Source organism: Haemaphysalis longicornis, unplaced genomic scaffold (genome assembly GCF_048455015.1).
Source record: "Haemaphysalis longicornis isolate Haplotype H1 unplaced genomic scaffold, Haemaphysalis longicornis Haplotype H1 scaffold_6, whole genome shotgun sequence".
Classification (NCBI taxonomy): domain Eukaryota; kingdom Metazoa; phylum Arthropoda; class Arachnida; order Ixodida; family Ixodidae; genus Haemaphysalis; species Haemaphysalis longicornis.
The window spans coordinates 53581549-53710220 of record NW_027526407.1 but is presented as its reverse complement, the minus strand read 5'-3'; the positions used below and the strand labels follow the sequence as shown (position 1 = coordinate 53710220).

Here is a 128672-nt window from a genome sequence, read left to right as displayed (position 1 = left end):
CGGGTCGACCACGGCTCCGTCTTCAACGGGGAGCGGTGAGAGGGGGATGGTTCGGCCTTTAGTTGTAATCAAGGGCCGCGCGGGCGTTGCCGCTTCTCCCCTCCAGGGGGCGCCTCAGCTTCACGGTATCCCGTTACCGCTGCTAGCGCCGCTGTCGGCGGTGGGCGCTGATCAATGCGGGCGCCGGGAGCGAGGGTGGAGGCCGCGCAACGGGTGCTGAAGGGAGACGTCAAACGGCTCTTAATTAAATCTAAGTGGCCCTATCCGCCAGCGGTGACGACCGCTCGGCCCGATCTGCTGCCCGCGGCTGCCGGAAGAACTGGCTCTGTGTTCCTGCGTGCATTAGAGCGTGTGGCCGAACAAGCAGAAATGGAACGAATAGAGCGGTCGAGAAAATTGTGTGGTGTACTGCGGAATCCTCCCTGGCCTACAAGAGGTACACGGCCGTGCTCCGCAGACGTAATCTGGGGGAAGCTGTCGTTGCAGATCGTCGGGACAGTGGTTTAAAATGTTGGTCCTTCATTATTAACTCATGAAAGGGAAGCTTTTTCTTCGCCTTGTGCGTAATCCTTCGCCAGTTGTTCGAAATAGCGCGCAACCTGATACCCTTAGCTGTATTTCATGAAATACAAGGGCATATTTTTACACGATAATGTTTTATTCCCGGATACACAAACATTTGAGTGACGTCAAATCCGTCACGGAAGCGACGCCAGTACAACGAAGCAAGCGGCCTGTAAAGGCTGCACCCCTGCATACAGGGTCTTCTTGCGGGGAAGCAAACTTTAGAACCAAAGAGTACGTTATACTTAGGGTTGTTCGTTTTCAGGTTTTATATTTTAACACGAAAGTGTTTTATTCCTGGACACACCAAGATTCCCCTGACGTCATATCCGTCACGTAAATGACGCCAGTGCACCTTTGCCGAAGCTACCCGCCAGCAGGACGTCGCTCTCCAAGCACACCCACAAGACAGCCGCCGACCCGCAAACCATACTCAGCTGCAGATTTCGCTGCACATTTTACTTTCGTGTTTTACCGATTCCTATAACAGAGGAATCAACCACAATTTTTTGTGGTTATTAAGGGGATTTCGACATTACATTTCGAGATTATTTCATGCAATAGATTCTACGCAATCCGATATGCGCTGATGCACGAAGGGGGACAAGCGTGATGCCTGACGGGGAAGTGCCGCATCCCGTAGGTTAAGGAACAAAACAACATTTGTTTATTTGTTTATTTGTACACACAGCAGGCCCTACCCGGGCCCTTGCAGGAGTGGAAACATAAGTAGCATGAACACAAACAACCCTCTAGGAAAATACAAATGAGGATAAAACAGTATTGATACCGAAGAGTACATTGGGCTTGACAGGAATACATTTTCAAGAAAAATTAATGTTCTACATACATACACGAGTCCAGTCTGGCACAATTCACAGCGTTGCCCGGTAATTCATTCCAATAAAAACGTTCATTATGAATAGAGAATACTTACGTATGTTGGCACGACTAGGAGGCTGCAGAAGTGTTTTGTACTGGACCTGTAAGTGTACAGGGCGGGGGGTTTCAACATGACCGTGATAGGGTAAGTATACCAGCTATAATCTAGAAGGTACTTCAATGTAGAAGCGTTAGCTTACCGTTTTGTTAGAAATCGGTATACGATAATAATAAAAACCTACAGCCAGGGGTGCCTCATATTCAACAGTAATAATCCTTTCATAATAATAATCCATAATAATAATCAATGATCAATCAATAATCAATCAATAACCAATCATAATAATAATAATCCATCCTTTCTTTCATTCAAGCTCACTTCACATGTGTGGTCCGTCTTCAATGCTGAGTATACGGCCCCATAATCAGCATCTATATCACGGAGCCTCACGGTACAGCTCTCCTCATTCACTTTTGAAGTTCGCGCCAATTATATCCATCCTTACCCCGGCCGCGCTAGGCATGCACCTGTCGCATGTGGCTGCGTGCTTTGCTAGAGCTGTTTCTCAATAAAATTATTCCTTCCCGAATTGAAATTATCGGTTGATGTCTACCGTCCGACCGTCCGAGCCTGGTAACGTGTTTTAAAATGAGGCCTTCTCTGTCTCGCACCAAAGCTTGACTTTGGGCTAGTTGGGTACACATGACACCTTAGGAAACATCGTGTCTGTTTGCTCTCTCTCTGTCCGGGTTTTTCGCGCTTTTTCCTAAGGTTTCTCTGTCTCACTGATTCGTCTGTGAGCGCTGCAGGAAAGCCAACTTTCAGTCCGGACCCTGGGACCCAGCGCATACTGGTGAAGAGGGCCTGGACTGCCAGCCAAGGTCAGGGCATCCCGGACTAGGGACGCCCCCCACCGGGAGGGTGCCCCAGCAGCAGCACCAGCGCTCGTGGAATAAACATTTATTCCTCCTCCTCCTCCGCCTCAGACGCTGATGATGATCGTGCAAGCGCCTCAAGAAAAAACCGCTTCCGTGGTCGGAATCATGATGATGATGATGGTTAGAGTTTTTTGGCGCAAGGCCAGCTGGGGCAAAGAGCGCCAAACAAAAGTATCTAAAATAAAATAGGGGCTACTAAAGCCAAAATAACAATAAAATCAATTAACGGCAATGGTGATGGCTGGTGTATAGGGCCAGATTTGATTATGCGTGATAGGAGATGAGGTTTAAAAACTTCACGTCTGACAAGTACTCAAACACACGTTTCACGGTCGGAATCGACGGGGTCTCCCGGATTATGAAACCGACGTCTTTCCGATAGCGCCATTCTGACGCGGACGAATCAGTTTGGATTTGGAGAGGGGAGCATGGACGTGCGGAACTAAACGAAGAAAAGCATGGAACCCAACGTCTAACGCGAAGCTTTCTCGTGCGATATCGGATGGCGAACGGCCAAAGTCAAAGTCGCTGTGATCAAAAGCCCAAACTTTGTGCGAGTCAAAGTCAAAGCTCAACGAGTCAAAGTAGCGACCGTCGGGCGAGTCAACGTCCAAGCTCAGACGACAACCAAGGAATCCCTCTCGAGAAAGCTTCGCGTTCAACCGCCATCGTCTTTAGACGGACGGGCGCAGGATCTTTTTTTTTTTTTTTGCATACGTCACCATGCACTCGAAGCACGCTAACAAACCTTACCGCTTACACGTAATTTCAAAAAGAGAATTCATTTCTCACTCTTCGAAAATTGCCGCGGCTTTTTTCTCTCTCGCTTATTCAGCTCGGCCACGGGGAAAACGAAAAAAAAAATGTATATATTCCAGTAGCAGCTTCCGCTTCCCTAACCGGTGATTATTCGCCTCGAATCGGGCTAATTGGATCAAAACGAGGGGGACCTCCAGCTCGCGCCGCGTTTTCCCCCGGGGAGCAGCTCTTCGTTTATGTCACCCTCACTCCCTTTTCTCTCCCTCTCGCATTTCCCTGTGTTAATTCTCTTCTTCCCCGTTTTCAAGCCCGCTCTCTCCTCCTCGTCGGCGACTTTCTTCCACAAACTGCCCCGGGCAGTGCCTAGCCGAACGGAAAACAAGCGTGGCGTCGATGTAGACGATATATGTGGGAGGGGCCTCCGCTAACCGCCGCCAGCCGGCAAGCAACCGTAATCTTCCAGGGGAGAGCGGGCTATTCGGGCTCTTTTTTCGCATCGCGAGCCAGGAGGATGGGGCAGGGAGGCCAATCCAATAAGCGCTAACGAGATTGCTGGAAATTAGCCCAGGTGGCGCTGCGTGTTGCGGCGAATGCGCGCTAGGGGGCGCGCGGAGCCCTGCGGGCAACGGTTAGGAGGGGGCACTGGGCTCTGGGTTTGAACCGACTGCTGCGCGCGATGCTGCAAGTTGGGATGTGAAACGCCTGCCAATGGGGGTCTGATAGCGCATGAAACCCTTTAAAGGGGCCATAAAGACAAAATACAAGTTTGGAACATTAGAAAGACTGCTTTGTCCGTATAACAATGACGCCAATTTTATCGCAAACTTCGAACAAATAATGGGGATATCAGGGAAAATAAATGGAGCAGTGGTGAGTTCCTAGGCACTTTCAGACAACTTTTTTTATGACGTCACAAAATCGCGTTTGCGAGATTGGCGGCCGCTGAACTATAACCCATCGCTAAGAAACATAATTGGACGATTGCAGTGGGACGATTGCTAATTCCGCTTGATCGCATCATTTGAATGGCAACGGAAAGTTACAAGAATGAAAGTTATGTTTTTAGGGCTGACCCTAATGACGTCACTCCTGCCCATAACACGTCATTGTAGCGCGAAATTCAAACATTTTTCGAGACCACTTGCGTTTTTTTTTTGGTTAAAACAAACACCTTTCGGGGCTTGAATGGAGCTGAATGAAAGTTTCTTTCACATTAAACAATGCTCTGTTTTGTCTTCATGGCCCACTTTAACTATAGATAGTATTCACTGAAAAGGTTTGCTGTCAATTTCTTCGCTTGGCAACATTGGAAATGGCCACCGACATGGCCGGAGCACCACGGACATGGCGCTGCTTGTGCCACTGTGCCCGCACGACGCAGAAAAAAAAAAACACCGGCGTGCGTCGTCTGCTCCGTTTCAACCCGACTCTCAACGGTGGTGTCAAGAGGTGTTATTTATCGCCCTCACATGGGAGTCGAGGAATTACTTGCGTTCGGTGGGGGAGAGTTTAGAACGTCCAACACACATCATGTGCTTAGCACGGACAAGTACCGCCATCCCGTGAAGTCCGACGTAAATAGTGACGGCGCACTGACTCACATGGTTACCTGCATGCGTGCCTCGCCAGTGAATACAACCTATAAGACGCGTACCGGGGGATTACAGCCTCAGTGATGAGGGAGCCATCACACAAGTTATTCAGACCTATTCGAAAACAACTTCGGAAGTACACATACGTTGTATCAACCTATAAGTCCAGACTTTGAGACGAAGGCCTTTGACAACGTTATTTTTAATTTTTTGTTTATGGCCGCTCGTGTGTACCTAAGCCTTGCCAGTTTCTATATAAACAGGAAAACGTAATGCAGGTCTGCGAATGCAGACTGTTTGCAGCGAAGCTTTCTGCGTCTTGAGGATGGCGTATGTCGCATCGAAAACGCACTGCAGGAACGCCAACTTTCTCTGACGATGATGATGATCGTGGGTTAAGTGAAAAAAAAAAACGCCTCCGGTTGTCGCAATCGAACCTGGGGTTATCGATCAAGCTGAATTCCGTCCGATTGATCAATTTCGGCACGGTCGAAGCAGTTTGGATTTGGAGAGGGTTGGTTGTATGGGCGTGCAAAATTAGGCAGGAAAATCACGCGGGATGGTTGAACGCGAAGCTTTCTTCGCGCGAAATAAAATGGCGAAGGGTCAAAGCCAAAGCCGCTGCAATCAAAAGCCCAAACTGCGTGCGAGTCAAAGTCAAAGCTCAACGGGTCAGAGTCTAAACCGTGTGCGAGTCTAAACTCAGACGACAACCTATTCGCGGTCAACCATTGTCGTCGTTAGACGAAGGGACGCATGATTTTTTTCAGTACAGAACGAATTATCCATTCATGTAGCCTTCCTTAAATCAATGCGACAAAATGGTATCTACATATTAGGCAACTCCCTACGTACGTAGGGAGTTGCGTAATATGTAGATGAAAATAAACGCCCTTTTGGGGTATATACGTATACCCTAAAACGGCGTTTATCAGCGTAAATGTTCGACGCTACTTTCGATTTCTTCGCATTTATCCTTTCCCCTTCACCTTATATACGCGAACATTTTTTTTAATGCGAAATAAATTGGGCAAGAAAGCCGCCGCAGGAGCTGGCGTTGGCGTAGGATGCAGAAAGTTTTCTATGCGACTCCGAAGCGTTCTAAATTACGAGCTTAGTTCTTATTAATGAAAACGCAAACAAAAGTCCTCTGTGCTGGGAAACGCCTGCAGAAGCGCAGAGCGACGTGGAAAGCGGGGAAAGTAGCTTTGGATGCGATTGCGGTATCCGGGGGCAGTTTTAGCATAGCCGCTAGCAGAGGATCACGCTGCGGCAGCGGGTTACCGGGACCCGACTGCGCACGCGCGCGCGGGGAGGGCGAGGAGGTTGCCCCTCACCGGAACGAATGTGCGGGCATGGCGAGGGCCGGCCCGCAGAACTAATCCACCCTACCGGAACGAATCCGCAAGTACCAGGTCGGGTCCCGGTATCCACCGTCGTAACGTTAGCGGACGCTACCCGCTATGCTAAAACTCTCTGATCTCGCACAGCGGCGCAACAGCCATCGCTACACGCAGCGCCATATTTGAATGATCACTCAGCGGCGTTTTCATTTCTTTGCTTTTTAGACGTGAATCTCTCTTTCCTGACACCATACACACATCTACCGACGCACGCAAGCACTTGCGGACACACACACATACACATGCGTATCACGCTGTATCACTATTGAACACCGCACCCACCACCAACCACAGCACTTCCAAACATTTAGACTACTAAGCCTAGTCTAATTCGCTTTTTATGTTTCATCAGTCGTGATTGGAATAGGATAACACTATCAGCCCCAAACTCTCAAACTGACGGAGCAGCACACGCGATATCAATTGGACAAACGAGGCGCGGGCGGGAGCCGCGGAAGCGAACCGATTGCGGCTTGCCCGTTCCCTTAAAATGTTTGTCACGAGTTTGGGACGCATCCTACAATGGACGAACTCGGAGAACCGATGCACCAGGCGGTGCAAGCCGCGTCCGGGTGAGAAAAAAAGCAAAGAAAGGAGAGCTCGTTCTCCGGATTGAGGCGTAGTCGTCGTACTCGCGTCCGCCACTTTAGGAGGCGGCGAAGCCAAACCGACGCGTTAGACTAATTAGCCCGCTCGGCGGGCTCGACTTTGGAGCCCCCCCGCCACCGCGCTCCCTTCAGCGCCGCGGTGACTTCATTAGGCCTAGCGCACTACGCGCTCGCAGCGCCACGCGCGGTGGTTGGAGGGAGGGACGGACGGGAGGCGGAGGAGTTGTTTCGGAGGCGCCAAAACTGTCGCCCCAATTAGGCCTAATTTACTGCGCTCTCGTTTTCATGGCGTCCCGACGCCTCACTCCCCGCCGCGACGAACTAATTTGCGCCGAATATGCGTCTCGGAAATGGAGATTGTTTGAGTCGCGCGTCACGCCTTGCGATGGCTTTCTCCCAGCGAAAGAGGGAGAGAGCGAGAGTAGCGGAGTCTTTTTAATGTGGAAATTAATGCTGAGGATACAACCGTTGTGTACTCGCATCCCAACTGGGATTACAATGAAGGGTTTTCTATATTCGGGTATACAGTCGAACCTCGTTACAACGAAGTAGTATAGGGGTAGTAAATTAGTTCGTTATATCCGATATTCGTTATAACCGTAGAGGTAAAAAGCGGCTCTAATAAATCGGCAGTCTGGATTGCGCAACGATCCTAGATAAAAAACGCATTGTTCTAGGCTTCGAACCCACTATAAACGAGGTGGTCTCCTTATCTATCTCCTTGTGGCATTTAGAACTAAACATACCGCAACGTGAGAACGTGAAATTACCACAGAAGAAAGTTCGTTGGACAAAACAGGCCGCCCTTCTTATTTACTTGAAGGAGGATGCAGCCTTCGCCTGGTAGCGTTGCGCAGTCTGAGCGAAATGACGTTTTTCACAGTGTCCACGCGATAAAGGTCCTTAAGCCACAAAAAAAAAACAAGCGGTTGTTTTGTCTCACTTTTCTTTAAATATTGCTTTTATTATGCTAGCTGTCGAGTTTTGAACCTCGCGAGAAACCAAATATTTCTTCGTTATAGCCGATATCGCGCGGCTCTCGAGGTTTCGGTTTCGTTATAAAAAGAATAGGTGTCATTAAAATGAAGCGTGACCAAACAAACTTCGTATTTAGTTCGCTATATCCGATAATTCGCTATATCAGTGTTCGCTATAACGAGGTTCGACTGTAGTTGGAGTCAACATGAGGAACGACCGTTATGGGATAGCATTTCTGGATATAAATGGAGCCAACGACAATGAGGATAGAGCACTTTTATGGAGCGCATACATTACACAACTGCTCCAGGGGATTTATAATGAGGGCGAACTGCACATAATCTTGGAAGCCCTAAAGTGGATTGTTGTCCTTTGTCTCCGCCCCTGTTCATCCGGTACATGGCAACTCTATAGAATGAAAGCTTGCGGACCATAAAACAGGTTTCAGCCTATTTATAATTGCGAAGGACAGGAAGTCGAGCAGCACACGCGGGACTAAAAATTTACCAATTTTCGGCGTTAATATTATTGCACAAATCGCTTCTTTCACTCAACAGAACACCCTGGCCGAAATATGAGCGGCCTGAGACCCGAAGAACATGGTTCCATTGGATCGCATTTATCGCGCCGAAGGAGCAGTGCGCTGAGCGCCACTCAGCAAATGGACATCGGCGTGACATCACCCCGTGAAGCCAAAAGAAGTGACGCGACAGCGCTCGTCAAAAACTCGTGACGCCACTTCCCGCGCGCGGCCCCACGAGCGGCGAGCGGGCGCAACACCCTCTCAAGCGGGCTCCGGTGACGTCCGCACAAAGCGGTGAGGTCAGGCCGGGATTCTGTCATATGCGCCGTTCGGGATGAAAGCGCGGGAATCTGAAACAAACGATTTTCAGGCCGTTCAATGTAATTAACTATCGCGCGCTGAAGTATTTGAAGTGCTGTTTCAGGTTCGCAGACCATTAAGCATCGATAAAAGCAATAAAAGTGTAACATAAAATTTTCGTGTCAGTGCTCCTTTAAGAAAGTTGAGAGAAGCATGAAAGCTTTCTGACATCATAACTGCGTCAAAAGTGCGCCAATACCTTCGCTAAAAGCGCGTCCATTCGATCGCCAAACCTTCAAATACCCAAACCGTAAAGCGCGAGACACACGGACGACTGGTGCATGCGATTCGCGTGCGACGGATGGTCACGACGGTCGCCACGACTAGCGGTACGCTTGGATTTGAGACACATATGCTCCAAAGAGCGCGTACGATGCGTCGTCTCGTCGGCGACGCTCCGCCCACTGTTTCCGCTCCTTGGTGACCTCCCTGTCTAGGCACATTCCGGCCGATTTAGAGATGTGCAAGAGAAATCCGAGCAGGAAAAGGAAACATTTATCAACTTGAAGTGAAAATAAATGGTGCTATTACGTTCAGTACAGCGGCGTGGAAACATTTAGCACCCATGATTCCGCTCGTCCATGCTGTAGGTACCACTGGCAACATGTGTCTACCAGCCGAAGAGCGCTGCGCACGGGTCGGCGGCGGCAGCGGCGCATAGCTGCTCCCCACGAAATACCCCGAATTGCCACAGACGCCTCTTCGGGGCTTTGAAAGAAACTTCCTCAGCAATGACACCTTCGGGCGCTCATTGGCTGTGGCCGCCCGACGATCGCAACGATGGCACGACTGCATCTGGCTTGCCAGTCGCACGTCGTGAGCCTCCTCCGACCAGCGAACGACGCCAAAACCGGTCCTAACGATCAGTCGTAACGATCCGTCGCGTGCGAATCGCGTGCACCAGTCGTCCATGTGTCTCGCGCTTAACAGGAAGGCGAACGCATGCTACGATTTTTCGAACGCTAAGTAAACGCATCTACGCACGATCTAAATGTTTGCCGATATGTGGTTTACGAGATAAAGGTATACTGTTGTACTCCTTCTTCATGATCGATGCGTGAAATGTCTCGTCTAGAACCGTTCCTTTCTCGTCATTTTCAATAGCCGTTTTTACAAAATGTAATCTCGGTTTCCCGTACGCACCGTGTTCACTAATTCACCAAGATGTTCACAAGTCTGACGTACGCTACCAGATTTAGTAGTCTGGAACTGTTTTGCCTATATAAACCTCTTGTTGGAAAATTATATACTGACTTTTGGCTGGGTGGCTGAATCTACGGACAGACAGGCATAAAGAAGACAAAAAGAAGTCCGAAAGCCCATTTCTTAAGAGAAATCTGGTTAAAACGTGAAGCTTTCTCCCTAGCAATTTGAGTCAAAGCCAAAGTCCAGAATCCACTCTTCCAAAGTCCAAAATCCAAACCGCCAAAGTCCCAACCCAACGTCCAAACCCACACACTACAAAGTACAAAGCCAAAGTACAACCGTGCAAAGAGAATGTATTTCATCGTCATCGCTAACCGCGTGTACTGCCAAACTATATTCGCAGTGTCTAGAGTGCCGCCCGACGACATTCGAATATTTAAGGCTAGGCTAGCACCGGTGAAACCGTTTGTGTAGATTGGTTTGTAGTCTGTGGCGATGTCGCTTATGTGATAGGCATGCTGAGCCACCAAGATCAACAAAACCATATTTCTGTGAAACTGTGGCATTTGTACATAGAGTGTATAATTCGCATGACCAACCACCTGACTGGTTCTCTGTTATGAACGCTTGTGTGTGTTTGCCTCAATTTTGCTGACTTCGTGCTTCTCCTAACTCCGGTGTATTTTTTTGTTTGTTTGGATATGTAGTCCTCGTACTGTGACGTCTGAGCGTGTTCTGCCATGCAATAAAGAAGAAAAAAAGGTCATTGCAGTGTGTAGGATCCATCTTAACTTCTTTAGCCCAAGGACGGGAGCTCGAGAATGGCTCTTGCCTGGTTCTTTTTTTTTTTTATGGTACTATAATTTTTATGAATTAGTTTAGTTTTTCTGTTTAAAATTATTTCTTTGAGTGCGTTAGGTCATGTTATGTTTAGGTGATGTTGCCTAGCTTGACGTTATCTAGGGCGATGTAGTGCGAGATGCGGCAATTTTGTTACAAAACGCCGGTAGGCGTCGATATACTGTAGTGCTTATAATACCGCCGGACGGCAGTCTAGACACGGCCAACTATATTTTGCGCATTACGAGAGGTCCGTTAGGTGGCCAAGGACATCCCATTGTTATGTTATGTGGCGTATGATTGATGTAGCCTTTGTAAAACCCCTTTTGTAAGGCTGGTTTTCCTGCAGTATGCTTACTCGGACGTCAACGCCCCAAGTGAGGCATTGAAAGCGTCGCTTTAAAATTTACGCGATTAAGTAGCCTAATAATGACTATAGCCTTTTAAAAGAAAAAAAAACACAGAGCACTATGAAGATGCGGCAAATTCGAAATAGTGAGAATAATCAGCGAGGGTGCAGTGGTACCGGCACTAACATTTACAACGAAGCTGTTTATGGCCAATGATTGTTCCTATCCGTCAACAATAGCGGGTGCGCAAAGGCTCCCAAATTCGATGCAAAAACGTGAGACTTCCCACAGTGCGAGTGGTTTGTTCGTCTGTTTGTTTTCTTGTTTGTTTTCTTGCTTGCTTTCTTGCATGCTTGCATGGATGCTTGGTTGCATACATGGTTGCTTGCATGCATGTGTGCTTTCATGCACGGTTGCCTGCATGCTTGCATCTTCTATTTGGCTCAACACTTGCTTTAACTTTACAAGCTTCCGTTCTCGATCTTGAATTTACCTTCTCTTCTGTCATCGTTGATGGAGGCGAAAAGCAAAAACGCCCGTGTGTACGAGATTTTGGCGCACGGTAAAGATCCCCAGGTGGTCAAAATTAATCCGGAGCCCTCCACTACGGCGCGCCTCATCGCCTGCGTTGCGTCGGCGCGTTAAACCCTACAATCAATCAATCAATCTTCTGTCATCGTAATGGGGAGGCCGCGGATAGTCCCCATACTCCAGAAAGCTGGGGGCGTCAAAAATTTCTAAGCATGCGGGACGTATAAAGACGCTCCACTGTAAGATGCCGTACCCCGATTCTCCAACACGAACGAATACGTTGACCTTGGCTCCGTATTCCAGACTGTCTACCGAGATTGAATGACACCGGGGAAGGGCTACATAGTGGCAGCACGACTTCCGTCAACAGTTTGTACCTTAGTATGAAGTTCTCTGTCACCTCGGCTGCACTGGTCACCCACATTTACTAGGAGGAATGGCTGCACGATTCTAAAGACGATAGTCTTTCTTGGGCTGCTTAAATACGAAAATTTTGGCCTGCTTGTCTGCCTGCCTGTTCCTTATTTCTCATCAGGCCAGTCCTCAGTGAGGGAGACGTCCCGCTTCTGGAAGCCCTGGGCTCTAAGTTTATGCAAAAGGGAATTGGAAAGCAGTAGAGGTTAGTGAAAGGAAGTTATGATGTTAAGGGGAAAAAGAATACAGGAAGGAATCTGAACAAAATAAGTCAGACTAGCACGGAGGTCCAATAGAGGTAAGGTGTTTTTTATTACGATGTCGAGGTGAACTTACAGCGGCGTCACAACTAAGGCCACTGTGCATGTGCAGCACCCACGACCCCATCACAAAAGCGAAGCCACCAACCATTATCATCATCCCTACCAAATGCATGTGCAAGAGTCATTCCACGCAGTCTTTGACAGGCTGGGATAAGCGAGGGACAAGGAATGTATACATATACCGTGAAGTTCCGGAAAAACCGCCCACCCAAAGTACGAAGATATTAAGTGACAAAGACAGGATGGGCGAACATTCGGGCAAGATGCGAAAAATTACAAAGAATTGGCCACACCTCCAGCCAAAACTGCGGAGATATCATGAAAAAATAGGAGACGGGCGATTTTTCAGATCAAGTACGGAAAGGACAAACAAGTAACTACATAAAAGCCTGAATAAATGATTCGCGTCTATTTTGTACACTCATCCGCGCTAAAGCTATCGATTTTATGGGGTGGACGAGCTTCGTGGTCATTTAGTAAATTGATTATTTCACTCCTTAAGGAGGGTGGGCCATGTTTCGGGGAGGGCGTTCTCTTGGAACTTCACAGTAATGCCGGATTTGAAAACTGACTGAAGCGGATCCCCTGAAGACCACCAGCGAGGACAAATTATGATTGGTTTCAGCTGCAGTGGAATCTCATTGATGCGATTCGGCATCGTACGTTTAATGTTGTTACAACTTATTATTTTTTACTTCCTGGCCAACGCCTGATAGGAGAAACGCATTCTCGTGCGTTAGCGACGATGCTATTTTCCCCTGAAATTGGATACGAGTGCGCAACTTCCGCGCCGGAGCTCACCGCAGCGCAGAAATCGACAGAGCCGGCACTGCTAGGGAAGCCACCGCCGCTAATGCATCCTAACGTGGTTAGAGTCGGGTGACGCTGGACGCCATCGCACGCAACGAGGAGGGAGGGAGCAGAAAACACGTGCTCGCGTCTTCACGTGTCCAGAAAGACAGAAGACTTTCTGGAAATACTTAAACGCGAAAATTTTGGTCTGTCTGTCTGTCTGTCTGTCTGTCTGTCTGTCTGTCTGTCTGTCTGTCTGTCTGTCGGTCCATGTGTCTGTCTGTCGGTCTGTATGTCTGTTTATCCCTCGATTCAGCCGCCTAGCCAAAAGTTAAAAAGCTCTCGAACAAAAAACACTGTTGAGCAAAAATAAAACAGTAGGCATACTTTCGGCAAACTATCTATACAAAACTGATGCTCGGAGTGTTCTTTTAATTGAAACAAAGTGTTCGTGAAACCACTTTCTCTTGGGTTGCGATAGTAAATAAAAAAAATCCGCGTTGAAAAAAAAACATTTTCACAAAAATACACAAAGAGCTCGCGACGCTTTCTCAGGGCGGCGTTTCAGGAAGTTCAACAGTAACTTAAAGTTCCGGTAGATGGCGTGCAGGCAGTGCAACGCGGCAAGATTGAATTGACTTGAGCAACCCTCTACTGTGTTTACCGCGGGAAGATCAAACGGGATGGGAAGAGCATGAGACGTGAGCGCAGGAGATAAGAGGGGAATTTATTTGGCAGAGGCGGCAGAAAAGTATCGTCTTTCGACGACACTCGCAGAGAAGTCAGCAGATACGCGGCTAATTTTGTTCCTTTCACTGACTGTAACCATCCACGGCGCAATCTTCGCCTCTCCAACGCCAGGACTGCTCTTCACCCCACTCGAACCTTCACAAGACAGAAGAATTCATCCTACGGCTGCTCCCGGCCAACACTTTTCTCCCGGCACTCGTCTTCACGCGATCTACCATACCCCGCACTATACTCTCCAAACTGCACACACTGCCCATCCCCATGCACAATATACCACTGGTATGGGAGTGCCGTCTCTCCCCAATCCTACCTCCTTCCTTCCCAACCGAACCCCTGATCAGTCGTCGGGCTGGCTGACTAGCGACCACCTGGGTAACCAGCTCCAGCTGATATCTCGGGAGCAACTGGCCACACGTGCGCAGGGCCTCCTGGAGCGAGGATGCCCCCCGCACAAGAGGAACGGGTCAACCATCTCTGTTTCTGCTCAAATAAAACGTTTATACCATCGCCGAGGCGCCCTTGACAAGTTTCTGACGTTTAAAACGGGAAAGGCCACAAAGGAGACTGTAGGAGATAATGACGACAACGATGACGTGCCGGAAGGAGACGAAGGTGGCAGCGGAAAGTAGTGTGCGACCAGGGGTTGAATTCCAAAGACAGATCCGGAGCACTTTCGGAGCAACTTTTTTGCTGTCTGGAGCAGACGCGTTCCAATGGCAGATCGGGAGCAACCAAATCCTGTTCCAATGGCAGATCCTGAGCTCTGCCGCAGCCGAGATTGCTCCGTGGAGCAAGAAAAAAAAATTGGGCCCATCCCCCCGCGAGGGGGACTCGAGTAAATGCATCGCATTGGGGGTGGGTGTATTGCGTTAACGTTTAGTGTTTGGGGAGTTGGTGGTAGTGAATGCGTTGTATCCGCAGCTTCTTGACGTAGTTTGAATGAGTCAAGAATATAAGGCGCGTTCGTAGCCTTTGATTCTGTGTCGGTTTTGTGGCGCAGTGGGAAGAGCACCATGTACCTCGCGTTCCGCCCACAGGTAGTGAATGCGTTGTATCAGCAGCTTCTTGACGTAGTTTGAATGAGTCAAGGATATAAGGCGCGTTCGTAGCCTTTGGTTCTGTGTCGGCTTTGTGGCGCAGTGGGAAGAGCACCATGTACCTTGCGTTCCGCCCGCAGGGTCGTGGGATCGAAACCAGGCGCCGATAAGTATTATTTTTTATATAGTGTAGGGGGAGGGGTGCGGACCTGTTGTTGAGAGCGAGGAGGGTAGCGTGATGCGGGAGAGGAGGAGTGGGGGAAAGGGCGCACCTGCGCGCTGAGCTGTTGCGGACGGACGGCGGACGCTACATGTGAGCTAAAGAAATGCTCTGCATTTAAAAGTTGCTCCGCCGAAATCGGCGGAGTCTGGAACTCACTAGGGCGCTTACGTTTGCCGCGTGACGTCGCCAACGTCACCGCCGTCTGCGCTTCCGGCCAGTGCTCGCCTTCTCCGCCTCCTCCAGCCGCGCAGCGCGAGATGAACGCAGGAGGGTTGCAAGCTGGGCTAGTTGGAAGGACATTCTTGGATAAAACCAGCGCGAACTCAGACGAAAACGAAGGAAGTGCAACACAAGGACAGCCGCTGGACAGCCGTGACATCTTACGGTCGCGCCTGTTCTCTCCGCCGTTGTGCGTCCCGTTGTGCGGCGTCCACACCCCCACTGCGCATGCCCATCCTCCTCCCTCTCCTCTCCTCTCCGGCATTCCTCCTCTGCTTTCCTACGCTCCTCTCCTCTCCGGCATTCCTCCTCTCCTCTCCGAAGCTCCTCTCCTCTTCGGGATTGCGCAATGAATGGGAACACCTGCGGCTCCGCGCGCGATGATGCGAAGCAGCTTAGGGTTGGAGGCGCGACGGTAGCCGCTGCATACTCCGCTGGGGCGCCACTGTAGCTCAGCGGTATAAATGACGCGCGCGTGCGCTCCGCTCCCCTCATTCTCCTCCCGCAACGCCGCGATCGAACTGAAAATAATGGGAACTTGAGTCGACCCCATGGCTGCTTCGCATACTACTCAGGGTTCCCCTGCGGGAAGATGGTGAAATTTTTTAAGCCTTCTATCATATGCCCTATAACAAGAACGTAGCTGGGTATGAAAGTGTCATTCTTGCTAACGAAGCAGTGTTGCATGTTGTCTTCGCGGTGCGGAGTAAGGGACTTAGGAGGTGATCGGACAAACCATTCACAACAAACTGCGACAAGTGTGTTCTCACCCGTAAAGGAAACACTAGTAAACTGATAATCATTATCATCAGTCATCATTATAATGTCATAATCATCATGGTCAACAGTAGCCGTAGCAGCATGTTACCGATGTCCTTGTTAGGGCTAGGGGCGGATCCAGGTTGTGTTTCTGAGGGGGGCGGGGGTCAGCATCTATCAGTGATGATGATGATGCGGGGGATATTATCTTCTTATTCACCGAAATATTGGAAAACCAAAAATTCAAGAAATAGGAAAAGTCATCTACTAGACTTTTTTACGACCTGATGTGTCATCTTCTTGGGGCATAATTCAAAAATCAATGGAGGGGTAAGAACATCCTGACCCCCCTCCGGATCTGCCAATTGTTAGGGCGCCTGCCATGTTCCCAACGGCGCATACTGCGTCCTTAGAATCTATTCTTTGCCCCTGAATCTTATCTCCGTCTGTTAAAGTTTAAACCTGGTAGCGCTCTTATAACCTCAACTTTCTGGAGACCACCATCACTATCATAATGACCTTCATCACGGAAGGCAAGCGGCATCGTCAACATCATCGCTGGCAACAATTTTTTTGCCCCGTTTCATGCTTGGCCAGTCTTTTCAAGGTTACGTCAAGAACTGTCTTGTCAGCACGAAAACAATTGGACGGTTGGGTACTACAGCCTCTGCCCCACAAAACGGTGAAGGCCGAAAAAAAACGTACGTGACTCATCCACTTTGTAATAAAGTCGACCGATTTCCCGTTTTTACTGCTCTCCTCGGGAAACAACCGCTTTGCGGGCCTTTCGCAAAACCGGCCGAGCGCGGGGGGGGGTAGGGAAAGGCCGAGGTTGACTCTGAGCGCGGCAACTCCGCACATGTCCACGCTCGTTCTGTTTTTCCCGCTCTTTTTTTTTTCTCGGTGGCCATTTATTTTGCGGCACGCGCTGGCTGGAGGCAAATGGGCCGCGTAATTTTATGCTTTAGCGGTCATTTGTTGCGGAAGAAGCGAACGGAGCTGGGATGTGTCGCGCGGCAATCATCCTAATGGCCGATGTCTGCTGTCCGCCCGGCTCGACCGCCAGGCAGCGCGCCGGGTGGTTGCCAGGCTAGAACAGCGGTGACGCCGGACACGTTATGACGACAAGGCCTTTGGAATAGCATCGACACAGTTTGTTGAAGATAGGATTTCTCTGCTAGTCGTAGTGGTCAAGTTAAAAACAAAACAAGCCTGATCTTAATGGAATCTTTCGGGTCGTTTGGTATAGCGGCCAGAATAGGGTAATAGAGCTTCTTCCTTACCCTTGTGGCGTTCCAGTAAGGCGCCATTCCCAAAGCGTGACGTCACAGCTATCGCCTCTTCCGCCGATGACCGACCGAACTTCGCCCCATCCGGGATACCGCCTTCCGTGCGTAGTTTCCCTTGTACATCCATTGGAGACCTTACAGTTCTGATGGTGCCCTATGCAACGGACTCGGCCAATCAGAGATGTTTGAGCGACCATACCGCTGACGTCACCCGCAGTCCGTGCTTTGTGCATGGCGTTGTCCCCGCCCCTTATTTTCCTATCTTTCCCGGCGGAGAGCTGTATTTGTGGACCGGCTCGATTGATTCCTCTTAAGGCAAGTCGTAAACTTTGCCACGATTTGGTATATATTCTGCGAAACTGAAACGTCGTTACCTATGAATTGAAAGTGAGATGAGTTTTTCCCCCGCGAGTATTGCCACGACGGATTTCACGCGATAAGCGAAGACCGTTTGGTCGTTGCATCATTGAAGTTAATCTGTCAGATGTTCTTTTTTAAATCTGTAGCTTTTACGATGGAAATGTCAACGTGGTCATATGGCATTTTCTTTTTCAGAGAAACACCGCTGGCTGTTCAAATAATTTGCATGAAGTCAAGTTGGCAGACTAAAACATTCAAAGCCGAACTACTGAATCTTTGTGAGCGCAATGGGAAGGGGTCTTCTAAAAATTAACATAGACTCGCAATAATAAGACCTCCAGGGGACTACACGATTTTGTTGGAATTATCAGAAGTTCTCACAAATATGACTTGCGAGCGACATACCAACTTATGTTAATGAAAAATTTATATATGTATATATATTCAGTAAAGCATCTTTCACACACAATTCTAGTTGCTATTCACACTTGGCAAAAAAATCCCAAATGAATGAGCGCTTTGTCTTTGCATTACAGTTCAAAACAAAGTTTTCGTCGGCAGAAAGGGAAACAAGTTCATTGCGAGCGATATCTGCGAGAGTGTTCTGATAGAGGAATGCAAATGTGGCTCTAGAAGTGGCAAATGCAGCAGATATTTTCCGGTATAAGGACAACCAAAAAGTACGGATTAACCGAATTTACGCAATGAAGTAGCTTGAATTAGCGGCTTTCAAATATATTGAAAACATTACGGGCCAACCCAAATTTTGGAACTTTTTTTGTTGTTTGAATTATCCGAGTTTGAACTATCCCGAGTCTACTGTGACTAGGGTCGACATCGTCCGTTTGTTTATACGGAGCGTTGGCTTATACTCATGTTATTACGTTTCAAGCTTGGGCGCTAGGATTTTTTTTTTTTTTTCAGTTAAAGCACCGGAAAGGGCCCATTATGAGAACTCTGTGGACGGCATTTTTTGATCCCAGCTCAAGCGACCGCTCACAACGGTATTAGGTTTGTGAGTTCTGCAGTATTTTCCTAAGACAGGTTTGTATAAAAGAAATTTTCACAAGTTCGGCTCTTTTCCAGCTGATTGTATGCGTTAATGATCTTGTACTACGTTAAGCTTACGCTGCATCAGATGGAGTACATTCACACTTCGTTCCTCTTCAGGGGACAACGATTGCTTCAAATCTGATTCAACACTGTCGATATTTTACACGGAGCTGCATTACGCATCGTCTCGTAAACATACACAGACAAAAAATAAAAAAATACATGAAGCGCACACTAATGCGTAAGACTTGAAGGCAGTGAAGCTGTACGCCGCCTTCACGACCATCACGGTGGTTTAAGTCCACGATTGCAGCCGCTTTGCTCATTCTTCGCTGCCGCAACGACCTTTACTCCATCTTTGTTGCTATGGCGGTGAAGAAGCAAATAGAAGAAGTAGAACTAACGAACGGAACACGCACACTTAAACTAGGCGCCCGCAGGGGCAACGTGTACCGTATCCGTATCACGTGTTTTGTGTCAAGCAGGGGGCGTGATCCCTCTCCCCGCAGTCACCGCCGAGTGAGTAAGCCGTATGACCCTCGGGTGCTAACTCACGGTCGTTGCCGAGTGGGTAAGATGACGGATTCTAACTCTATTGACCTACCAGACACAGTTTCGAATCCTGCCGGTAATTTCTCTTCTGTATACTGTTGTACTGAGTTTCGTTGCAACACTGGAAACAACGAATTGCTAAAAGCTTCGCTGTTAAAACTCGTTTCTGTTGTGCACCACAAGATAATGGTAGAAATATACCACTCAACCCATTTCTGCGCACTGTGATTAAAACAATAAGGTATACAACTAAATGTGGTATTACACTCATGTAGACCACTGTCTGCGTGCTTACACATGATGTACAGTCCACTCATGTAGACCACTGTCTGCGTGCGTGTACATGATGTACAGTTCTCGTAAGGATGCATTGCTCTTTCTCAATGACTGTCTGGTTTATCCACGGTCATTATTTGGAATATAAGCTCACCGGACAGAACTCATCGAACTATACAACCTTTGGAATCCCGGAGTGTTGGCACAATGAGCCTTTGTGTTTAGACCACGGTAGCAGCTAACACCATCCACTAGTTTTGAAAAAAAAAACGAGGTTAAAATAGCTAACCTACAAACGGAATTCATACATCAGCGGGAGGCACTTATTTTACCCTCAATTTTTCACTTTCAACGCGCAGAGCCTTTTGCGACATACTGAACGCAAGCAAACTGAAGACGTCCGGCAACAGCGCTGCGGTTCATGCCATACTTTTGTGGTCGTTGAATCCAGCGTCGAGTTGGGGAAAATATACATTCTCCCCTTGGCATACATGTCCTTCGACAGTGGTCGTTTCTTGAAATAGTCTATGTAGACCTCCTGCTTTGGAAAAAAAAAAACATGCCTCCGCATCTAGCACAGCACACAACCTAACACTCCGCGCGAAAGTCTCAACAGGCTGTCATCCAGAATCCGGCATGCCGCACCACGGCTTCCGAGGTGAAGCGCGAGACACATGGACGAATGGTGCATGCGAATCGCATGCGACTGATCGTTATGACTGTCGCCACGACTAGTCGTACGCGTGAATTTGAGACACATGGCCCAATGCGCGCGTGCGACGGCTGAAGCGAAACCTGAGGCTCGTTCCTCGGCTCACCCGATCAACTACGACGATCGCTGAACTGAATTTGTAAATTCCGCGCGTCGTTCGCAAGAAATGGATAAAGCAGGCAACCTTGAAGCATTTTCTGCCTTCAGAAGCCCCTTACATGTGTAAGCAGTGGTGGAGTGGCTAATAGAACCGCCGCTGTTATCTGCGGCCGTGTGCAGGTGTATAAATTCATTGAAATGGACGAAAGATGGTCCATGTGCCACCAAGCTAATGGCGCCTCCAGCCACCGGGGGTGAGTTAATCGGCGTTCGGGAGGGAAACTTCAGCGGATGAGGCCTATACGAGCTTGACACACCTTTCCGCCGCCGTTTCAGCCGAGTCTCGCGGTGGTGATGGTTACAGACGTGACAGACAGGCGAAAGCGTGTTTTCGCAAAGCATACTTCATCTAGGTGAATTCACTATAGTACCCATGACTATAATATGTCTTATCACGTTTTCAGCCCCCTCGCTTCCTTCTCCGGCAACTCACGATGAAACTGTCTGTTGCAACTTATCAGCGGCAGTGATCAAGTTTCCTCCGCTGGTGCCCAATTCTCTGAAAACGTATAAAACGACGTGAAGAATGTACGCTTCCCTTCGCTGGGAGTTCTTGACAGGCGAAAACAGCAGAATTTGCACACAAGTGCCGCTTGAAGCGGTGATGCCCTTCGGTAGCGTCGTTCGGCGCATCAAGCGGCACCGTGCAGGGCCGCCGTAGCGGGAGGCTTTCTACCTTCCCTATACACTCTTTTCTCTTCTATATTACGCTGTAAAATTACTTTTACCATTTTTGTCTGCAACGAACACCCTTACACCCCAACATAAATCAATGAAGAACACCCTTTAAAAGGGGGCAGTTAACAATGAAACACTTTCTTGTGTTTGTGCTTGGGTGTAAGGACGTTATAAATTAACAAATACCCTTAATGTTTTCCTTTGTAATATTGCAACAGTGTAAGGGTGTCAGTTATAGACAGTCATTAATTTTAGAGTATTCTCTCCCCATTTATTCCCCTGTGCCGCACTGCGTTGTATGCAGGAGCACCCGTGACTGGGTACAATATTATCCCCAGTGCACCCTTCCCTTCTCATTACCTTTGAATCAATAAACAAAAAGCGGCAGTTGTGAGTAAATTCTGCGGTGTTCCGCCTGTAGAGGAAAATCAAGGAAAGTGAGTCCAACGTTCTTACCTTGTAACTGACGCGAAATGCCACGAAATGATGATGTCGAGGGCTTTGGTACAGGGCGACGGCCACCAACCATATATATAAGTTCGTGAAGTTAAAATTGCTTTACATATCGATGATTAAATGGCATACGTTACAATGTTGCATTCAGTTCATGCTTGTATCGATAAGATATAGCGTGCAGTCTCCCTGGGTTAAACCACCTGAAAGCATATCAATATTTTACTTGAGCTGATACTTCCTGTACAATAAAACCTCGCTTTCTGCGCTAACTCCTACTTTACATAGCTAAACCAGCTAAAAGCATATCAATATTTTACTTGAGCTCATACTTCCTGTACAATAGAACCTTAATGCTTTCTGCCCTTACTACTTTACATAACCAGCTAAAAGCATATCGATATTTTGCTTGAACTCATACTTCCTGTCAGATACAACTTTACATGCTCTCTGCCCTATACACTTTACATAGTGCTTTGTGTACCAAGTGGGCTCATTAACGAAGCACAGTAGGCTCGCGATAGTTCAAACTACAATAATTTAAACTTCCAGTTAATTAAAAAACAGCTTCAAAATTTTGGTTGGCTCACTGTGCTTCCAATGTATTTCAAAGCCGCTTAATTCAAACTGCTCCATTGTGTAAATTCTGTTAATTCTTACTTTTTGTTCGACCTTGCCGGAAAGTATCTGCTACATTTACCGCTTCTAGCTGCACATTTGCATCCTTATATCACGAACAGTCACAAACAAAGCCGATTACCTGCAGACACGGGTCAGAGCTGAACCTTTGTCATAGAAAACTGTTTTGAACTCTCAATGGAAAGACAAAGCAGTCATCTATTTGGATTTTTTTTCAAGTGTGAATAGCACTTCAGTGTTGCGCGTGAATGTTGTAATTAAATATGAATGTTTCATTACAACAAAAGTTGGAATGTTGCCCCGAATCACATTTATGAGAGCTTCTGATAATTCAAACAAACTTCTGTGGTCGCGAGTCTACTTAATTCTAAATTAGAAAGCGTACTTAAATTTCCGGAAGCTTTTCTACCCAAAAGTTGGATGATAACCCACGTGATATAGAGCTTACTCAATACGAAAGGAAGGTGTAAACATACGACAACACTGGAAACGAGGAAAAAACAAGGAAACAATTCCATTTTTGGAGCCACCTGCTTTGAGGAAATCATCATATCTAGCTAAGATACATCATTGTTACGATGGCTCTCAGCAAACACGTTTGCAGAGTTAAAAAAAAAGTCATGGAGAAACACAGGTACTCCTAGAAGAGCTTTTAATGATCATTTATGTACAGCATGAGGTACAACACAAAGTGATAATGCCAGTTTTGTGAGTTGCCCGGCGTCACTGAATTGCTGTTAGTCAATTGACCACCAAGCCTCTAGACGACGTAGTTGGGTAAAACCCAATCATTTTGCACCATGTGGTGTTCCCTGGAACACGTTTCGAAGGCTCGCTACATGCAAGGTTACACACAAATAACCTAGCATCAACATTACATAAGGTTCCCTTCTGAAACGTTCCGGGTATGCGGAATTATGGGAATGCGGAGTACTTTGTTAGCATGACACTAAGCCGCCACACAAATAGGAAGATTTTTGAGAAGCACATGAAAATAAAAGTGAATACCTGTCAAAAATTTTAATACCGGTTTTATATCTTTAAGACCACTAGAAGTGCGAAATCGTTATCCGTATGAAGTCCGTATATACATAGTATACGGAAATCATACGGAGAATATAATATAAAAGATAAAAACAAGGAAACAGTGCCGAGCGTTCATATTGTGCGAACTCGTGTGATTTCACTGTTTGTGGAACTAATATCCACTTTAGTTACGCTAGGGGGCGTCACACTCCGTATGAACTCCGTATTAACATAATTCGTTATATACGGAACGTTTCAATAGAGTCGCTGTGCAAATAAAACCGCCTGTACGTCTTATATCTTACTTTAATCGCATACTATTTAAAGAAAGGTACTTGCGTGTAGAAATATTGCACAAAGAGCGACCAGACTTGTCATTTTGGCCTCTTGTCAGTTATCATTCTGCCTCTTGTCAAAACTTGTCATTTTGGTCTCGTAGTGTACGGTGTATTTTAGCTGCACATTTGTCTTATAACATTATAAGAAATTAATATACATCTTGTTTCAGGAATTATCTCTAATGGGCACGCACTTGCATATTCTTGATGTACATTCCTAAGAAACTTGTAGCTTTCTTTTCGAGCTGCACCTGTAAAAGTGAACTATTTCACGATGCTTCACATCCTCCAAATTCGTTGTTATTGCGTCACCTACATGTACGTCAATGTTACCTCCACAACGTAACGCCTGTGCCATTGATATATAACATATCAGAACAAATATCTCTCGTTGAATGTAAATATTGAGTTAAAAACATTTAATTAATATACGTTCGTAACTGCGAGTGGCTGCCTTTGTCAGCATTGAAAATCAAAAGTGTTGCAAATCTTGGTGATCCCACGCACCCTGCATATCCGCTGCAAACGTCGTGCAGGCGTAGCAAAGCAAATATGCTACTGTTTTCTTTTGTTGCTTGAATGAGTGACCACCGACAAAAACGAAAATTACGTCCTCAAAGCTTTCTGGCGTGATGAAAATTCAGGGTATGTTTTTTTTGACAACCAAATACACAACCACATTTCCACATAGATTAAATGTTTTCAAGGTTCAAGTTTTCAGGTGGAATTTTGATGGACAAAAGACGCTATGCATTCTTAGGTGAATTCGTCTTCTGTGTAGTACTTTATGTCTTGAGCACGGATTTTTGGGATATCATCTTTCCCAGCGTCGTAAGGGCATGTGACCACATTGCCATACATGTCAGCTCAGAACACAAAGCATTCTTTCCAGAAACTGCGGCAAGATAAAAAAAAATAATTTGAGGAGAAAACGAAATGCTGGCGAATTTGAGGACTCAATAAATAACGACACTACCCTACACTGATCAACCCTACACGTCTGTCCGACACTTGGGTCGCAAGTCAAGGAACTTTGCTCACTTCCGGCTTAGGCTGACGCTGCCACGAATTCATGTCACTCTGCTAAAGTGATGCAATCTTTCCGCGATGAAAAATCCTCTGCTGGAGCCTATGATGCGGATGGCGGAGCAATATTTTCTATGGAACCATGTCAACAGATAACGAAAAAGTGGCTTTTCTTCCCCTGATGAATGTTTTGAACTATCCAGTTGTTCTAAAGCACCATCCTTTAGCATAACAGAGAGTAGAAAGGATCCGGCGGGGTGAAATGAGCTCCTCATAACGAATGTTACGTGGCTTCAAACAGCTTCTTTTAAAAGATGCGTTAAAAACAAATTGCATGTGTTCTGGACTGCGCCCGGATATCGCAAACCATGTTAATTTACCCGGATTTCCTTTGAATTGGAAGGTTAATGGATTGAAAAATTTGCACGCTTCGTAAGCTACCTGCACCCGTCGGCAAGCAGGCGGTTAGCATTTAGTGTCCCCCCTCGTGGCACAGTGCGTATTCATGCTTATTCCTGTTTCGCGTGGTCAGCTGGAAACTTTCTCTAAATAACATTAACCAGAGTCAGTGCCGAACCTATCATTCAAGCTCTGATATTGCATGGCAAGCTTCACAGGCAAAGACAGAGGTCACCGTTTGGCGTTACCCTACCTGGAAGCCGGCAATCGCGCACGACATCTGACACTGCAGATAAGGCCAATGAAAGGAAGTCGTCAGTTCTCAATGCACCCAAGGAAGGGATAAAAGCAGTCTGTATAGAGACCGCCACTATTCCTTAATTGACGTCACCGTGAAGTGTAACACAGCACACACGCCGTCCTTCTTACCAGTTAAAACAGGCGACACTGCTGAGCCCCGACGGGACGAGAATATTTCCTCCAGTAGTTGTGCCTTCTGTTAAATGCATTCGACGCTAAAAATCACGTGTGTACGCTGAGGCTCCCCCTTTTATTTTGAAGCATTTTCTCTGTTCGTTAAACTTCAAGGGTTTGAAATACGCTCCCTTCAATTAATCGAAGCCCACTAGGCGTACCCTGTTTATTTATTTCGATGCATTTGTCCGTCGCCATGCATTTATTCGGCAAAAGAGATGCATCCACCAGTGTACACGACCGCAGTCCACAGTACACTGCTAAATGAAGGTGCATTGGTGATCCTATCGGTGATTTCTCTGCCTTTAAACGATTGAGCTCTCCGTAACTAAACGCGTTCGGCGACGAAGTGACTGAACATTAAGATAGAGAAAAATCTGGTCTGAAAAGAGCTGGATGTATGGGCGACCCTCTAAGTGGAGTCACTGGTTGCCACAGATTGAACTTTTCAATGTGAATCATTTATACTTCTTAGGATGTATCACGGGTTGATAACGAGAAGGTGCCTCGTGATATTGTTCTCGTTGTTACTAGCAGTCTTGAAGAGGGGCATCTGTCCTTTATCTCCCAACTCCAGACCCATGCCTAGTTTTGTCCCTTGAAACTACAGAATAATGTCGCGGTGTAATGAGCAGGCCGAAGAAATTCCCTTTCTCGACAGCTACGACCAAAAGCGTGCGATTCAAATTTGGGCCGGGCATCCATAACCTACACAAATGCCATTAGGCATGCCTGTGGATTAATAAAGTACCCACTGTTCTTCAACGTTATCGAAATCTGCTTTACATGGCTATTTTCGTATTCAGTTGTCACCATAAATATGGCTTATACAACCGGGAATCAAATCCAGACTGTTACTTCTAGCAGTTGCATCGTCTTAACCACAGCGTCACAGAGGCGCGTACCGAGGGGGGATGTTGAGCTGCGCTGTCGTTACGTAAACTTGTACGGGCAGATTTTTCTCGTAGCCAGGCATCGACGTCTGACAACCACGGTGATGAACACAGGCGACGGACACACAGCGGACACTCACATGTCATATAATAAACTACGTACAGCTGTCGCTGTAAAATGACTTAGATCTGTGACAAGCAATGACGTCACACAGAGAATCCACACACCCTTTTTCAGAGCGAGCATGAACTGGATGAAGCGAGCCCTCACAGTTCACCAGGACCCCCTGGATTGCATTCTACGCGGACAGTTGCACGTCGCGTTCCTTGTCTGTGGATAGGCCTAGCGTCACACAACGTACGGCCTGTAGATCAAGTCCGTGCTTCGACCCGTGGGCTGGGAACACAGGGACAGAGCCATGTTCGAATCTTCCAGTCCTGGCGACAGGGCCATCTCTGGTTCGGCGTCACTGTTGCCACCGCGCGAAGACACACTCTCACTGTCCTGCTGGTGGTGCTGGTGTTGATGCTGGTGCACCTGCTGCAACCTCAGCTGCAGGTCCCTGGCGGCCGCGGGCGAGTCCGGGTGGTGGTAATCTCCGCCTCCACCGGTCGGCGGTAACCGGTGCGATGCGGGCGGCTGCTGCTGCTGATGCGCATGGCGATGTGACTGCGGCGGCTGAGATGGCGGCTGAGCCGCGGCGCCGCCCGTGGACGGCGCGGGGCTCTGCCGGCACTGGTCCATCTTCTCGGCGGAGCGGGATTTGGCCTCCTGCTGCGCCTTCTTGCTCCGCTTCCACTTCATGCGCCGGTTCTGGAACCAGATTTTCACCTGTAAGCAGAGGTAGGGAATGGATCAGGGATGACCGTTAGTGCTTCCTCCCATGGTACGCAATACAAAAAACGTTGCACATAGGTGGTTCCTGTAGCGGGGCCACTGCCTGCCACGTGTCCAACTCTTTGAAGTTAGGCGTGCCCGACTATAAAGCAGCGGGCAGGTACATTGAGTTTATGTGAGAGTGAATGCATTCAGCTTTGAGTTAATTCGGTGACTGTAAAAACGTTCGAGATAAAAAAATCAATGAGTACATCGAGAGAATCCCGCCCTGCCTAGTCTTAGCGTAAAGCTTTTTTCACACAAAAGTGCTTCATTCCCGTTTACACGAAGATTTCGCTGACGTCATATCCGACTCGAAGTGACGCCTGTACAACGAAGCAAGCGGCTTGTGAAGGATGCACCCCTGCACACAAGGTCTTCTTGCAGTCTTGCGGGGAAGCAACCTTTAGTACTAAAGAGTCCGTTACACTTAGGTTTGTTCGTTTTCGGGTGTTATATTTTAACACAAAATTGCTTTATGCCGCGATACCCCAATATTTCACTGATGTCATGTCCGTCACGGATATGACGCCAGTACACCTTTGCCGAAGCGACCCGCCAGCAGGACGTTTCTCGCCAAGCACACCCGCCGACCCACCACCGAGCCGCCGAGCCGCCAAGCCGCAAATCATGCTCAGCTGCAGATTTCTCTGCACGTTTCACTTTCGTGTTTTACTGATTCCTATGACAGAGGAATCAACCACTGTTTTTGTAATGGCAATGTATCAACCCTATGGAAATTGGACTCTCCGATTTTTGCTGTATGTGGTTTGGGGCGAACACTGTCCCAACGTCTAGACGCACACAATGCCTGTGGCAAGCGTGAACCTGAGCACTTAATCGGAGCTCCCTCCCCCTTTTTAAGAGCAGTGCAGCGCGCACCCAGCTGCATATCTCCGAACGGCAGGCGAGCCGCGATGCCACATAAAGCTACCCTTCCTTTCCCAATACCAGGCCTGTTCCTCCCTTCCCGTACCAGCCACGTAAAGGAGAAAGGCACATACATACAACAACGGCCATGCGTGGAAGTTTGCGTTCGAATTACCAGGAAAAACGAGTGTGCTAAGTGATGCGGAGCCTCACCGTGAGCCCAATATAAGCCGACGCTCTCCGAAATGAGTGCGAAAGATTTCAAGCAGGTTAATCAAGGCACAGTCCTTCATGCATAAGGTATTCGTTGTCTGGAGGCGAGTCCGCCTGATGCAAGGACGCGCTTTAATAGGACTTTTTTACCCTAAAAAAATAACAGAAGTGTGCTCTAAGTAATGTTGGCACGAATAAATCACACAGCCAATGCTATTAGTCCTTTCGGCACTGGTTTCCTGCATTCAGGCCATTAACCGATCCTTCTAGCAATTTGAGAACAAAACTCAAGCAGCTAGTTTTCTGGGAAATAGTTCTTCAAAGATGCCTTTTTCGATAGCTATCACTATTGTTCGTTTTCTTCTACAGCTGAACGCTAGTGAGGTGAAGGAATTGCAGTGAGGATTACACTGACGCCGGGGTGACCCCAAGGACCGAAGTCCTACTTTGATTACAAAGCTGTAACTCTAAAAATATTTGAACTACCAGCTGTATTATGGTATGTGGGCTGAGCCGTTTTAATAATTTTTCAAAACAACCAAAAAAACTTTTTCTGATGGATTTTAAAATTTTAATCGCCTAATGACCTAATTAGATGTCGTGCCTCTAAATCGGCAATTACTTGCACCAAGGTCAATTTTTCGTTTGTAAGCTTATATGATCCTATTAATAGGGACAACACAGGCAAAAAATCTTCTTGCTAGAAATAAAAAAAAAACTCAGGGAAAAGTTTGTGTGTGCTGCTCCAACTTACCGATCTTATATTCCGGCTTCCTCACAAAAACGCGCGTATTAACTCATTTTGTGTTAAAAGGAGAAAGAAAGTTGCATGCCGTTGAACCTGCTGAACACATACTCAAGCCGTTTAAGTAATTGGCAGGTCCGCACAAAAGCGAGCTGAGTCAAGGGTTCGACAAAATATCGTCTTACTCATATTTTGAAGCGTAAAACACCGGTCAAAGTCCCGGAACCGATGTAGATTTCTCGCACAAAGTGGTGTAGTGATCTCGAGTACATTACAGGCAAGATGGAGGAAAGAAAAGCTTAGGAGAATCGCTGATGTCCCTTGTGCTGATGCCGAAAACGTCATTTTAGGAGGTATTGACTGTTTAATGCATTGAGCACACTCGCCTCCTCCTCTGCCTTTACTCGTTTCCCCTGCCCTCTGCTCCGTCTACGCCTGTGAACCATTGGATATCGGTGAGGCCGTGACCTAACGCCTCGGTGTGCCGTTGCACCAACGTTGCTACGGCACCAGTGCCAGTGACATCCCGCGAGTGTGAAAAAGCCCCGTGACTTCCTCCTCACTTCTCTCAATGCGCCGGAAGGCTAGCGGATTCTTTCATACGATTTCTTTCCTCCATGGCAGTCATGTTGCTGGCAGTCCTGTTGTGGCGTGGATGGCCTGCAATCCGAGGCCTTCAGCAAGGTCCTTTTCGCGATGAAAGCCTCGGGCAGACAGCACACCGGTCGACTGGTGCTGCAGAGCACCCTCTCAGTACACCTGCCCTTTTTGCTACTGAGACATTTTTCGAAAAACCAAATAGTTGTTTTGGTACCTTTTCCTGGCCATATTATTTCTTTGCATCTTTTTCAGGGTTTGAATAAATTCTTTTAGGAATTTTTAAACTGCGACCAGTACTACTGACGCCTCTGATCGTCTGCTCACCGCAGAGTGCAGACGACCACAGCTAAAATGGGCGTGCAAGCAGACAACCCTAATTTTTCACTTTTAATTGCTAGAAAAAATAATGAAGGCGACAAAAAGTCAGCAAGACAATAATTTTTGAATTAAATTTTATTAGGGCAGCAATTTTATCCTTACAAAAGTCCCAAATGGAAAATGGTACGAGTGCGCTGCAAGGTGCACTGAGAGGGCGCCACGGTCGACCAGAGTGCTCTTATTCGCGCTTTAATCGATGCAGAAACACACCGTTGTAATGCAAAACTCGCCCGGACGGCAGATTAGCCAAATTTCCAGCCAAACTTCCAGTGAATACATCGTATTCACTGAAAATTTTAGCTGTCAATTTTTTCGTTTGGCAGCACTGGAAACGGCCACAGGCATGGCTGAAGTGCCACGGACATAGCGCGCCTTGTGCCACTGTGCCCGCACGCCGCAGAAAAACAAAACACCGGCATGCATCGACTGCTCCTTTTCAACCCAATTCTCAACGGTGATGTTACAGAGATGTTATTAATCACACACACATTGGAGTCGAGGCATTACTTCGCGTTCGGTGGTGTAGAGTTTGGAACGTCTTATACACATCACGTGCTTAGCACGGACAAGTAGCACCATCCCGCGGAGCCCGACGTAACGAGTGACGCCGCATTCACAAGGTTGCCTGCCTGCGTGCCTCACTAGTGAATACAAGCTATAGCCGGACGCCGGAGCTCACCTGCGTCTCGGTGAGCATCAGGTTGGTGGCCACCTCGAACCTCTTGGGTCGCGAGAGGTACTTGTTCATGCGGAACTGGTTCTCCAGCTCCAGCAGCTGCTGGCTCGTGAACGCCGTCCGCGGCCGCCGCGTCTTGCCCAGCAGCGCGGCCTGCGGCTGCCCTGCGCACCAGTGAGTAGCACAAGCGCGGCTCCAGTATTCTGCAATCATCCAAAAGGGAGGGGGCGTGCGAGGGCGGGTGTGACCCTAATTCGTTACGATCCTGCGACTGGGCGTTAAGAAATCGCATAGTGTTCTTAACGGCATTTAGCATTTCAAATACAGCGCCTGCTAAGTCTCGTAAGAGCACACCCACTCACTAAGAGCGTTGTACCCCCACTTGAACTTGGTGCTTCGCAATAACGTTTAGATTAGCAGGCCCCCCTCACAGGCCCCCATTTGAAACAACATTCCTGCAAGGTTGGTCTTTTACAGGATCTGCCCGCAACATGAAAAGAAGAGAATAAAATAAACTTTTGTTGCACCATAAGTAAGGTGATTTCTGAGATCGATTTTTCTAGGTATATTTAAAAGGCGGATTTCAGAAGCGAAAATTCCAATGATACTTGGCAAAGTAGCCCGTGTAAAGTAGTTGCTGGTGCCTCCTCTATTGACCATTCTCAGATTGTGATGGCCACTGCGGCGAATCCTTTTTCCTCCACAAGACACGTTCAGGGTGTTCCCTGTCAGCATTGCGCGGGAGTGCAAGCCAGCGTCGCGTTTGCACTGGGACATAAACCTGTTGTGGAGGCAGCTTGACATTGGGTTCCACTGCATCAGGCCCTGGTGGAATTATCAAAAAAGATAGACAAGCGCAAATTCTCCACAGTAGTAGCAGATCATTTCTCGCTGCGGGCTCGCTCTGAACTATGGCAAGTATGCTGTTCGCCGATGTCACCAATGCGCGACGTAAATCGGACTAACACGCTGTGTTGAAATGATATTGAAAAATAGGCACAATAGATTTCGAGTGCATGAAATGCAAAAATTAACCGTCCGATTGATAGAGTATACCAGCAACACATTACACAAATTCAAAAAAGAATTAAAGTGCTACCTCATATCCCTGACTCAGACAAAACCAAGATTGTTTCCGATGCTCTGTTGTTCAGCGTTTTTCTAAGTTGATTCTGTGTGGTCATTGCTACCATGTACTTCCACCTATTGACTCTGCTTTACATCATTAGTGTACACATCCCTATTTTCTATCATTTGCTGCTGTTATTCAGTGTATTTAAAGATTCTGTATAGGAGGTCCCGCTACAGCCTCCGACCTTGGGACCTCCTTCTGTATATAACCCCCATGAATAATTTTCAAACATTAATAAAGTGATTGATCGGTTGATTGAGTGCCTGGTGAAGCCACGTCTATCAAAGAACCCGCCCAGGTGGCTCAGTGGCTTTGGCGCTGTGCTGCTGAGCACGAGGACGCGGGTTCGATTGTCGGCCGTGGCGGCCGCTTTCCTGATGGAGGCGGAAAGCAAAAACGCCCGTGTGTACGAGATTTCGGCGCACGTTAAAGATCCCCTGCAGGTGGTCAAAATTAATCCGGAGCCCTCCACTACGGCGCGCCTCATCGCCTGCGTTGCATCGGCCCGTTAAACCCTACAATCAATCAACGTCCATCAAAGACAGAACACATGGGGAACAAGCCATCAAGGCGTCACAGTCGTCGTCCACACAGTTTTATTTATGTCTGCATGTGATCGTTTCCTAATTAGCACAGCCAGGTGACACATGACGCCATCTAGGAGCACGTTTGAATATATACCCACGTCATTCTGATGATATAGTTAGCCCACCTGTACCGTATGGTTTCGCATGTAGTGGTTCCTTTTCTGGATAGCAAGCTTCTTTGTGATTCTGGGTGCAAGCTTCTGGGTGAATCTGGGTGTCAATCACTTGAACTCTGTTCTTTTCGTTTTTTAACTGTTGGTTATACTCGACAGATTAAATTCTTTAACAAGCATGAAGTCTGTTTCTTCGACATCTTTGTGCATTACGAATGGGATGTCGGTATAGTTTTGTTCCCTATAGGTCTGTTTCAGCTACTGAAGTTTTACGTCGGTTTTGTGACTTCTGGTAAATATTTATTTTACAACGGGATTGTTTCCGTATTGGATGGGCTTTGGTTAACATTCTTATTTTAAATTTGTGTGGTTCTGGCTGCATTAAGTTGGTTTCAGTTCTCCATACAGGTCAGCAAAGAGCTGGATGAGCTAGCAGCAGTAAGACAACGGGCCGTATTCTGAGTCCCTGCTCCACTCCACTTGCTCCCTCCACTCGGCTGATGGGAGGATTCCGCAATGCTTGTGCATGGGGAAATCGATTTCAAGGATCTCCTCCACTCAAGACTCGAGTGGGGGAAGGGTTCAGAATGCACGTTATTTTTTTTATAACCGAACTGTTTGGTCTATCTTAGGGTTGGTTTTGGCGTTATTTATTTCAGTGTGGGGGGTTTTATGTACGTTAGGTGAGTCTCTGGTGTAACATAACCCCGATAGCAAGCTCCCATGCCGGCTGGCTGTGCTCACTAAGAAACGCATACACGCGGGTGCTATTTATGTCTGCTGCAGGGCGAAGACTTCTTCTATAGATATCCCACCACTCCTGTTCTGCGCTGCCTGAATACATTCTATGGCCCAAATTTTCCTCCGCCGAGTTTGTTGCCTCAGTCCGGCCCCAAAGTCGTCGCTCTGTTGCACGAATGGTCCCCCTCTTCTCACTTCTCCGCATTGCATGCCCAGAGAAACTCCACCCTTTTGTTTATTTGAGCCCGGGCCTAGCTCAGTAAACACGTTTTCTCTCTCTCTCTCTCCTCCACTCCAGTGTGTTCTCTAATCCAAGACGCTCGTTCCCTATCACTCAGGGTTTACCCGCGTGAATTCGGTGCGGCGGCGTCGCATGCGGCATTCAGGTGGTCTATCTTTGTGGTCTAGCAATTTGGTCTACCAGGGTAATCTAGCAATTTGTCAAATCTTAAGAGCGACCAAACTTTTAACAGCTGAGCTACTGTTACTGGCCGTAGGCTCATCATTGCTGAAAAAAAAAATACCAAGAAAATGCCGAGCCCTCGTGAGCGCGTGCCTCGCGGCGACCGCTGAGCGTTTTGGGCACGCGCAGTGGCTTTAGCAAAAGAAGGAACGAAGGAAGGAATGATGTAGAAGAAAGGCAGGGAAGTTAACTTGGCTAGAGCCTAGTTTGCTATCCTGCCGTGGGAAAGGGTGCATAGGCAAAAAAAGAGAAAGGGGAGCAGACACGTATGCCCAGCGCTGAAGCACTAAACGTTCAAGTTCAGTGATTAACACCGGAGACTTTCAGTCTATAGTCTGGTGTTTAAGTTCGCCGCCCGTAGAAAGCGTAATAGTTCCTTAGTCGCCTTCTGAGCGGATGACAGAGAAGGCCAGTGACACAGAATCTTCTCCTCCGAAAGTGGCCGCCGAGAGTCCAGGTTCCTCAGTGCTGACGACAGCTTCTTTCTTTCTTTCAGGCGAGTACCGCGGGAAACTGGCAAGAACTCTGAGGAGCGAGAAAATAGCGAAGTGGCATTAGCAAAAAAAAAAACTCCAGCGCTGACGTCAAGCGCTGCCGCGTTTGAAAAAAAAAAGCTCCAGCGCTAATGCTAAAGGTCAAAAGGCACCCTGCTTTGGAGGGGCCACCGCGGCCACTGCATTCTCTAGAAGCCATTATGGATAATTGGAGACATGGTTACGAGAGTGCCACTTCTTCCCGAGACGACTTACAGATCCCGCCACCGCTGCCTATAGAGTCGATGACGAAGATCTGGCGGAAGTCTACAATGCTGAGGATGACTTTGCATGCACCACTCACCGAGAAAAGACGACGACCTCTTCGATGCATATGACGACGATTACTAGCACGGCAACTATGCTAAAAAGCAATGACACTTAAAATTAATTATGTGTCCGGCAATGCTCACATACTACAACTCCGCCAGTCAAGCCTTGCTTGTGAGTGCAAGCTTTCCTGAATTTTTTTCGCCCAAACGCAGCTGCTGAGGCGTAGACCGGCTGGACCGGTGACCAATAGGAACACAGCTGAACGCGCTGAAATAACGCACCCAAAAGGTAAGGGGACTCCTTTTTTGGGAGTTCACATAGCTTCGCAAGCGACAGACATAATCAGTCCTGCAGACGATGGGTTTCTGAAATGCGAAATCCGAAGCGCTCGCCGGCAATGCAGAAGCTATTGCGAACATCAAAATAGCGAATATTCGCTATACCGAATTTCCCAAGAAAAAGCAGCACACTGTCGCACTCGTATTTTTCTCCTTTTAAAGGCTTGGCGGGCTTACCTGTATTTCAATCCGTTTGGTGAGGGGCCAGGCTTCGTCCTCATAAATAGTCAGCTATAGGATAGCGCTCCACCATCATTTTCATTGGCAGAGTCTGCCATTCATTTCATGGGAGTGCTTACCGAATGCACATCAGTCTACACTAGTCCTACACCGGATTTATATTTCATGGTTCTGCTAAGCACTGAATTCTCCTCCATAAAAAGCCATATTTATCCACTTGTTCAAGCATCCCTTTTCATCCACTTCGTCTAAAGGAGAGGGTTCTGCGTGTGTGTATAACATTACTTCCAATTACCTGAACCCCACGACAAAGCTTTAACCGCACGACGAAGCTTTCTGAGTGCACTTTCAGATGTACTATTTGCAGGTGTTCTCGAGACGAACTAAACAAGACAATAGCCGTATTCTAAATCCTTGATCCTTGGCCTTAAGAAGATCCTTGAAAGTGATTTTCACGTGCAAAAGCATTGCGGTGTCCTCCACTCAGTTGGAGTGAAGGACAGACTCAGAATACGACCAAATGTGTTCAGAAAATCACAGGCTGATCAAACATTCTCTATTTACTCCTATGGTTGTCTTTCCCCAAACAAGCAACCTGAATACCTTTTCTAGGCAGGCGGTAGCCAATTTTAGACAGATGACGTCTTCTCTCACTTTTACCTGATGAAGATCTTTTCGCTCATCTCGTGGACGGTTATCCTTTCCGTATATCCCTCGTATATGTCACCCAAGAGAATAACGTAACTCTCCTATATTCCCTGATCTTTCAATATTTCCAGTACTGCTCGGTGTCTATATAATCAAACGCCTTTTCGTATCCTTAGGGTTTATTTTGCTTCGCGGATTTTTCTTTTACTCCGATGCGATGAATTGTTGAGTAGCCTTTCCAAACTCGAGCCTGTTCTCTCTGTCGTAGAAAGTATAGGGTGCCGCTTATGCGGCTAATTCGTTACCTTATTTAACAGTTACCTTGGTAAACAACTTAGAAAGCTAATGGGTTTGTATCTTTGACATCGCTAGTCTGGTGAATGGCAATTATGTTGGCTTTTTCTAGGATGGTGGTATTTTAATTATATTGAGGCATTCTGAGTAAATAATTTAGCAAGCTTTTGGGTATGATATTGCCTCCATCTTTCCGACTAACCGAATATGACTCATCACCTGCGCTTAAACAACGCACGCAAGCACTCGCACACACACACGTGTATATATATATATATATATATATATATATATATATATATATATATATATATATATATATATATTGAGGAAATGAGGGGCTCGTTGAGGAAATACAGAAAGATAGGTCGGCAGTCTACAACGCCAAAGGAGGCATAGGGGTATGGTTAGGCTCTTTTTTTACTACAGTTAATGAAGTTAACATTTTTTTTAATATACGGAAGAAAGATGGGTTCGGTCCCCACTCTTGGCGCGTGTTTTTCTTTCTTTCTTTCTTCCGTATATTAAAAAAATGTTAACTTCATTAACTGTAGTAAAAAAAGAGCCTAACCACACCCCTATGCCTCCTTTGGCGTTGTAGACTGCCGACCTATCTTTATATATATATATATATATATATATATTATACACGTATACTCGAATGTCGAACATTACAAGAAAGCGAAGTTTTTCGGAGGGTGACGGTGAAAGGTTAACGCCTAACATCAATCACTGAATATTGACGCTAGATGAATACAAAGTAACCGATATTAGGCAAGAAAAATACATCCCCAACAAATAAACGTACGCGCCGCCTAATATCGCACACAACTACAAGAAGGAACCGATCATCTCTTGCGCGAACTCTTAGGCCCGAATTTTGATTGATTGTAGGGTTTAACGCGCCGACGCAACGCAGGCGATGAGGCGCGCCGTAGTGGAGGGCTCCGGATTAATTTTGACCACCTGGGGATCTTTAACGTGCTTCGAAATCTCGAACACACGGGCGTTTTTGCTTTTCGCCTCCATCAGAAAAGCGGCCGCCGCGGCCGGGAATCGAACCCGCGACCTCGTGCTCAGCAGCGCAACGCCTTAGCCACTGAGCCACCGCGGCGGGTTTAGGCCCGAATTTTAAAACCTTCCTTACCTTACCCCATTTCCTCACCTTACTGAAGGAGCCATTCATGCTCCCTTACAGTGAGGCGACCTTGCAGCTCCGATTCTCATTTTTAAAGCCTCCCTCAACGTCCCTTACCAAAGGGCGCCCTTACTCCCGTCAAGGAAGCCATTCGTGCACATGGGTGTGAGGGTAAGCGCAATTTGTTCTTAAAATGTGCCTTCATTAGCCGTGATAGGCATGCAATTTGTCGTGTTTTACATTTATACGGGCATATATATTAATGTTTGTTTATTGCGCACTTCTTGAAACAAGTTGTACCGGTCGGTTATTACAGTTTGTGGTAACTCAAATCTAGTCTGGCAACAGTCTCACGTTGATTTTGTCAACATCGCAGCGTCGAAAACGTGCAAGCCAACGTTTTGTGCGAGCGTAGCGCCAGTATAACCATGCCCGGGGAAGTGGATTACACTGAAGAAAAAAAAGAACTCCAAGAACTGGTACGAAAATACAAAAACTTTGTAGAGTGCAACAAGAGCAACGCTGTGTCGCTGCAAGCGAAACCTAAAGTGTCCTAAAGTGTGGAAGCGGCTTCGCGACGAATGCAACAGCATGCCCAACATGCGCCCGCGGAATGTAAAACAACTCCGCGTCCTTAGCGTTTCCTCTTCGTTGCGTTTGGTAGCCGACGTACTTTGGGAACAGGCGCAAGCACACCGCCTGCGTAACTTCTCAGAGCTCATTGCTGACCGTGGGCTGCGAAACGTTGACGATGTCGCCGACAACCGTCAACTGTCAAAAGAAGTTCCAAGTGCGATAAAGTAGGTGTTAGTGCGATGAAAAATTGTGCTAGGGATCGTTATAGCTAAACAAAAACCAACATATTTGGTAAATAAAACGAATTTTAGCTAAATTTTAACTAAATTGTAACTGCTAGCAAATTTTAAATAAAAACAAGCATGATCTAAATTACAACAAAATATTTCTGTTTTATTCTGCTGCGACCCGCACCAAAAATAAGGAAGAAGAGGGGGGGGGGGGGCTGTAAAGCCAAAAACAAAGCAAGAAGTTTCGCAGCCACAAGTACGAACAAAATTTTCCGGTAAAAAAATTGACTTTTCAAAGCTCAAGCTAACACAAAGTTTTTTGACGTTATCGCCACGTTACATCACAACCGAGTCAGTTCTCCCATTGCCTTTGAAAGTATTTGGCTATTGCGCGATGTCATAAACCGTATTATCGTCACGTATCGCCACGGTCAGCGACAACATGTTCTCAGACGCGGCAAAAAAAATTTGCTGAGCGTTGCAATTTTCTGTTTGCCATCGCTTCGCGGGGACTCGGCGGACAAGACATGGACTGCGGCGTCCGGGTGCCTCTCAGCATCACGCCAGAGTGAAGCCGTCACGCAGAGACGGTATGGCGAGAACGTGAGTGGATTTCTAAGCGCATTATACTGCACGGTCTCGAAATGCGTGGTGAAAGACAGCAGACATATACGAATATATGAAATAGAGGGGAAAATGAAATAACCTTCGTTTCTGTCAAGAACCTAAAAGTGGTTTAAATCATGTTTCCTTCCTTCCCGTGCAGTAAAACAGGCAACACCGAAAGTTGGGCTAGTTGGTATATCGTGGAAGTTTAAAAGCGCACAAGGAACGACGGACGGGAGGAAAGGGCACAAACAAGCACAAACAAACAAAAAAGGGCTGAAACGGAAGAGGTTTCGGGAAAAGTCATTCCTGAAGCAGATTTGGCTTCTCTCCCGCAATTTTGGTTTTTAAAGACGATAGTCTTTTTTGGGCTGCTTGAACGGGAAAGTTTTGGTCTGTCTGTCTGTCTGTCTGTCTGTCTGTCTGTCTGTCTGTCTGTCTGTCTGTCTGTCTGTCTGTCTGTCTGTCTGTCTGTCTGTCTGTCTGTCTGTCACTCGATTGAGCCAGCCATCCAAAGCAACACAGACGCTGCGCAATAGTCTCATACAATCACAGACAAATCTAAACGTCTAAGTCCGGTGTTAATTCATACTTGTCAACATTGTTGAACAAGAACAAGACATTACGAAAATATAAGGCAGAAAATCAATACATGAGCGATATGGGCAGTGTTCCTTTATTTAAAAAATTACGGATGCCTGCTTTTTGCGATAGCAAATAAAACAATACATCAATTGCAAAAACCCTCGCCTGCTGTTGCCCGCGCTACCTGGCGGAATTTCAAAAAAATCAAATGGCAACAGCAAGGAAAGGTTCCACTAGATAGGTTCGCTTAGAACGCGCGTGGAGTAGGGCAACGCGGTTCTATAAACGTTGTAGTAGGGTGCCTCGATTCACGCACGTCTCCGCCGTACGGCAGCGCTGGAATCGAGGCACCGACTTGTAGCAGTGGAACGCGGTAAATTTAAATTGACTTGAGCAAACGTGTAGCGTGTTATCTTGGAAGGAACGAGACTGGCGAGGAACCGCATGAGAGGTCAGCGGGAAAGAGAAGGGATGCGTTTAATTGCCAGAGGCGCCAGTCGACTATCATATTTCGTCGACATTTGCAACGAATGGAGCAGATACGTGGCCAATTTTTTGAAAGAGTGGTACCGTTTTCTTTGGGCCTCGTTTTCCGTTGGAACCTCTCTTTCCTCAACGGGCGGTGCGCACGTGATCGGCAGCTGGCTGTTCACGTGTGCAGGGCGTGGCCCACGCGGGCTCCTTCAAGAGGGGAGTTACAGACGCATTGTTGTGCTTTTCTTTGTGCTTTTAAACGAAAGAGGGAACTTATAACCGTCCTAAATAAACTGATCATTTATTGGGCTACTGCCCACCCTTTCCTGAATTAATATTTATAAGTGCATACTTTTGAGAATGAGACGTCAACACAATAGGGTAAACTAAGCAATTGACAGACTGATGAAGTACGAAAATTTTGGGGAAAAGAATGGCCTCAGCTAGCTCGCTATAGACGTGACTGGAAATCTGTGGGAGAGGCCTTCATCCGGCTGTGCACTTAAAAGGATGATGATGGTGATGATGACTGTTTTCCCAAGGCCCCTGAAACGTTCCGTATATATCGAATTATGGGAATATGAAACTTGTATCTTTGCTGACACACCACCAGAATACAAACAGGCATATGTGTCTGCAACACACGATAATAATAATAATCAATCAATCAATCAATCAACCTTTATTTTCGGTGCCCAGGAACAACCCTAGGGTCTTGGTACTGATACACCATATACAAATCGTACATAAAAACAAACTAAAATCAAGACAACACAACACACACAACTGTAGGCATGAAAGAAACAATAAAGTAAAGATAGTTACAGTAATCTCAGAAAGCAAAACAGCAAAAAAAAAGAAAAGAAAAGAAAAGAAAAGAAACAGGAGACCTAGCGTTGCAAGCCATGACACTCGGACAGCGAAATGTTCAAGGCACGTGAAAAACAGGAAATACTCACTGAACATGACAGCGATAAGTTATACGCATAACACGAAGGTTTTATAACAAAATGTTCGGAAGTTTCAACTTTGAAAGAAGTTCAGCATTACAAGCACTGGCACTCAAACCTACAGAAATTCAAGCAACGCAAAACCAGGAAATGTGAAAAACAAACAAACAAGAACATGATTTGCCTAAAATAAATACAGCACATAAATTTGCAATGACTAAAGGCACTTAAGCTACAACAGTTTTCAAGTCGTTTGAGAACAAAGAAAAAGAGCTCTGAAATATATCAAGACGATCAGAATATTCATTATATGCACATTGTATTCTGCAGATGGACGAGCGTCTTCTACTTAAAGCATCTGTTCTAAAAGTTCGAAATGTTCGGAAAAGTTTGTTCGGCAAGTTGACATTGATAAGTGTAACCAAGTCGTCACACAAAATATCCCCATGAAGAAGTTTATAAAGAAAGATAATATCAGCTCGCATTCGTCGACCCCGAAGGGAAGGAAGACTTTTCAGAAAAGGCACACTGCCGTTAGCGTCTTCTAGCACATGACGGAAGCGGTGCTTAAAGATAAAGAGGAACTTATTTTGAACTCTTTCGATACGGTCACTATTGGACTTGCAAGTTCCATTCCAAACAACAGAGCCGTATTCGAGAAGAGGTAGGCAGAGAGCCGAATACAACTTTAAAAAAGGGAGAGGACCTTTAAACTCTCTAGAATACCTGCAAACAGCACAATAATAATAATAATAATAATTATTATTATAATAATAATAATATACTTTTATACCACAGAACAGAAAATTATACAAAGTCAATGGCCTGCCAAAGCCACAGTAGGCTTGAAGGGCAGCACCTTCAAGCCTTCTGAGGCTTGAATGGAATACGGTATTATGTTAAACAATTTTGACACCAGTTTTATTTCTGTACGACAGCCAGAAACGCCAAATCATTATCCGTATGAATTCCACATATGAATACGGAAAAAAATACCGAAAACGTACTGAGCCGTATTTCCCGCTTTAATGATGACAGAAACACGAAAACGGTGTCAAAAGTTTTTTTTTCTTCTGGAAAATCGTTTGATTCTTTTGTTTCTGGAAAGACTATCTGCGTTGATTACGCCTGGGTGCCTAATGCTCCGTATGAACTCCGCATTCCCATAATTCTGTATATACGGAACGCTTCACTAAGGAGGGGTGTGCACGTGATCGGCATCTGGCTGTCCACGTGTACACGACGTGGCCTTTAACTGCAGTTTTCAGTAATTCACGTGGGCTTTCTCCTGGGAGCAGAGAAGAGAGACGCGCTGATGGGCTTTCATTTATGTTGTATTTGTCGGGAGCGTCTCGCTTAACCTTCAACCGCGCGTGTAGCGTCTCCTTCCGCCTACCCCGCTCCGCCTGATGATGATGATGATTGATAGTGGTATCCCCTTTGTAGCGAGGTGATGACGTGTCATATTACCAAAAAAACTAATAAACCTGTGTTTTACACTCTTCGTTTAATACTAGCGCTGCTCTTACGGCAGGCACAAAAAACTTATTAGGCACAGACTATTTCTTTCTGTTACAGGTGGTAGCTGTCCAAGGCAATATTACCCTCTCTACTTTTCGTCCACCAGCATTCTGATCTTCTTTTGGTCGCCTCGACAGCCTTGAAGTTAACTCCCTCTGTGCTACCCTGAAATCCTAGGGCTTCTGGAAGCCGAATATTTCCCTCACGTAGATTTGGATGGATACCCTCGCATTCTAACACTATGTGCCGCATAGTTTCTGTTTCTTTTCCTCCACCTCCAGGTGCCCTCCTCCTCCGGCGCTCGCTTCCCTCTCCCAGATTGGTGGCTTACGACATAGTCTCGCCGATAATTGACAGACGGGGAGGTTCCGTTTACGCATCAAAGATACAAGAGTTGCGAATCAAGTTAACGGCGCCGAAGAGTTCAGCATGTACTTCGCTGAAATTAGTGTCGCATTCCCGAAGCATAATTTCCGCATGGTCTGTTTCTCTCGCTAGCAGTGTAAATAAAATTAAAGCCGTTCCACTCAATGTGAAAGCTGCCGGAATTGCACAGCAGTGATTCGCCATAATGGGCTGTAGCGCTGTTATCCGCTCACTGCTGCTATCCAATGATTTTCAAATTTCCCGCCTCGAAGTGCTCGCGCGCCCCCTGCCTGAAACTGTGCCAGCGGGAGTTCTGTTATTTTTGTGCTTGCTTTTATTTTATATGCTGGAGCCTTTCTGTGGAATTTCGAACACGCCATTTTTTTCTTGCGCGGCTGGAGCCTTTCTGCGGCATTTCGAACGCGCCATTTTTTTCTTGCGCGGCTGGAGCTTTTCTGGGGCATTTCGAACGCGCCATTTTTTTTTGCGCGGCTTGAGCCTTTCTGCGGCATTTCGAACGCGCCACTTTTTTTCTTGCGCGGCTGGAGCCTTTCTGCGGCATTTCGAACGCGCCATTTCTTTCTTGCGCGGCCGCTTTTTTTCGCTTGCTATTGCAAAAACCAACCCAACGGGCGTTCATAACTACATGAACGCGGGGGCTGCCGGTCATACACGCAAATTTTGGTCTTCTTCGCGCTAAAAAATGGGGAGATGTATGACAAATGCCAGCGGTTGCGAGGTTCGAACGGTTATGAATATTTAAACCGCGAGGTTTTTGAATCCTCAGCGTGACCCCCTGACGATGCCACGTGGGGTTCTACTTGGGTCCGTTATCTTGCTGCGGCGCCATGATTCCGGCAGTCGCGTCGGCCGTTAGCGAGCTACGACGACCAGGCTAGCCCGTAAAGTGCTATGCACTTAATAAAATTACCGAACATAGTATCCCCATTGTTTAGCACCTTCGCTCATGCAGAAAAACCTCCTACATCAAAGTTTTCGGTCGTTCCTTTCGCTCGATGAATCGTCCCCAAGATGTGGGGCATAAATTTCATTGACGAGTGATTTCCCCGGAACTAAATTGAGAGCGCAAATAAGGCGGGGACGACAATTTGCACCCGCCAAAAACGAAAAACAGGAGCGGCCGCCACAAATGTGTCTCGCGTTTCGCAGTCATGCGTTCGTGTACAGTAAAGATTTGGCGACGACGCTAGCTGGTTGACGTACGTGTAAAAACAAAACGAAACCATTTTAAAGTGCCGTCGAAGTTCACGCAACAGTGGAACGTCCCAGAAAGAGGCTTCAAAGCGGTCCTCGTCGACTGCTAAGCAAGGCACCCCAACTTGCAGGAAGACACACAAGGACAAGAGCAAAGCGTTTTCAATCTTGCCCTCCGTGCAGTCGAATCAGCCGCGTTCGGCTCTCTTTGCCTCTCGGGGGAATAGGAATGAGCAGCCAGGCGGGTCGTGGCCGCCAAACGCTCCCGAACCGTGCGCGTGTACCTGCAGGCTCCCAGCGTTCCCCAGCGCTTCCCAGCACTTTCCAGCGCTTTCCAGCGCGATTGGATGCAAAGCGAAAGTGCAAACAGCCCGAGCCAGACAGAAAGAAGCACTTGTAACGACATTTCTCGCCGCTCTACTTTATTCCCCCGTCGTTCACAAGCGCGTTCCGGTCCTTCTTTCTCGGGATCGAAAGGAAGGAAGGAAGGCTGGTCCGGAGGGAAGTCTCAAGAGGGAGAAAGCTAAGAATCTAGAGCAACAAAAGTAGTAATAGCGCTTTCCTCTGCCGCGACGTCGCCGAAGCAAGCAGCGTATTTATGCTACGGGAAATCGCATTAGGTAATGATTACGCCTCGGTTGTCGACCCATGACAAAGGAAGGAGAAAGAAGATGAGGAGGAATGGGAGAGGAGAAACTTCGCCGCCTTTCACGCCAATGCGCGGTATAAAACCGGGCTACGGAACATACGCGCTCCCCTTTCTATGTATGGGACTCCAGAGGACGTGGAAAATCGTAAACTCCCGCAAATAACACGTCAAGATGCCAACCAAAGCAATGAGAAGGAAAGGAAAAAAATGTTGGAACGGCGTGCTAAGGCATTGTGCTGTCATACCGTTGAAAAAAAAAAGGACAACACAGGCGGAAACGAAAGTGGGCGAGAAGCCTAAACGGACGCCTACAGCGCATGCGTGGAGCGGATACACAATGGTGAAGGAAGGGAATGAGGCGCCGGGAACGATAGAAGGCGGAAGACGAGTGGGATGAAAGAGGGGGCGCTGAAATAAGGAGGCGCTGCGGAATAGAAAGCGGCCGCCGCCGCTGCTGCGAGCCTCCTCCGCTGTAAACACAACCAAAGGTGCTTGCGCAAACAACGGGTGATTGGAAGTCCCGCGGGAGGCTGGGTAGAGAACCACCGCCACGATTCCCTTTTTTTTCTTTCCCTTCGCCCCTCTCCGACATCCTCTTTCCCATAAATCGCGAGGCCCTCCCTCTCTCTTCCCCAACTAAAGGAATAAAATTTGTTTTACCGCTGGCCCGCTAGGCGGCGCTCGTCTACAACCTGCCGCGACCGAATGGAGCTGCCACTCGTCTGAACGAAAGAGCAGACGACATTTTTTTGTCCCGAAGTGCTGTTCCGCTTTCTGCGGTAGTGAAACCTTCGAGAGGGAAAGAAGCGCAAAAACGAGGAACTTGGGGATGAAAAAGGGAATTTCGTTTTCTTCGGGCTTGCATTGACTTAGACGGCGCGATGGTGCCTGCCTTGAAACGGCATGACACACTCTGGATGCTATCGCGCGAGCGGCCTCTGTTGCTTTTCTTACGGGAGTCTATTCACTGCCGGTGCACAAAACCAGACTGCTCCTTTTCGGAAAGAGGTATACGAACTCGTCTACAAAACAGTTTGGCCAACGACACTCTCGGAACTCAGCATCACGCAAGCTTGTTTACGTTCCATCGGACTTTCCAAGAGCGAGAGGTAGAGTGCGAGATAACACGTCACGATGACCATGGAATAATAGAAGAATAAAAGAAACGGACCACGCAGAATGTGTCAGAGCACTTTCTGAGTCCAGGCCTGTTTTTCCCGCCTTGAACGTATTGGTCGCAAGGGAGCGTCTTGCAGATATTTTGGCTGCCGGGCACGATTCGCAGTGTGCCATTTTTTCTTTCCTCTTCCGCGTACAGCTTCGTTGTCGTCAGGGTCCGCCTTTCTGGCTCGCGTTGTGGAAGAATGCGTTCTGTCGCCTCCCTGTCCAGTTCCAAAACCGAGTAGTGAGTGTCCTGCTACAAATATCTGCTCTTAACTCCTGATGCGTTGTGACGACGATCCTGTCTGATTTTCATATTTTAAATCCCCCTTTTAAGAGGAGGAGTTCTAAAAATGTAAATTCAGTGCGGAGTGATAATGAGAGAGAATGCTCTTTAATGTGAACTTGTGAGGTCAGCCCTGCTAGGGACAGGACTTGGTACGCCAGATGGGGGGGTGACTACGATGATGAGTGGTGAATGTTGGACATTAGGGGTACAGCAGGAAGGAGACAAACAAGAAACGTTAAAAATGAGAAACAATGGAATGCTGCCAGCAGAGCCCGGACATAAAAAATGCAATTGTAAAGAAAATCGATAAGGCAAACGCTGCATCACATTCCAAAGTAAACGACGAAAAAGAAAACACCAACCCAAGAAAAATAAATCGATGTACGACACAAAATGAAAGAGTACATATAGTGAGACACTTGCTCTGTCTATGATCGAAAGATATTTGTCCAGTTCAGAGTCTCGTAGGAACCAGAGCAGAATGTTTGTACCCAAGGTAATGTCAGCACTATTGACCCAGGCACCAAGAAAATATCAGGGCTCTTATTCATTGTTAGGGCGAGTTTCTTTTGTACGGGCCGCAAGGGCTGGTCAAGTTCCTAATGTAAAACTTTTTCCCTCTCCTTCCCCACCACTTTGTAAGGTTTATTGAAAAAAAAGCTATTGTATTGTATTGTATTGTATTGTATTGTATTGTATTGTATTGTATTGTATTGTACAGTTCTGACAGGTGTACTGAAATGGCAGTTTCAACCTCGGGGATGTTGCTGCTGTCCATAATGTGCGCGGTGTGCGGCATAATAAATAGCTTGGGCCGTAGTTACTCCCGCCGTCTACCGCGCGCGTGAGCACGCGCCTCGCGAGGAGCGCCCGGCGTCGTCCAGGCTGGCACGTGGCGCTCGCAAAAAAATTCCAAGAAGACAGTTCAGTTGCGTCCGCGCCTCAAGGGGGGAGCACAAGACAGCCGACGCTACAGACGCTTAGTTTGCGAAGCAGGTTTCCGCCGGTGCTATAGCGCGTGCTGACGCGTTCCACTTTGGGAGAAACGTGAAAGCCTGCGGACGAAACGATGTGGGCCCGCCAGTCATGAATGAGGAAGACGACATTATAGATGGATGTGACGATGACTAGTACTACCACAGTGAAAAGCGGCGACTGAACATCTAAATAAACCATTTTTAATGCAATTTCTAGTGGTGTGTCCTTCCGTGCTTACATAAAAATCCTTCAGCTTCGCTATGGTTCAAGACTTGCGCGACTAAGGGCAAACTTCGCCAATAGATATGTCTCTGAGACGCTACGAAACCTAAGGAATCTACCTTTACATCTTCCATTAATTCTTTTGCATTTAACGCCTGGCAAAATTAGCAAGATTGCGAAGGTATACGGAGTTAACTAACGTCGCCCAGAACGAAGAGATGAGCCATGGCCAAAGCAAGTACTGAATGTCATACAAAAGTCTACGGGCAATTACTAATAATTCCTCGGCTTGTACCACAAAAAAAAAATTCATTAGTTTGTCAGTACAATAGAATTCATTGCACCTATGGACCTGAGTGACCAACACTTCATGGGCGTGATAGCCGCTTTCTATGCATTTTCCAAGTAAACCAATATAGACTGCAAAAACGCACACTGCTGCTACGACTCATACGTGTCCACACTATTCAGTGCAAAGGAAACTTCAGGCACATTTGACGCGAAACATAAGGGCATAACCGAGAGTACCAGCGTTCTTTCAATTAAGAATGCACCGTTAAAAAGAATAAACAGCGGGAAACAACGCAACAGAATTCATGAATTATTTCTAACTGCTCAACAGGACGAGCGCCTTCTCTTGTCCTCGTCGCGTTGCGCAGTTAGACCTTAATCATGAATCCGTTTTCAACCCGCAAAGCATGCTCTGATTCTAAAGAGACAGACGACGGAGAGTACAGACACAGCGCTGTCCTCTCCTTCTCTTACTCTCTCTTGTGTGTCATTGTTTTGCGCTGTTTATTTTTTTTGATGGTGTACCAAATGAACCAATCATCTATTTATAGTAAGAATACACGTTGAATCGGTTTTACGACAGGAAAATAACGCGTTAAAAATGTCTCCAACAGAGGCTAGAAAAAATGGACGCGTATCTGCTACTTTCGTTGCAAACGTCGACGAAAGACAATAGTCGACTGGCGCCCCTGTCAAGTAACCTCCTCCCTTCTCTTTCCCGCTCACCGCTCATGCTGTTCCTCTCCCGTCTCGTTCCTCCCAAGATAGCACGCTATAGATTTGCTCATTTCAATTTAAATTAACTGCGCTCCACTGCTCCGCTCTGGTTGCCTCGATGCCAGCGCTGCCGTACGACGCAGACTCGCGTGAATTGAGGCACCCTACTACAACATTTATAGAACCACGATGCCCTACTGCACGAGCGTTACAAGTGGAACGTGAAACCTATTTAGTGGAACCTTTGGTTGCTATAGCCGTTTGATTTCTTAAACGCCGTCAGGAGCGCGGGCAACAGCAGGCGACGGTTTTCTGCAGTTGATGTAGTATTTAACCAACCACCCAGGAATTTTTAAATAAAGGAACACTGCAAATATTACCTATGTATTCATTTCCTGCCTTATATTTGCGTAATGTCTTGTTCTTGTACAACAATGTCGACAAGTATAAACATTGACACCGGGCTTAGACGTTTAGATTTGGCTGTGGGTATATAAACTATTGCGCAGGTTATGTTTTACTTTGGCCGGATGGCTGAACGGACAGACAGACATACAGACAGACCGAAATTTCTGCATATAGGTAGCCCAAGAAAGGCTATCGTCTTAAATAGCCAACACTAAAACATTACGTGTAGTCGGCTACGGCTGCTACCAAGCCCAACCGAAACAAAAGAACCAGCAGATGGTGCGCGAGCAGTGCAAAGGCGGGAAATTTGAATTGAGCAATTTTTGTAGCATTAATTATGAGAGGAGCGAGAGGGTAAGAAAAAAGCTTGATGGGTGGGAAGGGTAGAAATAGAGAGAGGAGGGGGCTGTCTTACACGGGCGGCAGAGGGCTTGTGTCTTCCGAAGACATTTCCCGTGAAGCAAGCAGGTACAGGGAATTTTTTTTAACACGAAAGCGTTTTATTAAGGGGTGCACAAACATTTGAGTGACGTCATATCCGTCACGGAAGTGAGGCCAGTACAACGAAGCAAGATGCCTGTAATGGGTGCACACCTGCACACAGGGTCTTCTTGCGTGGAAGCAACTTTTAGTACTAAAGAGTAGGTTACACTTAGGGTTGTTCGTTTTCGGGTTTTATATTTTAACACTAAAGTGTTTTACACCGGGATACACCAAGATTTCACTGACGTCATATCCGTCACGGAAATGACGCCAGTACACCTTTGTCGAAGCGACCCGCCAGCAGGACGTCCCTCGCCAAGCACACCCACAAGACAGCCGCCGACCACATTTTTTCAGTTTTCCTTCTCTAAATAACCATAAAGTTTCAAAAACGGGCTCGAGAAGCTGTGCTCATGGCCGGCATTTTTTTTTTTTTTTTCATCGAGGAATGTAGTAAAACTAGCGCAATTCTGAAGCGAAAATTCGCAATCCGTAACCCCCTCAGTGTCAAAAGCATGGGAATCGTTAACGGAGGAGCATCCGGATAATCACGACGCAGTTTGTCACACAAAATCCGAATCGCCGCCGCCCGCCAACATCGACAAATATGCCGTTTCCCCCGACGACATTTCTCGTCTACTCCCCCGTGGGGTTCCAATCCGCAGGGCCAACATTGACTCAACCAAAAGCGTTCGGCGATGAATGTCAGTGAGAGTGGAAGGAAGGTTCGGGTCCGCATTTTACGACCGCGCATCGTTCACCGAGCAAGCTGCAGCGATATAATGCTGACGCGCAATACACGCAAATTTGAGACCGGTAACGACGCTGCTGCACTCGGTGCGGGAAAAGCATCGGAGAGGGAGCAAAAGGATCAGGACGGGGATGAGAGGGAGAGCGAACGCTTGCGCCGCTGATTTCATCCCATTAGCGCTTGACTCCGCGTCAATTAAGGGCCAGCGCCGCGTGTTTCCCCCCTCTCCCTCCTCTTCCGCATCCCCCATCCTCCGAGACCGCTATTCATCGCGGCGCCACCCGCCCAGCGAGTAAAACGCTTCATCGATGCGCGAGCGCGCGCGCGCTCGCCAGAGGGCGCACGCGTCGCTAACGAAGCGGTGCGCGCTCCACATGCAAACACAGATGTTCGCCCCGGCTGTCCCCTCGCAGATTTACTAAAGAGTGGCTCCTCCTTGCGGCAGTGAGAGGAGAAAAGGAACTAACGCGGCCCGAAAATTCATCTGCTGGCTTTTGTTGTACGATTTTGAAAGTAACTCCACTGTTTTGTTTTTATTGACATATGCACCACAAGAATTTTTAGTAGCAGAACTGGTTAAGCTTTTAGTACGTCCGTATAGTGTTACCTGAAAAGAATACAAAAAGAAGACCGAGCATGCGCCTCGGGAGGAGCGCCCGGCGTCGGCCAGCTCGACCTTCGAGAACACCCTGCCCAGCGTTCGTGGCGTGATCTCTCGCAGTGCATCATGACACAAACGAGCGCCGACAGTTGGCGCCTCGATCGGACAGCGTAAGCTGCGTCGTTCCTCAGTGTGATGCATACAGTTTCATACTAATATAAACTCTATGGTGCGATGGCGCGTGGGAGAAAACTGTTGCCTTACGCGCTGCTAAAAGGCAAAGACGCCGACGGGCGACGCCGACGTGGCCATTAACGCCGACGGGTGTTCACGGTCCAAGCAAGAAACTCCGCCTCTCGCGTTCCACAAGCTTAGACCGTCGCAACGCAACCGTATACCGTACACGCCACAGAGCAGGACCGAAGTGGTCCCACCTTTGCCGAAGCGACTGACAGCAAGACGTCGCTCGCCAAGCACACCCACAAGACAGCCGCCGACCCGCAAATCACGCTCTTTTCACTGCAGATTTCGTGCTTTACCGATTCCCATTTCAGAATATTTTATGTAACTTTATTTATTGCATTTTATTGGTTATTATATTGCTGCCAAAAACTGAATTTTCACTCAAACCATTCGTGTTGAATTTTAATACATGCATAACTATACACATTTGTTATGCACTGTAAAATTATTTACACCGTTCAGGGTGCTTTTTGCTGTCTATAACTCCCACTCTTACACACTAGCAAGATAACAAAGTAAAACATCCTTTAAGAGTATTTTGTAGTTTATAACACCCTTACACGCTAGAAAAAGCAAAATATACCCTTCTAAGCTATTCCATCATTACGTACACCCGTTCAAAGGGTGTTTTTCTTTGTTTCTGGATAAGGTGTAAGGATATTAGTTATAGACAAAAAGAGTGTAAATCATTTTGCAATGTCATGTATTATAAGAACATTGTGGGGATTGGGCCCGTCAAACCTCTTCTGTTAGCTTATTGTCCGCGCTCCTGAGATATGTGCATGTTGTTGATGTCGAGTAAACCTGATTTGATACGACTTGATTTTATCGCTGCACTGCTGCTGGGGCCTGTATTCAGTTCCTTAACCATGCCATCCGCAGCGGCAAGGTCTTCTACTTTACCTATATGCGTTCCCTCATCACTGGTAGCAACCCGGACGGTTTATTTTGCCCGGAGGGTAGGACAAGGAGTGGACATAGTGGTGGCGATGGTGATAATTAACGGGGCGGACCTAGTCTTGCGTGATGTGCCGGCAACTGCTGTCCCCGATCAGCATCTTTTTAACGCTAGCACATGAAGTGTATCGCGAGGTGTGCCTTATGGAAGTGATCTGTTCCCTACGTTTTTCATTGCGGCTATGGCGGGCCTCCCTCGAGCCTTAAAAAAAGGATTGCAAGTCAGTGAATTTATCAATACTATATGCAGACTACATGTGTATCTTGATTTCTGGATATCAACACAAGTGGTTGGAGGTGATAGCTCAAGGAGTAATTCGTTCCGTACAAGAAAGGGACAATAGGCGCACAGAACCTTGATTGCCCATTGAAGCGTAGATGCGGATAGAGCCGGGCCAGCCACCATTATATACACCACGTCGTCATCACGTAGAGACCGCAACTTTAGGCAAAATGCCTATTTTCCCCTTGAGTCCCTATCAAGCCGATTTAATATTTAAGCATGAACTAAGGGAAGGGGAGAATTTTAAGCAATATTTATTGTGCCTATAAGTGCCTATTTTGATGATATGGTTTTTTAGTACCTATTTTGAGTATAAATGGGCCTGTATGGCCATCTTAGCGCCTGAAATGCCAGTTTTGTTTTTTCGAGTCCATGGTCTGAACGGACTGCTGCCACTACAGAAGCCCACAACGGGGTGTTTGTCGCACCCCGTTCGCAAGAAAAATCCGCGAGCCGTGCCAAACTCAAACCCTGCACGAGCCGCCGCCACCTCGATCTCGCCACATCGGCCGAGCCGCCAGAGGCCCGTACGCAGCGATACCGCAGCCAACCTCACCGACGTCCCCCCGTCCACACGAGCTGTTTTATTCTATGTCCTTCTGACGCGCCGTGTGCGCGGACCAACGGCGAAAACTTTTGTCCATGTGCCCTATCCATTGCTAACGCAGTAAAACGAGAGCGAAGAAGAAAATGAACGCGACACAGCCGCACGCATGCCACTAAAGGTCAAATACGCCTCCTAGGGAAAAAACACGTGCAAATCTGGCACTCCAAAGTCTTAAGGTGACGCCACGAACACAGTCATGCGCTGATCATGGGAACACAACGGCAAAATGCAGCACGTGTAGGACGAGGAAGGAACGGGAAACTGAGCTTACAGAAATGAGCATCTCAGCACTTTTGAAGTATTCTAGTCGTGACAGCCGTCATTTGTCATGCTGGGTATCCTTCAAAGGCATTTCGAAACCTCGCAGCAGGAATTAGTTGCAAACAATGTTGCTTGCTGTCTAATATTGATAATCGGTATATAGAGCATAGTTCCCGAATGGTGTTATTGCCGCAGCCCTAGTCATCTGCTTCTGCAGAACAGAATAGCTGAGTAATTTGTACGGAATTAGTGCACTTTCCTGTACTACATGTGGGATTCATCGGTACTGTGTAGACCTGAGGAGGTCGTTCTGCTCTGTCAGCGAATAAGTACCTGCAAGCAAGACCTTTCAGTTGTGTCTTCAAGCAGCGGTTACCGACTGCACCTCTTCCACCAGAGCCCGTTGTTAAACCTTAAAAGCACGGATGAAGCCGTAAAACTACTGCAAAAACACTCGCTGGTGGTGCTAACAGCTTTGCAGACGATGAAAGCGTCGCAGCCACAACTATTTACACCACGCTACACTTGAACGCGACTTGGAACATTTATGTGCTTAATTCACACTCTTAGCAGAAAGCATTTCCATAGCTGGCAGCTTGGGCGCCAATCTGACTAGTATGCTGAGCTCATTTTGAAGGTCCAGGACAGATCCGCCACCATCCCGAAGGACGGGTTGCTGATGGGGCCATTCCTCTTTGGCAATCTGCCATTCTGTCTGACATAAGTTCCCTGTGGTAAAAGAACTGCCGAGGCTTCTGATCACCAAACATTCAGATATTCCAGATGTAATCAGGTCATGGAGCATACCGAAGCACGAGCACATTCCCCCATTTTCAGAGAATGTTGAGTGTTGTTTTTCGCAAAAAATTATCGACTGAAATGAACTAAAACTTCAAGCCCCAAATCATTGAGATGGGCCTGGCTTCTCACGGCTTTAAGCTTTGCTTTTGTTGTCGAATCACCATGCATTTCACGTACATCTGTTAAAATATCAACGCTTGCATGGCTAATCTCCACGAAGGAAAGCCCATTACTTTCCCACAATGCAAGACTTTTCCGGTGTTTTTACGGCAAGTCATAAATTTGTCCTAAAATATGCTGCTGAAGTCAATACGAGATTATATGTGCCTAAACGACAATATTTCGTGCCTATAAATGCCTCAATTGCAATTTTCAGTACCTATTATAGGCGCCTAAAACTTTGATTTTTCGTGCCTTAAGTTCCGGTCTCCGATCATCAGCCATACTCGCCATCTGTCCTTCGAGCAGGCAGCGACATGAAAGTTTTGCCTTTGAATGTATTGTAGTTGGCAGCTTGTTCATTAGACGGGACATCTTAAGGTAATAAGACGTCATAACGAAAACCGCTCTTTATGTATTTAGAAATTCAAGGAGAATATTCTCTGTAGAGCTCTCATTGCTGTAAAGACGTACACGCACAGAAGTCTTCCAGGGACCATGAAAACTTAATACAAGTTCGGTTCATTAGGAAGGCTGGGTTGTCCCGATAACAATGCCAATTTTGTCCCAAAATTCAAAACAAATAACCGCGGTATTAAAGGAAACACCTTCAACTGTGGAAACTCGCTAGCCACTTTCCAGTAACTTTCTATGACGTCACAGAATCTTGTTCGTGCGATTGGGGACCGTCGACCTAAGACTGGTAAATTGCAGTGAGGCCCGTAGTTTTGTTCGATCGTATCACTTGAACAATAACGCGAAGTTATAAAATTGATAAAAATGTTTTAGTTCCGATCTATAACACGTCACTTGTGTCCATATGTTACGTCATTATAGCGAGAAATTTGAAAGTTGTTTAATATTTCTTCTTTCTTTTTTCTTTGTTTAAAAACGTCTTTGGCTGCTGGAATGCAGCTGAGTGAGCTAGCAAAGTCCAGCTCTTCAAATAAAATAGTTTGTATTTTGTAGTTGTAGTTGTACACCAACAGCATTGAAATGGTTTACTGGTCACTGGCCAAAGTCAAAATATACAAATGACGTTTCGGGAGCACTACGGCTTTCTTGTTGAACAAGGGAGCCGTAGTGCTCTTGCTCAACAAGGGAGCCGTAGTGCTCCCGAAACGTCATTTGTATATTTTGACTTTGGTCAGTGACCATGACCAGTGAGCCGTAGTGCTCCCGAAACGTCATTTGTATATTTTGATTTTGGTCAGTGACCAGTAAGCCAATTCTAGCATGTATCCTGCCCAGACGGTATGCCGCCAAACCCTCGACTACATACACCAACAGCTCTTAGACGTTTAGAATCTCACTTGCGTTGGCACTCGTCGTACGGCGAAATATACGACTTCGATAGTATGAACTGAACGAAAACGCCCAGACTCACAAGACGCGCTACCCAAATATCCGATAAGTGGTCTAGCAACGCCACTATAGCTATAAAAAAGCTCCGCAAAAGCCTGGAGACTGTACTCCGTTGTCTCCGGGCCTCGCGCTCCTTCAGTCAACAGCGCAGCAATAATTGTCTTTCTAGGCCATATCTCCGCTATCTCGGGTCAACAACGAAACCCGCGGAAAGCGGTGCTTTCCGCCCTATATAGAGCGTCGAAAACGCGACAGAGAGAGCTGTCAAGCGAGCAAGTGCTTTACGTTCCCAGGCGACAAGGCACGGCACATACAGTACGCGTCGCCGGTGTGAAAGCGTTCCTCGAAGCCCACTCTACAGGCGACAGATGGAGCTGCGGCCGGGATGAAGTGCATCGGCTTAGAGAGCAGACCGGCTGGTGCCGTGTAGAGCTTTTGCAGGGGGAGGTGGAGGGAGGGAGGGGGTGAGCGGACGCCGCTAATCTCTCGTGAAGGAGAGCGCGCAGCCGGCGAGCAGCGTATTAACCTGTCAAAAGGGACGTATCGGGCCCGACCGATAAGGCTGTTCCGCCGAGAACCCCTATCAAGGCCGGAGGTCGAGGCAGGGCCGTAAAGCTCTCGAAGACCGACCTTGCGTAACTCGTGGAGGAAGTCGCTTTGAATGTTTGAAGATATCTCAATTAAAACAATACGTTTTGTAAGTTTGCCTCGCAGACACTAGCAGGGAGCATTGAGTAAATATTTACGAACTTTTCGATGACACGTTGACAGCAACGAGATGTCCCTAACTAACCACAGCGCGAAAGACAAGACAGACAGAAGAATAACCACAGGAGCGCCTGTCCTGTGGTTATTCTTCTGTCTGTCTCGTCTTTCGCGCTGTGATTAGTTATGAACACCTACCAACTCGCCCAACTTGCAATAAACGATTAGCGCTACAATATTTAGAGTGTTAAGACAACATGGAAAGTGTCCCTAAAACGTTGTTCGAATTTAATGTGCCCTGTGTTCAACATAACTTTCTGGGCTCGTTTTAAATCATTTTTAACCACTCGAAGATTACGGGTTGCATTTCAGTGTGTACTACAGACAGACGGACGGACGGACGGACGGACGGATGGATGGATTGAAGCATTGGTGCATTGATGTATTGATGCATGGATGGATGGATGGATGGATGGATGGATGGATGGATGGATGGATGGATGGATGGATGGATGGATGGATGTCCACCCATCCACCCACTCAGAGGGATTTACCAAGGAGACTTTGGCTACACCATTAACACACCCAGTCGTGTTCTCTGCATAAGTCGTGTTGTCTGGAACTGCAAATGACGTCCACAGTCTGTCCGGCGATTTCAGGAAGGCGGACCTTGCCTTGCTCCCAAGCTGCGGGGCAAATATGATCTTCCTCCCCAGCGGAACAGCTACTCGAAGCTGTCGCGGAAGAACAAACACGCTCTCTCGGCGGCAAAGAGACTGCGTACAATTTATGACTACCGAGACAAGCCATGGGGGGTGGTAAGCTTAACAAAAGTGGATAGGAGCAGACCGGGGCCCCTATAGTTCATATACACAGCGCGGCAGCAGCCGACGCATGGTATACATACATCTGCAAAAACTAGCACGGGCAATGTATGTGTCTATGCGTTTGGTGACTGGCGAACAAAGGGCAATCTGTGTTTGCTATCCGTGTCGCGTTTCGTCAGTACGAGAATAAGGACCGTGAAGGATTCCCACAATTTTATAAGAATACTCCCGCATACGTGAGGGTAGTTTTTACAGAGAAGATGTTAATGTGTCTTCCTCCGGGATGTTTGCTGTCAGTCGTCATCATCAGAAAAAAAACAGAACTGAAGCACAACCCTCCTTATGTGAGCAGAGACCGGATGACACAGCCTTGTCCTTCCATAGAAGAGGGAGTTGAGATTCCTCCTATTAAAGGGACTCTGCGACAGCTCCTATAAACGCTTTCACTCTTTCCTTCTCGTCTGGAAGCATTGTCGACAGCACGGAGCGGCACTGCGTGATTTGCTCGTCACAGCAGAACTGTACGCCTTCCGTTTCTGCTTCGCTTTTGTGGATTTTTTCTGAAGTGGCTCTCGAATACGTTTATTGCAGCAGCAGGAAGGAGGCGACCAATAGCCGCTACTTTGCTGTAATGACGTCATTCGAGTGCTCAAAGTAAGCCAAGTCGCGGAAAAGAGAGAAAAATCTTTTGAGCAGGTTTCCGAGGTATCTGATGGTCATAGAGTAGTAATTTTTCGCTGATGTACTTTGTGACCCCCTGTTCTAAGTATTGCATGTGTTTGTTGACTGCGTTGTGAAAGCGTTTGAGATTTAGAAAAAGAAAACAGTTGAAAAAAGTGTTGCAGGGTCCTTTTAATAAGAGGCTAGGGGGAATGGAATTAGGGAGGAACGGGAAGCGTACATGTCAGTGGGCTGACCCGCAACAGAGAACAAGTCATGGTTGTTCATCTTGAGGAGAGAACCGTCCATATGACTATTCAATTGTTGCTGTTCTGCCGTCCAATGACGATGATGATTTTAGCTGGACTGTCATTTGACGGCAGGTCAGCAACGATCGAATCGGCAAATTATAGTGACGGTCCTACGGCTCCACACCGACGCGCTAACTCCTCTCCCCTGTACTTGGACCACTAGGAATCAAGGTGCCTCATTTTTTAAAGACGATAGTCTTTCTTGGGCTCCTTAAGCCCGCAAATATTGGTATTTTTGTCCGTCTGTCTGTGACTCGATTCAGCCACCCGGCCAAAGTGAAACGAAGTCTGCGCAATAGTCTTATATACTCAGAGCCAAATCTAAGTGTCTAAGCCCGGTGTCAATGTTCCTACTAGTCAACATTGTTGAACAAGAGCAAGACATTACGCAAATATAATACAGAAAAACAATACACAAGGGATATTTACAGCGTTCATTTATGAAAAATTTTAGATGCTTGAGTTTTGCGAAATGAAATACCACATCCACTGCAGAAACAGAATTCACTCTGTCGCCTGCTGTCGCCCGCGCCACTATAGCTTTCGGAACATTTTAAGAAATCAAGCGGCAACCGTTACGAAAGGTTCCACTAGATAGGTTTTGCGTTCTGCTTGGGACGCACGTGGAGTAGGGTAACGGTGTCTATAAACGTTGAAGGAGTCTCCGCCGTACGGCAGCACTGGCATCGAGGCACCCGGCCTGGAGCAGTGGAACGCGGTAAATTTAAATTGACTTGAGCAAACCTTTAGCGTGTTTGCCATGGGAGGAGCACGACGGAAGAGGAACAACGTGAGAGGTGAGCGGGAAAGCGAATGGAGGCATTTACTTGGTATATGTCTACAAATACTGTCGTCTTAGGTCGACATTTGCAACAAAAGAAGCAGATACGCGGCCATTTTTTTTTTTTTTGTGTGATACGTGCGCAGACTTATTTGCCAAGTCCTCGCAGACGTGAATACAGCCATAATAAAAGTGTGTCTCACGTTTGTTACACGATGCTGGACATTTTATAACTCGCAAATTCGATTCCGATAGAAAAGATATTTCCCACTTCTCGTATGCACAACAGATACCTCGCAGTCAAATGTATCACGATTTCTCCGTATATGACTCGCAACTTATACTTCCCGCTTGTATCATCATCATCATTATTTATTTACCCTTAACGGCCCTGTCTTGGGCATTACATAAAGGGGGGGGGCAGAAACGAGGGCTTGCGATGACGCACAACAGACACCTCGCAATAAGATGTATCATGATTTCTGAGTTGACATATGACGCGGCACCAACTCTTCTACTCTTCCCCGCCTTCCACATCCGTTCCCCACGCGCAAATTCTTCCACTAAACACACCGCGACTTTCCAGACCACCGAGGGGCCACAGTGAGCGCTCACACAAAGATGGACAGAGATAAGTTGCGCTGGGGAATCACGGGCAAAGGCTTTCCGTGACTCCTCCGCTGGGACGAATCAACAAGCAGCGTCGCAGACGACCAGAATGCCGGTCGACTCCGCAACTCCGAGCCCGGAGCGTTCAAGCAACGCGCGGTGCATTTCTATTCCCAGCGCTGCGACGGTGTGTGGAAAGCAACGAGAGGCCATAAAACGACGCGTTATACCGGAACGCGAGAGACGTAGCGGTGGTAACGCTTTTGCAACCCGGGACTCCTCCTACACCTTGCCTTCCGGCGTCCCCCGGGCGGGTCGGTGTACGACACAGGCGTCGCGTTGTTGAGCCAAAGCGCGAATACATGCATGCGTAATGCGGCCATGATGCAAGAAGCCTCGCGTTCGCTGGGGAATTCCGACGTCTTCTGCTGTCTTCGCAGAAGCAGGCTTGGAAGGGCGCGCGTTTTTGCCATTTTTTCGCTGCCACCAACTCGGTTTGTGTTCTTGAGCGCGTTCTCCCACGCTCAGGACGCTGTTTGCGGACGGACGCTAATTTGAGGCCGGTTATTTGCACATCGCGACTGAAAGGGGAAACGGCTCGATGGCCGCCTAAAATTAGCCGTGTTGGTTTCTTGGAATGGAACGGCTGTGTGCCTTCAAGAAGAGCTGATGCTCGGAAAGTTCACCGCCGAAGAGAACGCCTCGAACACGCCGCGGAGCTATCCGCGGCTCGGACTTGAGCTGCAGAATAAAGTTTCATCTCTCTCTCTCTCTCTCTCTCTCTCTCTCTCTCTCTCTCTCTCTCTCTCTCTCTCTCTCTCGCGAACACGCGCACTGATTACGTTGAACCTTCTTGTTGTCAGAAGAAATGCATAATGTTGAACCATCCATTTCTCTTTCTTTTGTTTTTGTGAAGCAAGCTGTTTCGTCTTATTTGCAAGGTATGGGTAACTCCGTCGTCCACATTCATGTCAGGGTGCCAAAGCTGTGTTTACTGTGGGACTTAAGCCGTAGAGTTCTACGCACATATATCTATTCGCACGTGTATCATCGAATGTCTATTGTGGACGGGAGGGGATGTTCTAATTTCGAATGCTCTACTCGTGAAGCAAGTGGTTACTGTAGCTTTTGACAGACCCGAACGCCAAAAGGTTCGTCCTTCAACAGGATCATTGTGGGTCTGTTTTATTATACTTACATATTCTGGGGTTTCGTTTTCATACTTGGAACAAATGGCGTGCCTCAAGGCTTGTTACTGGCGCCTACTTTCTTTTTATGGTTCCTTGCATTGGACAGGGCAAAAAACAACAACGCAACATTTTGCTATCCGCTGCATTCTTTTTCCTGTGCTGCTTCTGAGGATTCCTGCTGCCCCTGCAAATATTAAATTCGCAAATACTAATCCCCACTGGGGTCAAAGTGTTAAGACCATGATCTGATTCCAGGGCACAGGTTACCCTTTACGGTACTGGGGCATTTAAGAGTCGTGGAAAAACGAGACGCGATCACAAATAATAAACCAAACCGACAAATAGCGGGATTTCTTTCCATTTAGGTCAAATTGACGCGTGACTTTACTACACCAACAAAGGTTGTAAATGTAGCTTTCCAAATGCACCAATAGTGCGCCATTATTTCACCTCCACGAACCTTTTCAATTTTCCGTGTTCTGGTTCATATTTTTTATGTTCGCATTTCATTTTTTCACGACTATAGATGAACCATATCGATCACCACGACTTCGGTGTCAGCCGAAAAACCTGTTCGCTCGTAGCGGAGGTTTAACTATCCATCGCTTTGGCTTCGCCCACTCTATGCGGCACTGTTAGGTGGCGGCGGCGACCCTCCCAGAAGGAGGACACGTGTGGCCGGTGCCCAGCCGCGCGCGTCATTAGGGCCTGTTTGCCCCAGCCACTCTTGCCCACACGAGCCGACCGCGTGACCGATCTGGCCGCACATCCCCCTCCACCCCATCATCGCAAACCTTGAGATGCATCGCTCGTAAACGCTCAGCGATGACAGAAATATATAACGGGGCACCGCCGTGTGTCGGCAATCAGGTTCCGAGTAACGGCCCGTTTACACGGCCCATCTGTCAGAGCGATGTAATTTTGGGGACGCAGTTGAGGGGGGGGGGGGGGACGTTGGTTGCGCATAAAACTGGCATAAAAGTGAGCCCCCTCCCCCTTCACCCCGCGACACCCCGCTGTGATCGCACAACACGGCGCACAGAACAGGCGAAGCGTGCGCGCAGACGCGTCTGCGGTCTTTTGCACCCCCACCCTCCACTCTTCCTATTAAATAGTTAAACCTAGAACTAACAGAGTGAGAAAGGAGTCAGATAGGAACGCCGTCTGTCGGCACCGAGAGATCCAGGGAGAGGTACCTTCACCCGGGCGCTGTTCCGCTGCCCCCCGCTGCGAGGGGGCGCCCTTTACCACCTCCATTCCCTATTTCCCTATCGTTGTTTCATCCGCGCCGCCGCTCTGCACTCATGAATTCCAAAGCGTAGGGATGTGAGGGGTCTAGCGTGGATCGGTGATGGGAGAGAGGGAAAAGCGGGATGTTTGGCAGGAGAGGATCGGGATGGGGAGGGTGGAAGTGTTGAGCGGGGCGGAAAAACCGCGGCAAATTCATTAGGCGCGCACGGACCTGTTCAGTAACCCACACCACGCGGCGTCGCGTCCTGTTCGCGCTCCCCACGCGTCGTGTTCATCCTCCGGCAAACTGGCCATCGTGTCCCCCCTGCCGCGACTCCCTCCCCGACGCCGAGCTCCCGCAGGCTGGCGCGGCGCTCGCTTAACTTTCAACGCGGTGCTCTTTTGGCTTTTCCCGCTTTTGCTGTTTTGTGCGTGCTTCTTTCTTTTAGAGGTCGGGAGCTCCCCAACTGTTTTCCCCCCATCTCCCAACCAAGTCCCGGGCTCCCCACGCTTTTCGATTCGGCTAATTGGCGAGTCCTTTCCCCTCCACCGCCGACAGCGGCGCCACCCCGCGGGGAAAGCCGATTGCCTCTCCCTGTCGCGGACGCCACGCGGGGTTCTTTATACGAGCGTGCGCTAATCCCGACAGCTTCGCCCATCGGCTAAGTGGGAGACGTGGGCTCTTCCCTGCCTTCCCGGATTGATGTACACACACGAGCACGAGAGAGTTAACAGATTCGGGTAATCTCGTTTTGTGGCATTAAGCACCACGTGGCGCCGGTGGTCTGGATCAGAGCGCGGCTGTTCTCTTTCACGGACACGCCCCTCCGGTACAATTCAATTGACGCAACGATGACCTCGTCCGCGCTTTGAGGTTCGCCTCGGTGACGCCCCGCGCTCCGGGACGACTCTTGCGGACGAAGGGCCTGTCGGAGTTTTTTCCTTGACTTTGATGCCGTGCTTTTCGCGCGATGATCATCTCAAGAGCAGTTGTTGGCGTCCACCTTTCGTGTGACATATTTCTCTTCTATTTTTTAGAGGGCTGATTGCAAAGATAGACTATGTTGACACCAGCGGAAGACAAAGCCGTCTCTCCTTTTCCTCGAAAAACTGTTTCGTGCGCAATAAAAAGGATATATGTCGTAAACAAAAGAACTGGGCGTGCTAGCAAAGTTAATTCCATTCTTTCACAATCCAATGTACTGCCAAAGGCGAGCTTAACGAGTAGTTACTAAGCAGCGCGAAAGCTTGCTTCACAGAGAAGCTCCGCATCGTATACATAAATACATCGTATACATTTACATTGAATCCCGTGTCGTATGCCTATCGTATACAAACGAGCGGAACGGAAGCCTGCATTATAGCTTAGAAGGGAAAATATGTTAGAAGGGTTTGAATTACACACACTGAACTTTCTAAAACACTTTGTGGCTGAAAATGGTGTAAAACTCTTGTCCTACGGCGCACACCTTTAAAAGGTGTTTCGGCTAAAAAAGGGTATAAAAATGAAAAAAGAATGTTCGTGTGAACACCATAAAAAGGTTCTAAGGTTGCTCAACAAACTAAAATAAGGGTGTGGGCAGCGCACCTACGCATGACCATGTGGATCGGCCGGGCGCGCAGCATGACATACAGACACATTCAACACGCACAAGTCACACTTGGACCTCAAATGAATTGAACAAGAAAACCAACTGGATGCATGGGGAAAGCGAGTGCGTACATACTTAGAAATACATCTGCTCTTCTTACTTGAATAGCCAGCAGAGGAAAGTCCTCCGGTAGAGTCGCTGGGCTTGTCGCAAAAATAAGATATTTTAGCTGTAATTTTGGAATTGTGCCTTTTATTGTGAGCATATGCAATTCAGTATGCGGATGTGCAAAAACATTTTAACCGTGAGGTAGTTATTATGTTCAATAAGTCATGAAATTTTATCAAATACCATACACCTATTCAACATCATTCCAACACCCATTAAGAAATGTGGTCATTATTTCAACACCTTTTTTCCAGCAAGGGTGCAAAACTACAAATTAGGGTGTTTGGAACTAAGCAAAAGGTGCAAAGACAAGGGTGTAAGAAAATACCGCCAACTTACAAAAAGGATGTGAAAGACCTCTAAATTTGGAGGTATTTTATATCCGTTTAGACGGTTGGACAGCACATTTCCTATAAATGGGGGGATGTTTTATAACTCACGACGTTTAAAAGAATTCGAATACGAAACAATACAGCCTTGCAAAATCCAGCTGAACATGACCTCACCCCTAGCCTAGCCCAACAAGAACATTGCAAAACCTAACAAAAATTATCAAAGCCTAGCAAAACGTAGCCAAACTTCGCAACATCGAAAGAAGCTAGATCAACCCGTTACCTCCGCTAGCGTCTGCTTGATAAATAAAAATAGTTACTCTCTCTCTCTCTCTCTCTCTCTCTCTCTCTCTCTCTCTCTCTCTCTCTCTCTCTCTCTCTCTCTCTCTCTCTCTCTCTCTCTCTCTCTCTCTCTCTCTCTCTCTCCCTTTCTCTCTCTCGCAATTGAAAACCTATTTCACTCCCTTTCAAGACCCTACAGAAAGCCAAGCGCGTTGCAGTCGATCAACACCATTTCCGGCACAAAAATAAAGTCTTTCTAGTTTTAAAAGTACAAATCGATTTTCGCGTGCCAAAGTTAAATTTGGGCAATAAGCCACACCGTATATGGAAACGAGGGATCATTGCACGCAAACTTTTTTTATTTCGACATTCCTTTCGAGGTGGAGAGGAGGGCATGAGGGGATATCTTGTACTTTACAGTGCAACTATACATGCATACATGGCGTTAATCAATCAACAGCTGAACACCTTTTCCCCACCTTTTCAACACCCTACGAAAAACTAAGTGTGTTCAGGTTGATCAACACCATTTTTTCTACACAAACAGGTGTTTCAGCTAAAAAAAGGGTGTTGAGATACAAGAAAAAGTGTATAAAGGTCTCACAACACCTTTTTTTTCACTTATGCTTCACCTTTTTTGGTTAAGGGTGCAAAAAAGTTTAGTGTGTAGAGTGTTTGTCATCCCTCATCAGTGACCACGTTTGATGGAACAGCACCTCCTTTCCTACCCCCTCCTTCACTTATAAAGGTAGCCTTAGAACCGTCTGTGCGATTCAACATGTAAGCAAAAGCTATACCACGCCTTCCTAAAGAAAGTTGAAAAAAATCGAAAGCTTCCTCAGATCAAAACTGCGTCAAAAGTGCGTAAAACTTTCTCTGAAAGCCCGTCCAATCGGTCGTCAAACGTTCAATGGCCTAAATCGCACACGAAGAATGAGCACATGCTACCATTTTTCGCGCACTAAGTAAGCGCATCTACGAACGATCTAATTGTATGTATACCGATACGTCGTTTGAGGTAAAGATATAGTCATTATCATCATCATCGTCGTCATGACCACCACCAGCCTATCTACGCCCACTGCAGGGCAAAGGCCTCTCCCACTAATCTCCAATTATCCCGGTCCTGTGCGAACTGCGACCCATTTATCCCAACAAACTTCTGGATCTCATCTGCCCATCTAACTTTTTCCGCCCCCTGCCACGCTTGCCTTCTCTATAGGGATCCACTCTGTTGCCCTTAATGACCGACGGTTATCTTGCATTCGCATTACATGCCCTGCCCACGTCCATTTCTTCTTCTTAATTTCTACTAATATGTCCTTAACACGCGTTTGTTCCCTGACCCACTCCGCTCTCTTCTTGTCCCTTAATGTTACTCCTATCATCTTCCGTTCCATTGCTCGCTGAGTCGTCCTCAATTTAAGTTGAACCCTCTTAGTGAGCCTCCAAGTGTCTGCCCCGTAGGTGAGTACCGGTAAGATGCAGCTGCCATACACTTTCTTCCTTGGAGACAATGGTAGGCTGCCATTCATTATCTGAGAATGCCTGCCGAATGCACTCCACCCCATTCTTATCCTTCTAATAACATCTGCCTCATTGTTGAGATCCGGGGTCAAAACTTAATTTGCCCGAGTAGATGTACAGGCCCACAATTCTACTCTGCTTGTCCAGTGCGGTAATCATGCTTTGCGATTCCTCCACCGAGTAACTTAGCAAGGCAACGTAATCAGCAAATCTGATGTATTGTCCATTAACCCTTACTCCCGCCTGTTCCCTATCCAATGTTGTGGATACTTCTTGTAAATATGCTGGGAATAACATTGGATTGATTGTGTCTCCTTGTCTGACGTCCTTCCTTATAGGTATTTTACTGCTCTCCTTATGGAGGACGATGGTAGCTGTGGACCCATTGTAGATATTCTCTAGTATCCTTACATAATGCTCATCTACCCCCTGGTTCCGTAATGCCTGAATGACTGCTGAGGTTTCGACCGAGTCAAATGCTTTCTTATAATGTATGAAGGCTATATAGGGGTTCAGTATACTCCGAGCACTTCGCTATCACATGATTGATCGTGTGAATATGGTCCATTGTGGATTAGCCTTTAGGAAACCCTGCTTGTTCTTTATATTGACTGAAATCTAATGTGGCAGAAATTCTGTTAGCAATAACCTTTGCAAGTACCTTGTAAACTACTGACAGTAACCTGATCGGCCTGTAATTTTTCGAGTAATTCATGTCACCTTTCTTATGGATTACCATAATTTTCGCGTTCTTCCAAGATTCCGGTACACTCGCGTTTATTAGACAATGCGTGTACAGGTGTGCCAATTTTACTTGTACAATTTTCCCGCCATCCTTCGAGAGGTCTGCTGTTATCTGATCCTCACTAGGTGCTTTGCCCCTCTTGCATTTCCTTCAAAGCATTCCTTACTTCTGTCGTTACTGGTGGGATGTCTATTTCCTCTGAACTACTTTCTCGTTCGGTATTATCCTGGATGCCCCGGCTGCTGTACAGATCTCTATAGAACTTTTTTTTTTGAGGGAAATATAGTTCTGTACTCTTTCACCATGATCGATGCATGTATTGTCTTACCTAGAACCGCTCCGTTTTTGCGATTTTCAAGTAACCGTTTCAATACCACGGAAACCCACTTTCATGCACGCGCCGTGTGTCCACACAGATCTTATCACAGCTTTCCGGTCTACTCAACCGGTCTATGGGCAAATACATTAGTTTTTTGTCAGGACGCCATCGATCTCACTAAGAAAGCCTTCGCTTTAAATGTCAGCCTCCCTAAGCAGCATCCTATACGAACTGCCACGATGCCGTTACCCGCGCTACAAACGTGCTCTAATGCTATTTGCTTTCCGCAGTGCAAACCCACTTCACAGTCATTACCGCCAACCTCGTTTTCTGTTCAAACAGAACAATTCGGGCTCACATTCCAGTGACGTGTGTGTGTCGTCACAGTTTACGTCACCAAATCGTTCGCAGAGAGTGGTGATACAAACAGCGGGCCTTTTGAACGCCCGCACCTCAGAGGAAAAAAAACGGGAAAACTCAAAACATGGGTTTACACCCGCTAACCTTTAACGCGACAGCGCGAATAAATTGTGTTTATGGCTCTCATCGCTGTTCCCGCAGGGGATAATAGCGTCGACGATCATACAGCCTGCAGGCAACGCTAAATATGAAACACAGGACCTCTCCTCCTCCGCACTCAACGTTTCCGCAATCTGCTAATCACCGGCTCCAACTGTGTTCTTTCTGTCACGTTCGAGATGGCGCCGCCCCCAAAGCCTTCCAGCGCGAGCGCCTAATCTGCCTTGTTATTTGTACGCGTTCCCCATTTTTCTGATTTCCCCATTTAGTTCGTTTCGTCCTTTCTCCCTTTTCTGGGGACTGAGAGAAGGGCGCGGCAAAAAAGGCGAGAAGAGGAGCATTCTGGGAAACAGCTAGCCACAGCTCCCGTATCACCTCCTTCCAAGACTTACATTTCTTTTGCATTTATTCCCGATTTGTTCTGTCCCGGTTTTTTGTTCTTGGGAGTAATCTGGAGCAAAGCAGTTGGCGGGAAGGCGAGAGCGAGTCTCAAGGAGAGAAGGATTGATCGGAACCACAGGGATCGGCGACCATCTTGGGAGGACGGTTTCCATGGCAACCTGTGCTGCCGATTCGGGAATTGGGGAAGGGAAGACGGCTGGGGGGGGCGATCAAGTGGGGAAGCCGGGGGGCTGCGGGAGGTACGCAAAGCGGAGAGAGAATGGGTGGGTGGGTGGGAAGGCAAGAAAGAAAAAAATGGGGAGGAAGAGAAACCGTTTCCATCTCGAAAAAACCTCCCATCGATCCTGTACGATCCATGTATTGACGCCAGTGTAGCGCCTCTGTTCCCCGAGATCGGCGTTACGCGCGCGGCGCCGTGGCCCCATGACGCCCCGTCCCTCCTTCCCGTTTGGGGAAAACGCGCGAATCTCCTCCTCTTGGTACGTGCAGCCTGGCGGTCTTCACAACACCACCGAGCCACGAATGCCGACTTGCTCTCCAAATAAGGCACTGTTCCGCCCTACCTGAGCGCAACATCGGCTACCACACACACCTATTGATGACGTCAGTTAGTTCACCAGGACACTCAAATCAATTGATTCGAACGGGAGCCTGCGAATGGGGGAGCAGGCTTCGTTCGTTGGGTGGCGTTGAACTCCCCAGGTCCCCATTTTCTCCTCCCGAATCATTCCCCGCCTTCCTTTCCCAATCTCTTCGGTAGCCCGTTCGGAGCGTCACCTTTCCTCCGCCGTCCCTTCGCTTCTTCCCTGCTGAAAAAGCCGGGAAGTGAACGTGCCAGACACAAGAGACGCTCGGGCGCCGAGAACAAAGCGAGCACAAAGTGCTAAGCGGCTGAGCGGCTTTCCCTGCACGACGTCTTTGGGGAGAGCGGGAGAGTACGGTTCAGCCTCTCTTTCACCCTATTCTCCCTTTTCTCCCCATTCTCCCGTTCAGCGTTCTTCACGGCGCGTTTTATCCTCCCGAAGTGTGGTAATTTCCTCCCGTTGGTCGATCACTTACGGGTCGCCTTGTCTCGCTTTTCTTCCCCTCTTCGTTCGCCCATTTCCTTCCTCATTCTTTTGTTACTGCCCTCCACCGAGAAGACGTCTGAGCGCTCGCCAGCTCGCTTGGCGCCCAACGCGATCTCTTTTCCATCTTCGTCTGGCAGAACGTTCCTTGCGCTCGCCGCCGCCACTGAAGAAATCGACTCGTTAACAGCTCTACCGGCGCTTAGAGCGGATCGTGCTAAGTCCATATCACGATCATCTGTAATCTGAAATAATGTGGAGATGTAAAAGTGGGAAACAGTGGACACACACATTGTGGCAATGAACGAATGAATGAATGACTTTATTGTAGCGTGAGCTACGCTGGCCGAGGTTGAGCAGTTTCGCGTGGCTCCTGAAGAGCCATGCTGTGCATTCGCGAGGAGCAGTGACGTCTCACGGCAGCTGGGGCGCCGGATCCGCCGCCGCCGCCGCCCCGATTGGATTGGATGGGATTGGATTGGAAATCGTTTTAGCCACAGTAAGCGTGATAATCAAGCTAATCCCAGACAACCAGGAAAGCTAAGAATAACCAACTGAACCTTAGCTCACGCTACGTATATCCTGGCATAGCCGAGCTAAGCCACTGCTAATTTTTGAATAGCTCTTCTTGCACCTTAGTATGGAGAGGGAACAGCAAAACGGGCAGAGGAAGAAGTACCGATGAACAAGAATCGTAAAAGTAAAGAAAACAGAGGCCCGGTTGTCTAACGTGTCCCAGGATGGGAGCTTATCAGCCTGAAATGACGCATAAAGAGAAAGACAATTCCTTCGAAGGTAAGGAGGAGGAGGAGAAAAGCGAAAGGAAAGGCCGAGAGGTTATCCAGGCTGAGAGCCCGGATTGCTACTCGGCACTGGGGAAGGGGTGTTCAGGGGATAAAAGAGATGGCAGGCGAAAAAAGGGGGGATAGGAGCGGGGTCGCGCACACACTTTAGTCCCTTCGTGGGCACTAGAGCCTCTCAGCTAAACCTGTGTCCTTCATAAAACGCAGAAGGGCTTTTGTTGCGAAGGTAATGGTATTCATATTGAGTACGACGACAGGTGATGAGTGTATTCACACGCACTAGAAGCACGCACACAGATTTCCTCTATTCGCTGTCTACTAAGGAGCGAGCGTAAGACCGTTGTACTTCAGCGGAGAGGAGGAGGAGGAGGAATAAACTTTATTTATGCGAGCCTTAGGTGCTGCTGTCTGGGCACCCGCCTGGGGGGGGGTTTCCTCTAGTCCGGGATACCCTGGCCTGCACGGGCCACCCGGGCCCTCTCTACCAGGCTACGCTGGGAGGAGAGGTCGGAGCTGGTCAGTTGTGCCACCCACTGCTCGTAAGTAGGTTGGGGATTGGGAGTAAGGGACGGGGTTTGTTGACACCCCCATACCAGATGGTATAGGGTGCCAGAATGGGGGCAGTATTTGCAAGATGCTGGGTAGAGGGTGGGGTACATTGCATGGAGTAGGGTATTGGGGGGGGGGGGTGTAAGAGTTTGTTTGTAGTCGCCGGAGTATTGTACCTTCGGTTCTAGATAGGTGTGGGTGGGGTGCTGGGTATTGTTGGCGCCCGCGCCGGTAGTGGGCGAGTATATCGGCGTATTTTCTCAGGGGCGTGGGCTTGAGGATGTCGCCATCTTGAAGTTTGTCACCCTCTCGGGAAACGGAACGGTGTGTATGCGCGCGGGCGGCGGCGTGTGCCGACTCATCTCCTTTGAGGGTTTCGTGGCCAGGTGACCAGACAATCTGTAGTTCAGGAAGTCGCTTAATTTGTTTTAGTATAGCCAATGCTGTTAGGGATATTCATCCGATCAAGAAATTGCGGCATGCAGCTTGCTGTCTAAAGTGGGGCATCAATTTCCTAACCGGGAAGAAGACGAACGAGTGAGAACAAAAACTCATACAGTGTTAAATGCCCAGACAGAAGCACGTATCCGCGGTGATGCATTGGCCAAGTCTCTGACGTTAGGCCTAACGTTACGCCTTGAGGTCAATAAGTCAACAAGTACTGACGTACAGTCGTCCACAGTCTTAACTGGAGCATTGTTTTACCCACTAATCATCTGCTCCTGCTTTGGTGTAAGGTAAATTGGGAGGGAGGGGGGAGGGTAGATTGTGGAAATCCTGAGATTTGTTTTTGGGGTGTTTGTTGAATAGATCTCTGGGCGGGAAGGAAGGAATAAAAGCAGAGGAAAGGCAGGAATGTCAACCAGGCTGTGGCCTAGTTTGATATCTTACACATTGGGAAGGGGAACAATGGGAAAAAGATGAAAACGGTAAAAGAAGGGGAAGGTAAGGACAAAGCGTAAAGAGGTGTGGACAGCGTTACGATACTATAGATGATAGAGTTCATTGATTCATAGAGTAAACTTGTTCATAAACTAACGCGCCTGAAAGATATCGCGCGCTTTGTGCCCACACGCTTAAGCCAGATATTATCCATTCAACATCGTCCGAAGTGAAGCATCCCATAATTGTGACCTTTTTACAAAACCGTTATCAGTAACACTTAGACCAATCCGACAGCAATACCCGAATATGAAATAATGTGATGGTTCCAAACAGAAGTCTTACTTCTTTCAACTAGTCAATGGTGAGACTTGGTGAGATTCCGAAATTCGTTTTGAGACACTTATATGAGAAATCTCTGGTCGCAAAAACAGTACTGCACAAATTCAAAGGTTCCACATATATGATAGAATTCCAAAAACTGCGTTTACACAAGTGAGTGAGTAAATAAACTTTATTTCGAACAAGAAGAGGACACCAGCCATTATTTTATTTTATTTTTGTCGGCTCAAATAAATGTTTCTACAGAAACAGCAACATTGTTTCGAAGCATAGGCATAAAAGTCGAAATTTTGCGCCGGGAGATTTGACTAATTCTTTAGATGAAAAAAGAACACTGCCCCGACTTTATGGTAACTAGAAATGTTTAGGGCCTGCAAAACAATTTGAAGTGTTTTAAGCCATCTGGGTTTAGAATATAAAAAAGCAACTTTGCAAGCCTTTACACCGGAGATGCTGGACACTAATGCATCAGTCCGTCAATCAGGAGCCAGCTTATATAAATATCTGTGACACCGTCTTCAAGAAAACTTACTGAAGTAAAAACGTCCGTCTAAACAGTCTTAGCAGACAAGAATACTTTTTATTTGCTTATACAATTGCAGCAACCAAGGCTTATACGTCGTACCTAATGTTCGAAAGTAGAGTTTAGTAGCCAACCTCCTTCTTTTGCCCTCAAAAAAACCCTCCAACAATTTTCTTTACTTTTTATTTCCTAAATGTTCTCAGAATGTAGTCAACAAACACACTCAGTAGTTAGGTGCTAACAAAGTACCTCAGTCAGAAATTACTGCTAGATGCACATCAAATAACTTGGAAACTTAATTGCTCAAAAGAATTTTCTCTCTTACCCGGTTTTGGCCTTCTTCGAGCGCTCGAATTACGTAATTATAGCAATTCAGCGGTTATTGGCCGCTTTCTTTAAGGTGCAGCAATAAACGCGTTTGGCAGCCACGTTAAAAAATGCTACACAAGCAAAGCAGGAACGAAAGGCGCATCTGCTGCGACGAGCAAATCACGCATTTCCGCTCCGGGCTGGCAATAACTGTAGCTTTCACAGTGATTCCAGACGCGAAGGAAAGACTGCAAGCGTTTATTAGCAGTGTTGCAGAGTCCCTTTAAAATACCGAATTATCCAGCTACGCACAGTATGCTGATTTGAAAAGCGAATGGACCAAACACTTTTCGAACTAGCTGCTCAACAGGCGAAGATGCGCGAAGTAGTATGTGGATACGTGTGCGGCTAAGAGTCAGTTTGTGGCGTGGGAAAGAGCACGTGCTTCGGAAAACAGTTTGGACGTGCTATCTTGTGGCACCTTTGTCGAGAACTAAGGGGCGGTCGAGGATCCTTGAAAACTTCGCCTCCACCATCGCCCGCAGTCCTTATCCTCTTCCACTCCCATTCAGACAGCGTAATCTGGACGCAATCTAGCTACAATTACAAGCGCTAAGCAAGCGCTCGAGGTCACACACACCCACACTCACGCGCGTCGGGGCAAGACGGCACAGGCGACAAGCGCGGGCCCGAGCAGTTGAACTCCGTCAGGTTATCGGAAGACGCGGCCTGTTTTAGCTCGTCTCAGATAAGAGCCGCGAAACCGGAAAGGGAGAACGCCAGTGAGTACTACACGCACGCCAAGGAAAGGCATAGAAGAGAAATCTTGCCCTGCCGGTACTGCTTTATTGTACACTTCCCCTCCCCCCTCTCTCTCTCTCTCTCTCTCTCTCTCTCTCTCTCTCTCTCACTTCGAGAATTTGAACAATAACGGCCTATAAGATTTTGTCAGGAAATGATGTATATATAAGCAGAAGGATGCTACAAATTCACAACAAACACACACACACACACACACACACACAGACACACGCACACACACACACACACACACACACACACACATATATATATATATATATATATTTATAGGACAGAAATAAGGGTTGGCAGTCATTTTTTCTCCACTTTCTTTCCAAATTCTTTATCTGTTTCAATGACCTACCACATCCTCCCCTTTGCTTTCCGAGGTTTTCTTGACTGCCAACCCTTATTTCTGTCCTATATATATATATATATATATATATATATATATATATACACGACTACAGCCCTATAGACGCACGCTTGCATATATCATACGACTCATACCTTTGAGGGCGCAAGAACATGCACAAGAATATGTTGTCGGGCAAGCTAATGCTCAGCTCTGGAACGCATTACAGCAAGAGTACCCGCCGCGGTGGCTCAGTGGCTAAGGCGTTGCGCTGCTGAGCACGAGGTCGCGGGTTCGATTCCCGGCCGCGGCGGCCGCTTTTCTGATGGAGGCGAAAAGCAAAAACGCCCGTGTGTACGAGATTTCGGCGCACGTTAAAGATCCCCAGGTGGTCAAAATTAATCCGGAGCCCTCCACTACGGCGCGCCTCATCGCCTGCGTTGCGTCGGCGCGTTAAACCCTACAATCAATCAATCAATCAATTACAGCAAGAGTGTTGATGAAGACAGATGGAACGCTGGACAAACGCTGGCCAAGCTGAGTACCCTATAGTTTCAAAACTGAGTAACAACTCTCACTCTTGCCAGACGGAGCTCGTGCCGTGTTCCTTTTAAATCATCGTCAACCAGCGAGCTGAAGTGTGTTCCATAATCAAAAATTGCTTCACCAATCACTCGGTAGATATTTTTCTCCATGCCCTATACACACACATTACATGCTAACGTCGAAGATTAACCGAGTGTAAATAGATGCAACGTCTCATGCGGTCCCCGTAAAACATCTCGTCAACGGAAGTTTGTTTGCTTTCTTGTTCATCTGCTCATTCTCATCCCATTCACTGGATCGCTCTCTCCAAACAATCTTCATACTTTTTTTTCTTTTCGTGCACTGAGGCGCGTGATGAAGGGCTACAGATTAATTTAGAGCACGTGGGGACCTTTTGATCTGCGTATAGAGCAAGAAGTAGAGCTGTCAGCTATAGTTAGGCAAACGAACCATAGTTTAGGATTTGGGGTGCGCGTGCCCAACATTGAAACAGTGGTTGTCGCCGAGACGGACACGTATACGTGGAGGACAGGCGACCGGTAGACACCCCTCCGTAACACAATGGCTGCCGAGGAGCGAAACAGGCGAAGGCACGAAGCGTATCGCAGGGATGATGCAGGTTATTGATGTAATAGACAGTAAGCTCTTGCAACTGTTAATTCGGTCGTCGTAGCTGACAGGGGCTCATGGTCGATTCCCATTGTATACACTGATCGTGCAATTTTAACAGAATAATGTCCTCGGGAGCTTAAGTCTGCTTAAGTACTTTGGAGGCAAAAGACTAGCGATTACCAGACTACTACTGCTGCTCCGTATTTGCGTCCCTTTCGTCGCATTGGTTAATTGGTGTTTTGACGCGGATTACTCCATTACGCAGGCAGAGCGGACGCAACTGACGCGGCATCTTCCCACAGCGAGAGCTCTCTTCCTCGTGCGCATATTCTACTGACGTACGGTCACATTCCCCGGTCACAGGGCACGCATCAGGCTAGTTCTTGTTATATTCTGGCAGGGCTCCAGGTAAGCGCAGTGGCCGTTTTGCGTACACGTGTTGGTACGTGCTCTTAATAAATAAAATAAAATAAAAATGTATATTCGTGAGTTTAATCGAGCTTCGTACACCCGTGAGGGGAATCTTCAACCAGAGGTATACACTGCTTTCCAGCCTCTTCGTCCATGCGAGCAGTGATTTTATCAGTGAACTTGGCAAATACCCATACAAGTGGCGCAGTCGACAGGACGACCAAACTGCATGCGCAGCACAATCCAAACCATGCGAAGGTGCCATCGAGACTTAAACATTAAGTATTTATTTATTTTATTTATTTATTTAGACACAAACCCAATCCCATCAGGGATTTTCGCAGGGAGGGCGTGGAAAGTTACAGATTGATGCAATAAAGACGCATCGATCTCAATAGATACAAAAGAATAAAACATTTCAGATTTTCGGGCCATGAACAGGATTCAAGCATGAGCCAACAAAAAGTTGCAAGAAGAAAACAAATGCAGCGACTTGAGTAATGGTTGGCACGTTGGCGTATGTAATATGAAATATGAATTCAAACATTAATAAGCAAAAGCATAAGACGGCTCATTATTTCAAATAAGAGCAGAGTTACATAAGCACTAAGAGGACACAATCTAGAATCGTCGGGGTATTTGCTGTTGCCTTGAATTCGGTATTCAACATTGCTCAAGCACACTATAGAAGGAAGAACGTCCTACATAATGGTATTATACCCACTTAGTTTGGTACAATATTCGCACAAACACACAAATGAGAATAAACTAAATATTTCCTCTTGCATAAAATGTAGTTTATTTTTCACTTGTGTTAAAACTTCGCCATTTCTGTAGTGCTTCAAACATTCGGGTTAAGTTTGTTTCATCCATTCGTTGCCAACGTAAAAATGAGTGCTTAGAGCAGCCTCATTGGATGTTTGAGGCATGTTGTTCTAGTTTTATCAAATGAGACGTAGGCAGATACATCAATGTTTAAATTATTTCGAATAATTAATGCATAGGTTTTGCACTTACTAAGATCGTTTGATTCATTATAGAAAGTACGCAACCTTTTGTTAGTATTTCATTCGGAGAATCTCGGTCTGTACCGGTTGTAGATGAACCTTATAGCTTTCCTTTGTATTCCTTCCACTTTACTTATTTGCTGTTTTGGGAATGAATGGTGACCAAATGATATTACCGTTTTTCTAGTTTTGGTTGCACAAGCGAAGGGTACGCAAGGAGCTTCGGAGGAGGCGGAGCTTGGTGCAGCCGGTATATCTAAGCGTTAAGTGCCGCAAGGCGGCTGAAGTTGCGCAACTTATGTGTGCCTCCCATCATAGGTCTTCAATTATAATATTTCTAAGATATTTATGCTGATTTACGGTAGTTATGGGAACGTGGTTAACGCTGTAATCAAAATGTGACTTGTTTCGTTTCGGCTTATCGACAAAATGTACACTTGTTTGCAATATGTGACATTAGCCATTTTCAGTGCACCAGTCGCGAATTTAAAGTAGTATTTAATGCTATATGGTCATCGTGTGTGTTTATTTCGCGATATAGTACGCAGTCCTCATCGAACAGATTGATTTTCACTTGAAAGTTTTCAGACGGATCATTAATAAGAAGAAACAAAATGGAAGCCAGGACGTAACCTTGCAAAACGCCCGATGTAACAGGAAAATTTCTGCTACTTTGAACGGTCAGTCAGATAATTAGTGATCCATTTATTAACAGTAGAATTTCCTAGTGCGACCTCACGTTTTTAGTAGTTTCTTGTTTCACACCTTTCTGAATGCTTTGGCGAAATCAAGAAAAATTAGTTAAGTTTTTTTATTGCCAATGCTATACGACACCCCGTGTGTTAATTCTAGCAATTGAGTTGTAGTTGAAAGAACTCGGTGGAAGCATATGCTGATGGGAGATAACATACATTTTTCTTCTAGGTAAACTATTATATGCGTAAGAATGATGGAATCCAAGATTTTGTGGTAAGTACATGTCAAAGAGCTCGGTCTAAAGTTAGCAATGCCATTTTTGCTTCCTCCTAAAGGCCACGCTTTAGCCTTTAGGGAGCCCGTTGGAAGGGATTTGGTAAATATGACACACAAATATTTAGCTAGTAATTCCGCATACCTGGTAAGAAGAATGTTAGGAATGCTATCAGGCCCTGCTCCTTTTTTCTTGTTCACTTAAACACTCCATCCTCAAGGTTTCCAAGGCAGCTTTTTTTTTCGGTGTCGATGTCCGGAATGTTTTCGTTGTCGACAGTGAATACTGATTTGAAGTAATTGTTCAGACTTTCTGCATTGATCGGGTTATCAATATCAAGTAATCATCAAATAGTCTCTACTCTCGTGCCTAAGAAGCTACCAGTCAAAACTACCCACGCGCAGTACTCCGAAGGAGCAGGTCGCCTAGCCCAGCGTGCAAGCACCTAATTTAGATCACAACGCCAGCAGGCGTGCAGAAAGGCACGTCCGCCGAACCGCACCGCTGAGTGGCCGTCGACCGGATAAGCCTCTCCGGCGAGATCGCGAGCGTCGCCGCGATAAACTGCCGCCGATGAGAGCTCGGGCCGCTCGCGCTGTAATGTCAACCCGAACCCGCGGACTGTACCGTAATGGCGCTTCATTGCTCGCGGAGCCGAGTGCGTGCCGGCGGAGGCGATAATGCGAGTGTTCCGGCCGGCTATTAGCGATAAGAGGTGGACGCCTTGGTTCTTTCATTCAGTATACTCCCACGTGCGTACTCACACGAGATCTCTGACGTCGTGCCAATCGAGGACTCCGGCCACATGTGCCCTGTATTGCTTCGAACGTGTTTTGTGGCACGGGCGAGATGGAGATATGAAAGTTGCGCCGTGTATGAGCCCTTCGGAGCAATTTAGCAATACTAAGAACTGTTAAGTTTTTGAAGCTGTAGATCCTTGATCATATGGCCCCGATTTTTGCCCTTTACGTGGGATCAGTGTTGGCACTAATGGGTTTCAGCTTAGAAATTTTAACGTTGTGCGAGTGTGTGTCTGTTTTAGTGTGCATGTGTGCGTGCGTGCGTCTGCGTGCGTGCGCGTTCAAAATGTCCCTACGAACCAAACTCTGCAAAAAGATAAATTGGAAGCTTCACCAGCAAAGTTACTCATATTTCTGCACAACGTTTCCACAAAAAAGCTCCGAATTCAGGAGATTCCATAAAGCTTGCTTCAACGCGAGCAGAAAAAACTCGAATAAAGGACGGTTCTCTTTAAATCAATTGGGCGTGAACTATGGCTGCGCATTTGATGCTTTTAAAAGTCAAGGGGTGGATTACACGACTTACAGCATGGATACACAGAAACGGGGCAAACAGCTGAGAAAGACAGGAAACAATAGGAGCTACCGACAAGAGATAGAAATGGGTGCCGCAAAGAGGCAGGGGTGACTCCGACTTTGTCAAGGACTGGTCAAACAAGTACTGGTCAAAGTAGTGGTTATCATGACTCTGGTGGTGATGGTAGTAACGACGACGTTGTGAACACTCCACAGGCTGAAGCCCCAAACTTATCCCTTACACTCTTCTCAGTGTCGTCGACATAAGTGTTCCAATTTGTACCGTAATCGCAGAAAGAAGTAATCATCTACTTGCTTGAGCGTTAAACCTACGGCGTTCCAATGTCGTTGTTCACTCCCATAAACATGGAGCAAGTTCCGATCATTTAGTCCCATGAACAAGAAGCAAGTTACCATCGAATTAGCCAAATTTCATGCTTGAAATTTAAGCACAATGAATACTATCTGGTGGAGGAAAATAAAAAAAATAGATGGAGGAGGGTGCAAACATTCGGAGGCAAATTTAAAAAAATGGCTGGAATTCATCTGCAAATCTTCTACGTGATGGAATAGAAGTGTGGTGTCACTGACAGCGACGGCACCAGTGACGTCCTGAGACCAAAAAATCTTTACCGTCTATACTACTTTTGCATCAGACTGCACAAGCAGTCAAGGGCAGAATCCTTCAAAATAATTAAATTATGAGCCTTTTCCGCAGTGTCCTACAACAGATAGTGACGAAGCTCATGACTTTCATAAAAATGGTGAACATGACGATGATGATGACACCGATGACTATTTCACGTCCATAAATTGAAGTGATGCTCTTTTTTGAAATCAGGGCCTTAAGCAAATAGGTATTGATATTTCATGCTTTATGACGTCACACGTCATGGACACATGGCATCACTCCGACTTATTACCATTTAGTGCAAGCATTCAGTTTCTAATGTTTCCGGTCACTGGTTCTAAAGCAAAGTATACACCGAACGCTAGTTTCCTGTGACAATGTTAAGCATGTTTGACCAGGTTTATAGTTACAGACACCTATGTCAATATACGCTCTGTTAATGCAATGGCACAAGACGAAAAATCAATGACGGCAAGGCGACCTAGCCTATTGCCACACTCATCAGGACTCATTATGTTTTCCTCCCGCATTTATTAATGAGTATGGTCATTTATGAGAATCGCCATTTATGAACGATTTGTTAGCAAGAGTGGGCGGCTTTAGTCAATGTAGTGCAACTTGAAACAAAGCGCAGTTATTTTTAGCACCGGCTTACGTGACAAGTGTTGTGGACAGTGAATCGATAAGGAATACAAAAGGATCTCCAAGTGATTAGGCACCATTTACCTTGAAACGTTTCCATAGCTTTGTGCCACTGCCACATTTTACTTGCAATGATTTCAAAAGCGGGTAATTTTGATACTAACATGCATGCACAATTTTTATCACATGGGGTAGTGTAAAAATCTCAATTAAAACAGCACACGAAATGAAGTAGGTGTTACTTGTGTGAACACCTTTTCTACACTTCAAAGAGTTTTTTTTTAGAATCACCGTTTTTTATAGCTGCAGATCTGTCAAATGATATTGCCTAAAGCTTATTAACCCAACTGTGTCCCCTGACACTGAAATCGCACGGCTGTTGAGTTAACATTGCGTGTTAGCAATAAATTTAAGCCGATATATTTTCTCCGAACAATACGCCAATACTGGGCGTAAGATTGCTTAACTTAGAAGTTGGTTTTCCGTCTCTCATGGTGAAAACTCTTGGGGCTGCTGCAAGCATTTACTAAGGAAAGTCTTCTTTTTGTCAGCATTCTCAGCAGCGCACCGATTGCAAAAGATGACGAAAATTGCGGTGTTGACAATTATCACGATTACAATGATTACAATACTTACTTGGCGATTGCCGCTGTTGTCAACACTCCAGTGTCATTATCTACACTTCCCATTACATTCACACTGATTCGAACCACGACAGTGTGTAAATTCTAACCGTATGGCAAGGAGCGAGTCAGTTATTTCCTAACTTGCGTGCATTTTGGTAGCCTAAAAGTCATCCATTATACCCGCACAGAAGTTGACACAAGAAGATGATCCATTTATTGAGCGCCATGTGGAATTTTGCACTTGTTCCTGTAGAAACACCATAAAACTTCACATAACATCCTATTCGCTGTCAGTATTTTCTATGTGACACTCCACTAGCACAAACAAGACAAGGACAGAGAAAGATGCACAGTGCAGGGCGTTCGTTAGACTTCAAACGAAATATTTCACTTGGTACACATGAACCGTGAAGTGATAAGATTTGCAAGTAGTAAAAGCTAATAACACGAAAAAACAGAATGTACCATCACAGCTGCAGACAGAACACATGCCAAGCCATGTCCCGCAAATTGGCCCTTGCGGGAAGCTTAGCTGTTTATCTGTACCATCTATCGAAGGTGCGCTTACATACACGAGTATTTTGCAAACGCTTTGCGGCTCATGAGTAGCCACATATAAATAGGATGATGTCCGAACAGCTGTGGAAGAGCTTCATCCCACTGCTTACGAGAGCAATTCCAAGGCTATCTTGCGCTTTGTACATGCAAGATGAATGCAGTTCCGCAAAGCAGAGTACACGCTCATATTGGCGCATTGTTTACAGATAAAGTGAGCGGGAAAGCGCGAAACTAGATCCCCGAGAGGCTGTACTAATTATCACAACTGACAGACGCAAAGCCCGTGTGCGAGCATACCCGTGATCTCACACCCGCCCCTGTCGCAAGCACCGGCGCGCCCACAGGTCTTTATTGTGCATTGAACACACCAACTATTTGTGCACCGGCGAACAAGACAATGAATTGTGGATTCTCGCAATTCTAACACCTTTAAGAACCATTTAGAATCAAAACAAAGCAGGACAACAGCTTACCATGAACCGAAGCTGCAGTTGAATACGAGCTCATCCCCAACGTTGTAAGTGCAACTGGGTGCGCAGTTAAGGTAGATGCCTGAGTTAACTGCAAATTGGTGTATTAAGACAAAGTGTGCCTGCATGAGATGTTTTGCGCCATACTGGTCTATTATCAAATATTCCTGCGTGCGTGCGCAGACGCATTTAGCATATAACGGGGTCGTTACATGGTTCAGTTTCCGGGAGTCAAACATTCGGCCCCACCGCTCTCCCGCTTCTTTGCTGATAAGGTGTAACCGTGGGTTAGTCTGTACGAGTTTAGCGAGCTGTTCTTGGAGGTAGAACCAAGCACAATCATGACCTGTATATTTCCTCGCAACTAACAATACCAACACCAAAAAAAAATACCCTGCGGTTCTAACCAAGACATGCTTGCGTCCGGAAACATGATACATACCATTGGGAAGAATTGGCGAACAATGGCTAATAGGTGTGGACTGTAGGACTATCAGGAGGAAGGACAGCTGCTATTTTTGTATACAAAAATATTGCCCTTCACCCTCCAGCTGTGATCACAGAAAATGTTTTGTAGCATGAATTTCCGCTATTTAGGCATAATATAGCCACTCAGGCTGACATCACTCGTGTTGGAGGCGAAATACGATAACACTGTCCCTAACGTGTTGTGCAATTCTAGCAATAGCGCAGCTGGTACAGACTAATTCGAAAGCTCCACCATGACATGCGTCCCAGCCTAAGATGTTCCCACATTTTCAGGGGCGAAGCCCCTTACGGGCTTGGCCCGTTGGCGTCTCCTGTCGTCGTTGTAACCGTCGTCTCATGTAGTCACGGTACTCAAACACGTCGTCTCATGTAGTCACAGTACTCAAAATACGTTTACGCCTCGCGCTAGAATACTTCATAACGTGTACTAAACAAACACCGGTACACTCGTTTACGCCTCGCGCTGGAACGCGTACAACGCCGGGACACTCGTTTACGCCTCGCGCTAGAACGATTCGTGCTTCAAAGAAACAAGAGTCTTACAGCAAAACTGTATACGTCTACCCCCAACGGTTTCATCTCCCTTGACAAAAACGACAAGGCGCCAAGAATACGCATCTACACTACATGCTTCGCCCCTCCCCAGGTTTCAAGTTACTGGAAAAGGCCCGGGATTTTTTTCTGATAAAAATACGGTTGAAATCCGCAACTGACCTTTCAGGGTTTGTTAGGAGATATAGATTTTAGTTATTTATTTATTACTTCCTCAAATACCCATAGGGAGGGGTATTACATGAGGTCATCAGTCTTCGGGAAGGATAATGTATTCGATGGCTGATTGGGAAGTGTTGGAATGGTGCGTGGCATCAATGGGAAGATCGTTCGAATGAAATGAAGAATGAAAATTCAAAGAAGTGTGGGTACATGCGGTGGGTAAACTGCTTTTGTGTGATTGGTACGGCATGAGTGCCGGTGAGCATGAATAATGACAGTTACCAAGCGATGGGTGATAGAATTTATGGTACAAACGTACAGACAGACATAAGCGGTAAATTTTGCGTCTTGTTTCACGATTTGGTAGGCCTCCAAATCATGAAGATTTGGTAGGTTAGCTTCAGATTTAACTTCGGTAACACTGGTGGGGTAGGAGAAGCCATTAAAAATTAATCTGGCGGCACGATTCTGAACAGGTTCAATGCATTTTGAAAAATTAAAATGATGGCGTTCCCAAACTGCACATGCGTACTCCAGTTTGGGTGGTACACAAGTAATAAGGCTAGTACTTTTACAGGGACTGGGGGAGTCTGAGGCTACGACGTAAGTATAGCCGATGACACGGTTAGCTTCGTTTGTTATGCGCGTTATGTGAGCGGTCCGCGGCAGCTTGTTAGAGAAGGTAACACTGAAGTTCTTGTACGAAGAAACAAATGATATAATTCATACTTGCAGGAAATAGTTTTGTAATGCGTACGTCGGCCAGCGATAAAAAGGAATTACCGATGTTTTGTTAACTTTTAAAGTCATTTGCTATTTCTCGCACCATTATGCAAAGAGGCAGTTCAACAGTTGAACAATGTCTTTTGTACAGTTCACCAATGTCTTTACAATATCACTTTTTGATGATCTTGACGCTCAATAAGCGCTAAACTTTAACTCTCTTACTGCGAAGATGTAGCCTTTGGAACTGTTCCACTCTCTTTTCAGTAGCGTTCGGTTGTTGCTACCATTGACGTCAATTTCTGCTTCCTTAATAACAACACTTCTGGGGCACTTAGTGCTCTATCAGAGCATTTTGATGAGCGGACGTTAAAAGCTGATAGCAGACACTTACATTGAGAAGCGTTCTTGCTATAGTGTTTACGATATCTAGTTCCCATAACGTGACCTTTCATGAACGACCTCTTTCCAAAAAAGGTTTTTCCTATGCGGTTCCTTTATCATTCACTTAACGTCGCGGTGCTTTGAGCACCGGAACTGCATGCCTGTTATGGACGCTTCTTAGCCTAATGGCCAGGATGTGTGGTGTGGTCGTAATTCTCATAAACACTTCAAGCTTGTTGGTCTGTAAACAAAAGCTCGCAAGCTACCTAGAAACCTAGTACAAGCGTTTGGTTTTCACTCCGTCCTTTTGCTCTCTGATTCACCACGTCGAGAAGCTTGGTTCTGCAAAGTCTTGAAGTTGCCTTAGGAGTGAAACTTTAGCACAACATTATCCCTTTGTGGAAGCATACGAGATCGTACCTGTGAACAAGCGGAACTGCTTTGTCTGATACGACTGCTTCGTATACAACACCTTCATTTTTGTGTCATTGCATTTATGACACAGACCTGTATTCTTTTTGTCATCTGGTGGTCTCAATCTGCTTGCAATCCCTATTGCTGGAGGAATGACTGCATTAGTATTCCAGGATTTGGGTGCTCATGTCTTTACATTCGGTGAATTTGATGCACTTATAGTGTTTTGTAAATTCTGCAGGAACTGGAGTCTCACCCTATCATTATTGGAGTATCCTTCAATTCCAGGTGCAATGCCACGAAGAACTGCTTGACTAGACATGAAATCATGAGTGCTGGTTTTTCTCGTGCTATTAACATTGTGTGTGCGCGTGCGTGCGTGCGTGTGTGCGTGCGTATGATTTTCTGTTCGTATGTATTTGAGAGAGAGAGAGAGAGAGAAAGAGAAGAGAATCAAAATGCATGCAACTCGCGCTCGTTAGTTCGCTCTCAACGTTTTTTGAAGATTCTAAGATCCCTGGTCACGTGCAGAGGTCAATCACTAGTGTTCGGATGCACTGAGCTATATTTTAACATCTGCAGGCCCCTGCAGAGAATGAAAAGAAGAAGTTAGAAAATAAGGGCAAAATTGGTGAGTTCATTCCCCTTAGTTTCAGAAATACACGCGCACGCGACATCGAAAATTCACTTTTTGAAAACATTCAGCATCATTAGCACACTTAAAGCACTTTTATTTGCTTTAAAGAATATAGAATATCAGAAAATTGTTCTTGTATTTTGCTCTGAGTAACTCGCAATAATATAGTCGAATGTTATCATCCCCACTCGAAGACAGGAATGCATTGTGTCATGTTCTTGCACAAGGGTTTCGATTCGGGTCGCTAACACAACGATACGAAGACGATGCCCTTGCGTGGGCCCAGCATAAGCTCAAAAGGTCAAGTGCGTTGGCGGTGCAGTGAGCAACCCATACTGTCTTGTATAATGACATATTGCACTACGTAATCATTTGAACACAAACATTTTCACTCTTACGTGTAACTTTTTATTAAAAGTAAATCATATATGCTCAACGATAAAAGCGTCACTTTCATAAGGTAGAAAACTTGAAATGTCAAGTGATGTTTATCCTGAATAAAGTGGCAGGAATATATGATCCAGACATACTCAACTATGTATCGTTTGGTGAAAGAAGTCCCTTAATCTTTGTATTCACTCAAACACCGGAAATGTAATTATATCCCTAACCGGTTTCTCGTTCGCTATTGCATACGAAACTGCTGTTATGTTGCCACCATATTTCAAAAAAAAATAAAGGGAGAGAGAGAAAATTGTGCCTTTACACAAATACAAGGACAAGCATGATTTCTCTTACAAGTCATTCAGTCAAGCTGTGGAACATTTTATTTAAATGCATATATTGTTTGTGGCATGCTTTCACAAGAGGGTTTCTGTTCCTGATCCCGAGGAGCATGATACGAGGGAAATATATTTTCTATTTAACTTGTGCAGTACAATTTTAATGATTCTGTAGTACTCCAAGCACGTTTCTGGTCTGCTACTGTCTGTGCGTCAGTTCAATTGCCACAAAGAACTGTGACCGCGCACGATGCCAGTAATACAAATCAGTAGCAAAATATCTCCCCACAATTTTCTTTAGCAAGCTTTTGAGTTTCACCTTTCGCGAAAGATCAGCTGGCTTGCGGGGACGTGGGACCAAATTCGGGAGCGGCCAAGAAAGAAATTCTACTATAGCTCCTTCATGGCTGGAGAATAAACTAAATCTGCCGTTCACACTAATTCACACGAGCAAACGTTGAACGGAAGCTACCAGTTTGATTGCACTGATAGCATCGCTGACCGCTAACAACCGGGAATAGGAGAGAAATCATTCTGGAATCGGCAATGTCGAGAAAAAAGGAGATGCCTGTCTTGCTATGAAACGAAGTGAAAGGCTTATAAAATAGGAGCCAAAAATATGATGTGATCATTTACATATGGGGGATCTAAGTGAAGGAACAAATGGAGAACTTGAGGGCAGAACTAAAAAGGGGTTTTCGCAGGTATATTGGAAAAACAGTATTTGGCATCGATCGAACCCATAGATTTGGCAGAGAAGTAAAAACCGATCATGCCCTGTTACTGTTCCATTTATTGACTATCGTGAAACAACGCATATCTTGACATTGTTGTTTAAACTCCACGGCAGTATAATATCTGTCTGAAGACTTTTGGAACACTATCTGTGATAAAGAATCCAGCTGTGTAGTAGTTATGCAGAATAGGGAAAAAGAGGTTCACGTTGAAGATGGTCATTTTGGCAAGGGTGAAGCAAACGGTTGTCGTCTTAGGCAAAGTGATACAACACTCGTCATGAACTGGCTATCGTAGTGTTGACTGATGCACGGGTTACTGGTGCAATATATCATAGTGAATTTGTTCCGATGTTCCTGTTGGGTGTAAGGTGTTTCGGAAAGGCAGTTTAATTAGCGGTGGTGGAGTTACCAGTATGTTTAAGACAGGGCACAAATATTTAGCACGCCGGATGTAAGGGTGCGGAGCCTATATTTTTCAAATCGTATTGTCAGATACGTATTCGCGGTGGCTTACAAGCCCACTGTAACGCATCTGTCAGTTTTAGGGGGCTGAAAGCCTGTTTAGGATGCATGTATTTCCCGGCAACAGAAAAGTCTTCTTGGGCGATTTCAATTTGGCTAACCTAGATCGGTGGACATTCTTCCTTAAGTCTGATTTCCGGTGAAGTGACATTAGATATATCTTTACTTTTCATTTGCTACACATAGAACTGAATCCCAATACTATGCAGGGCAGTACGCTGTAACTGCTGGACATTTTGTTTGAGGGTGGATCAATTGGGCTAAACAACTTCTATGTAGTGGTCCCTAGCATTCTCTAACACTAAGGTGTCGTACAAACTTTAATAGATACTTCAATAAAAAGGATTTGGAGTGTTCATTTTTTCCTACCTTTATTTGTGCGGATAATGGGTCTATACATGCTCTCTAATTTAAATTTGACGTTTTTTTGAAAAGCAATGCGATATGCACAAATTTTACGACTGGTTCAAGACACCGAAAATGAGTGACTAGCTTTGTACCTCAGATGAAGAAAGGGCTGAAAATAGCAGCCCTTGTATTTCTCTAAAAACGCCAAGCAAGGAAGGCAGTTAAAACGACTGATGAATAGAATAAATTACAAGTCTAGCAACCTTTGAACAGTAGAAAATTTAGAACAATTCGTCACAGCTTCATAATCAAATTCGTGTGAACAAAGACTGTCATTACGGTGAGTAACTGCCAAAATCGATTCCCACGTATTCAGAAAGGTTGTGTACGCTAATTTTACCAGTTTCTGGAGGTATGATGTGTTCACCGCTCATGGGATTGTAATTGATAATAACAAAAAGGTAGCGGGTCTTTTCGACGCGCCCTTAAAGTTGGTTTTACAAAGGACAATGGTGTGCTGCCACATTTTGTAATGTCATTGCTGCCCATACCTGACGTTGCCACAGTGAACATGTATATTCGCCACACTAATAAAATTAGTCATTAACAATGTACTGGACCGAACTGTAATACCTGCCATCCATACTCATTCGAATCAACAGTTTACAACTTACTCGGGCATGTCATAATCATATGTATACTCTTCTTGCAACATACAAAGTTCTTACAAACTTCCAACGAGGATTTGAAAAGAGCCACTCAAGAGCTCTTCTTGCAACATACAAAGTTCTTACAAACTTCCAACGAGGATTTGAAAAGAGCCACTCAAGAGCAGTTCAACTGTTCCAAGCAGTGCATGACTTCGCGAGGGCAATGAATGATAGAAATAGGCAAGGGGAATTTTTATGAAGTTCTTTGAGGCATTTGACAAGGGTTTTTATAAAAAAAGTGTGTGCCAATTAAAGGAATGGAGAACTAATTATTGGGCGTAAGCTTACCTGCAAGGCCGCAAAAGATTTGTTGTTTTCAAAATCACTGTCTGTCATTTATACCTTTGTTCTTCAGGTGCTTCACTGGACCCCACTCGACCCGCTGCTGTTTATTTTGAACATTGATGATGTAGCTGAAAGCATCAGTAAAAATGTGCGACTCCGGGCCGACGATTGTGTGATATACTCCGAATTAGGAGCCGCATCTGAGTCTGACCAATAATTGCTGAATTATGCCCGGTAAGTTTTTGCACGGCGTGGTGCTTGGCAAATGTAAGCTTTCGCAGAAATTATTTGTTTGTTGCTAAAGGTATGAAGCCGCTCAACTAATTGTGATAGGGTAAAATAAGCTTCTCTGTGAAGTCACAGGCCACAAGTTGCTTGGTTTATGCGTCACAAAAGACCCAGTTGGAAGCTCGCCAGTCGAAAACTTTCTAAGAGGCCCTTAAAACGTTTTTAGTAATTCTACAAAAATACTTGCCTACAAAACTTCTGTGCACTCCACGTTATAGTATGAGTCATTATTGATGGCCCTTAACACGAAAACAAACGAACGAAATAGGCAAACTACCGTAGCCGCGGGCGCGCACTTCTTTGATGGAATCTTTTTCAGAGAAACTCCGCCTTCATTACCGGAAAGAAAGTGCGTGTCACGATTGAGCATGTATTCACCAATTAATATGTAATGTGACACAAGCGCTTTAGAGATCATTCATTTTTCCTCGAAATACGCCGCCGGGAAAAGCAACAGATTTTCAACAACCCATCTGTGAACACGGAGTAGCAGTTTCGTGATTTCTTTTTTACCCAGAACAATAGTTAATTGACATAAATGGGCTAATAATGAAGTTTCTTTGCGATCGTTGCGACGTTTTGCAGATAGTGGAAATTAATTTATATATGATTGCAACGATATTGTGTGAAAAACAACCGCATTGCTCTTCTGCAACAACCAGTTTGCTAGCCATTCTACATTCGCGATTAGTGTGGCAGAATTAACAAGTATAATAAAGTGGCCCGAACGCCTTAAGCCATCACCGCGGCAGGAAAAGCTCTTTGAAAAATAGGTCGTGGCAAGGATTGGATTTGGACAATGCAAGATAGAAGCGGTTGGAAGTTAATGCAGGGGACTTGTACCTCAGATTGCATAATTAGACCGATGATGATGATCGCGATGGGGATTATGATGGTTATGATGGTGGTGATTGTGGTGGATTGCATTATTTGTATTTCACAATCCTTTGCATAATTTCCTACATGGATTCGGGCATGGATTTGTATTGTGGCACAGATATTTGAGGTTGCGGACGCATTGTTTATTCATTTTTCACCAGCTTTTCACAGGCTGGTGAAAAATTAAACACCATATTAAACAACCCATTATTAGTTACTTGGATTTCTGATTTTTTTCTCACATCGTTCACAATTTGTTTTTATAACTTCACCCTTATGTCGTTAATGTGCGTTCGGGCGTACACATCAAGGTTATGAAATTTTACATATGATGTTATAACTTGATAGTAAGGATTTAGCTTGTGACATCAGTTTTATAAAATTCTTCTTTGTGCTGATTATGGCCTCTTGTGTAATTCCATTACTCCCATGGAGCGCTTTACCGCCTTAAATGGTAATTTATTGTTTTATGACACAGTGTACAGCCTGAAGATAAGCATTGATTGTAATAAATCCACGCAGTTGTATTGCACATATGACCAGCCCCGTTTTTTCCTATGTATTCTTTTTACTGGTCATTCTTGCTACCCGACAACATAAATATGCTTGAGTAATTCTCAGACTGATTCGATTTTGCAGTCAGCATACTGCAGTTATCTGCGCAAAATTTTCAAAATATCACCACATTTAAGACATGCATGGTTTTAAGGTACAAATGTAAAATTGCGATGAACAAAATCTTCATTTACCCCTTGCTTGACTGAGATATAAATGCCTGGTTTAACAAGAACTCACTGAACAACGTTATAACTTTGATTGAAACACACGCACTTAAGATATTGACGCAACTGCAACCTGACTCAAAAAATGCGTTGTTGTTCCGCAATCATGGTCATATTATCTACATATTTATTTCTGTGTACTTATGTACCTCACAAGACATTAATTCTGAATTCTTTCTGCACGCTTAAGTTTCGATTTTTTTTTGTCTTTGGGCAAATAATTTGCATTAAGTTCTTAGAGTATTTTTGTGTTGTCTAGCTCACTCTTACATTTCCTTGCTCAACATTCGTAGGGATAAAATAAGTGCATGTGTTTAAATGCAAATAAAAATATAATCCAATAACAAGTAGGATGTCATCATCGTTACTAATACCCGCTAAACAAGACCAAAAAGTATCAAAAACAAACAAGGTCATTACAAAAGCATCTTCACCGCACTGCTAAAAATGAACGACTCGCCCAGCAACTCAGCCAACAACGAACGACTCCGTAGTTTTCTTTTTCATTGTCGCCTCATACAAAACTCACTTTTTCTGTTACTGAAACCCACCCTGCAGATTTCCTTTTTTACTTTCTCAAGTGTTTCTCTCTCTCTTTCAAGTGTGTCTCCGATTTTTTTTCTCTTTCTATACCGTTATAAATAATCCTGCGATAATCCTGATGCTTTGCCTACGCAAGTTGCGCATGTTTTCTGTAACTTTGAATGTGTATGCCCACTCCTGTAATAATCCCCCTGAGGATTGACAATATTGTGTAAACAAAAATAAATAAATAAAAATAAGGTTAAAGTTCGGTTGAACCGTTTTGTCGCGAACCAGTACACGTTGTTTAATTTTTCGGTTCAGTTCCGGTTTTTAGTTCGCTTCGCTTCCGGTTCAGCAGCATGTTATATATTATATATATATATATATCTGTGTGTGTAATATTTACATCATATTAGCAATTGAACCCTTACTTTTACACGTAAAGGATCCAACGTAAAGTCATAAAACATTCCACGAATTACGGTTCATTGTGATTGAACAAACCAGCGCAAAGCAAGGAAGTTGCACAAACAAAAAGATATCGAAATTCCCATAGAATTTCGCTTCGATCCTTTATTTGTTATTGACCAGTGTTGCACGTGGGTATGTGCCATCTTCTGGTGGGACGTAATGTTCCTTTTCAACTCAGATGACCTTTCACCCTTTTGCTAACCTTTTCTGAAATCCTCCCAAAGGGGGACGTGCGGAAGCAATAGTGTTACGGACCGAATATTTATATCGTAACTGCTTATATGGCAACGTGCTGAGTTTTTTGCTATTACTTCTTCAAGCTGTAGTAAATAATACAAACCACGATGCATTACTCTTTCGCCACCTGGACTTCGTGTTGACACAAAACATGTGCATCAATAAAACCCCGAATAATTCACTCTTGCCACCGTAAGAATATATCATATACGAAGGCATTTTTGTGCTATAGGCAGAGCACAAAATGGCTATATGGTTCAAAGCCATCCTATACAGCTAAACCATACTATAGCTAAACCAGTCATCTCTGCATCACGGCCGTTCTCTCCCTACTCCTCTTTGCGTTGTATTGGAGACCCTTCGCTTCTTATCCGAAGTCCGTGCATACGCGTTAGTCCGTTGCATCTAAGAAATCCTTGCATTACAGGTAAAACCAACCATGTCGCGCTCAAGCGTATCCAAAGGGCATTTACCAGACGTGGAGCAGTCCGGCCGGTATTTACCAACCTCTGTATACCCTGACCCCGACTGCAGGTTGCGGATGCAGATAGTTTTTTGCAGGCAAGATGAAGGTGTCCCGTACCTGCTTTGAAAGTGACCTGCAGAAATTACTTCCTGTTTAAAATCAGACAATCTTCTGCTCATCTGGACTGAAAGTTCTCAGTTCGAAAAGACATCGAGCATGTTTTGTTTTGTGTCCTCTCAGTACAATTACAAGACTGGAGATCACAGCTTCGGAGCTTGGTCCCATGCTTGAACATAACGCAGAGACGACGCCCATGGTTCAGGACACCCTCTGCTTTCGTGCGCAACAGAAGCCCTGTGGGGCGTTTTACGGAGCACCGGCCTCAAGAATACTTTGTAGACTAGGCCCTAAGACACGGGGTTGTTGCCAGTTTGCGTTCATGGCTTTTCGTGTCTGTCCATTCTCATTTTCATTTTTAATCAGAGAGCTTCACGTGATCATCACCCCCATCTCATACAGCAAGTCAGGCAGCTTGCTGCACGAGATGGGACGAATATGTTCTTCAGTGTGTTGAGAACGGCACCTATCTCATTTATGCACCACTGGGCACAGGCATAAGCGGCGTTCTTCCATGACAGCTAAATGGGAACATGTTCAAAGAAGGAGAAACTAAGCGTAAAAAGAAACTCATAGAAATCCTTTTGCACGCACAAAAATGTTTGCACACTGGTTAAAACAAAATATTATTGATCCTTTAGGAACCTCACAGAAGCACGCTGTTTTGTCGCTCGGCTATTTTGCCATTCGCCCTTTTGTGGCTGTTCCGTTCTGACACCTGCCCTTTTGTCACATACTGTCTTATCCGCGTGCTATTATGTCGTGTGCTGTTTTGTCGTTCGCTGTTTTGACGCTACCCCGTTGAAAGCATGTGCATTGCACCAGCGCCCGAAACGTTGTTGTCTCTACGTGTTTTAACGTATGTCTTCACGCGAAAGATTTTTCTGTCTTTTGGCCCATATATCTGCCAGTCTAAAATCTGCCGGAGTCTATTTAACACTGTCTTATTCTTTTTTGCACAACTACACATTTTTGTGATATGTTGAAACATACATAAAGAATAGTTACCGCTAGATTCGAATGCTCTTAGCATCTTTCTTTTGAGAAAAAGTGAAGATAGCCCTCTAATATAAGGATTAACATAAGGGGACTTCCCTTACTATGGGAGTGTCACACGGTCGACAGAAATGTTGAACCTCTCCGCCACACCAAAATCTTTCTTTACAAAACAGTGTGCTGAAGTATGTAGATTGATTGCTAAATGCATACATTCCTGTATGGACTCATACGCTTTACTGTTGTGTATATCTGCCAGAGTTGTAATGTGCCAGATTTATAGTGTTCAGCTTGTGATTGCGGCAAGTGTTAAATTACCTGTCCTGCCATGCATTAAATACAACGAAACAGCTCAGGCAATGCATTCTAACACAATCTTGTTTGTACGTATTGATACTTTTGACTGTCACACACAGGACAAGCTTTGAAAGTCACACAGAGAGGAGAATAAACATTTAATGGAGCAGTCAATGTTGTAGGGTTGACCACCAGGTTGGAGACCTCCTTAGTCCAGGAAGCCCCGGGTCTTGGCGGCCTGTCTCGGCCAGTCTACCAGATGTTGTTGTTTATCCGGGTTGGAGCTGATCAATCGACCATCCCACTGCTCAAATGAGGGATTTGGGTTTGGGACAAGGGATGGTGTGTGGCAGCACTCCCATACCATGTGGTAGAGAGTGCATGGCTCTATGCAGAATTTACAAGTGTATGTGTACAATGTCGGATGCATTGAGTGTAGTAATGTACCATGTGGAAATGTGTTAGTTTGTAGCTGTCTGTAGATGACCGTGTCTTCGCGAGACATGTTGAGATGTGGAGGCGGCAAGGTTCTTCGCTCCAAGTGGTAGTGGGCCAGGATGTCACTGTACCTTCTGGGGATTATTTCTCTTGTTGGGCTTATGAAAGGACTGGCTGACATCCCAGAAGAAGGCGCCCGGTGAGTATGAGCTCGGGCTGCGGCATGAGCCACCTCATTCCCTTCCAGTGATAAATGAGCCGGTGTCCATATGATAAAAATTTCGGGTAAATAAAGGTGGGCCGATAAAATTTATGGTGCTGTTGATGAAATGCGTCCAATTTGAAAGTTCCAGATGGTTAACTGCCGCGTGCACATAAGTATGCAGTGTTGGTGGTAGAACGAAGTGAGAAAAGTTTTTCTATTTTGGAAGCAGGGCCATACTTTCGAATAATCTAACGAAACGACTCTACGCAAGTTATACGCGACATCCGTCACGTGGCACAAGCCACATTGTTCGCAGATGCTATTCATCAGCTGAAGCGCTCTACTGCAGATCCGCATGGAATGGGTACCCCGTTCAGTTGTACCTGCCGGCATGGAAGCAGACATGGCTAAATCACCCGTATATCGTGATGTAACCACAACCACCCTTCTAAACTCCTAGTGGGAACTTGGTACGACATAAAGATAATCTGCGCACCACACGATACCTCATACCCCCGTGTGGTTCAAACAACCCTGTCGATCTAGCTCGCCGAGAGAAGGTTACGCTAGGGAGACTACGCATTCGAATGTCCCTTACACAGTCTGTGACTGCCTTATGGTCATTGCAGTGCCGCGGCCCATACGGCTCCACATGCCCATCTGCGACTATACGCCACACAAAAAGTGAATGTCAGCATCTGCTGTCTACCTGCCCGGGACTGCTTCAAATCGGACTACGGCACCTTCGTGCAGCCGGCCTCTACCCTGGCCGCCCCCCAGACCTGCAGCGCTGGGTTCAAGCACCATTTCATCGACAACTCTGGGACTTTACACACCAAATCAACTTGTCCGTGTACCCGTGGACGTGTATCGTTATGCCACAGAGCGAAATTCTGAATAAAAAATGGTTCGAAAACACTTAATTACAGCATTACTAATACGAAGAATAAAAGCCGAAATTATATACAGCAAAATATTTGAGTAAAACGCTGAATTTATTTTAGTTTATTTTCGTCAATGCTTGCGATATATGATAAACCGGAGTAAAAACTATTATGTGACAGTATGACAACGCTACAGACATCTACATCTTCGGAAACAACCAAGACTTTCATACAGTAGCAACAATAAGGTAGATATATTCAGTTTTCAAGTTTCAGTTTATCGTTGATGTGACTAGCGCTTTTGATAAGCAATAGTTTTGCAGTTTAGAAAAATAGCCATTGCAATTACGGTTTACTTAAAGTAAGCCAAAAAAAGGGGTAGAGGTGTTGTATGAGCAGCAGTGATCTTCATGATCAAGAACGTCAAGAACGTAGCTACATGCACGCCGACCGCCTGATGCGCCTATCTGGAGAATTATCCAGCGACAAGACCAGACTTGCCACAGGCGCTAATTCGAGTACTAACAAATGGGCATGCAAGCATACAAACGTGGGGCACTGGCTAAAAATTAATAAAGACTCCGCACTGTGACACGAATATCCTCTTGTTTGTTCACTCGCTTCGTTGTTTGCTTGCAGTTTCAGTCACATGGTTTATTTTCAAACTTCATGCACTCAACGACGTTTTCAGAGAAATATCAAACGTTATTTTTCGTTCACTTCTCGATGCGTTCATTCGTCTAAATGACACGGTTCCGGTTTGCGAACATGCACGTGCGCTTTTTAGAGGAGCGCTTGAAAGCTGGTCACTTCTCGAAGGCATGTGACTGACCTGGTATTCTTCAGAAGGTTTTATTGGTGAACCCTTAAAACCAAGGTATATTAAACATGTTCTTTCAACTTTTATCCAACGAGGCCATACACAACAGAGGCATTCCAGTGTCAAGCGCACTTGGTGCATGCGTACATTTATACATAATACCACCCAAAAACAATCAATAGAGTATTTTTAATTTGACCGCAGATGCATCTGAAATATGCCGATTAACGGAGACCAAAACCCAACCGCCGAAAGGCTGTAAAAAACACACCAAGGTGAATTTGGTTATGCATTATAGGTGAATATTATCAGTGCAAATCACACAAAGATCCCCGGGTTCTTGTTGGGTATAAAGGATAAGCTGCGTCGAATTAGTTTTCGTGGTATGACTCCCGAAAGCTGTACGTCATCCAAATACGTTAGCATTGTGCAACCGGATTCACTGTTATTAAAGAAGACCGTTCATTTATAAGATGCAGCTGGAACGGTGGGACGGTGCATTGTAACCAGACGCGAACAGAAATAGGCCACTAACCTGACATCACGTCACCCGGTCGCTGGTAAAAGCCCGCCGTCCTTGCTAGCCAGTCTAGGGACACGTGCGACTTGATGCCGTGCTCAGCCAACGTCGGGTGGAATGCACTTCCCGGCAAAAGTCCCGGCAACGCCCCGGCAGGCAAGCCGCCGGCCGCAGCCTGAAGTCCGTACAGCGGATGGCCCGCTGGAAGCACCGGATGGTAGCCCGGTAGGGCACCCAGGAGTCTTCCGGCGGCCTGGGACGCAACCACAGCGGCCACCGACACCGGCACTGGAGGCGGAGGCGGACTGCCGGGGTCTCCCTCGGAGCAACTGCCCGGCGACTTGGAGGCCGGGGTCCCGCGACCGGAGTCGCGAGCCAGCAGTGCTTCGATGCAGAAGGACTTAGCAGTGGAGGCGGCGGCCGCAGCCGCCGCTGCCGCAGCAGCAGCCACGCTCGTATCTGCCATGCGTTCCCGAACGCTGCTTCTCTCGTCTTCTGCTTCTGTCGTCTGCTACGATTAGCAGACGACGCGAGCTTCCCTGCTGCTCGCCTGGTCGACGCCGCCTATCTACGCTCTGTGAAGACGCAGTCGCCGCGTGTGCTTTCTGTTCACGGTGGACGATGTTTCTCGCGGGTACGGCGGCTTTCGCTACACCGTACGCGCACGGAGAGCTCCGAAGTCGCGGTCGCGTTCGTCGGCGCGCGAGCGCCGAGGGAAGGAGGATTTGGAAAGAGGAGGAAGGCGAAGGGGGGCTCCTCGCGATAGCGCCCGAGCTCGAAGCGCGCCCGCCGGGTCTGTGTAGCGGAAGGGGCGGCGCTAGGCCTAACCGCTAGGCCTAATGCGTTGCGGATGGCACTGTTGAAGAGCGCCGGCGCCGATGCCCGGGGTTTCGGAAGGCGGGGTTCGGGCGCTCGGCGCTGGAGGCGAAGGGAGAGTGTGTTCTCTTCCCCGCCCTCGCTTCTCTCTCTCTACCTCTCTCAGGACTCGCCCTCGGATGACGCGGGCCGCATCGTCGATTGCGGCCGGCGTAGCGGGGATTTCGCAGCGTTCAATCGGACTCGCATTGTTGTATGCCCGCGTCCGCAAACCCCGCGTGTTACGCGCGAAGTGACACGTTAAAATGGGGTGGGCAGATGGCTGTTCCGCTCATACTTTTCCACTTTGTGGACCGGATTATATGATGCGTAAATGCGTGGCCGGCGGGGTTGGTTTTAAAGGGGAGGGAAAGGAACGCCGGGTAACAACTGCCGAAAAGGGTATACATGCGGGAGAAGTTCTTTTTTGATTTCCTTTCAACCTGCTACGCGGTTCAATTTTTGTATTAATGGTCGACCACCGACACCTGTCCGTTTCATAGGCCTGCCTGGAGTTGCTGAAGGATACAGTATCCGAAAAGTGCCCAAATCGCATTCATTGTCACTGACACCAAAAATACTTCTTGCCATGTGACAGGAAAAAAAGGTAGATTCTGGCACACATGTGCATTTCTAAACAGCGTCTTGCGTTTCCTTTGTGCGCGAGAGAGTGGAGTAAAGTTTTGTGTTTCCAACCTTGTTCCTGAAAACAATAGTGATGCTGCAGAAGTAGCGGACAGGCCTGGAAATGGGCAATCTAGCGCAAAGGGCATAACTGCGGATTTAACAAGTCCGCTATAGATTTTTATTATCATTATTAATGTTATTATTATTAATATTATTAATATTATTATTATTATAATTATTATCGATGTCGTTTGCTTCGATTTGAGCAAGGCTTTTGATGTCGTCTGCCATTATATATTATTTAGAAAGCTGTGTCAACTCGATTTACAACCATCCATCACATCCCTTTTATGTAATTATTTATCCGGTAGGCCATGCTTCGTGCATGCAAACGGGCAATCTTCCCTCTCCTACGAGGCCACAGGCGGTGTCCCTCAGGGCTCTGTTCTGGGGCCACTTCTTTTTTTAATTTTTATAAATGATGTTTCCTCAGTAATTCATGATTGTCACTTTCTCTTACATGCTGATGATGTCAAAATATTTAAGGCTGTTTCAAACACCGCAAGCTGTTCCGCTCTCCAGCGAGCGGTCACGTCTTTTTCAGACTGGTGCTCACGCAACAAACTCCTTATTAACACGTCAAAAACTAAGGTAATGACATACACTAGAAAAACTGACAACATATTGTTCTCCTATAACATTAACGGTGAAGCTCTACAACGTCTTGTGGAGGTTAAGGATCTTTGTGTGAATTTCTACCGTAAATTGAGCTTCTCCCCACACATCCGGGAGGTCACTCGGCGGGTCCTCCGATCTCTTGGCGTTATATGTCGCCTGTCAAAGGAGTTCAACGAGCCGGGCTCTTTTCTCAAGTTGTACACGACTATTTGTCGTCCGCAGCTCGAGTATGCTTCTGTGGTATGGAATAGCACATCCAAAACACTCTGTATGCATATTGAAAGTGTCCAGAAAAAGTTTATATCTATCTTCAATCATCGCTTGCTAGCCATAAGAATTTTGGGTCATTCTCTGTACCGATGCTAGAGTGCTTAAACTCCAGACGTATTAAGGCTGATCTTCTTTTCCTGTTCAAAATCATTCATGGCGCAGTGTCTTGTGGTGAAAGGCTGCAACATGTTCCACTCCGTGTGCCGCAAAAATCCACCATAAGACATGAAGAATTTTTTAATCCCAGTTGTCTGCGTGGCTTGTGCCCCATGTTTCGCCTCCAGTGTACGTACAATCAGTACTCCGAATATTTAGACATATTTAAAAATTCCTCGACACAGTTCCGCAAACATGTCTGTGAGGTTGTCATGTAAGTGACCTTTTTTATCCTCTGTTCACGCGCGGTCACTTGGACATGAAGTGATGACAACACAATCCTTTCTTTTTTATATATTCCCCTTATTCAATGTCTGGTTTTCTCTACATGTACATTCCTTCTATCCTTGTCTTACATATAAGCTATCTCAATTCACCCCGTTTTCGTGCAACTAAACTTTCTTTACATTTATGTAGATTTTTGAAATTATCTGTGTATGACGACCACTGGCGGGGTGTCACATGCCTTACTGCAAGGCACTGTACTTGTTTTTGTGTATATGTGTGTGTTTGTGTTTTCTATGGTTGCCTATATATTCTGATGTACGACTGCGTGTAATTTTTGTGTGCGTGTGTGTGATCAGCAACACCGCCCTTTATTTGCATCACTTGTGAGGTGTAGGCATCTTACATTGCCTGTTTTTTTTTCTTCGTGCGCAGCACAAAGGCCCTCCGGCTGTTACTGGGCACGTTATTAAACGATTGATTGATTGATTGATTGATTGATTGATTGATTGATTGATTGATTGATTGATTGATTGATTGATTGATTGATTGATTGATTGATTGATTGATTGATTGATTGATTGATTGATTGATTGATTGTCGTCGTCGTCATTATCAATAAATACAAATGCCTGCGTCGGCCTTCACTTTCCGTATTGCCTATGGTGTCGTTGTTTTGCCTATGATAAGGCAGTTAGCCTAAATAAACCATTTCACAACCTACATGTTAGGTGCGGGATGGCGACTTGCTGCTACGCGTGATTTCAGACAAGATTTTCAAGGATATAATGTCACAGGAGGGTACCTCATCATATCCGTCGCGGTAGTGGTTCAATGGCTAAGGCCACTAAGGCGTTGTGCTGCTGAGCCCAACGACGCGGGTTCAATTCCCGGCAGCGGCAGCTGACTTTCATATGGAGGCGAAAAGCAAGAATACCGATGTTTGGAGATATTTGCATGCATTAAAATTTCCCACAGCAGTCAAATCAATCGGTATGCCCTCCACTCCAAACTCGCCTCAAAGCCCAGATGCAGACACTCGGGAGGTGAAACCCGCCAAATTTCAAATTTCGTATCGCATGAACTGCGACCACAAAGACGGTCGTTTGAAGGCAGTCATCGTTTGAAGGCATAAATTTAGGCGTCTCAACAGGCGGAGCCTAAACCATCCCGATAAAAACGCCGTGCATTACCATTTGTACAAAAAATTCAAATTGAGTCAAAGTCAAAATTCAAAATCCAAACTGCTGAGACCGTGTCGGAATGGCGCAGTTGCATAGACTTCGGCTTCATAACGTGAAGGACACAGGCTCGATTCCCACCACGGGAAGGGATTTTTTTTTTTTTTGAAGCGCTTGATGTACCTTTGTGGAAACCCATTGTGAGAGTTGGGTTTCCTGCAGTGCATTTTTTTTTTCAAGAAACATTCGCGTTTAATCATAATCAGCATCCTGTGCCCTCCTATTGTGTAAAGTTGGCTTTTCTCCTGGGCGTTTTCAACGCCACCAGTCAGACACAGAAAGCTTCGCTTTAAAACGAACGATTCTTGCAAACTTTTTTGCAGGTCGGTTCTTGTTGGTCAGATGCCATCTTACAACGTCTTTGAACATCTTTTCGTGAATTTTGTCATAGCACTTCGTCCTCACACCCACGATGGGCATTGTCCGCTTGGCATGACTTTCGGTGTGGATTTCAACGCACCATTCAGACATACTATGGTTATTATTCGGCCTAATTGATGCGGCACCGTGAGTTCGAGCGACTAATTTTACAATGAATAATGATGCACGAAGACGACCGAGCAGGCCGGAACGTACACTTCAACATTTATTATCGGGGTTTCTATGTGCTCTTCGCTTGATGGTTATAAGAACACTTACAATAAAAAAATGGCTGCTTAACTGCCTTCTTCGCAGTGAGTGTTGTCCGAAGACGGTAGCCACGTCCCTCCCCTGCCACGTAATTCCCACTCATCAAACTCTTCCCCTCCTCTCTCAATTTAATTAAATGCAACTCAATTTTCCGGCGTTCTCCTTGCTCGCGCGACAACTGTTAAAACAGTGCGAGTCTTTGCCTCTATCTTTTGTTTCAACAGCAGAGCTGTTGTAGGTCGAACTTTTTTGTAAGTCTGCTGTTGGTCGTGCGTCACGCAGCGGTAGGACCAGGTTCCCAGACCCACCGATAGAGGGCGCATTGGTCTCGCAGGGGTGGGTTCCTCTCCTTCCCGCTTGGGGAGGGAGCCTCTCGCCGGTGACATTTAGCTGTCACATTTTTTGCGCGAACGGCAGAATCTGCTCGGCGGCGGCGCTGCCGTTCTCCGGTAAGCGCCCGTTGCCTTTCGAGCCGACACAAGAGGGCCACAGCTCCATTGTTTCAGCAGATTTCACACTGGGTGGAACAGGATTTAATTTTTTTTTTTTTACTGCTGGGAACAGACCTAGCTGATGTAGTTTGTCTGAGGGCGTTCTTTTGTCTTACCTTGCCTCAACACTGCTTTTAAAGCGTTGTTGATGCTGTTGTGGTGATTGTTGTTTCCATTATCCACCAGAAAAACTAGTCCCACGTGTATTCTTAAAAAAAAAACAACGTTGTCCCCCAAATTTATTTATTTATATTTTGCCTTAAATATGCCTGTGGTTAATTTTGCGCTGAATGATGTGGACATGTATGAGCCTGTCACAGAATTGAGCGAGGTAATAATTTAGTGGCCGATGTCTCGGACGGGAGGAGCGACAAACAACTCCCCCTTACGCGCGGATTCGAGAATGTGGTTCGGACCTGCTAACCGGCGATAGGTCCACGCCTGATTGGCCGCTGGCGTGAGGCACGAGACGGGGCACGGGAAAACAGTTTCAAAACAACGGGCATTTACTTCACATTCACAGGAAATTCGAAACAGACAGACAGGAGGTTTGACGAGTTAATACACACTGCAGTTGACACCCCGTTGGGGTCAGAGCTGCCTAGACACCGACACGAAGTACATTAATTACAATGAAAGAAAAGGTACACGCCGTTACGAGCCCGAGGAGAAGACGACAGTAAATGAAGGGGACAGTAGAGTATACAATAGGCGGGGTTGGAGGCTTCCCCCAACTACTAACAATAGGCCCGCTAGAAACACATACCGCGTGGTGCACTGAAGGAGGCGGATAAGAAGCCCGTGCAGTCCGCATAGGGAAATACAACACAGAAGATGAAAAGGAAGAGTCCGAGGAAAGGTGGAGAAGGGGAGAACATCTTAGCTGCGGTCCGGCTGATGGTCTCGCCGGGGTGACGGAGGCTGTCGGTCGTCTGTGGTGGGGCGCCGCTGATCAGCGACGCAATTTGGGTGAACTCCGGCCGCGCACTGTCGCCTCCTTGAGGAATCTTCGGGGGCCCGAAGTTCACCGCCGTCGTCGCTCGGCCTCCCCAGCACAGCCCTCAAGGCCGACGCCGCGTCCCGGCCGTACGTCCGGCCACCACCAGTTCTCAGCCCATTCTCCTCGGAAACCCCGCGCTGCACCACGCACACAGTCCACCGGGCCGCGCGTCTTCCGAGAATTCCCGGGGCGCAGCCTTCAGTAGGCCGCGGCACTCTCGCCCACCTCTCTCCCAGAAACACATGGCCAGCCGACCCGGGTGCGACAATGGCGGCGAGAACATTCCTTCGCTTTGCGGTACGTCTCCTCTCGGCGAACGGCAAGAAATGGCGAGCGGCAAGAAAACCCGTCAAGGAGGGACATGAATTTCGCGACAGAGCCATACCAGCAGTTCATTTGCACAGAAAGAATGAGATATGTGGTCTTTTTTTTCTTGGGGGGGGGGGGGGGGCGGAAAGGGGTTGACTTGAGTGACAGGCAGACAATATTTCTAGTGCATACCCCGGAAAGGACTACCATTTTTAACACTTGGCGCTCGGTCCCCGTCCTGGCCCTGGGCCCACCGCTTTGTTACACCTTGACCGTTGTGAGAATCCAAGCGTGAACCCGAGCCACGTTTCGGCGATGCACATCTGAAGGTTCACGTTCCGTGGTTTTCAAACAATTGTGTTGGGTAACCTAGAATTAAAGAGTTAAACGTAATTGTTCACGCGGTCGTTAAACGCTCTTTTGCAAATAGTGTCCGCCTGACCATTAAATCCACCCGCAAAACTCCAGTTACGTTGCTCGTATACCTTTTCTACATCCAATTTGTAGCTAATCAGTACAGAACACTGTTTTTGTAGGTGTCATTGCCAGAGTGTGATACCGACAGGAGCGCGACCCAAGTTCCTCAGTAGACGTGTGCTTTATGGGAACGCACTCGGAAGCCCATCACATGTTGTATTCGTGCCCTACAGCTCGTAGTGACATTTTATGGCGTCTGATCGGCTCGTTAAGATGACTCAATGGAGGAGCTTGCTGTAGCACACCCGAATTTCTGACGCATTAAAAATTTGGAGGAGGGTGTACTCCAAGTGCACGGTCAGGTTAGTGACGGTAAGACACACAAGTTCTATTTACAAAATTTGAATTTAGGAAAAAAAAAGTTGCTATCAGCACTCTCATGACTGAAGTTTGCAACAAACGTTAATAACAGAAGGAATAGAACTCCTTCGGTATGGTGCACTAATAAAAACCATGTGTTTGTAAAATGCTGTTTCATGTAAAAATAAATAGGGGTTATCAAATCGCCTACTTTTGCTTCACCAAGCTATGAGCCGAATTCCTATCTTTTTTTTTTATTCTGCGAAAATTTCCCGCTCATTTCTTTCCGTTGTGATCAGTAAGAGTTTATTTCTCCACCCCTTCTCCCAAACACGTTTTACTAGTGAGGCGTTGAACAATTGGAGCATACATGCATATCTTTTCTCAATCTCAGCGATTTCAAAGCTCAGATGTCCAGTAATAACGTTCGTCGCATATATAGGAGAAAATACGGCAGGTAGCATGCACATCGAACCGTTTCGCAGGAGGCGGGGAATGATATGCATCATTTTGTGATAAGCTAACCCCCAGGAATATCTAGCTTGAGCGCCTGATTGGAGAACTCAAGGCCCGTAATAAGTGGCGCTAACAATTAAAAATAACTGAATCAGCTATATTTATCCGGTCAGCTGCAGTTTTGTGCTCATATTTTCCTTCGTTTAATCAGTTGTGTTAGTAGTTAGCCGTAAATCCTACTTGAATGTACAAGCGAATGTACCACCTGCTCACGAGTGAACCCAAAGTCAATTCAGACTGATTTATTTAAAACTGTGTTAACATACTTCAGAGCTCTTGTCTAATAACCCAGGAGCTCTCAAAGTAAGGATTTCCTCTATACGTACGCTTCTAGCATTCAATACCTTGACTATTGTGCAATGAACAAATAATAGCAATGCATACTTCTGTCTGATCCCGTTACCTGACATGCTAATGTAACGTTTAAATTGCTGCTGTGTCCAAACGTTTAGCTGTAAACCATTGCGTTCCAGCATACGCTTTTTTTTTTTCAATGAGCCAGCATAAGCTCTCATATCCTTTTGCGCACTGAAAAAAAGAAAAATTGAAAACGTTGTGGCAACACAAAATGAGATGCGTTCGCACCAGGTATCAAACCCGACGTTCTCGCAAGCGCCGAATAAAGCCAGAATCTAATCCACAAAATAACCGAACGCTCAATTCCAAGAAAACGAGGCAATCTCACGCTCCCGACGTATCTACGTATGACTTCTCCATTGTACGTACGCGCAAGACCCAACAAGGCGTACAGTTCAACCACGCATCACAGCTTCGCCGGGGCCTTTCTCCGCCAATAATAAATCACCCAGCTCGGAAAGGAAGCACGTTGCCGGGAAAGGGATATAGCAGAGAGAGAGTGAGAGATCGCAAAGGGCCGGGCATTCATTCCCGGCTACAGGCGACGTCATTAAAGCACGCTTGCGCCGCCTAAACGAAACAGCCTACGCCGAAACAATAAGCAAGAACCGACGACGACATTTGGCGAGAGAGGGGGGGGGGGGGGCGAGGCCTGGATGAATGTGACTGCGAATGGGCGCAGTAAAAGTGCTCCTCGAATTTCTGCTTAGCCCCGCATCACGTCCGCGTAAAGAGAGCCCGGGCACCAAGGAGGAACGTCGCCGGAATGGAGCGATGACGGTGAAGACATAGCGGGGCCGCAAAGCAAATGCGGCTGTAACGGTTCAGAGAGAGCGCAAAGGAAAAAAAAAAAAAAAAAAAGCTGGGAGCGGAGAGAGAGCCGGCGGCAGACGTGGCGTCATCGATCGCGTCTCCGCGGCCTCCGCCGGAAGAGGCGTGCTTTGTGACGTCATCGCCGAGGGGGCGGAGCCTGCAGGCCGCAGGCGATAGCCCCCGGAGGCGGGCTCTCGGGTCGGCGTCGGCGACGCTAATGCCCACCCACGTTTCCAACATGGCGGCGATTAACGGTTACGCCGGCCGGGCTCGGAGGGGGAGAAGGGTGAGGAGAATGAAAGCGCAACAAACGACGCCGATCAGGGCCGACAATCCCCCTCCATCCCCTCTTTCCTCCGCCTCGGCTGATTGTTGCGGTTGACGCTCTTGAACACACAGATCGGCGGGCCTTCTAGCGCGATTAGGAAAGAGGACGAAATATATATATATACTCTTTTATCGCCCGCGCCGCGTCGATAAAGGATGGAGGAGGAAAGAGCCTAATTAAAGACGCGTGACGTCACGTGACCATCTGGGACTGCAGTCGGACTGCGGGTCGCTCTGGAAAGCGTTCAAGTGTAGTTGCATCGACGGGTTTTCGCTGTTTCGATACTGGAGATGGTCTCGCTCGTGCGTAGAGTTCGTGAATTATACGGCAGACGAGGACTGGGTGGTTACAATGAATACGAAACACATGATCTCTTATTTGCCCGTGCTGAGCAGCATTGAGCAGCTCATGGGCTCTCAAAACTACTGCCGCAATAAAAATTCTATGGGCAACTAAAGTACGGAGCCGCTTCTGAAGTAGTTCTTAGCAGTCCGAGATAACAAATAAGAGGTCCAGAAAACTGCATACTCACACATTATATTGTTCAGATGCATTCTTCACAGTCCACTGCCCATTGCATTTGTATAAATGATATGTACGTATATGTATTGACTGCACTCATAATGATGTAAAGCAGGTCACTTACAATACAGAGTGCTTTATTCTGTTGAATTATTCCTGTTATTTTTGATGCTGTGTGTTTTATTTGTTCAGTATGCTCCTTATTTCTTGCTAATACCTGCAATGTTAACAATTCGCCATGTACGCGTAGTGTCGTTATTGTTTATTCTTTGTATAAGAAAGGTAATAAAAAGTTGGAATCGATCCTGCTAGCAGCTGCAATTAAGCTATTTCTGTGTATGGTATCAATAACAAGGGGTCCCACTACAGTTTATTACTCTGGGACCCCTTTCTGTATTGAATATATTCTATAGTGACATACCCTTCTGTGACTCCCAATAAAGTTCTATTCTATTCCATTCTACTCTATTCCACTGGCCTGTACTTTTGCAAGCACCAACTAGCACCAAGTTTTCTGGTTAAACCAGGAACGCTGTATCAATGTAAATTTAGTCATATCCAACCTGCTATAATAAAGCGTATGTGTTGCGGTTTGTGGCCAAGGCATCAGATTCCCCCCGAGGCTCCTAATAAAGTTTATTCTCTCTCTCTCTCAAATCATTTCAGCGTCCATTAAAGAACCTGTATACGTGACCTTGTGCCCGGGTTGTTCATCAGCCTCATGGACAACACCAATCAGCATTGAAAATTCATATCATTTTCGATTTCAAGGTTCTTCGATCTGAAAGAAGACACTTCGACACTATTGTAATGAAAGTTCTCTTATCTGCTGAAATGCACTGCAATTAATTTCAATTGTTTGATTGTACGGTTTAACGCGCCGACGCAACGTAGGCGATGAGGCGCGCCGTAGTGGAGGGCTCCGGATTAATTTTGTCCACCTGGGGATCTTTAACGTGCGCCGAAATCTCGTACACAGGGGCGTTTTTGCTTTCCGCCTCCATCAGAAAAGCGGCCACCGCGGCCGGGAATCAAACCCGCACCCTTGTGCTCAGCAGCGCAACGCTTTAGCCACTGAGGCACTGCGCCGGATTGCAATTAATTTCCATTATCCCGGAGTAACAAAGATTTATTATTGTCTATTTTAAGGAACTGGGAAAGTGGATGACTCGGAGTCAGCATACTTCAAAATGTTGTTGATTTTATCTTGGACCTGAACGTTGTCTTCTTGCCTTATTATATGGCAGGGGATTTATATATGTGTCTTAAAATTATAATAAGACCACGTGGTAGTGAAAGATGGCTACTATCATACAGATTAGAAGTGGTCACTCGCAGGCACTATTTTACCATACCTTCCCTATTTTACTGTACAAACCTCTCGAATAAAATTTATGAGCTTTCTCCCGCCCGGTTAAGTGTTATAACACGGTACACCAGGCGCAACTGAATAACTGTTCATTATTTTTTTTAATTAACATAATTCCTGACGCTCAATAAAAATACAAGCTGAGGTGTTCCTGTCTTAATGGGCATATTTATGATGTGTCGCGACTAAGCTCATTGTTACATGCCTAGTAAATACAATAAACAAAATAAATGTGTGTCCCGGGGGTTCGGTGTAAGTCACAGAACTGCGGGTGACGTGGCCACAATACAACACTTCATCCCCCCTGGAACACCTCAGACGGACTAGAACGAGACGGGACACAGCGCGGATGTCTGAAGTATTTCGAAACAAGATGGCCCCGTAATCACTTACGCATGGTTCAACACAAGCGAGCAGCTCTTTGTAAAGGATAGTATAATGCAGGCCAAAAGGCATGCTGTTGCTGTTGTCCTTAAAAGCTGAGTAACGACTTCAAAGGATCTTTTTATCAGAAAGGGATCCTGAACTGGAAGAATGTCAAAATTACGTTTGAGCTATAACGCCAAGGACTTTATCAAAGAACCATTCTCAGAGACGATGACGCGAAGTTGGCTGTCTAATGTGTGCGTTTTAACAGTGATAAGCATACGGAGGCTCAGAGGCTGTCACTTGCACTCTTATCTATGCCCTTTACGACGTAACACAATTCGAAAGCACACAAGGCCATTGATTCTTCGTTTTGTTGTAAAGATGGCGTGCGGTTATCCGATCTCAAATCTAAAGCCAAGAAGTTGTACAATGATTTAAAATTGTGTAGTGTCGTAAAGGGCATAGATGAGAGTGTAATGGACAGCTTCCGTATGTTTTTCACAGTTAAAACGCGCAAATTAGACAGCCCACCTGGCGTCATCGTCTATGAGGATGGTTCTGGGCAAAAGTCCTTGGAGTTATACCTCAAACGTATACTTGAAATTCTTCTAGTGCACGATCTCTTTCTGATTAAAAGTTCCTCCGAAGTCATTACTCGTCTTAAGGACAACAGTAACAGTAGCCTTTTGGCCTGCTCCGCGGAAATAAAAGACCTGTATTTTTCTATTCCTCACAAAGAGCTGCTGTCTCATGTCGAAGCATGCATAGATGCTTACGGGGCCACCCAGTTTCAGAATACTTCAGGCATCCCTGTTGGTAAGTTTGCGCTGTGTCCCGTCTCGTTCTAGTCCCTTTGCACTGTTCCAAGGATGTCGTACCAACTCGCCCAAGCTTATACCTAAGTAAACAATTCCCTTGCGGCATTTTGTAGCTGCAGAAACCCATGTGAAAAAAATAATTTACAAATTCTTTGGCTGTGATGACCATACAAAGTCGTACAAATATTACTGCTGATATTACAGTGTGTGTATAGCAAACTTTCGTATACGTATACGCATGCAGGCTGCAGAGTACGAGCAGAGCTTGCACTGTAAGTAATTGATTGATTAGTTAGTTTATTGAAAAGTAAAAAAGTACATGCCCTAGCAGTGTCTGAAGCATGCAACGACCCCTGTAGAGCGCAGATTCCTGTTTGTAAAGCGTTGACCAATGCCTGCTGCGAGCATGTGAAACTGTGTATGGGTATGCGTCACTTCGTCAAAATGACAGTAGCAACTGTCAAATATGCGCCGGTGTACGGAGCTTTGGACTAAAGTTTCGCTTTCAGAGTATACAACGTGAACCCGCAGCCCAACGTTCGATGAGTACGATGATTACTTTTTTCAAATGGGTACTAGTGAATTTAACGAGTCTTTCTACATATTCGAAGTTTCACAGGAAGCCGTATAGCTTTCCCGTCGCAAAAACGTACTCCACTTTTGGGAGTGAGCTGATCGTCAAATGCATATGGAAAACCATTTTTCCCCGCATTTCTTGTCCTTCCATTGTCTATACTGGTTTTTGCGTTTCTATAATTAATATCGCTTTGCTCTAAGAAAAAAAGAGTCTAGAAATGACAATTTACCTTGCGCTGAAATTACCGAGTGCACGAAATTCTAAATTAAAATGCATCTTTTTATATAGTTTTGCCTTGCTGAGAACTGCTCCAAATCATCTCCGTGTTTATTTTCCCGTAGAATTTCTATAGCGAGAGCAGGTTCGGACTGCCCAGACAGACACTGCTCAAAACTGCTCTGGACTGGAAAATAAAGGAGACCGAGGTCCAGGCGGGAACCAAGCCCGGGGCCGCTGGAATGCGAGACGAGCAGGCATTTCTGTTCGGCTCGGGAACATTGTCAAGCTCGCTAGGGCTTTTATTTCCGAACCCACTGCTATTTGGAGTGGAAATAAACAAATCGAAATTGAAATTGAAAATTTCTAACACCACCGCACAGCTCGACGGCCCTCTATAGCGTGCTGCGCGTAGGAGTTGCAACTAGGGGAACAGATAAGTGCGTTGCCGCGGAATGTCTTCTTGGCTTGGTGATGCAAAGCGCATGTGTGCTGAGTCATGGTAACCGAGCGAGAGCGAAGAGAACAAAAGGACTACCTGCGCCACCACCGCCCCTTTTTTATAGTGGCTGATGCTTTAATAATTTAAAACCAGGAATGATGATTTATTTCTCCGCCTTCTGCGCTCCACAACGGCCCATAAACCTCCTCTTATACCCTTTTTTAACACGAATGTGTTTTATTCCCCGATACACAGATTTCGCTGACGTCATATCTGTCACGGAAGTGACGTCAGAACAAAGCAAGTAGCTTTGTCAGAACAACAAAGCAAGTAGCCTGTAAATGGTGCACCCCTGCACACAGGGTGTTCTTGCGGAGAAGCCACCTTTAGAACTAAAGGAAGGATGGAAGCAAACTTTATTTTCCTAAGCACCCTTGTCCAGGGCGCCGTCTTTGGAAGCTGTGGCCATGGCTTCCTCCGCTCTGTACGTCAGCAGGAGCTGTAGAGTACGTTATAATTGGGGTTGTTTGTTTTCGGGTTTCATTTTTTAACACGAAAGTGTTTTATGTCGCGATACGCCACGATTTCACTGGCGTCATATCAGTCACGGAAATGACGCCAGTACACCTTTTCCAAAGTGACCCGGCAGCAGGACGTCGCTCGGCAAGCACACCCACAAGACAGCCGCGGACCCGCAAATCATGCTCAGCTGCAGATTTCGCTGTAAATTTCACTTTCGTGTATTACCGATTCCTATGAGAGAGGAATCCACCACAGTTATTTTTCTTTCTACCTTTCCTCCCCTTTTTCTTTCTTTGGTTATTTCTCTCTCTCTCTCTCTCTCTCTCTCTCTCTCTCTCTCTCTCTCTCTCTCTCTCTCTGTATGTCTCACTTCCTTCTTTCCTTCCTTCTCTCTCTCTCTCTCTCTCTCTCTCTCTCTCTCTTCTCTCTCTTTCTATCTTCCTTCCTTCCTTTCTTTCTTTTTTCTTGTAAGTTGATAAAAGCCCTCCCATTTGTACTTACTTACCAGAAAGGAGAAGTTCCAGGGTGGTTACGGTTGCTGCTTCGTGTCAAGCCGCTTCTTTTTCCGAACGTGTTTGAGGGTTTCCGCGCATACGCACAGGCACAAAAATTTGAAGGCGGTGCGGCTACTACTGAAGGCGTTATCAGCGTAAACTTACGTCCATCATTCAATACAAGTAGGGGGGCATTTTCAGAACATGTGTTAACACTAAAGCTATGAATACTATTTGCTCCCTATGAAGATGAGGTCCGCATAGAAGTGTAAAATGACTACGTTGCAGTAAGCCGTAGGCGGGGCGTAACGTATAGAAATCATCTTAGAAGGTGCCCCAAATAGGTACATAGAACCGCAATAATAAAGATTGACACAGTAGTGGTAATGTCAAAATTTCTAAGCAGGAGTAAATCAGGTGACGCTATATCTATAGGACATTCAACAAAGCAGAAAAAGGAAGGAAGAATAAAAATAGGATGAAGTTTCAGATTAGAAACAGAGGTGCGGTTTGGGGTTCTGCGCGAGATAAAATGTATATTTACACACTAAATGGAGAACATTGACGTAGCCAACAATTTGTAGGAGGTAAAGAAGCACCGAAATTGTACACACTTATATGTGCCACCGGGGTCCAGAAAACTAATACTCGTATTTCAGGCACTGTAATCTGCAGTCGAAACTAAAAAAAAGTTATAAAGGCATTTAAATTATTCAGCCGTAAAAAGAGCGCTGATGATGGTAACATTGTTTAATGGGGAAAGGACGACAGGGAAAGAAACGGGAACCATATCTATACAAAGCTTTGCTGCACAGCAGCTTGCCAAACTCTGCACCGACCGCCTCACGGCCGTATACAGGGCGAGTACGCTGATAGAACTCACACATTGTTTTAAGTCGGAAAAAGTTGGGGCCCAAACGAAGGTAAGACATACAAAGAAGAAGGCCTGTTGTGTCCCGGGGTGATGGCTTATGTTAATGAAAGTTGGCGTTTCCAAAGAAGCTCATCGAAAGATTATTCAGGACGGCCCAACGAGCCATGGAAACAGGAATGATAGGAGCAACGCCTAGCGATAAAAAAACGGGCCTCTTGTATTATGGGGCAAACGCGCGTGTAGAAAATCCTAGCTCAAATCAAAACAAAGAGGTGGAGTGGGGCTGGACATGTAAAGGGGAGATTTGACAACTGGTGGACCTATAGCGATCTACGAAGGGTTGGAGATCTATGGGAGAGGTCTTGCCCTACAGTGGGCGTAGACAGGCTGATAATGATTACAATGATTATTTTGGCGATTATGATAATTATGTTGATGTTGTTGATGATGATGGTGGTGAGTTCAGTAAAACTTTATTGAGGTTGGGGAAGGGGTCAAAGGGAGAAACTTGGGTGGATGATGATTATAATTACGGTGATTATTATTATTATTATTATTGCCCGCCGAAGCCGGGCATGTGTGGGTGCGTCAGACACATCTGGACTGGTCGTCGTTTCGCAGCCGAAGCGCCCCAAAGCTATGTTTGTTTCCAAGCTTTCTCCGACCACCACCCCTGCCAGTCTCAATGCTCATCTGTTAACTTTAGGTGTCTCGCCCTTGAGCTGCCGACGACTGAAGACTAAATTCGACACCTATGCATCCTTTTATATTTCCTTGAATGAAGAGTGTTTCGAGCGCCTAAATGACCCCGCTGTTTGGCCGAAAGACTGCCTCTTTAAGGAGTTCCGAGGCATGTTTCGCGAAGGCATGCTTCACAGCTCTGAGCGCATCACGTAAGAAAAACAACCATGACTAGTTTAGATGTTTTTTATCAGAATGTGCGAGGTCTTCGAACTAAGGCGACTGAATTTTTTGGTAACGTTCTGGCTTCTTGCTTTCCGTTAATAGCTATATCTGAAACTTGGTTGTGCCCTGATATCCTATCCAGTGATTATTTTCCTCAAAATTACCATGTATATCGTAATGATCGTGCTTTAACGGGATGCAAACAAAAAGGGGGCGGGGTCCTTCTCGCCGTTGACAAATCTCTCCCGTGTGTGCTACGTAGCGATATTGATAACGCAGATGAGTCTTTATGGGTCGAAATTCATTTCTCTAAATCTGAAAAACTTCTAGTTGGTGTTTTTTACATTCCTCCTGATGTAGCTCCTGAGGCGTTCAATAAGTTAATCTCCTCCATTGAACAGGTGCTTATCACTCATGGCAACCGCAAAGTCCTCCTGCTTGGAGATTTTAATGCTCCTGGCGTGGAGTGGAGCCAGCTAACTTGTTCCCACTACAACCACCACATTGAACAGAAGGGTAATAGGTTGCTAGATTTTGTGGCTTTCACTTCTATGGCACAGTGTAATCGCATAAAAAATTGCAGTGGAAATATTCTGGACCTGTGCTTTTCGAACTTTGACGGCGTTAGTGTGTTGCACTCTGATTGTTCTTTAGTAATACCGGACAGATTTCATCCTCCTCTTTCTATTTCCTGTTGCCTCCCTTCATTGCTCCACCGTTCCGTAAATTCCAACAACACGCAACCTCATTACGCTTTCGCCAGGGGAGATTATGCTGGGCTGTATGGCTATTTTTCCGCTGCCCCTTGGTCGACCGTCATTGACCACACTGATGTCAATGAACAAGTCGACCGTTTCACAGAGATTGTGCTTTCGGGTATGAAGGAATACATCCCGCAATATTTACCGAGGAGGTTCAAGTTTCCACACTGGTTTTCTTCTGAATTGCGGGATGCCCTGAAACTCAAGGAACGTGCGCACAGAAAGATGAAGCGCTCTGGTGCCAACCAGTTTGCTCAGGAATTCCGGCGCCTACGTGCCCTATGTAAAATATTGCACAAACGTGATCATACTTCGTACCTGGCGTCGGTAGAAACTAAAGCAACTCACCAACCGGGAGCCTTCTGGAAATACATTCATTCTAGATCTAGTACAACTAACGATTCTATTCGTCTTCTAGACTCCAACGGCGATGAGGTTGTCAAGGTGGCCGACTGCTTTGCTCGTCAATTTTCTTCTTTTTTTGGGATTAGCGGTGGTAGTGACAACAGCAGCGCCCCTTGTCACCAGGGCGAGAACTCCGGTTGTTTACAACTGGACGAGAACATCATTCGGACCAGCATCAAGCGGCTCAAGCCCTCGCTTTCTTGTGGGCCAGATGGTATTCCTGCTGCAATCCTAAAAACATATGCAAATATATTCGTTCCTGTGTTCACTTCAATATTTAATAACTGTCTCCGGTCGGGAACGTTTCCTCGCTCATGGAAAATCTCTCGCGTATTCCCTGTTTTCAAGTCAGGCCTAAAAACTGATGCTATAAACTATAGGCCTGTCTCGCTGCTTTGTTCTGCCTCTAAAATTTTCGAGTTATCTCTTCATATGGTCTTGTCTTTCTCATTTAAACATGTCCTCATTCCTAATCAACATGGATTTATGCGTGGTCGTTCAACTTCCACGAACCTTGTATGCTTCATGGAGAAGGCTGTCCCAGCAATCGTTGGTAGAAGCCAACTGGATGTGGTCTACTGTGACATGAGCAAAGCCTTTGATGTTGTCAACCACTCGTTATTGCTTGCAAAGCTCACTCTGTTAGATGTACACGCTTCTTTGGTGGGTCTTATACGTTGTTATCTCAAGGAGCGATATTGCTATGTAAGTGTTAACGGTCAAACATCATTTAGGTACAAAGCAACCAGTGGTGTACCCCAAGGCTCCGTCCTGGGTCCCCTTCTTTTTTCCATTTTCATTAACGATGTTGCTTCTGCCATTCAAAATTCTTCTTTTTTGTTGTACGCTGATGATATAAAAATCTTTAGAGAAGTGCGTAGTGTTCAGGACTGTAATTCTCTTCAGGTTGATATTGTGTCATTCCATCGTTGGTGCACCAAAAACGACCTTATTTTGAACCCTTCAAAAACTAAAGTTGTCTCCTATAGTAGAAAAACTCAACAACTGCAATACCCTTATGAAATTGCAGGCACCACACTGCCGAGGGTGACCGAAATTCGGGACTTGGGAGTACTGTTTGATTCTTCTCTGACTTTCTCTTCCCACATTGCACAAATTACCCGTCGGTCTCTTCGTTGTCTGGGTGCTGTTTGCAGGTATTCTAGAGAGTTTAAAGGTCCGCTTCCTTTCTTAAAGTTGTATTCGGCTCTCTGCTTACCTCTTCTTGAATACGGGTCTGTTGTCTGGAATGGAACTTGCAAGTCCAATAGTGACCGTATCGAAAGGGTTCAAAATAAGTTCCTTTCTATCTTTAAGCACCGCTTCCGTCATGTGCAAGACGACGCAAACGGCATCATGTCTCTTCTGAAAAGCATTCCTTCCCTTCGGTGTCGACGAATGCGAGCTGATATTATCTTTCTCTATAAACTTCTTCATGGTAATATTTTGTGTGACGATTTGGTTACACTTATCAATGTCAATTTGCCAAATAAACTTTTCAGAAAATTTCCAGCTTTCAGACCAGTTGCTTTAAATAGCCGACGCTCGTCCATCTGCCGAATACAATGTGCATATAATGAATATTCCGTTCGGCTTGATATATTCCAGAGCTCCTTTACTTTGTTCTCTAATGAGTTGAAAACTGTTGTAGCTTAAGTCCTTTATGTCATTCCAAATTTATGTACCCTATGTATTATGTGCAAACTGTTCTTGCTTGCTTTTCACTTTTTCTTGTTTTGTGTTGCTTGAATATTTGTACGTTTTTAGTGTCAGTGTTGGTAATGCTGAAGCTTTTCCCCCCTTTTTTTTGGAACTTCCTAATATGTTGTTAGAAAACCTTGGCTATATACGTATACTCTATGTCATGTTGATTCAATATTTGCTTGTATAGTTTCTATTTTTCACATCTACTGAACGTTTTGCTGGCCGAGTGGCATGGCTTGCAACACTAAGCCTGCCTTTTCTTTTTTGACTGTCTGTTCTTTTTTTTTTTTCCTTTTTTGCTTTCTAAGATTTCTGTAACTATTTTTACTTTATTGTTTATGTCATACATATAGTTTGTGTATGTTGTCTTGTCTTAATTGTAGTGTTTTTTTTTTTTTGTATGGTGTACCAGTACCAAGACCCTAGGGTTGTTCCTGGGCACCGAAAATAAAGGTTGATTGATTGATTGATTGATTGATTGATTGATTATTATTATTATTATTATTATTATTATTATGATGATGATGACTGAGAAGAAGAAGAAAAAGACACGGGACTAGAAGTATAGGGGAAGACCAATACCTCGATGCGGTTCCGAGAAAAGATTGAGAGTACCGTCAGAGTGATGAAGCGGCTGTAGAGAGAGATGAGACCAAGGGTATAACACCACAATCTGGTTGAGGGATGAGACGAGAAAATATGGTGGCATAGAAGAATGGATTCTGACCGCGCAGGATAGAGGCATTTGGAAGTCAGTGAAACAGGCTTCATCCCGCCGTGCACATAAAAGAGGCTTATCATAGCTTATGGCCGCCTACCATTGTCCCTGAAGAGGTAAGTGTATGACAGCTGCATATTACCAGTACTCACGTACGGGGCGGAAACTTGGAGGCTCACTAAGAGGGTTCGACTGAAATTGAGGACGACTCAGCCAGCAATGGAATAGAAGATGATAAGCGTAACATTAGGGGACAGGAAGAGAGCGGAGTGGGTCAGGGAACAAACGCGTGTTAAGGACATACTAGTAGAAATGAAGAAGAAATGGACGTGGGAAGGGCATGTAATGCGAAGGCAAGATAACCATTGGTCATTAAGGGTAACACAGTGAATCCCTAGAGAAGGCAAGCGTGGCAGAGGGCGGCAGAAAGTTAGGTGGGCAGATTAGATCCGAAACTATGCGGGGATAAATTGGTCGCAGTTAGCACAGGACCGGGATAATTGGAGATTAATGGGAGATGCCTTTTCCCTGCAGTGGGGTTAGTAAGGCTGATGATGATGATTATTATTATAGCTTTATTAAAGCGAAGCTTTCTATGCCCACTGATGGCGTTATTCGTCCGGGCAAAGTGCACTGCAGGAATGCCAGCTTTACAGAATGGGTTTCACAAAACGATGCTGATGATGACAAGCGAAGCCGCATAAAGCGCTTAAAGAAAGAAACGCTTTGCGTGGTCGTATCGAACCTGCGTCTTTCGCGTTACAAATCCGACGTCTATCGGATTGCGGCACATCGACACGGCCGAAGCAGTTCGGATTTAAAGCGAAGCTTTCTTAGTATCGCTGATGGCTACCGTACCGTCACCAAAACTGTGAACCCCTTACAACCCCAACGACAGCGAACAAATCCCCCACGAGGAAGCTGCGCCCGTCCTGTCTCTTCTTTTCCTTGTCCCGTCCAAATGCGCAGTTTTAAGTATGAAGCTGAGCGTTTCAGCCATCGTTGTCGTTAGTTGAAAGGGCGTTATACCCCTGTAACACGGCAAATCTAATGTCATTCAAAGTGAATGACATTAGCAGTTAATGACATTCGGTTTGGCCGTGGGGGTCTACAAGGCGAAACAAATGTGATTTGGTATAGTAAAAGTGGTGAAGATTAGCAAGCTCTCAAAATCGCAAAGAAATATATAGTTCAGGCGCGTCTAACATTTTTTCATGCATAATGATTTTTTCACACAAAACGGTTCCTTTTTTAAAATAAAAAAGAAGAAAGTCACCGTTTTGGTTGACATAAGTAGACATCACAAGCCGAGACAAGTCCACAAGAAATCCGTATCAGGGTAGCGCGCTATGGTGCCTAGAATAAGCGCGCGCATTGAGGACGAGATTTTCGTTTTATAAGTACTTGTTCACCTTTCTTTATTTGAAAAATAACATGGAGGGGAAAATATAAGGTCCCTTCGATTTGGCCTGCACTTTCAGCATGAGTTGAGAATTAGTTCAGCCAGTTCACCGCAGGCGCCGCCACTGCAGAGCCGGTCCTGCACTTTTGTCGTCTGCTTCTGCACCTCCCCCCGGGGAAGTGCAGGGAAAGCCGTGAACTCAGCCTGCACTCTGTACTCAGAATGTGCACCATCGGTAAATCGAAGAGAAAAGTGCAGGCGCCGCGCACGCTGCACTGGAAAATTGAGCAGTCGAGTGCTGCGCTAAGTGCAGCGAGTGCAGCGAGTGCAGCCAAATCGAAGACACCTATATGTTTACTGACAGTTTTTAGGAACAGTATTATTTGGTTTACTACTGAACTTTCCCGTCGAGTGACATGCCACTGCTGTCGAGGCTACTCATTTGGCCGTTGAATGAGCTCCCCAACCTCACTTATCCGCTAAATGCCATTCGCCTGGAATTTCATTCGGTACGCTCGTGTAGTGCCGATCTAATGACATTTAGAGCAGATAACATTTGCTCTTAGATCTGCCGTTTGATACGGGTATAAGTTTTCGAACCCCCTCTTCAATAAAAGTTTTCCACTGTCCTAAGTGCAGTGTATAGACAAACCATCCCGCTTTTAACGAAGTATGCTTGTAACGAAGTCAGTTTCCTTTTTCAAGGACTTCCTTATACTGTACGTCGATCTTTGAGTGTATCTTCATCCCTGCTTGTGACGCGTGCGCCACGGACGAGACAATAGAACACCTCTTGCGTCACTGTGCCCGGTTTGCAACGCAGAGACTGCACCTGTCAACCCCACCCCGGAAACTCGACAACCAGCCATCAACTGCGCAGACTGTTTTCTGTCACAGGCATTGCCCATCACAGTCCCAAAAGTCCACAAAAGCATTACTTCGTTTCTTAATGTACACAGGCCTGTCTGAACGATTGTAGAGACACTGTGTACCATTGTTCATTTGTCATTTGGTTAGTTTACCATTTCAGTTAAGGCTTTATTATCGCCCATTGTTTCGTTTTTGTAGTTATCTTTTTCTTTTCTTGCTCCTCAAGCTCTATTCCCTGTCTTTTCAATACTCTTTCTTTCTCTTTAAATCCCTCCTTCCCTACTTCCCATGCGTAGGGTAGCCAACCGGACTGTAACCTGGTTAACCTCCCTGCCTTTCATGCACTGCAGTATTATCCTTCCTTCCTTCTTCATATTTTCTCAACATCCCGGAGACTTGCCCAACTTCGGGCTTCAGATGGCCAAGCACCAGACGACGTCGTTATAGCCTCCAGCAATAAATACACTGACTGCGCAATGGGAGAGAAGGAAGCGAATGGGCCTTCCTGCCGGGACGTATCCCGGCAGCACGCTCTTCGAGGCCGCACCGTCCCTAGTAGCCCGTAATCGCACGTGCGCCAGTAATCGGCGGCCCGCGCGGCCGCCTTGTAACGAGCCATCTAATCGTCGCGCGAGAGGGGGAGGAGAGCGCAAATTCGCTTCGGGAGGTGCGCTTTCCTGCAGCGCGCGCATGCCCGGCAAGAAAGCGGCATTAGCGCGCGCTCATGCGCCGACTGAACGGTGCCGGCGCCGTAATGTCCTGTGGATGCAAATGAGCGCCGGTTAGGCTTAGCTCATTAGCAATTAGCGAACGTTCCCTTGACTGCCGTCATTAGTCAGGCACGCCGGGAAAAGGGGGAGGCTCCGCTTCGGCAATAGCGCACCGCGGCAGCGAACTGCCGACATGATTGGAACAGTTTGTTATCATTTAGCAGTTATATGGTAATCAGCGTTGCGGCCTTTTCCTGCGTCTCTGCGCTTTTGCTCGCTTCGGCCCCTATTCGAGCGTGGGCAGTCGTGGGCAGTTCAGAATGAATGGTTGCCCAACTCCGACTCGTCTGTTTTACCCTGCTTTCGAAAGAAATGATAGTAGAAAGCTTCGTTCCCTTCGCAATCTCGCGCCACTGTAAAGCTCGCTCCCACAGCTTTTACGCTGGTGGTGGTCAGATTTCGCTGGACATTAGCCAGCTGGAAAGCAAATTAACCAAAAAAATGAAGAAAGCTTACACTAACGCGTAATACCTGAAGGTAGCTAAGCTGTACGCAACCTTCACGACCATCACGGAGGTTTGAGTTAACGATTGCGGCCGATTTGCTTCTTCTTCACTGCCGCAACGACCTTTACTCCATCATTGTTGCTATAAGTGTGAGCTTCTTTTTTCTTTTTTCTTTTTGAAGTGGTAATCATTGGACATCATGCTTGGAGTGGCGTACACTATGACGTGTATTTCTCGTTCCGAGCAAGTGTTGCCACGATTACGGTGAATGCTGGAGTCTTTCTCGTTCCGGGCAAATGTTGCCACGACTACGGCGAATGCTGGAGTTTTTTTGGTCAATCTTGGCCAATCTCCCTAGTGGGCATGCTTGACTTGACAAACGTTCGCCGGAGACGTTGGGCGGTCACCATGAGGCACGCACACAAGAGCGCTGGGCAATTTCTTGGTTTTTTAACTGCCGGGCGGTCGCCGCAGTCTTGGCCAATCTTCCTAAGTGGGTATTCTTGGCTCGACAAACGTGCGCAGAGGACGGTGGGGGGTCGTCGCGAGGCACGCACGCACGAGCGCTTGGCATTTTCTTGGTTTTGTTAACTGCCGGGTGGTCGCCACGAGTCCCGCGCTCACATGCGCGCGCTCGGCAATTTATTAGTAATTTTAACTGCGGACACGAAAAAGTACGATTAGCTAAACAGCTACGCTGTTAATATACTTCGTCGAATAAGACGCCACAGGGATGAAGTCGGTTGTGGGTGGCCGATTGCTGAACAGACAGGGGCATGTCGCTGACGTACGTTGTCTGCGGTAGTTAGCATTATTCTCGGTTACAACTCAAGAACGGCACCACCTCATGTAGTGTATCACTCCGCCAAAGCGCCGGACCCGTGACGTCAGTGCGCGCGCGTTTTGACAGGGGTTTGCTATGAATGCGTGATATCGTCTGCCTTGTCTTACGCAGTTTGTTTGTCGTCACTGGAGTCGTTTATAAGCATATTAAGTCCAAAAAATCACGGGAACGGCTCACGCCATGTTCAAAATATTCCCAGTAACGCCCTACTTGCGCCGCGCGGAGAAACATCCGGCTACGGTGATAAGGCGGCAACTTCCGGTGCCGTTCTTAAGTTGTCACCGAGTATAGCATTGATGTTGGCTTCGCCAACGACTGGAATCTATCCGCCTACATCACCACGGCGAAAAACTCTTCATGCAGTTCCATTAAAAGCTTGGCCGTGAACCGATTCCAAGGTTCTTGTATACGTTTCCCCGGACCAACTGTAGACGCGTTGCGTTGGTTGATTGCTCGAGTGTATGCTCCATGATGTGACACTTGTGCTCTAATGCGGGGAGGAAAGTCGTCAGATGATTTTTATACCTGACTACTGTTGATACTCGTGGTCGGAGTGAATGGGGTTTGCTGTCGTTCCGGGGCAGTCAAGAGGACAAAGTTGACCCAAGATATAAAAATTTTATACAAGTGTTATTCTCGAACAGGCAGTTCGCTCCTGTGTGCGCGAGACTGAATAGGCATGTTTAGTTTCATCCAATTCTTCGCTTTCTCCGCACTGTCGTCAGGAACGCATCAATCATGAAAATTATGAGCATATATACACTCACACGGATAGGAGACGTCGCAGGTTAACGTTTGGTTGACCTCAGTGAGGCAATCTGCCTAGGGTACAAGTCGTTGGGAGCACCGATTTAGAAGCTCCGGGAAGACATCTGGGATCGCCTCCTGTATTCGCACGTCCGGTGTATCGTTGAACTATCGCGTCCCGAGCGTTATCACGCTGCCAAAGGAAGAGACGCCAACACGCGGAATGCCACCACAAAAAGGAGATGCGTGAGGCTTTTGTCACCTCGCAGGGCCATTTCCAATCGCGCGCTGTTTTCCAGTAGAAAGGTTAAGTTGGGCTAAGTCGCGGAAAGTGGTGTATATGATCGCTCAGTCGCAGCACGAATCACGGTCGCGCTGTGTGAATCGTAAATCCTCCAGGTCGTTTCCCGTGAATGAGGGGTGCACCCGGCCGACGAAAGGTTTGGGTGGTCGAGCCCCAAATATACAACGAGGACGGTGTCGCCACACTACTCAGAATCACTTTTAAAATCACGGCAAGCGGTAACTCGCGGGCAAGTTTGTAATGCGTTTCAGAACGTCTAGCAAAAAAAAAAAAAAAAGAAAATACCGGGCCATCTCCACTAACGTACCTGGGGAGGGGCGAATCATGCAGTGTATAAGTGTGTTCTTGGCGCCTTGGCGTTTTTCCAACGCGGATGAAACCGCAGGGCGGTGGAGGTGTACAGCTTTGCTGTAAAAGTCTCGTGTCTTTGAAGTCCAAAGCCCTTGGCTGCTGGGCCTCCCGCAAGGAGCTGAACAGAGTAAAAGTATCTCTCTCTCTCTCTCTCTCTCTCTCTCTCTCTCTCTCTCTCTCTCTCTCTCTCTCTCTCTCTCTCTCTCTCTCTCTCTCTCTCTCTCTCTCTCTCTCTCTCTCTCTCTCTCTCTCTCTCTCTCTCTCTCTCTCTCTCTCTCTGGCATGAGGCGTAAACGAGTGTCCTGGTGTTTTTTTTTTTAGTGCGCACTACGAAGCGCTCCAGAGCGAGGCGTAAAAGAGTGTCCCGCTGTTTGTTTGTTTGTTTGTTTGTTTGTTTGTTTGTTTGTTTGTTTGTTTGTTTGTTTGTTTGTTTGTTTGTTTGTTTGTTTGTTTGTTTGTTTGTTTGTTTGTTTGTTTTGTTTGTTTTGTTTTGTTTTGTATACGCGTTACGTTCTACCGCAAGGCGTAAACGAGTTTCCCGCTGCTTTAGTACCGTGACTACACGAAACGACGATTACGGCCTCGACAGGAGACGCCAACAGCCCTAGCCTCTCTATTTTTCTGTAGAGAGGCTAGGGCTGTTGTCTGTAGCCTGTAGTCTGTATTCTGTAGTCTGTAGCCCTAGCCCTAGCTATTTTTATTAGAGGCTTCGCCTCTAATAAAAATAGCCAAAGGAAGACGAAGATATCCCTCCCTCTCTTGGCCGTCTCCTTCATGGCACCGACCGCGTTCCATAGAAGAGATACCGAGCACCTTGAAAAGTTCAGTAGCTAATGGGTGTACCGTAATGAGGTACATGTAGTTACCCTCCTTAGGCGTACGGTTTGGCAAGGTGGTTACAATTACACTTGCTTGTGTAGCGTGTAGCGCACTGTTTGGACTACGTAGTTTAAGCATAGACCGCACAATGTAGTTCGCCTAGCCGATAAAGGTGGTGTTTGATATTTCATATATATAGAACCGGCAATCTGGGCAGTCGCACTTTGACGTGCACGGTTTACGAAACATTCAGAATCGTGCAGAAATATATTTTCCTATGTGATTGCTTCCCATCTAAATTGTTAAAAGGAATCGAGTTGAAAATTAGAAAAGCATGTTGGGCATTTTTTAAGTATCGCCAGGAAAACGTTCATGCCGCTCAAAAAAAAAAAAAACGCGACGAGAACTCGAAAACACGCGGAGACCTTAGACGAGGGCAGTACTCAGCGCCGCGAAGTGAGCAGCAGGAGACAGCACAAGTGGATTCGGCATGGATTTGACCGTAGCTGGATAGAGGCAGCTAGAAGTCATTCTTCGCTCAATGAACACCCAACAGCTGCTGGTGATTATAAAAGATTAAAAGAACATATTTTAATTCTTGAATATTTCTCCGGAAATTCCTCCTCCACGCAAGGGCGTCAAGCAATCAACACCGCTAACCCAGTTGAGTTCATTGTAGAGGTGTCCAGCGTTGTTACATTGCAGCGCCTGCTGAGGTTCCACAAGGTTTCACTTTCGGTACACTTCTTTTCAATTTTTATCCTAATGAAATGCAGTGTGTCACAACACATTCGATACTGCCTCTGCCCAACGATGATAAGACCTTCGGCAGTGCGTCGGCCAATGCGCGAACATATATAGTCATAACTCTTTAAAATCAGGGATCAGGGCAAGATTTTAATCAATATTCCCCCTGCCTCACAACCATTAGCATCGTAGAGCGTTGGAGCGCAACAGCCGAGGTCCACGCCCTGAGCCCGTACTGTTAGCAGAGGTCTGCCGCTGTCTCCCAGCTGTTGCCATTCCTCCTTGCCCGTCAGATTATATATTAACTCACATACTTTGCGTAGCCTGCGTCTCTCTATATATCCCGGACGTGCCCCAAGTATACCACTGGAAACTTTTGATGCAGTTAGGGGAATGGGGAGGAATGCCTTTAATGATGAAGAGAAGTCAGCCTGGTAGCGAGCCTGGCTTGCTACTCCCCATGAACATGAGAGGTGCGAAAGTGAAAGGAAGCGAAGACACAAAAACTCATACAGTTTGTGTGTGCTTGATGTAGTGATACTGTAGCTACTGTACGAGCTTGTCGAATACCTAGACATCCTCAGAGGGACGTTAGGTGTCTTATTTTGGCGATCCAAAGCTTCCATTCCGTCAACCAGATGCCCCCCTAAGCAAACCTTGAGACACGTGTATCGTTCAACAGCAATCCGTGTCATTTCATGGAAGATCCCCTTGAAAACAGGTCTTAGGACCAGCCAAGCGGTATTTCGGATTAAAACGCCTAGTCCACTTCATTCCGAATATGGCTACCTTGTCAGTATGGCGTAATAAGATTGTTTAGTCTTGTTTGACGGGAGAGGTGCTTGTGCACCCGTTCTGTAGTCCCGATTTCCTCGTGTGAATGAGGAAGACCGCCTTTGTGCTACCACGCTATTTTTCCGTCCTTCCACGTGATAGCCTCGCACAACCACAGTATTCCGGAGCGAGCGGTCAATTAAATGACAGGTTGCATATTTCATAAACCTGACGTGTTATAGTAGGGCGCTTCCCGGGGCAGTCGCGTGGTATTGCGACGCCTGACTCCAAGGTTGCATATTCGTTCAGATTATCGCTAATGAAAATTTACTAAGTGACACTCGTTAGCATCCTTGTCCCAGCTCCAGGGCATACACTAATTTCAAAGAATGAAACCTTAATTACTTGCCCACTATTGGCATCAATTACCTCACTCAATTTGTCAAACTCTTTAGCATTCTGCAGCTAAGCAAATGTGATCAACTAAACAGGGAGGTCATTACTGCAGACGCCACAATGACGTCATTTAGGGCGGGTCCACTATGCTATGATATTACTTTGACTATCCCCACAGGCATTTCTGGCGAGTGTGTGCGCGGCCCCGCTCCTATCCACTCTTTTTCGCCTGCCCTCTCTTTCATCCCCTGCACACCCCTTCTCCAGTGTCGAATAGCCGTCCGGGTTCTAAGCCTGGATAACCTCTCCGCATTTGCGTTCGCTTTCCTCCTCCTCCTTCTCCTAGTGAAATGAGTTACGCAGGTAAACCTACTGCCCCACCCCATACCGTCAGCCGAACTCGCGGTAAACAATACCTCCAAGTCGGGCACCAATATTAGTTGAAAAATATTGTCGCGAAGCCGAGGTCTCTTGATGTTGTTCGTTCGGTTTTTGCGTTCTGTGCCCGCAGCCAGGGCTTTTCCTCCAAAGTGTTGTGTGTAAAAGCGCTTCGGACGCGGCTGGGCCCTGGCCCTCTTTTCTGAGACACGGCTCCGGCGCGTGTGTCTGCCCGTCGGCCGACCGGGAGACGACGGCTGTTGGGGGAAGCGAACCCTCGCCTCGGCTTGTATTACCACGCGCACTGGCGTCTCCGACCCCGTTGCGCGCCTACGCGGGCCGCTGTGTTCTTCCGACGACCTTCCCTTTTCCCCTGTTTACTTTAGTGCGTTTTGTCTAACTACTTGCTCTACGCCCGTAAATTCTCCAAGCGCGCGTTTTCGAGTCGAAACCTTGTGTCTGTGTTTTTGGTCCTTTTCACTTTGGCGGGGACATGTCTGATTGGAGCTTAGAAGCGTATTCCTGATTGGCTGCGGGTGTGCCTAAGACTTGCTCCCGATAGTCCGCACACGCTAGGATGCGCTTTTTCCCCCAATGCGTCCCCCCAAAGCAAATATAACGCGGCCCCTCTGGCGATTGAGAGAGAGCAACACCAGGAGAGCCGCTTGCTGCCGATCGTCGGGGCCAGACGCCGGGAGCCCTTTGCCCGCCAACCATGTTTCGTTAAGTACTCTGAATCTTTTGACTGCCTTTTTCATCTATGTAATAAGTGTAATTGTTTCAAGTTCGTATGTGCTAAATGTTACCAATGTCATCAGTAAAGTAAACAAGTTAACCTTAAAACCTCTTCGACGTCTTGACTTTTTCCTTTCGATCTTCATGCTACAGTAGCGGCAGTATGTAACCAAAATACTACGTTACAATATGTTGGTTAGAAGATATGCACGCCATCTTCACGTGGCCTCCTTCAGACCCAATTTACACCCACCGATCAACATATTTAAACCAAAAACTTTTTGTAATACTACTTGCCTCTCGAAGTTCGCGATTTTCTCCCTCGCAAATCCGTCTAACTCTATTATGCCGCGAGAACAAATAAGATCATTCGGTTAGCACAAAACAGAACTCAACAAGAGTCTCCGCGGCGTCATTTTTAAACAACGAAAAATATAGACGCGAGAGGGTGCAATGAGGTACAACACTAGCCCCCGCCTAATGCAGACCGGGCCACCCAGCGTACTTTCAAGTCTGCCGCCAGCTAGCTCGCCGCGGCGAGTTTTGAGAATCGATGAGCTCTCTTAGGGACGGAGTGGAATCGGGCACACGAGAGCGAGATCAGCCCCCATCTGATGCAATGTGTTATCCGATTGTTTCCCGGCCTCGGCGCGTTCTCGGCCTTGCGTCGAAATCGAAGCTTAATCAGATCGGTCCGACTCGAGAGCTGCCTCCAGCGGCGGCGCGAGTCCAGTTCGTGAGGCGGCGGCGGCGGCGATCCAAGCGAAGCCGAGCCTAGCCGGGAGACGAACCGAACGGTGGCCAGTAGCAGCTAGCGACACGCTGCGGCGACGGCGACATCGATTTCACGGGACGAAGCGCTCACTCGCCGCGGAATTCCCAAAGCGTACTCAGATCGTAGGACAGAGTTTTTCGTCCAATTGGATTAGCATCGAATTAGCCGCTGCGCGCCCTCTCCGGGCGGGCGCAGCGGCGGCGGCGGTGGCTCAAGCAGTGTGCAATGTACACACGATGGGGATCGGGGCGCTCGTCTGCTCTCTTGTTCACAATGTCGTTTCTCTGACTCCAGAATTTGAAGACGCTTCGCTCGTTCGTTCCTCTTTCTTGTTGTTAAATGAAAGGCCGACGCCGCGGGACTTGGACCTAGGTCGGTTTCTGCCCTCCGGGGGGTCTCACTTCTGAGCTTGGCGAGGCAGCAACAAAATGAGCGCTTGGAGGGCCGCTGCTGCGTCGGTAGAAAAAAAAAGTGTAGGCGTGTGTTGAGTCTCAAAAGTACCAGACTGAATAAGTCGAAGTGCGTTCATTCATGGCTTAGAAATCGGGTAAAAGGATGTGAGGAAAGGAAAAGAAAAAATGGGGAAACCTCCGAGTCTGAATGCTTAGGCCGCCCTGGTATACGCTAAGCGCCTTTAAAGTCGGCTTCACTGCTTCATGCACATGCAATACTGGGACGACATCTTTCCAGGAGTGTTAGAAAGGTTTGGGCCTTAATAAATACCTCCATAAGATCACATGTATACAATTTGACGTCGGCTTCAATACTATGAACGAATTGATCCGCTGAGAAGACAATACAATTCAGGGGCAATATAAGAGCTCTATATGAAGGTATGATGGCTTAAGGAACTTTTATTAAATTCCTTCACAAGACGCCGTATCCCTACAGAACACTATACACCAAGCACTCGTGGAGTCGGCTTCACTGCTGTACACAAAGACACTACTGGGACTAATTTTTTAGTGCAAAATACAGGAAGTCTCATATGTAAGTGCGGAGGCTTATTAAGGGCTTTTTAATACACACATCCAGTCTCCAATAGGTTCTATGACCGGACGCATGTAGAGTCATCTTCACTATAGCACAAAAATGCACTGTTGCGACTGCATTTTGATGGGACAATGTAAGAAGTCTTGATATTAAAGTATTAATTCTCCAGGGTCTTTTATTAGGCACCTCCATAAACCCCATCTATTCCTATGAAGCCTCATAGACTGTTTCCCTATAGAGGCAGGCGGCTTCAAATTGAGTGCTGGGATTGCAGTTTTTCAGGGGCAATAAGGGTTCTCGTATGAAAGATATGATGGTGCGAGGACATTTTTATTAAATACCTACATACCCTTTTTGGTGCTCCTTGTCCTAGTTGACATTGCGCCATTAACACCCAACATCACCATCATCAGTACCTACATACGACTCCACGTATATCTATACAGCATTAAACGGGGCCATTGTACAGCTGGATGCAGTGCTGTACAATATTGCAATGCGGGGCTACATTTTTGGGCAGACAATATAAAGAGTCCTATTGTCCGCCCAAAAGATAAAGAGTCCTATATCAAAGTCCCAGTCATGTTCCTTGGTAATGGCTTAAGATTCTGTGAAGTCGTAGAGAGATCACCTGTAAGTGGTTGGTGAGCCGGCCTTGCTTCGTTTGCTTTCTTTAATATTTATATTATTTGCTTGAAGTTTGCGATAAAATTGGCTTCGTTATTGTCGGGACAAAGCAGTATTTTTAATGAAGCAAACTTGTACTAAAGCGAAGCTTGCTATTCCTCACTTGTGGCGTTGACGTCCGAGGAAAGCACACTGCATGAAAGCCAAACCGAATGTGTTCTCAAAGGGTTTCACAACGCGTACATCAATCACACATGATGTAACATAACAATGGGATGTCTTTGCACACCCAGCGGACCTCACGTAATACGCGAAAAAAAATTAGCAGTTGCTTATCTCGGCTATGCCAGGATATACGTAGCGTGAGCTAAGCTTGTTATTCTTAGCTTTCCTGGTTGTCTAGCTTGATTATCATGCTTACGCTGCTTCAATGACACACCACATGGTATACGCCTTATGTCAGACACATGCGTATTTATCAAGTGGCTCCGGCGCAGCGTCACCAATCGCCCCAGGGCTAAGCTGGTTCCCCAGGCGCACGCCGGTGTTGCTGCGACGAACGAGCCATCGGTTGCACACCCGGCCACCCCTCGCATGATCATCAAGTGCACCGGGCCGCCACGTGCGGAACGGAGGTCGGTGGAGACGCTGGGCGCGTGGGGTGTGTGAGAGACGCCGGGCAGCGAGTAACGTTCTGTGCACCGTGTGACGTCACTGCTCCTCGCGCATGCGCAGCACGGCTTTCCAGGAGCCACGCGAAACTGCTCAACCTCGGCCAGTGTAGCTCACGCTACAATATAAATTGGCAGTACACACGGTTAGCAATGATGAAGATGAAATACATTCCCTAAGCAGAGCTTGGACTCTGGTGCTGTGGGAGTGGCTTTGGACTTTGGACATTGGCGGTTTGGATTGTGGACTTTGGGAGAGTCGATTTTGGAGTTTGGCTTTGCCTCATGCTGCACGGGAGAAAGCTTCCGTTTTAGCCAGCTTTCTCTTGAGAAAGGGGCTTTGATATTCCGTCTTCGTGGCCCCTCGTATTTCAGCCCGAACCACAGCCATGCTTCCTTTATTGTCTCTTTAGAGGTGCACTGATACACATTTAGTGACCGCGTCGTAGGAACAGTTTGGAGTGATTTACAGCGTCGCAAACGCGATGCTGTATACCTCTCTATGCATTTCTTTCTGTATTCTATAGCGTAAAATTTTATAGCGTATTCCATATCCTATAGCGCAGCGCTTTCGAACCTCCTCTGTTGGTTCGCATTTTCCTTCCGGTTAACCTGCTCATGCATTAGAACATTTTGTAACTTTTGAATTGCGCACATGGATACATCTGTGTGCGTTATATAGCGTCATCATGCACGTTTCTCCTCCTTTTTGTTGTAAGGCGCTTTGTGCTTCCTCGGCACCATTCGCTCAACTATATTACTCAACTTTATTTAGAGCTTTATTTCTTGCATTTCATTGCGTGTCATTTTTTGTTTGTTTTATCGCTAATTGTTGGCTTTCCAATCTCTCGTATTCACTTCACTACATTGTAATAATCCCCATCTGGCGTAGCAAGCACTGCCCCTAGGAGAGCTGACCTCTCAAGCCCATGTTAAAGAGTTCTCTCTCTCTCTCTC

The 128672-nt window shown here is 46.4% G+C and overlaps 1 protein-coding gene across 2 annotated transcripts; it reads right to left on the bottom strand.

Moving 5' to 3' along the window:
* Positions 1–22825: 22825 nt before the first annotated feature.
* Positions 22826–95762, bottom strand: LOC144142697 (uncharacterized). Of its 2 annotated transcripts, none has more exons than XM_077674364.1 (3): positions 95112–95762; positions 30682–30881; positions 22826–27151 (listed from the first exon to the last, which is right to left on the bottom strand). In XM_077674364.1, exons 1-3 carry the CDS (start codon positions 95560–95562, stop codon positions 26669–26671), a joined length of 1134 nt encoding a protein of 377 aa, XP_077530490.1. In that variant the 5' UTR covers positions 95563–95762; the 3' UTR covers positions 22826–26668. The 2 variants fall into 2 exon arrangements, with proteins under 2 accessions (XP_077530490.1, XP_077530491.1); XM_077674365.1 differs by having other exon boundaries at positions 30682–30842.
* Between the last annotated feature and the right edge of the window lie 32910 nt (positions 95763–128672).

What these genes read in the sequence shown, in the direction of transcription:
- LOC144142697 (XM_077674364.1), bottom strand. Translation starts at nt 95,562, where the DNA reads ATGGCAGATACGAGCGTGGCTGCTGCTGCGGCAGCGGCGGCTGCGGCC. An exon ending in ACCGGGTGACGTGATGTCAG is followed by an intron (nt 30,882 to 95,111) that starts GTTAGTGGCCTA and finishes GGATGATTGCAG; the next exon opens with AATACTGGAGCCGCGCTTGT. An exon ending in TGATGCTCACCGAGACGCAG is followed by an intron (nt 27,152 to 30,681) that starts GTGAGCTCCGGC and finishes CTCTGCTTACAG; the next exon opens with GTGAAAATCTGGTTCCAGAA.